General features: G+C 54.7%; 2 protein-coding genes and 1 long non-coding RNA gene across 5 annotated transcripts in view; 2 read left to right on the plus strand and 1 right to left on the minus strand.

Annotated features, from left to right (window-relative positions):
* Positions 1–13,882: 13,882 nt before the first annotated feature.
* Positions 13,883–95,017, plus strand: UNC5B (unc-5 netrin receptor B). Of its 2 annotated transcripts, XM_047702593.1 has the most exons (17): positions 13,883–14,411; positions 74,893–75,117; positions 78,318–78,461; positions 78,900–79,003; positions 79,764–79,944; positions 80,575–80,742; positions 81,470–81,634; positions 81,858–81,890; positions 83,668–83,862; positions 84,240–84,629; positions 85,278–85,365; positions 86,248–86,416; positions 86,566–86,799; positions 88,727–88,876; positions 89,439–89,603; positions 90,429–90,610; positions 91,402–95,017. In XM_047702593.1, the coding sequence occupies exons 1-17, from the start codon at positions 14,333–14,335 to the stop codon at positions 91,565–91,567; spliced, it is 2,838 nt and encodes a 945-aa protein (XP_047558549.1). In that variant the 5' UTR covers positions 13,883–14,332; the 3' UTR covers positions 91,568–95,017. The 2 variants fall into 2 exon arrangements, with proteins under 2 accessions (XP_047558549.1, XP_047558550.1); XM_047702594.1 differs by lacking the exon at positions 81,858–81,890.
* LOC125084793 (uncharacterized) lies at positions 29,129–32,426 on the minus strand. The gene is made up of 3 exons (XR_007122704.1): positions 32,183–32,426; positions 29,942–30,113; positions 29,129–29,830 (listed from the first exon to the last, which is right to left on the minus strand). It is a non-coding gene; the product is annotated as an uncharacterized LOC125084793 (long non-coding RNA).
* Positions 95,018–106,424: 11,407 nt separating the features above from the next.
* SLC29A3 (solute carrier family 29 member 3) overlaps positions 106,425–139,983 on the plus strand; it is a 40,198-nt gene continuing 6,639 nt past the window's right edge. Inside the window, exons 1-4 of one of the 2 annotated variants that reach the window (XM_047702997.1) lie at positions 106,425–106,537; positions 109,066–109,367; positions 129,147–129,229; positions 136,201–136,427. In XM_047702997.1, the coding sequence (XP_047558953.1) occupies positions 109,074–109,367; positions 129,147–129,229; positions 136,201–136,427 (604 nt within the window). In that variant the 5' untranslated portion in view covers positions 106,425–106,537; positions 109,066–109,073. Of the gene's footprint in view, positions 106,538–109,065; positions 109,368–118,597; positions 118,658–129,146; positions 129,230–136,200; positions 136,428–139,983 lie in introns of those variants that run through there. The other variant, XM_047702998.1, reaches the window with a different exon arrangement.

A 139,983-nucleotide genomic window follows, 5' to 3' on the forward strand; every position in this document is an offset into this window, starting at 1 on the left:
TAACAAATATGTAAAGTTTTTATCGATTAATTGGATAGATTTGTTTGCTTTTTCCTCTTATCACTCAAGGCAACTCTATTTTCTATTTACAATAGTGTGCTGTAACTTATAAAACAAGTTTTTCTTATCATGTAAGAAAAAGTTGTTGCTATGGTAATACCAGACAAAATAGCCTTCAAAATAAAGTGTTAACAGCATTAAAGAGACATTACACCCTGATAAATGGTCAATTTATCACAAAGACTTGACCTTCCTAAATGTCTATGTTCTCAATAATGGAGCTTCAAAGTACATGAAGTGACTACTCTGAAAATTAAAGGAAGAAGTAGAAGACTTACATTTGAATATTTTAACATTCCTTCAACATGTAAATAAGTAGATTCAAAAGGATTTGAACAAAGGAAATGGATTTGAGCACAACTGTCAATCTGTTAGTTGCTTTCAATAAACTACCTGATATATGTAGAATATTACATTTAACAATTACAGAATATACATTATTTATATGTGTACACAGGATATTTAAGATATTATATATGATATATTATTATTATAGATATTCATATTCATAAAGAAAAATTGTAATAAATTTTAAAGGACTGAAGTTATGAGAAGTTTGTTCTGTGACCACACTTGGATAAATTACATATCAATAACAAAAAGGTATCTGGAAAATATCACATATTTGGAAATTAATCAGCACGTTCCTAAATAAATCATCGGTCAAAGAATAATGCCCCGGGAAATTAGATAATATTTTAAACTAACTGAAATTGATTCGAGATCTTTTTCTCTTTTCCAACATAAGTATTCAGTGTTATAAATTTCCCTCTCAGCCCTGCTTTAGCTGCATCTCACAATTATGTTGTACTTTCATTATAGTTCAGTTCTAAGTATTTTTTTGTTTTAAGTGTTAGGAGATTTTCCTGTTCTCTTTCTGTTACTGGTCTCCAGTTTGAGTCCCATTGTGGTCAAACTACATGATTTCAATTCTTTTAATTGGTTGGGATTTGTTTTAAAGTCCAGGATATGGAATACTTTTGTGAATTTTCCATGAGCCCTGAAAAGAATGCATATTCTACTCTTTGGGTGGAGTGTTTTATAAACACCTATTACATCTGTTGGCTGATGCTATCTCTCAGTTTTTCTATATCCCTCTTGATTTTCTGTCTGGTAGAGAGAAAGGGATGTTAAAGTCTCTGACTGTAACTGCAGGTAGGTCTATTTCCAATTGACCTTCCAGTTTTGTCAGTTTTTACTTCATATATATTACAGCTCTGTTGTTTGGTGCATATATATTAAGGATTTCTATATATCCTTGGTGTATTGTCCCTTTTATCAATATTTAATGTCCTTCTTTATCCCTGGTAATTTCTTTTGCTCTGAAGTCCACTTGATATAAATATACCCACTTTGCCTTTTTTTTTTTTAAGATTTTATTTATTTATTTGACAGAGAGAGATCACAAGTAGACGGAGAGGAAGGCAGAGAGAGAGAGAGGGAAGCAGGCTTCTCGCTGAGCAGAGAGCCCGACGTGGGACTCGATCCCAGGACCCTGAGATCATGACCTGAGCCGAAGGCAGCGGCTTAACCCACTGAGCCACCCAGGCGCCCCGCCTTTTTTTTTTTTTTTAAGATTTTATTTATTTATTGAGAGAGAAAGAGAGAGCACAAGCAGAGTGGAGGGGCAGAGGCAGAGGGAGAGACAGAATCTTAACCAGACTCCACACAAAGCACAGGGCACAATGCAGGGCTCAAACCCAAGACCCTGAGGCCACAACCTGAGCCAAAATCAAGAGTTGGACACTTAACCAACTAAGCTACCCAGGTGCCCCCTCTACTCTTCTTTTTTTATTTTTATTATTATTTTTTTATTTTTTTTAAAGATTTTATTCATTTGACAGAGAGAGAGGGAGAAATCACAAGTAGGCAGAGAGAGAGGAAGGGAAGCAGGCTCCCTGCTGAGCAGAGAGCCAAATGCAGGGCTGGATCCCAGAACCCTGGGATCATGACCTGAGCCAAAGGCAGAGGCTTAACCCACTGAGCCACCCAGGCATCCCTCTTCTTTTTTTAAATTAGTGTTTGCACAGTACATTTTCCCTCCTTTTTACTTTCAACCTACCTATATACCTACATGTGAAGTGGGTTTCTCGCAGACAACATATAATTAGGTAATTTTTTTGTCCACTGGGCAAATCTCTTTTAATTGATGTATTTAGATGACTTACATTTAATGTAATTATCGATATGGCTTACATCTACCACTTTACTATTTGTTTTGTTTGTTTATTCTGTTTCTTATTCCGTTGTCCCCTCCCTCTTTTCTTCCTCCTTGTAAGCTATTTGAACAAACTAAATGATATTGAAAAGAAAACATATCCAAATTGGTGGAATGCAAATAAAGTTCTGCTAAAAAGAAAGTATAGCTTTAACTGCTTATGTTAGATGGGAATAAACCTAAATACCAATGATCCAAGCATCCATGTTAAGAAGTGAGAAAAGAAGAGCAAATTCCACAGTAAGTAGAAGGAAAGAATTAATAGAATGAAAAGCAATCACTGAAAAATAGATAAGAGAAAAATTCATCAAAGACAAATTTGATCACTTGAAAGATTGAAAAAGTTATTATCAAAAGATTGACAATCCCTTAGCTGGATTGAAAAAGCAAGAAAAAGAGAGAGCTCAAGGACAGTCAAATTACCAATACCAAAAACCAAAGAGGGCATATCATTATAAGTTCCATCCTAAAACCCCACACAAATAAATATGATAATTTAGATGAAATGAAAACATTCCATCAGAGTACAGCTTACCAAAAGTGACTCAAGAAGAAGCAGCAAATACTAATGGGCCTAAGTCTGTTAAAAAATTAGATTACCAAGCAGAACCTTCAACAAAGAAAACCCTATTCTCTCAACTATGAATTCTCTCAACTATGTAAGGAAGAAATGATATCAATCTCACACAAACTTTTTCCAAAACTAGAAAAGAAAGAAATGCTTCCCTAATCATTTCACAATACCTTCTACTGAAACCTCACAGAAATATTACACAAAATAAAAGTATAGACCAACATTCCTCATGAACATCAGTGTAAAGATTCCTTAACAAAATATTGGCAAGTTGAATTCAGAAAGATATCAAAAGAATAATATATGATGACAAAATGTGGTTTATCCCAGCAATGAAAGGTTAGTTTCTCACTTGAAAAGAAGTCACTGTAATTCACCACATTAACAGAAGAAAGAGGAAAAAATTATGATCATCTCAATTCATGCAGAAAAAGTATTTGACAAAATCCAATACCCATTCAGGATACTTAAAAAACTCAGCAAAGTAGGAATAAAATAGAAGCACATTTCCTCAAGATGGTAACAGCTAGCAATGGAAAGCTGACAGTTAACATCCTACTTATATGATGAAATATGAATGCTTTTCTCCCGTAATCCAGAACATGTGAAGAAGGCCTGTTCTCATCTCATATGAACAGAATCCAGAAGGATTGAGAATAAAACGACTAGTATTACTTACTGAATTTAGTAACTCACAGTATACAAGGTCATTATACAAAATCAATTGCATTTTTATACAGTTAGCAAAAACCCATAAGATATATAGGAATAAACTTAATAAAAATGTACAAAGTCATTACATCAAAAATGACAGATTAATGTTCAGAGAAACTAAGACTGTGAAAAGATATGCTTTTTTGCAGATTGGAAAACTTCGTGTTAAAATGTCAGTTCTCCCCAAATTGATCTATACATTTGATGACATCTTATCAAAATCCTAAATATTTTAATGGAAATTAACAAGTTGATTCTAAAGGTAATGGAAATGGTAATGATCTAGAAGATCCAAAATAATATTGGGGGTGGGGGGAGAAGAAGAGGGTTAGAGAGCTAACATATTAACTATAAACCCCTGGTGGTGAGGATGATGTGGTATTGGGGTAAGGACAGACAAATGGATTAATGAAACAGAACAGAGGGTCCAGAAATAGATTCATACCTGCACAGTTCATTGATTTTTGGCAAAGGGAGTCAAAGCAATTCAATGGGGAGAGGAAATTCTTTTCAAAAACATGGTGTTGAAAAAAAAAAACAAACACATGTGGTGTTGAAACAACTGGATAATGAGATGGGGAAGAAAATGACCCTCGACCTCCACCTCACACTATACACTAAAAATAATTAAGGACAGATAACAGACTTAAACATAAATGTTAATTACAATAAACCTTCTGGAAGGAAACAGGAGACTATCTCTTTGACATAACACGCAGTCATCATAAAAGAAGAAATGTAAAACATGGATCTTTATCAAAAGGGAAAATTTTGGCTCTTTAAAACACACGGTTAACAGAATGAAAACCCAAACAACAGCGACTGGGAGGAAATATTCACAACATATCCACCTGACAAAGGATGTGTATTCAGAATGTTCGGAAGTCCTACAAATCAACAGTAAAACACGAGAAACATCCCAGTAAAGATTGGGCAATAGGTTTGAACAGCTCTTTCATAAAAGAAGACATACAAGTGGCTAATAAGCACATGAAAAGGTGACCAGCATGGAGAGTCATCAGAGAAGCACCAATTAAAACTAAATTGAGATACCATTTCCCACTCACCGGCTTCATTAAAAACACCGACAATATCAAATGCTAGCGAGGATTGTGAACCTGGAGCTCTCATACATGGAAGGGAGTGGTACAAAGTGAAACAATCACTTTGGAAAAACAGTTTGGGCAGTTTTCTATAAAATCAAATATATACTTACCTGAGGACCCAGCAATTTCACTCCTTTTTACTGCAGGAAAATGGAAACAGGTTTCTAAAAAAGCAAAAATTTGTCCAAGAATATTCATAGAAGCCTTATTCGTACTAGACTAAAATGGGAAATAATCCAATTGTCCATTACAAGGGAATAAATAAACACATTATGGTGTGTTCAAATAACTAAGACTATTTCATGACAACCAGGAACACACTTCCGTTACCACAACCACCTGGAATGGATCGCAGTCGTTGTGGTGAGCAAAAGGAGCCAGTCACAGAAGGCTACGTATTATCTGATTCCATGCAAGAGGCATTTGGGAATAAGCAAATTTCATCTATGCTGTTAGAAATCAGGGGGAGGATTGGCTGGGAAAGAGGTAAGGGCATTCTGAGATGCTGGAAATGTTCGTATCTTGATGGGGATTGTGTTACTAGGTGTGTTCACTTGTCAAATATCATAGAACTTTACACTCCAGATCTGTGTGTGTCATTGTATGTAAATTACACCTCCACCAAATTCTTTAAAAGACAGAAGAGGAAGTAGGGGGCAGGAATGTGGGTGAGCTGCTAGATCTTGAACCTTCCTTTGCTCGACCTTGAACTTCCCCACCATCTGGGATCTCGTGAGCTCGCTCTGTTCATTTTTAAGGCAGTGGTTGCGCCTCTAAGCCCTGGTCAGTCCTGCATTCACACAGGTCTACAGGTCACCCCAATTAGGCAACACTGGTCTAGTTCCCAACTTCTGCACAGGTCCTTGAGTGATGGTATCTGGACAGCAATCATTGGAATGTTTTACAGCTCTCTTAACTGGGAGCAGATGTTTTGACTTGTTTAAAATCTCTCATCCTACAACCTACCTAACTACTTGAAAAGCATAGCCATTTTAAGAAAGAATATGTATACATGTGCACACCAACAGAGTCTGCTTTAAAAGATGCTGGTGGTGGGGCGCCTGGGTGGCTCAGTGGGTTAAGCCTCTGCCTTCGGCTCAGGTCATGATCTCAGGGTCCTGGGATCAAGCCCCGTATTGGGCTCTCTGCTCAGTGAGGAACCTGTTTCTCTCTACCCCCCACCTGCCTCTCTGCCTGCTTGTGATCTCTCTCTCTGTGTCAAATAAATAAATAAAAATCTTTAATAAAAAAAAAAGATGCTGGTGGTGATAAAGAGTCATCAGGAACAGCAGATCTAGAAGCAACCAATGAAAAGCTAAATAGGTCCAAATTCATAGTTCATGCTGAAATCGATTTACGGCAAAAGAGTGGAACAAAGAGAAATTTAAATATCCAGAGCCAGATGAGCTGACTGCTGATATTACGAAAAAGATAGAGCAGAGGACGTGACGAGGACTGCTCCCCATATGGTCCTTCACGGTAGAGTCAGCATTCAACAGAAAGGAAAGGTTTATACTATCCTTCTCTCCAAACACAAACACACACACACACTCTCTCTCTCTCTCTCTCTCTCTCTCAGTCTACCCCACTCTGCTCCCAGATTCTCTCCTTTCCCTCTTCCCCCAATTAATATCTTTGTGGCGCATCCATCCAGTTTGCAGGAGGACCTCCTCAAGTAAACTTTCCACTGAAGAATGTCTTTGGCATTTATCCTGAAAATCATAGTGAGTTACCTTCAAAAGTTACCAGCTACTGAAAAACCAGAAGCACAGAATCCCAGAAACATGGGAGTGTTGTCTCTCTTACAAATTAATTTTGAATTAGCTCTCATTTTTGGTTTGAGGAACTGCTAGACTTTAAGCAATTCTACTTTTGCCCAAATGAAAACTTTACAGAATTATAATTACCAAGATAGTGATTTGTAAATAAAGTTGATTTAAATATTCATCTCAGCGAGTGAATTATCTTGTACTCTCTGGATAGCATATAGTATTCAATTCGATTAGCAGCCCATTATTACATGAACAATACTGGAAGCATCACATGAGCCGTTCTGAAATTGGACATATTTGCAATGGCCAAAGGCATTTCTATATGGCAAGTGCTGTATTGTTATAGCTTTAAGACAAACGTCAAGTGCCTTGATGTTTTCATTAGACAATGTAACTTGGTGTTACCTGAATACATTTAAACTGGAATATTTAAAAGAGAGTACAAGAGAGTTTAAAAGGTCTATCTTGCTATTTTACTTTTTTAAAAGATTTTATTTATTTATTTGACAGACAGAGATCACAAGTAGGCAGAGCAGCAGGCAGAGAGAGAGAGGAGGAAGCAGGCTCCCTGCTGAGCAGAGAGCCCGATGCGGGGCTCGATCCCAGGACCCTGGGATCATGACCTGAGCCGAAGGCAAAGTCTTTAACCCACTGAGCCACCCAGGCGCCCCTATCTTGCTATTTTAATCATCTCCTTAGACAGTATCCTCTCCTCTTACTCCTCCCTCTACAGAGATTACTCCCCAGAACTCCAGACAACATCAGAAGAGGCTGGTAGTGTGGACCAGTCATAGAATATGGTTGCAAAGCTCAAGGTCAGTCCTGACCAGCTGTCCCTGTCTCTCCCCCAGCCTCAGTTTCCATTTCAGTGAGTCCGGAATCAACACTGAGCTCCAAGAACAATGGAGAGGAACGAGAGGAACAACAGGAATTCACACTGTTAAAAGATCTACCCGGGGGAACTGAGGGGGTCCCTTGTGTGTGTGTCAGCCCTGCGGGCTCTGAAACCAGACAGCCTGGCCCTGGTTTCAGTCTGGCCTCTATCTCCTGCTGAGCAGGGAAATCTGAGTCACAGTTTTCTCATTTTTAAAATGGAGATAAGCATAACATCTTCACGGGTTATCATGGAGATGGAAGGAACTGATTCGTGTACAGTTCTTGGCACGGTGTCAGGCTCGCTCTCCTTGCTTAGTATACGTTGGCTGGCTTTATTCATTTTTAAGACACTCCTCTAAGCACTGATCAGTCCTGCATTCACACAGGTGTATTGAGAAGTCCACAGAAACCCCTAACTCACCACATCCAAACCCAGATTCTCCCCAGTCTCCCCAGCCCACTCCATCTCGTCATTTCACTATTCCTCCCATTGTAACCCTGCCTTCCCCTGTTGGGCTCCCCCAGCCCCCATTCTCTCTCGTACCCCCAAGTTCCCACACTCCTAGAGGCCCAGAGTTCAGAGTCTTCTTTTCTCCCTCTGAGTCTTCACCCCCTGTAGCCCCAGCACAGACTCCCCTGGCTTCCCTGCCCTGGGCTGTCCCCCTATGCCCCAGCCAGAGATATGCTCCCACAGCTGGGCTCCCATCAGGCCTTTCTACAGCTCAATCAGCACCCATGACTCCCTGTTTCCTGCAGAATCTATCTCTAGCATAGCAGGCCCTACCTTTGCTGGGAGGTTTCCCCTCCTGCCTTCTCTGCCCTTTTGTCCCCTGCTGGAAAGATAGGGGCCTGGCCACACCCTGACCACACCATCCCCATTCCTGGCCCGACATCTTTCTCACACATTACCTTGGAATGCAAGCCTCTTCCCGGTGTATGGTTTCCTTCCCACCCTGGGTCTGGAGTCCAGCATTCCCCCTTCAGAGCTGATAAAGTCCCTCTGGGCAGTACTGAGACTGGCCAGCCAGACTGGTGGCATATCCCACACCCTGCTTCACGGCCTTTTCCATGTCCCATAAGCAGGACAGGTTACCTAATTTGCAGGACCCAGTGCAAAATTATTTTGAACAGGGATCCTTGTTCAAAAATGATTAAGAATTTGGGGGGAGCTGAGTAGGAGAAGAGTAAATGAAAGAATTTGGGGGGAGCTGGGTGGCTCAGTTGGTTAAGCCCCTGCCTTCAGCTCAGGTCATGATCCAGGGGTCCTGGGATTGTACCTCTCCTTAGGCTCCCTGCTCAGCCCAGAGTCTGCCTCTCCTTCTTCCTCTGCCCCTCCCCCTGCTCAGGCTCTCTTGCACTCTCTCTCAAATAAATAAGCAAAGTCCTTAAAAAAATTATTAAGAATTCTAAGATGGAGAAGTCCCAACTGAGGGACATTCTACAAAATACCTGATCAATAATTCTCAAAACCATCAAGATCATCAAAAACAAAGTATGAGAAACGATCACAGCTCAAGAAGCCTTTGAGGTCATGATCACTGTGTATAATGGGGCATGCTGGATGGATCCTGGAACAGAAAAGGACATTAGGTGAAAACTAAGAAAATATGAATGAAGTTTTGTTCATAATAATATATCAGTATCAGTTCGTTAATTGTAGCAAATATACTACATACAGATGTAAGATACTAATAGTAGGGGAAATAGGAACTTTCTATATTATATCTGCAACTTTCCTGTTTTCTGTTTTAAAATTCAAAGTGGTTTTTTTTTTTTAATTAACAGTAGCAACAAGAAAGAATTTTGAGAAGGCAACAGCAGAGAAAATGAGTAAATTGTCCCAGTCAGAGCTAGGATTTAAACCCGGATCTGCCTGACCCCAAGGCTTTTGTGACTAACTGCTTCTGTTGCCTGAACCCCAGGGAGAAGGCCCTCCCTTGGGGACAAGAGAAAAGATGTGGGTGGGGTGGGGAGTAGGAGGGGGGCTGTCACAGTATTTCGCTGAGGTTAAGAGCCCAAGCTTGACGGTCACGTAGTGTTATGATTCCATTTATATGAAATTCCTAGAATAGGCAAATGCACAGAAACAGGAAAGTAGATTCATGGTTGCCAGGGGCTGGCAGAGGAAAGAAAGAATGTACAGGGGAAGCGGGGGGCGGGGGGAGGACTGTTTCATGGTGTGGGATTTCTTTCTGGGACGATGGAGATGCTGCTCTTAAATTAGATAGCTGTGAGGACTGCATAACATCACAAATATACTAGAAAACACCGAATCATATGCTTTTATTTACTTATTTGTTTATTTTTTAGTAATCTCGATGCCCATTGTGGGGCTTGAACTCACGACCCCAAGATCAAGAGTTGCTCGCTCCGCTGGGCTGAGCCAGCCAGGCACCCTGAATTGTGTACTCTGAGATGGTTAAGTTTTATGTTCGGTGAATTGACTCTCGATTGAAAAAGAAGAGTACAAACTTGAGATTCAGTCTGTCTGGATTTGCACCTCCCTGCACCGTTGACTAGCTGTATGTGACCCTGGCCAAGCCACCTCTCTGTGCCTCAGTTTCTCTATCTGGCAAACAGGGGTTGTAATAACAGTACCTATCTCAGAAGGTCATTGTCAGCATATAAAGGACTGGGGACAGCACCTGGCACATAGAAAGCACCCCACATTGGCTATAACAATAATGTGGTAGAGCTTCAAGGAGCTTCAACCCTACGTGTCTCTCTCCCCAGAATCCAAGTGTTTGGGGTCCGCAATGGACTGGATGGTCAGGGGAGGGAGTGTGAGCTTATTCTCAAACCTTCCCTCCCAAGATCCTCCAAACGGTGTCATCTGAGAAACCCCCTCCACAAACAAGCCAGGGGTCCACTCCCCGGGAGGCTCCCCGCGGTGTGGAGGGGGTTGCTCCTCGCTGGCAGACCCACCGCCTTAGGACGGAGGTCGCAGCGGCGGCCGGGGAGGTGTGGAGCTGCAGCGCGCCGCCTAGTGGCACCTTCGAGACACGGGTCCCGGCTGCCGAGGGAGGTGCCAAACCAGAAGCGGCCCGCCCCGCCGGCCGGGAACCTCCTAGCTGCTTTTACATCAGCATTGTTATTAAAGAAGCAGCCTGTATTCAACCAGATAAGGGGCCTTCTGTATATTCTTTTCAATTCGAGGAGGTAGTTAGTGTTTCCAGTTCACAGTTGAGGAAACCGAGGCTAGGAAGGGCTCAGCAGCCAGCCCTTCTCCCAGCCCCTAAGAGCTGTCCCTGACCCATCAAATGAACATTAGCTCAACTCCAGGTTCCAGAACTCTTGTCTTCCTCACGTGGCTTCTGGTTTGGGAGAAACGAGGATAGCCCGTGGAAGCATCTGCAGCCACCACTAAGGGTCAGAACTGGCTCTGGGATTGTTTCCAAGCAGCTAAGCTGTAGGAAGGCAGCCCCATCACCCTGCCCCAGACCCCAGGCCCCCAGGAAACGGAGGGGGAGGCCGGAGGCTCCTTCTAGGGCCCCTTTGACAAGGTTATGAGCCCTCTGCTCATTAACCTCTCTTTTTCCAGCCTCCTTGATCTTTCCACTCAACCAGTACTGATAGTAGACCTCCTGTATGTACGATGCTATCTTCCAAGCAGGATATATAATAGTAAATGGGAAAGGAGGGGCCCTGCCTCCAAGCAGCTCACCACCTCCTCCTCCTTCTTAACTTAAAGCAGGACACCTTTGCTGTGAGTCTGGTGGCACTGGTTTGGGGAACACCTTGATAATTCTTAATCCAGTTATTTCAATGAGTCATCCCAGTGCCTAGACCTTGCCTGTTCTTCACCCATCCCAGGAAGAGGTGCAGGCTCAGGGTATTATGACTTCCCCCGGAGTCCTTTCCCTGGCCCTAACTGAGGACCAGCACTCACACTGTTACAGCATGGTGGCGGGGGGTGGGGGGCGTGGAATTACAGAGGGAACCCAATGTGGTAAGTTCCTCACCCTGAGGCTGGAGCCCTGGAGGGAAAACAGAGCCCAGGATGCTCCCCGCACACCCCTATTGGCATATTTTAATAGTTGAAAGAGTTTGTAGGCTTGGGAGGAAAGTGGGACAGACACCTGCAGGAGAGGGGGAAATAAAGAACCACTCTTCTATGGCTTGTCCTCCCATCCCCCTTCCCTGCTGCCAGGAATTAAACAAAGTCATGAAACCTGACATTGGACTAGAAGGGCCTACCTGGTACAATGACTGCCTGAGCAGCAAGTCCAGAGGACTGTCATTTTTTGAAAAATCTCCAATTCCCACTGGCCTCTGATGAAGGCAGGGGTGGGGGGGGCACCTGCCCCAGTCCTGAGGTTCCCCACAGGCATGCCATGCTTCTGCTGAGGTCCCTGCTGAGTCGTTCAGCATAGTGTCCTTGACCATGAGTCTGCATCTGTCCAGGGTTGGCAGTCAGCTGTGGGTCTTGGTACCTGTGTCCCTGTATGTGTTTCCTTGGGGAAGTTAGGTATCTAAATATCAATTTGTCATCTTCTTAAGAGTGTATTTGCATTTGCACAGGTGTATGGTGTTGTATGTGTTTGTGTCTGTGACACGGGTTATGTGTGTGCTTTTTTTTTTTTTTTTTTTTTGGTCTCTTGTCTCAGGTATATGGTTTTCTCTGCAGCTGGAGGCCTATTTGTAAGGGTTTCTAGGAGGGCCATTTTGCACCAGTGGGTCTGTGCTGCCTGTTTACTTGTGCGTGCTTTTGTAGGTGTCTATCGGCGAGGCGTGCTTGTGACTGTGTCTAGGGGTTTGTGTATGTATGTATGCTTATAGTTGTGTGGCTTCGTGGGGTTGGCTTGGTGTGATGAGCTGTTGACTCTTATCCACTGCCCTTGCTGGGGCTGTCCTGGGCCAAGCTAAAAATAACCCAACTACTTTTGTCCATAGGGACCTTTCTCAGTTGGCCAAAGTTCTTTGCAGGGAGTCCTGCTCCACCCACATCCAGCCTCCTGATCTGGGAATAACCAGCCTGGGGGGGGGAGGGGAGGTGGCTGACGACAGGCACCCCGGGCCCAGATGCTCCAGACCCCAATCAGTGCAGGAGTGTGTGGGGCAGAGGATATTGGGTGGTACTTACTGCTTCTCTGTCCCCACCAGGTCCCCTTCCAGCCTGCAGGGTCTGGTCCACAAGTCCTTCTCCTCCAATCTAGGAAGCATCCCTGGGGACACTCCACCCTATTCCAGCCCTTCTCCACAGGCCTGGCTGGAACAACCTCTGACTGCTTTCACCCCCACTGCACCTGTATTTGAGGATCAATTCTAGATCTCAGCTCCAGAAAAATCCCAAGTAGAGAACAGATCAGAGCAATGGGAAAGAGGCATACCTGCCAGCTGCCAAGTCCAGTCCCAGAGGAGGGCTGGGGGGGGGATGTGCCCCAGCTCAGAGACTTTCTTTCCAGTGCCATCTCCCCTTCCCCCTTCAATCACTAGTTCTTGCAAAGCCGGGTTATCTTGAGCAAATGACTTTACATCTCTGTGCTTCCATTCCATCATCTATAAAATGGGGATACAATTGGTGTAACTCAGAGTTGTTGTGAGGACTAACTCAGATAATGCGTACAAAGTACTTAACCCCTTTCATGGGGCACAGGGCTTTACCAGTGTAGCAGGCTGACCCCTCCTGACACCTCTGTGTTTCAATCTCAGACACTACCGTCCCTCAGACTTTCCGGATGTCTTTTGGCCCACCCTTGAGTGGCCGGGACTTTACCCCCCAAATCAGACTGGCAGGGAGGCGAGATCTTGGAAAGAGACATTACTGACGTTTATGCAGTTTCCATACATACTTTTTTCATTCAACTCTACACCCCCTTATGAGATAATTATAATTTTTCTCTATTTTAGACGATGATGAAGAGAGCGTCAGAATGGTTAAGTAACTTGCTCAAGGTCACACAGAAGGTGAGGAGCAGAGCCCAATGGTTGTACCTCTCCCCTCTGACCCCCTGTCCCTTGGAGGGCACGTTTTTAACACTAGTACTGAAAGTGTTACAGGAGGTTTAGAGGGGTCTGGAAAACAGTTCTGCCTAAAGTCATACAGACAAGTAGAGCCACCCAGGACGATCCCAATCTGTGCCCACCTTCACATAGCTGTAAGCCCCAGCCTAAAAGGACTTGAGTGTTTGAGGTTTTTCCCATTCAGGGAGTCTTTTTTGGAAACACCTCCACAGGTTGAAGGCATAGGACGCAGTACAGACCAAGGGAGCCAAAAGTGAGGGTCCACAACTTAATCGGATGAGAAAGCTGACACCGCCAAGCCAAAGGAGAGCATAGATATATTTCCTTAATTTTTGGAAAAGAAAACTGGGCAGACTCCGCTTCCAGCTTTGTTCCAGTGGCCGGGTTTTCCAACACGCCAGGCCCAGCGTCTGGCGAAGACCCCCCCCCCCCCCCGAAAGGCCCCCCCAACCGGCTCGAGCAGAGGCGGCGCCCAGGTGGCCGTCGGTTTCCCCCCTCCGGGGGCCCCCTGCCGGCCCCGCCCTCGCCCGCCCAGGCCCCGCCCCGGCAGCGCGCCGTCCGCGTCCGTTCGCTGACTGACTAGAGCGAGCGAGCGGCAGCGCTCGGCATTGTGGCTGGCGGCGGGGGCTGGAGAGGGCTCCTGAGCCCCGGGCAGCGACGCGGCGCAGAGAGGCGCGCGCCGGGGTTGTGACGGCGCGGTGCCTGCCGCTGCGAGGGCCGCTGAGTGCACTAACCTTCCGTCGCGAAACTTCGAAGCCAGGGCGCGGGAGCCCGGGAAGCGCTCGGAGCCCCAGAACCTGAGGAGCGCAGAGAGGGGCGCGCCGGAGCTGGCTGGAGAGCGGGCTCTGGGCACCCATTGCGCTCCTAGCGCCGGGCAGCCCTCTGCGCAGCGTTGGCTGCCGCTGCCCCCACGGAGGGCACGGGCTGGCGCGGCCGGGCGCCGGGGAGGACGGCGAGGAGGAGGCGGCGGCGGCGGAGACGGCGGCGGCGAGGCTGGGGCCAGGGAGAGAGCCCCGGGGGAGAAGCGCCCGAGCCTGGCCGCGGGAGCATGTGGGCCCGGAGTGGAGCGCGGGGTGCGCTGCTGCTGGCGCTGCTGCTCTGCTGGGACCCGAGGCTGAGCCAAGCAGGTAGGGAACGATCGGGCATGGGGGCGGGGGTTTAGGGGACCTTTGCGCCCCAATCTTTCCCGAAGTTGAAGTGGTCCATCACCGCGTCGGTGTGTACTTGGAAAGCGCAAGGGCACCCAAGTTAAAAGGTAGATTTCTCCGCCCCACCAAAGTGGGAGATGGCGCAGCCACCTCGCGGGGTGGCGGGGGGGGGGGCGCGGGCCAGGTGGTTCAGAGTAAGCTTCTTGCTCCGCCCCTGCCCCTCTCCTAGAAGGGATCGATTCTTTTCCTTGGAATGGGTGTCCGAGTCTGGGTCTGCTCCTCCCGGAGGACTGGCTCCAGGGACCCCGGGCTCCCCGCGCACCGCGGCAGCAAAAAAAAAAAAAAAAAAAAAAAAAAAAAAAAAAAGAAAAGACTATTGCTGCTCGGGCCAGGTGTGCGCTTGCTTGCTTTTCGCCGGCAACTTCCTAGTCCTGGTTCCCGGCTCTTCCAAGCTCCTACGCGCTGCACCCCCCCGGAATCCGCAGACGGGAAGGAGCAGGAGACCTGCGGAGCAGGGGAAGCGCGGGTCTGCTCCGCTAGCCCGGGGAGGCCGGCTTGAAGGGCTTTGGCTATAGAAGGGGGAAGGGCTGAATACTGCTCATACAGCTTTCCCCGCGACCGCAGGATCCGAAGGTCTAGAAGGATTTTTTCTGGGGTGTGTGTGTGTGTGTGTGTTGGGTCGGGGGGAGTACATAGTGATCCTGCCAAGTTTCCTTTTAAATGGGTCACTGACATTCTCCCCCGTCCGGGGAGTGGACAAGCGGACAAGATGCGCTTGCCTACTGTGGGCCTGCAAAATGCCTTAAGGGGATTGGTGGGCTCCTAAAATAAAGTCCCCATCACCACCACCACCACCACCACCACCACCACCACCTCGCCCTGGTTGTGTACACCTTTCTCTTGTCTGTTGCTGGGCCCCGCGTCGCTGACTGGACTGCGTTTCTAGGCGAGCCAGCATCTCTTTGGTACCTGCAGGTGGGCTGGCTGCGGCCGCTGGACACCTGAGCTCCTTGGACCGGGCAAGGTGGGGTGCGGAGGGGGGCGTCCTGCACGGAGTCCTCTGAGTTGAGGCTGAGAATGGGGCAGGAAAGCTGGCGCAGAAAGTAGACGAGGTGACGCAGCCCTCCCCCGCCACCTTCCGCTGGGATGTTGGCATCAGCCCCGCCCCACCCGCCGCCCCACGTACACCCCAATAGCCCAAGATTCCTCATTCTGGAATTAATGATTCCCACGGCCTAGGAGCGAGGGCTTGGTTTTCGTACAGCCTCCACTTTTTTTTTTTCCAGCCCTCTGTTGTAAAGTTACGACACAATCATTTGATCCAAGTTAATTAGGATTTGGGCAGACTCTGGTATTTAAAGCAGCGTTTTGAAGTTGGAAGGTAATGATGGGGGAGGGGGAAAGCTGCTGAATGACCAACCTTGTTTTAAAGAGTGCAGTTGAATGTGGGAGTTGCTGGGCTGGGGTGTTGGTTTCTGGTTTGAGGGTGTTTGGGGGGGTGATTGAAGGGTAGGGTGAAGTCTCTGTAAAGGGCACTTGGGAAACTGTTTTAGAACCAGCCTGGCAATGGGATCAGGAATAAATACTGAGGTTACTGAGGGTAGGGGGTGGGCCTCTGCTGGGCAGGAAAAAGACAAGACTAGTTGGCCTAGAGTTCTCCCAGAGCCGGGTTCAGCTGGGGAGTGGCCTGCCTTTCCTGCTTAACAAAGCATCCAGCCCCCACCTTCCCCAGAGGAAACCCCAGGCCCATGGCTTTGATGGATTTGGGCACAAACGGAGCCCAGCCAGAAATGGCCTCTAATACCGGGCTTTGATTTCTCACTAGTGAGCAGAACCAGTGTTGGAATTGTGCTCATTACTTAGCACGGCAGGGGCTGCCTGCCCACCAGCCTAGAGAGGGGCCAAGTGGTGGGGTCACTGTGCAGTCTTCCCTCTGCCCAGAATGTGAAGCCCTTAGAAATGTGCCTTCAGGAGGGAGAGCATGAGCATGCCCCTTCCTCCAACGCAGCCCGCCTCTCGAATGCCACAGGCACAGAACATCTTTCAGAACGTTCTTTGGGTCTGGTAATTTGGTTCTTGGTCTTTTCCCCATTTCACGGATGGGGAAAACCAAGGCCAGAGTGTTGACTTTCCTCAAATCTCGCCTTCATTTGACTACAGATTGCGGACTTGCATGCGGGGCTGCTCCTCTCTAACAGCCAGGCTGGTTCAGGTCACCCTGGACTCCTGCTCGTGACCCCATCCACCTCCGCCTTGAGGCTGCTGTAAAGCTGAGGGAGACAAGGCTGTCTCCACAGAGGGGGACCCCTTCTGGGGGTGTGCAGGCTCCCCTCAGGTCAGGTGGCAAGCACTTCTGTCTCATTTATCTCAGCCCCTTCCCTGGTAGGTATGGGGATGAGCCCCCTTTACAGCCTCAAGGATTTTTAAGCCCTAAAGTTTGATGGTGGAAAAATCAAATCTGGAACCATAAAACCCCAGACCCTTAGAAGGAGGTGTCAGCAAGTGACTGGCCAGCAGAGGCCACTTCAAAAGCCTGGGTCAGCCCCGAGGATCTCCTCTCACCTCACCCCTTAGCCTTTCCTGGAGTTTTTAAAGAGTCTTGCCTTGGCCTCTGACTGGGATGGTTGAGAAGGGATCGCGGTATCATGATAACACTTCTTTTTTAAGCTGTAATTAAAACCAGAGTTTTCCCAGTGTCTCTGCTGTGTGTGCAGGTGTGTGCATGTGTGTGGGTGTGCATGTGTGTGGGTGTAGGTGTCAGATGGTGGCCCATCAGAGTCTCCAGAGGGAGACTAGAGCAAACACCCATCTCAAACAAATGGAAAATCAAGAGTGTCTTAATGTGCTTTCTCATTAAAGTGAAAGTATCACTATAGGGGAGAAATTTCGGAGGTAATTTCTCTCCTTCCTCCACTCCCACCCCACCCCCAACTGGGAATTCCAGAGGACAAAACAATTCCCCTTTCCAACCCCTTTATTTAACTGCTGAAGCTTGGGACAGGCCCTGACATGCATGGGGGTTACTTGGGGACTCAGGGATAGATCTAGGATCTGAACTCAGGCCTCGAAAACCTCAGGCTGCTTCTGACTCCTTTCTACTGCTAGGCTGCCCACTGGCCAGCGGTGGGGGGGGGGGGGGGTGTCTGGTACTGAGCTGCCCAATGGAGGCCCTGAGGGAAAGCAGGCAGCTAAAGATAAGGTTTGTTTGGTAGTTAGGTCAGACTGGGACTTGTAGCAGGATGGGGGGAAGAGGTGGAGTCAGGAACCAGGACCCCAGACAGGTGGAACAGGGCCCAGCCACAGAGGTCGGAGGTCAGGCCCGAGACTAGCCAACTGCCCAAAGGTTGGCTCCACGTCTGGTCCTGATCTGCCCCAGGTGAGATAAACCACAAGCCAAGCTCCCTTGGGCTGCAGAACTACCTGGTTCTACACTTTAAAGGTCTGCCTTCATATGTGTAGATGGAGCAGAATGTATTTTTACTTTTTATTTTGAAGCTTTGGGGAGCCCATCTCCTCCCCACCCATGTTGTTGAGTTTCTGGCTGTTAGGCTTAAGATGAGATCTTCCCCTCTCCCCTTCCCCTCCTCACCACTGTCTTCTAAGGAGGGTGTGGACTGCCTAGGACTTTGAGGATGAGGGTAGAGAAGGACCCCCTCCTTCCAAGAGAGTAAGGTTGGTGATTCCTGGAGCACCGCCCCCGCCCCAAGCATGTTCTTTTGACCCTGAACCCTGGGGTTAGGGTGCCAAGGAGACACCTTGGAGCCCACCTGATGCCTGCAGGGAAGGGAGAGAGACAGGGTCGCCAGTTGGGACTGGGACTGCGGAACAGAGAGACCCTGCCCCCTTGGTTGGGTGGCTCCCCTGGGGAGAAGGGAGGGGAGCAGGGCATCCTAGGCCACAGCCTGTGCCTCTCCTGGCCTCCTCTTCCTTCTCCTCCTCACCAGTTTCCTCAACAGCTTCCACAAATGGAGTCATTAAAGCTGTGAAGCCAAAATGAAACCAAACAAGTGCCTTCTGGGCTTTTCTGTTTCTTGTCTTTATTTTTTTAAAGGGAAATTTAAAATACTGTAACTAGAATAATAGGAGGAGAAGGTGGAGGGAATCGGTGCAAGGCCCCCTTTGATTTGCTTCCGGAGTTGGGGCTGGTGCGCCCCTCCCGCCCCGCCATGGGCCCGGCCGCCTGGGGGGATGTGTCCGGATCCCGACATTCACTTTGGGGAGCCGGGCGTCCCGCAGCTGGCCTCGGGTCCCGGCTGTTAGCTGGGCGGGCGGGCGCGCGGCATTGGCACTTGGCCCCGCGCCTTCGCTGCCGCTGCGCCCCCACCGGCCGGTCTCGCGGCGCCCCTTCCTCTCCGAGCAGGGGCTTTTTTTCCTCGCTAATGGCCGCGAAAACACTGGCTGAAGTGCGCGCACAAATCGGCCGCGTCCCCGCTCCCTCACCCCTTTTGTTCCCCGTCCCTTCTTTCCGAAAGCTGTGGGGTGCGGGGAGCGCCCGAACTGACCCTCGCCAGCCGCGCGGCCCCACAGTGATGAGCGCTTACCTGAGATGGCTGTCTGCGTGCCCCCGCTCCTCCTCCCTGCGCCCCCCAGCACCCCCTCTCTCCTCCCCACTGCCCTCCTCCGCGCCCAGCTCTTCTCCTCCCTCTCTCCCTGCATCCCCTCCCCTCCTCTGCAGAGTTCCCCGGGAGTGCCAACACCGAGGCGCCCAGCCTAGGCGCCTCCGTCCTCACCTCCCAGAACAGGTGCCCCCCCCCGCCCCCCCCCCTGCCTACGCCCGCACCTCACAACTTTCCCCGCGCCGCGTGGCCGGGTTCTCAGGGAAGGCAGGCTATGGGTGTGAAAGTGTGTATTAAGGAGTATGCCTGTTGCTGGGCAGGAGGGGTGGGTGGTGAGAATGTGTATTAGCGGGGTGGGCAGTGATGGTAGGTGTGGTGTTGCACTGGCATGTTAGGCTATGAGGTGAAGGTGCAGGACAGTGAATAGGTATGTCGCAAGGGTTGTGCCTTTTGTATAATGGGTATGTGTGAGGTAGGTGGCTACGTGTGTTTGGGTGTGTGGGGGTGTGTGCATGTGCATATGGGCACAGCTGTGGTGTGTTTGTGTATAAATAGGTATGTGTGGCATGGGGACAGTGAGTCACCACCAGGCATGAGACGCTTCATCCATTGTATTCTGTTGGGGCTGTCTCTTCCGGATGGGACCCAGGCCATCTGCCCTTCAGCACTAAGGAGACCTTACTTTGCTCCGCACTGGGAGTTGTGGGCAGGATTTGGTCCAAGTGCCAGGTTCTGGAGTTGGGAGGGCAGAGGCCAGGTGTCCTTGTGGTAGTGCCCCCACCTCCCCTGAGGGCAGATAGGACAGGTAGGTCCTGCTGCCCCAGAGGGAGTAAGGTCAGCCATATATAGGTCCTAAAGCCAGTCCAGGAGCTCGATTGATGGCCCCCAGGACAAGGGTCTGGGTCCTCGGGTCACCTGCAGCTGGCCTCCAGCTTACCAAGAACAGCGGTGGCACTGAGGGATTGGAAATCAGCTCTCTGACCTGGGTCAGGGAGATGCTGCAGCCCTCTAGAGGCAATGGGGTCTCCTCTGGAATTTGCTAGAGAAGAGGCAGGCAGAGCTTGAGCAAGTGGCATCTCTTATGGAAAGCAAAGTAAGCAGGTATGGCTGGGGCTGGGACTCTCAGTGGAAGCAATTGAAAGTGGACACGTGTGCACATGGACACACTCGAGAGCCCTACTCCACTATCCTTACCACTTCCTTGCTCACCAAGAATCCCTCTGCTTTCCCACCTCTGCCTACACTGTCTCCCATCCTTAGCACTAGGATAAAAGATGTGCCAGTGTGGACCAGGGAGATCTAGGAAAGTGCCAGCCCCACTGCTGGTACATACTGCCTTGGTTTGTAAAACCCTCTTATAGATGGGACCTCACTTGGTCCTTATAAGAACCCCACCAGGGAGGAGGTTACCTATTTAGGAAGCTGACCTGGGACCCAGTCAGAGCCAGAGCAGCCTTGGCCCTAACCCTCAAGGTGGTCACTATGCTGGATGCTGATGTCCACTCCAAAACCGGGATGACCTTCGGAGAGTCTCAGATGCCAAGTGAGGGAAGTGTCCGTATGTGTGGGGGAACACAGTCAAGAGTGAGCTTTCTTAGCCTTGGGGCTTCCTGGAAGGGGTGATGGGAGCCAGACCTTGACTCTCTCTTTTTCAGGTGTTTCTAAGAGCCTGCCCTGAAAAGACAGGGCTGGGTTAGCTAGCTAAGGGTACCTGGGCAGGGATGCCCGGCCCCAGGCCTCTTCCACTCTCAGAAAATGGGCCCTGTTGGCCTCTGCTCAGCCACCAACCTGGGCAAGCCCAGTCCTTGGTGAGGCAGCCCTTGGTCACATTTCCACTCCTGGGGCTTTCAGACTCATCTGAAGGGGTGCATCTTGGGGAACTCATCTGACTACAGGCTGGGACCTGGGGTGGAAGCTGGAAAGGAAAAGCTATCTTATTCTCTGACTCTCTCCTTGTGACTCTTGAAGATGGAGTGAGCCCGGAAAATACTTTTCACACACTAGTAGGCATTACGCTGTGGGCGGGACTTCGGAGTGGTGTCCTCCTATGTCTTCTGCCATGCCCCCACCAGAGTGGACACAGAGGGAAGGACAGAACCCTGGGCCCAACAGCTTCTGCGAGCCAATCCGAGGGGGACAGTTTGTTTGTCATTACCCCCTATAGGAGCCCGCAGCCCTCCTCCACCACCCCTCCTCACAGAGGCCCCTCTCCAAGGCCTCAGCTGCAGGCATGGAGGGTGTGCAGCAGGGCCGACTGGGATTTCGAGCAGGTTAACATAGCCTTCCAGCATCACCACCTCCTAACTGTGGCCTTGACCGCTCACCTAACTGTGCCATGCCTCACTTGCCTCATCTGTAGAGTGGGGGTAGTAATGCCATCCTCATGGGGTTGTTTTAAGGAGCACATGACCTGATTATGATAAAGCCCTGGCACGGAGATGGCCCTGTGATGCCAGAGTTGGCTTCCTTGAGGGGCGGGAGGGGAGGAGAGAGGAGGGAGGCTCTGGGCCTGGAGGCCCAGCAGCTCCTGGCCCAGGAGTTAGGAGACTCTAGTATTTGCTGACAGCTGCCTTTTCCTCTCCGGGACCTGGTTAGTCTCCCCTTCTGGAAGTTTGGGGTGGGGAAAGGTGGAAGGATGACCTTTGGGGGCCTTGGGGTTTATTTCTGGATGTTTTGGGTTATTTTTTGTTTGCTTGTTTGTTTTTGTCTAGTTCCCTCTCCAGAGGCCCCCACAGCCAGCGAGAGAGAGGTAGTAGCTGAGGCTCAGAACCACTTGTGTTTACAGAGGCCCCTCTAGAAAGTCAATATATCGACTGGAATGCCCTTGTGAACATTATGTGGCCCTGGGTCTCTCTCTCTGAAGCCATAAATCACCCCTCCGGACTTCAGTCCCATTTTCCTGCTCTATAAGCATCTTCTGCCTCAGAGGCCAAGAGCCCTGGAAGCCAAGCAGGGCCCAGGGGCAGAGAAGGACCCCGCTGGCAGAGACAGCCTGAGTCTTCATGAGACAAGGCACTTACTCCCCTCCCCCACCAAGGCTGGGGGAGGGCGCTGTGGAGAGGATGGGGGAACACACTTTCAGACCTACCAAGACCTTCACCATTTCATTTTGTAGGGGTGGAGGGTGGCTGATCTTGCGGGTGGGGAAGGAAGGATCCTGTCCCCACATCCTGGTGGGACACCAGCCCAAGCCCTGGAACTCAGTGCATGTGCATATGTTCTTTCAATCTGAGCTAGCCCTGGGCTCTGTAGTCGAAGGGGGACAGCGCAGAGGCCTAACCCTTGAACTGACTCGAGTTGCTTCTTGGGGCCCGGGCAAGCCCTGTGCCCGGAGCATGCTGCTGAGATGCGAGAGTGAGGAAGACTGTGTGGCGGGGAGGAGCTTGCTCCCAGGTGGCCTGGGAGGGATCCACTGCGGTGCTCGGAGGGCAGGCGGTGCTGTCGGACCACGTGGGCCAAATCCTGGCTGGGGCCCCATCTGGCTACGTGGCCTAGTTGCCTACCCTCCCTGAGCTTCTGTTTTCTCATTTGTAGCATGGGACTGCTGATAATGCCGCTTGCATCTGATTGCTATAGGGAAGAATGAGGTAATACACACAATGCATCCGATTGGTGTAGGGAAGAATGAGGTAATACACGCAAGAGTGGCACATCCTCGGGTGCTCGTAGCATTCACCGTCCTCCTCAGCATCATTTCTACTGATGCCACGTGTTACGTGGTATAGCAGGAAGCACTGAGGCTGTTGAGAGAAGCCTCCTGTGGGCCTATGGGGCTGGTCAGGGAGGGCTTCCTGTAGAAGGCAGCATGTTGCTTGGCCTTCAAAGGATGAGCAGAGTTTGGGGAGGCAGAGAGGGCATCCTAATAGGGGTTATGTTTGTGAGGGGCTGGAGCTGGGAGCATCTGGCTCACCCACCCAGGAGACAAATTGCTAATTCAGCACTGACTTGTACCTGATCATCCGGTAGAAGAAGAATGCTGGCGCCGGGGGTCCCTTGGTACAGTGGAAAGAGCCATTTGGGATTAAAAGCACTCACTCATTGAGTGCCCCACAGATCCCAACCTGCGAGGTGACCTGCCCCCTTCACTGGGCAGTGCTTTGCCGTGAGATGCCATATGTGATCCTGGCACAGGGAAGGTTCTCTTGACTTCTATTGCCTTCCCTCCTTCCTGCCTCTCCCCCACCCTGATCTGGCTGACCCCTGGCGGGGGCTGTGCCTTGCTTTTTCTCTGTGGCCATCTCTGGGCAGGAGAACAAGGAGACAGTGGCAGCTTCTGGGTTGACTGGAGAGCCAGGGAGAGGGGCAGGAAGAGGGAGGCTGCCTGCCTGTTCTGGTCCCTGGGGCTCACCTAGGGCTGGTGGGTACCAGGAGGCATCACCAAGATCTGGGAAGAACAGCTACTGAGATCACCCAGGAGCCTGCAACCCCCAGAGGCTTCGAGTGGCGTCTAGAGGCATTACCAGAGTCAGGAGACAGAGCTGAAGGCAAGCAGCTCTGTAATGCGATCAGAGGCGCCCGCCTGCCCAGCCTGGGGCCTGAGCACCCAAGGAGGATGCCGAGCTTACAAGAAATTGAGTCAGAAATTCCAGGAAAGTTGTTCCTAGCTCCTTCCCCCATCCCACCTTCAGGCATTCTGTGACACAGCAAGGCAGAGCGAGACTCACAGAGTAAGCAGTGGCCCAGGACCAGGTGACAAATACTGCATGGGGTAGCCTCCCACCCTTCCCTTTCCTTGTCACTGAGCCAGGGCCCTGGGGACCTGGGTGGAGGCAGGATGGGCTTGAACAAGTAGGTCATGAAAGAGCAACTCTGACACCAGGTAGCTAGGGGACTGGGTCTGATTTCGCTCCCTCCCATGTCCCTGGCTCCCAGCACAGTCCCCAGTGCATAGAAGGTGCTTGATAAACACTTGTAGAACAGATGAATGAGAACTCACATTCAGGCTTTACTCACCCCGCTCTTCACTATGATTCAGCCCCTCCTGTGCCTTGGGCTTGTGGCTGTGGATGTAGCCCAAGAATCAGGAGATTCTGGTCACTTTGCTTGCCTCCTCCCTGTCTTTGCCTACCTCTCTGCATTCTCTTCTGCTTATGTCTTTGAGCACTTCCTATGTACCAGACGTGGGGAAAGAGCCCAGTCTTCAGTGGTCAGAGCCCCTGGGTGTGAGAGAGTTTATTTGCTAAGTCCAAGGGAGCCACAAAGAATTAACCAAGTCTCATCCGTCTGCCCAGGCCCTTGTAAAATGTTTTTTTTTTCTCCTTGCCTTCCCAAGCCCATTGATCATTCCGCTCCAGCCTGGCTTCTCGTGGTGGTTCAAGAGAATACCTATTGCATGCGCGTGGGCTCTGGGGCCTGGGACTGCATGGAGGCTGAGGGGGTATTTCTCGAAGGCCCACAGGCAGGGTCTGACCGCAGCCCTCAGCCCTCCAGAGCAAATGCTACCAGCTCCTTAGAAGGAGACGGGTTTGGTGCAGGGGAGCAGTTTTGGCTGCAGGGTCTGACCAAGCCAGGTTCTCCTTGGCACTGTGTTTGACGCTAACATTCAGGGAGCCTCCCTGGGAGATTCAACCCCTCGGGCCCTTGGCAGAGGCAGCGGTAGGCCTGGCCAGTACCACCCTCCCAGCTGGGCATCCACTGGTTCTTGCCAGGATCCCCTGTCACAGGCTGAGTTGGAATTCCTGCCTGGCAGCCGGACAGCCAGGGCTGCTGGGCACAGTGACCCCTGCTGCAAATCTGATCTGGCCCCATATTTTTGTGCCGGTGCACCCCACTTCTGTACACACGTGCGTGGACTCGGAAGAGACAACAGCAGAAAGAATCCTGAGCTACGGATTGGGAAGCCTGGATTCTAATCCTGTCTACACAGCTAATCTGCTGTATGGCCTTAAGGTACTCCCTCTCCCTCTCTGGGCTTTGGTACCCTCATATGTTCAAATGAAGAGGGTCTGCCCTAGAAATAACTGGGCTCAAGTCCTGTCTCGGTCAGTAACTGCACCTCCTCACTGTAAAAAAAAAAAAAAAAAGAAAGAAAAAGAGCCCCAGTTGGTTGTCGGGGAGATTGAACGAGATGGGGCATGGTCAGTAAAAGCTGGTTTCCTTTTCTTTCTACCCAGGAAGAAATCCACCTGCAAAGTCGCTTCTTTCTAGTCTGCAAGTTGTTGCTTCTTTCTAGTAGTCCCTTTTGATGTGGGGAATATCAGACATAAGGTTCAGGGGGGCCCTCTGGGGACTTAGTGACCCACCTGGGGTTACAGCAAGGGGAGGAGCCTGCATGGTCTTATGCATTTGGAAAGAGCACTGGACTAGACATCTGGAAGCTTCAGCTCCAAGGCCAACTCTGTACGACCAAGAGCTCACTCACCCTCTTTGAGCCTTGGTTTACCCATCAGTAAAAGGAAAAAAAAAGAAGCTGCATGGCAGGTGGGGCCAAAGCAGATAACACCCAGAGAGATACTTTGGAAACTGTTGTCCAAATCTGAGAAGCTGATCTGAGGTGGAAGGAGGCGGGCAGAGCAGGGACTCTTGTCCTATGGACCATGTGGTTCATCTGAGAGCTGTTTTGGGGGGTGGGGGGGCACGGGAAGGACCCAGGAAGGACCCACCATTTGTTTCCCTGGCTGGAACCTCCTGGTGGGTGGTGGGCCCTGGCTTCTCCCCTAGCCTGGCTGGTTGTGGCTGTTGAGCTAGATGACAGAGTCTGGGGTCTCTCCCCACCCTTCTCCATGCTGCACACCCCAGAGCAGAGGAGGCCGGGGTAGCACGTCAGGGAAGGTTAGTATCAGTGCTGGCTTTGATGTGTCTCAGCTAGCACACCATCTGCCGTGCCCACCAGAACTTACATAATCCCTCGGCCGGCTGCCCGTTCTTAGAAAACGGGGCAGGCAGGACCAGCAGGGAGTGGAGGGGTAGGGTTTCCTTCTCTGCCCTTTCTTCTCTGGCAGCCCACACCTCCCCGGATTAGTATTCCTTCTCTGAGCTGCTCCTACACCATCCAGAGCCTGAGCCACGAACGCGAAGTCAGAGCAAGGCTGAGGTTGGTTGGGGACATGGCAGGCCTGCAGGGCTGCTTGCTGCCTGGCCTCACAGACTTCAGGGGCATCCGCAGGCCGTTTGCTGACAGCACCTGGCCCGCGGCAAGCTCACCAGCCCCGCCTCGCACCATTTCTCTGTGGGGCTCCAATGGAGTGGGACGAGGGGGCAGCTCAAACTTCCAGGAAGTAAGGATAGACCTCCCCCCACTTCCTGCAGAGACGTGCCCCTTACCACATTTTATCAGGTTGTGAGCATTTTTTGTATATCTAAGTACAGCCAAATAACACTGCCCACTTACAGCCAAGACCCAAGATCCAGTCCTGTCTTTTTTCTTTGCTAGCTGCAAGATGTGGGCCGGGCCACTTCCGCATTGTTGCTCTCCGTTTCCTCATCTGGGAAATGAGAATAATAAAGCCCACTTCCATAGCTTCAATCCTGAGGATTGAATCAGTTAATAATGCATGTAGAGGACAGAGAAAGGGTTCCATAAATGCTGGCTGTCATCCTTGGTACCCAGTTCCGTTCTCTCTCTTTTTTTTTCCCGTAAGAAAATGACACAGAATGACTAACTCTGGGTCATTCTAGGAATGCAAGGTTGGTTCAAAATCCATTCACATTAATAACATGCCAAATTAATATCATGCACCAGATTAATGAATCTAAGGAAACAGAATCATGTGATAATCTCTATAAATGCTGAAAAAGCCTTGGTCAAAATTCAACACCCATTTGTTGTGTCAACGCGCAAAAAAAAAAAAAAAAAAGCAACTAAGGGTTTTTTTTTTAAGCCTGATAAAATACATACATACTCTAGTCCTATAGCCAGTATTTTGTCTAATGGGGAAACAAACACTAACGGCCTTTCCATTAAGATCACTAATGAAGCATGGATACCCACCATCCCTTCTCTTCAACACGGTGCTAGAACCATTCGCCAATGTGATTAAACGAGAAATCACTTAGAGGCACAAAAATGGGTAATGATGAGATAAAACTATCCCTACCAGATGTTAAAACATACTGTTACTGTAGCACTCCCATAATTAAGACTGCAGCATGGGTGTGTGAATTGTTGGACAGACCAGTCAAACCTAATAGAAATTCCAGAACGAGACCCAAGTGCATAAAGAAATGTAGTATATGACAAAGATGCTATCTTGGCCCACGGGGACAAAGACAGACTTTGAAATGAATAGTGCTGGGACACCTGGGTAGCCATTTGGAAAAAAGTAAGCTTTGATTCACGTTTCACACCATAGAGAGAGGGGAAAAAAAAGAAAACACCTCCAAATGGATTAGAGATCCAGACGTAGGTAGTAGATGAAACTGTGGGTGAATTCCTCCTTAATGCTGGGGTGGGAAAGGCTTTCCAACTATGATTCAGAATCCAGAGGCAATAAAATTAAAAAATTGATATTTATTACATAAATATTAAAAATTTTTGGACAACAAAGCACCCCAGACTAGTCAAAAGACAAAGCCAGGAGGGGATACTTGTCACACATGCCCCAGACAAAGAACTAACATCCCAATACAGAAAGCACTTTAAAATATTGGGGAACAAAGGGCTAAAAACCCGGTAAAAAGAAAAAGGAAGAAAGTAGACATGGGCAGACAATTCACAAAACAAGATGTAGGTCACCCTCAAACACATGAAAAAATGTTACAACTCAGAGTTAGAAAAATGCAAATGAAAACAAACCCTGAGATACCACTTCTCACTTTAGGAGACTGGGCAAAATGAAAAGTTAGGACCACACCTTCTGCTGGGAAGCCTTGCAAGGCACACTTGCAGTTGTCACCGGTGGAACCGCTCCTTGGTGCAATCCTTCAGCTAGATGGTTGGCCAGTATTTCATAGCAGCGCCTCACATACTCTATTTTTTGGTCCAAAACCAGCACTTCTAGAGATCTTCCCTTCAGGTACAGCTTTATCAATACAAAAATACATATGCACGTTGTTTGTAGTTGCAAAATATTGGAAATCACCCCTGTGCCTTGCAGGAGGAGTTTAATCAGCTACAAGCACACATCAGAAATGATGGCATTGCTGGGGACCCAAGGGCTGGGACTCCCAGAATATTCCAGCACACGAAGGAAGCATAACATAGTATCCAGAGGACACTACCTCTCACGTAAGAGAGGAGTAGGTGGGAGACCAGGCTAGATCCGGACCTCTCTTTCTGTTTCCATGGCTGCTGGAATGCTCTCTGCTTCCTTATGCGTGCGCCTCCTGCTCTGCTCACCGGTCCAAGCAGTGGGCTGTTCACGGGGCGACAGGTTCCCCGTGCTGCCCCCAGGGAAGATGGAGAGGTCAGGATGCATAAGTGCTAGCCCTGCTCAGGCTTCAGTTGTGACTCCTGGCTCTCTGTGGTCCTGAGCACATGCCTTCAGCACCCTGGGGCTCGATTTCTTCTGTAAGGTGGGGAGTAATGAATTCCATACCTCTTGCCTCACAGAGAGGAAGTGGGATCTTGTCACAGTTCATGTGTGTGCAAAGGGCTTTATTATTTACCTGCAGGGTCTGCTGGTTGCTCTTTGGGCCTCAGTAAGCCTTGGATTCTCCTTTTCCAGTCCCTTGCCACACAGATGCATGCACACACACACACACACACACACACGCCTCCCTCCATTCTTTCTAGAGCTTTCGAACACCCTGAGGTGGCTGCTCTGTTTGCTTTCTCCTTGATTAGAGAGGGTCCCATCCATGTGCACTCCATCTGTGTGCCAGGTGTGTTGTAGGCCCTCTGAGGCCCCAGCCACCCTTCTACTCTGGCCTCTTCTCTTGCCCGCATTGAGTCTCACGGAGCCCTTGTAATGACTCTGGGAAGAAGGTCTTATGGGGCTTAGGGAAGTGAAGTGATTCAATCTTCTGTCGGAGCCTGGTCAGGGTGTTACCTGGTCTCTGGACTCCAAATTCAGTGCTCCTTCCAGAAACCCATTCTGCATCCATGCCCTAGGCTGGGACCAGGTCTCCCCCCCCACACCCCCAATACACCTCCCCGGACATCCCCATGAGAGCCAGCCACGCACCAGTGACTTGTGGAATGATTGCATGTGAGCACGTGTGAGCCCTGGACCACCCTTGTCAAATGCAGCCACTCCAGCCTGGTCTCAGTAAAGAGCTAACAGGCAGAACTGGGCTTTCCCCCCATAGACCAGTCCCGGCCAGCATGTCAGTCTTCTCTCTCCAGCCTGTACCATTTTAAGGGTCAGTCCGAGAGGGTGCACGTTCATGTGGGTGCATGGGGAGGATCATTGGCAGCCCTGGGGGCACCTTGTCTGCAGGCCTCAGGCCCCTATAGGTCAGGACAGGGTCTGGGGGGGAAGGGGCTCAGCCAGACCTGAGCCTCCACAGAGAGGGAGGGGTCTTTGGGCAGGCGGTGGAGGGTATAATTGCCGGAAGGTCGGTCTCCCAGCCCTGAGAACTCTGCTTACCAGTCAATAAGTCGTTTATTACACCCTTGACAACATCCTTCTTTGCCTCCGCTCTGGGTCTTGTGCAGTTTGCAGAGAGAAGGGCTAGGCCACTGGGGGTCTGGCCTCTCCAGGGAGAGGGGCTGCTGGAAGCCTGAAGTCAGCTGTCTTCCCCACCTTCCCACCACAGCCCACTGGACCAGAGTGCTCCCAGAAGCCCGGGGGGGGGGGGGGCTGATCACCGCTGCAGAGCCGGCTGAACAAGTTCCCAGGTGCTTGACCATCTCTATCGCACTGCCCTGGAGTTCATTTCCAAGGCTCCTGGTAGGGAATCCCAGTGCTTATGGGGGAGGGCCGGTCTTCAGAGCCTCTCAGAAACCACGGCCTGGCAGAGCTGTGATGGGGCACACGAGGGCCTGTTTCTGTCTTGCCTGCCCAGCACATGTCAGGGTTTTGCCCATTGCTCACAGGCATGGAGCCCTTGGAGCAAAGAGCACCCTCACACATGAATCTCAGCTTTGGAACAGCCCTGGAGGTCATCAGGGCAAGTATCTGGACTTCCCTTTTACAGGTGGGGAAACTGAGCGGGGAGAGAGAGGAATGACTTACTTACCCAAGTTATCTCGGGATTTGCTTGTGGCCGGCTGAGTTTTCACCCTTGCCGGGCCCTCTCCACCCTGGCATAGTTGAGAAAGATTAAGAAAAGATTAAGAGCTGTTCTAGATTGTCTTTCCAGGGCACCCAGTCTTCCCTCCAGGATTTACCTCTAGGAAACTCCGCTGGAGATGGAGAGGAGCTATCAGGCCTTTAGCTCTGAGTGCTCTCAGTGTTAGGGGTGTGCGCCTGTTCTGGGGCTGGGATGCTGGTGGCCCCACAGCCTGGCCTCTAGCCCTCCTAGTGACGCCACCACATTCAAAGGCAGAAATCAGTCTTGAGCAAGAGCAAGGCCAGCAGACGCTTTCAGTGATCTGTTCACACATAGAGTGACCTGGTGGACCCAGGTTGCGTCTGGGCAGAAATGCTCCAGAGAGAGCCAGCTGCCTTCCCTCTGCCTTCCCTCTACTCTCCCTTCCACACCAGGCCTCTGACTCTGGGTACCTGGGCCACCCGTCCCCTCCCTGGAATATGTCATGCCCTTCCCTTAGACACTCACCATGGGTGGACAGCTGGGACCAGCTTTCCTATAGGGGAAATTCCAGATCCCACTAAATTCCAAATTCCACAGCCTTATCTGGCACCATTCTGTCTTCTGGCCTTCGATGGGCTTCCTGGTGTGGGTGGAAGGACCTCCCTAACCTCAGAGCAATTACTGGGGGGTGCCCACACTTTCTCACCACCCAAGCTCCCTATGTGTGTGTGTCACAGGTTTAGAACGTGGCTGGAACACACAGATCGCTTATACGGGGAGCAATGAATAGTATTTGGGGAGGAGGGAAGAGGGGAGGGGCGGACAGTGGGTTTGAGAGCAGCAGACCAGCTCCATAGTGGGGTCTCACGTAACCCTTTCAGAGTGGAGATGCCACCCCCAAGTAAATCACAGCCTCATGCTAAGCCTCAGTTGCCCCATCTGTTAACTGATGGGGGTTGAACCAGTGAACTCTGAGCCCCCTTATAGCTTTCAGCTGCACGTTTTCCAAAATCCCCCTTGGCCCATCAACCTGTAGAATTTCCTGATGTCCCAAGAGGGCCGTTGCAACACTAACTCTTTCCCACCACTTCCTGTTTAGCCAGGATCCTGTCAACAGAGGGGCTGATGAGAGTGGGCCCTACAGCAGCAGGAGCACACCATCCCCGTGTCAGTAGACAATGCCTCCACGCCGAGTCCCCCACCCCATGCTCCTTTCTGCCATCCAGATCTTAGCATAGATGTCCCTTCCTCAGAGAGCCCTTCCCTGATCCCCTGCCCCTTTTATTTCTCTTCTAGCACCTTCTATGAGCTGGGATGATTATTTGTGCAACCAGTTCCTTGCTGGCTGTTTTCTCATCTGTTACACTCTAGCCTATAAACTCCATGCAGGCAGGCCATTTCACTCACCCAGTAACCCTAACCCACAAGGCCTGGAACAGTGCCTGGCACAGAGTGGGCCCTTGATGAACAGGTGCTCGATGAGTAAAGAATCAGGGCTGTACATGTGGCTCTCCTAGAGTTTTTCCAAGACTCACATGCCTGGCCTTTATCCCTAGCTGTTCCGGCTTAGGAAGTCTGTGCTTGTGAATTTCGACCTCTCGGATGCACAGCGCTTGTTAAAAAGAGATCAGCTCAGTGGTTGTCAGCCTTGGCTGAATGATGGGATCACCTCTGCCTGGGATCCCACCCAGACTTACTTGGTCTTGGCGTCTGACCTGGGCACTGGGAGCCTTGAAAGCACACCAGGTCATCTGCTGTGCCGCTAAGGTAGAGGGCCCCAGGATTCAACCCTCTCCAAGGCCTTTCTGGTCCCAAGTTCTGCGATTCTTGGAAAGCCCCGTGTTCCACATGCAACCCCAAGGCTCCAGCGGGGGGAACCTCCTTGCCCTCCCTTCCTGTGCAGATAAAGGAAGAGTAACTCTGTTTGACCCTTGTGGGCAATCCATCAGAGGTGTGCCCGGGATCCTGTGGCCCTTCTCCAAGCGACTTCCCAGGATTGCTGGTGGCTCTGTGCACAGTCCAGTGCCTCCCTTTCCTGGCAAGAGAGCTGAGCTGTGTTGGAACCTGTCTCTTCCCCTCCCTTGATAGCACACAGTTTTAAATAAGATCTTCATTTACCAGAAGTTCACACCACAGCTTATGTGTTATATGAGAAGCGGCAATTTTGTGCTCACGGGAAAGAAAGTGCATGGAGATTGCAGTCAGGGGGGCTGGAGGCAAAGCGGCCGCAGGGCCAGGGAGGTGGGAGGAAGAAGGAACCCGGGGAATCCGAGCTGGCACCCGGCCCCGGCCCTGGCAGTGCCATGCTCCTCTTGGCTCAGCGTGTGACGGGTGGGGGAGGTATCCTGCTCTGCCAGCTGACCTCACGGCTGCTGGAAGGCTTGGAGCTGGGAGCGAGTGTGATGTCACTACCGGCTCTGCCAACTGCCCTCCCCTGCCCCCTTTCCCACTGTGCCACTCTCTCCATCATTTACATGTCCTCAGTGGCTGGAGCCCAGGCTTTTGCTATTGACCTGCTAGGTGCTTCCAGCCTTGCCTTGGAGGCTGGAATAAGGAAGGGATTCGGTGGCCGTGGACAGATGCCCCTCCCCCGCTACAGTGTCCTGCCTCCCTTCTTCCCCCATCCTCGCCCCGGCCTATGCAGCATCAAGATCAATAAATAAATCCCAGTTGTGCAGGACTTGACAATTTCCAGGGTGTCGTCACGCGTCCCTCCCAACCGCTCCTGGCGTGGGTATGATTACTTTGCTTGCGCAGAGGGAGGAACTGAGGCTTGAGGGGTAAAGACTCTAGTGGCAGAGCTGCGGGCTCCTGCCAAGATCTCTGTGGGTGCTGCCTGGGCCCAGTGGGGGACTGGAGGGCAGGTCGCCGTCACGTCTCAGTGTGGTCTGCAGTGTTTTTATTCCAGTGCTGTTTGTCTCTTCCGCTGGCCTGAAAGCTAAGAGATCAAGGCTCAGGCATCAGAGTGCCTGTGACCTTGAGTCAGGCTGCTTCTTTCTCTGGGCCTCAGTTTCCCCGAAGGTAAATCAAAAGGGTTGGATTAGGTGGTTTTTCGGGAAGGTACTACCCTTCAGCTCCTCCTTGCAGGTCATCAAGTGTGCTCTCGCTGAGGACATGGGGGAAGAGGGTCTTGTGGTGGCCCTGTCCCAGGATCTGTGGTACAAGGCCAATGTGCATGTAATAAATATTGAGCCGACAGATGCTAAGCCGCATCCCCAGCCTCTGAATAAATAAAAAGTTGCCCAGAATAACAGCCCGGAAAATGCTCGGGCTCCAGCCAGCACTCACCTTCACCCCTCCTGCTGGCCAGGCCTTCGTGCCGCCTCCTCCCATTGGTCCCATCCCCCTCCTGTCCGTCACTCACGCAGGCCCCAAAGGCAGGTGCTGTCCCAGACTGGCCTTAGTTCAGGGCTCTGCAGATGACAGCTGGAGGACAGGCCAGCCAGACCCTCATGGGGCTGGAGAGGGGGCTGTACTTTTAATCCCCACTGCCAACCAGAAGTCTTTCCTTCTTTGTGGGACACCCACTAGCATTTCCTGCCCCCTCCCTGAGAGGTCAGCTCGCCAACTCCAGCAGAGGGCTTCTACTCTGACTGCCCCTGGCTGAGGCCAGCAGGAAATTAGGCCCAGGGAATGCATAGGTGGCCTCAGGTTGCTCTAGGATACCCAGTCACTCTTAGTCTGATATTGCTTTGATAGGAGTGTGTGTTTCCTTGGTGTTCCAGTTCAAGGTTTATAGTGCAGACACCCAAGTGTCAAATCAAGCATAAAGTCACAGAATATTAGAGCTGAAAAGCATCTCTCTTTTCACAGACAAGGAAACTGAGGCCCCAGGTGGTCATGTGAGGGGGGGGCAGTGAGGACACTTGCCAGGGACACACAGCTAAGAAGTGGCAGAGCCTGGATTTGAACCAAAATCTAGGGCCTGTGCCCTTAACCCCCACTGATGGTGCCCTCCCCCCGAGGCCTTTGTTGGAGCCCCACAGATGACTCCTCATGCTTGGGGTCCAGTCTAGCCCCAGAGGAGAAGTCCAAGCCAGGGGGATCCAGGCTCCTCAGTCCTATTCTAGGTTTACGGACCAACCCGGGAAGACAGTGCCCCATCAGAAAGCCTGCTTTCTGCTTTGTGAAAGGAACCACTGTCATGCCACAGGGTTTCACTGGAAGTGTGGGGGCCAGTCAGTCCCAAGACGTAGAGCTTTTCTGTGAGCCCCCAAGCTGTGTGAGAAGCAGCCAGCAGCCTCTTGAGTGGAAGGCTCTAAGCCTCAGGCAGAACACACGCCCCCCCTTTCCTGGCCCTTCTTAGTCTTCACAGACAGTGTCTCCCTGGAGGGTTCCGGTAGTTCCATGCAAGAGGCAATGGGGCTTTTAATCCCCATTCTACAGGTGAGAGCACCAAGGCACAGCTCATCAGGGAATGTAGCCAGCATCTGGTGGCTAAGGCCATGGCCCAGCCTGTGCAGGTCTGGGTCTGGATCCTGTGCTTCCTGGCTGGGAATTTGGTGGACTCACTTAGCCCCTCCTCCCCTGTCCTTCTGTGGAGGTCCCAGGGTGAGTGGAAGCTTGCGGGGCCTGGGGGCTGGCCTGGAGACTTGGTATCTAAAGCCCCTCCTGGGGAGGGCCAGATTCCCATTGGTCCTCAAGTTCTGCAGGCCCAGAACAGACCGTCCTGCCCTCCTTCCTCCTAGTGCCCAGGGCAGGTCCCCTCCTCCCCTGTGGCTGTGAATGCAGGGCTCCATCGCAGGGCTCCTGCCGGCCTGCTGCTGCTGCTGCCTCTGACATTCCGCCCCAGAAGATAAGGATCCTGTCTGGCGCCTGAGTGCTTTTTTCCTCCCTCTTTCCGAATCTGTTCGCTGATTATCTGCAGACAGCCCCTCACTGGGGGGCCACCAGGGAGAGGGCCCAGCCCACAGAGAAAGACAGGAGGGGGTGGCGATCAGGAGGTGGGTGGCCACCAACAGGCCCCACTGGCCAGACCCTGCTCACCGCCCCTCCTGCACCCAGCTGGGGGCTTGGCTGCCATTGACTGAGCCCCCCAGCTTAGCAGAGAGCTGAGGCCTGGCTTCCCCGGGGTAGACTGACCCACTTTAGTAGGAAGAAAGGGTATGTGTCCGGGGGGCCGGGCCAGAGCAGGCCAGAGGGTGGGGTCGCTTCCGTGGTCAGCGTTCCTCAGCACTGGGCCTGGACAGTGTCCAAAGGGGATGTGGTAGCGGCTACAGCCAGCCAGACGGCCACATCCTGTGGGAGACTCTGGCCCTTCCCAGGCCAGACAGGGGCTGAGGACACTTAGGGACAGAGGAGGGAGAATGCTTGAGGGTTCCTAGAGCTTCTCCTCCAGCTCTAGGGACAGGACTCAGATGGCCAGAGCTAGCATGGCCTTCTGGCCTCAGCCTGGAAATGAGGGACTCTCCATCACCAGGGCCCAGGACCTGGCTCCAGGGGGCACCCCTGCCTTAGAGAGCCAGGGCCGCCCCTAGAGAGCATCTGGTCACATTCAGGCAATGTCCAGATAGACCTGTTCAGAACAAGAAGGGGTCAAACTCCTCTCACCCACTGGCAGGTCGGATGCCTCCCAGGGGTCAGGAGTCTGCATCATGGGCCCTGGGAGTCAGGAGCCCTAGCGTCAGGTCAGTATGTTATCGCTAACACGCTGCGTGACCTTGGGCGAGTTCCTTTACCTTTCTGGGCCTCACGCTCTTTAGCTGTAAACTGGGAAGCCTAGGTGGGATGAGGACATACAGCCTCAGGTTGGAGGTAATACTTTGGCTTGGAGTGGGTGCTCCATAAATACGATCATGTGCAGTCGTCAGCAGCTCTGGCTAGGGACCTCAGGACCAGCAAAGGCCTGCCCTAGGAGCCTGGGCTGGGGGGTGTCAGGAGGCTGAGGGGTCAGCCATCTTTCTCCATGAGTATTAACTTGCGCAGGCTCTGGAAAAGGCCCTGCATCTTCCCTGCTCCCAACCTCCACTCACGGTCCCTTCCCCCAGCCCCCTAAAACCATTTGGGGGAAGGGAAGCAAGGCAAGATCATTTTTTATGGCTTCCTGGCCCCGGAGCCAGAGGGCCTGGGGACTGGGTGGTGTGGGCTGAATTCCTGAACCTCCCCCTCCGGAGCCTCCAGCTCGTAAATATGAAGCCCGGGGCTGGGAGGATCTGGCTGTTAAGCTGTCAGCAGAGCGCCCACTTAGAAAGTCGTAAAGTGGTTCTCAGAGCTCCTCGGAGCTGGGCCCAGGGCTCTCCCACCCCACCCTGGTGGGCAGTGGGCTCCTCACTTATGGGTGTGGGGCTCCCTCTGCCTGAGCCTGTATCTGAGTCACTAGTCTCCTGTGCTTCTTCCCTGGTGCTACCATTAGCCATGCCTCAGTTTCTCCTCTGTGCAAGGGAAACCTGCAGTGCTTCTCCTCTCAGGGGGGATGGATAGGGAATCCAGGCTCGGGGCTCCCTGGAGCTCTTGGCAGGCCAGTGGAGGCCTCAGAAGGTACAGAGGGACTCTGTTCCTGGATGTATCCTGAGAACAGGGAAGCCCCCATTATTCTAATTCCCTTCTGTGCCTAGCCTAAGGAGACCTAGAACCTGCTCCAAGGAGTGCACAAAATTGCAGTTAGGGAGAGAAGATGGATGCTTATGGAGAAAGAGCTCACATTTTCTCTAGCTCAGAGGTGGAGGGTCTCCATGGCTGGGATGGGGGAAGGCTTCCTAGAGGAGGCAGGCATGGGACGCAGGGACTGCCGGAATGGGAAATGGAGATGGGTGGGCACCTAAGAGCCTGGGGTGGGTGTGCAGTGCAGTGGTGGAGAGCAAGGAGCCAGGACCCGAACTTGGGGTTGGTGGGGGGAGGGGCAGTCTGTGAGAGCCATAGGGCTTTGTGAACACATTGCCCAAGGACCCCTCTCTCTTGGTCACCAAGACACATGCTTATGGGGACAAGCTCTGGCAACAGAAGGGTCAGTTGCCACCTTTCCCACTGCTTAGCCCTGTGTCCTTCGACAAGTTAACCCAGCTGAGTCTCCACGTCAGCCTCAACGGGCAATTAATAGCAGTCTACCCCCCGTGACGTCCATTGTCATAAAGTTTAAATGACACTTTGTGTGAGGGGATATCTCTCAGTGGTTAGGGGGTCTCTGGAGTCTGGTAGCCTGCCTTCAAAACTCAATTCTACCTCTTGCAGACCATATGGCCTTGGGGGGTGACTTGATTTCTGGTGGCCCCAGTTCTCCCATCTGTGAAATGGGGATTCCACACCAGCTGTGTGCCTGTCTGGTGTCTGTTGCAGGGTAGGGCCCTCCATCCTCAGCCTGTGGCCTCTCCAGGGTCGGGAAGGGAGGCTTTATTGGGAGCAGGAATGGTCTTTATTAGGGCTCCTTAAGTTCTTTTTTTCAGTCTTGAGAAACATTTAATGCTTACCTTAAGGCATGTAAAAACAATAAATGTGGGGCGTTTTCCTCATTTGTGGTGAGCTGGGTGGGTCGGGGGAGGGGGTTAGTAACCTGAGCTGGGGAGGGTGAGTGAGGTGGGAAGGGCCCCACCAGGCAGGTAATTGGGGCTAGAGGGGATTCTGTCTTCTGGTGGGAGAGAAGGCGCTTCTGTGTCACCTCATTAAACTCCACCACAAATAGCCCAGCTGCCTGTAACGCCCCGAGGCAGAAATTGGCGCTGGGAGGGGGAATTCAACACAAAATAAATAAATAGGAGTGTAATCATTAAAAATAAGCCCTGCCCCGGGTGGAAAGGCCAGTCTCCCAGCAATAGAGCCCCAGGAAGGGCTTGCTCACAGCTCTCAGGGATCAGCCATTCTGCAGGTCGCCTGCTGCTCCCAAAGGGGACATGAAAGCCAGGACAGTGGCCCTGCACCCTTGGTTATGGCCAGGGAGACCCTGTTCCTGGACCACTCCCTCCCCACCCCCGCCCCAGATGCTCTTGTCTTCCAGAAGTTTCCGCCCGACTGCAGGCTATGCTGCTCACACTCACTCTGGCCCTCCATCCTCCCCACTTCCTTGCTCCATGTGCTTCTTCCCCTCCCATAGCATCTCCAGTCTCTGTGGGGCTCAGACTTAGAAACAGAGGCCTTGCTAACTTCCCTGCTGCTGAGCTGTCCTGGCTGGAGGCTGGTGGCTGGGGGATGGTGGTAGATGCTGGCTGGTAGCAGAGAGGGCAGGTTCAGGTTTGAGTGGCCTGCGGACAACCTACGCTGTGTCCCCATGGGGCCTCTGACCCAGGAGAGGCTGGCTTATCACTTCTCAGTAAGGCAGCAGGTAACTTGATAGTTCGTGGGGTGGGTTTTAGCAGCTCTGGGCAACACCTTCCATGAGTGTGAGGTCAACAAAGACCTCCCCCAGGAGAACCTGCTAATGGGGAAGGGGGACCTGAGCAGCAGTAACCATCTCCTATGCGGGGTGGGCAAAAGAAGGAACGGCTGGGTGGCGGGCTATGGTTCCCCATAGTGCTAAGCAGTTGGGAGCCTCCCACAGGTGTCCCTGGGTAGATCACTTCGTCTTGTGCCCTGTTTCCCTCTTATCAGCAGCACCTACCTGATGGGAGACTCTGAGGGGTCAGTTGGAGGATCTCTGAGAATTTCAGCCCAGGGCTATTACATCAGAAGTGCTCGGAAGTTACACGCCATGCTCCTCCCAGTGCTAATAGTATTTGGTGCTAAGCTAGACAGGGCCCAGCCAAGATCGCCAACTCCGCCCCCCTTACCCACCCTACCCGCCCCCCCGCTCTCCCCCCACCCCATTCTCTGTTCAGCAGAGGGTTCCCCAGGTGGGCAGTGGGCAGCTGGCTCCCAGGTCGTGACCGATCACCCATACCAGAGGGTTCCCGGGTGAGGCCAAAGGCTAGATTTATCAGCTCCGCGTTCTAGGCTCCTATCCTGCTTCTCCGTGTGTGCCTTGTGCATGTAAACCTCCAGGCCTGCCTGCAGGGAGCCACCGGCTCTGCAGGGTAGACGGACGGGCCTTGGGCTTGAGGAAAAAGAAGCAGATGTCCTATGTGGGTCCTTAGAAGAGGGCCCAGCTGTTCTCCGGGAGCTTTCAGACAGGGGCCCAAACGGGGCGCGTTGGTTGCCCAGCCAGGCCGGCCTCTCCTCCGTTCCCCACTCCTACACTGTGCTCTCTCAGTCCCCGCCAAGAAGCTCTGCTTCCAGTGGGGTGCCAGAGACTGTGAGCCATACTTCTCACGTACCAGCCTCTGCTCCACGCCCCCGAGTGGCACTGTCACTCTCCTGCCATGGGGATTGCTCCTTTTGGGGACAACGTGGACAGCTGTTGGTCAGGCCTAAATCTGCTTCCTCTGGCTCCCAGCCCCTGGCTCTGGGCCAGCCACTTGCCACTTCAGTTCCTCTGCTGACATAACCTGCTGAGCTTTAAATTTCCCTTTGCCCAGGACCCGAATATCCCCAGTAAGAAAGGAAGGCCCTTGGAGCATGGCCAGTGCCCCCAGAAACCAGGGGTCCCACCCACAGAGGTGCTGTGTGCGGCCTGCCTCTGGAAGGCTCCAGCATGGGCACAGGGCCAGCAGGGTGGGTGTGGGTGGTGAGGCCTGGAAGGGCCAGCTTTACCCCTCGTCCTGCCTTCTCCCTCTGACTCCAGTCTCCCACAGGGCCCATGCATTGGTTCCTGTGAGGGTCACGTCAAGCAGAGGACAGCAATAACGACTTCCTCCCTGTGCAGCTGAGGCCTGCCTTCTCTCTGACCCAAGCAGATACCCACCCTCCTCCTGCCCTCCCGTATTCCCCCCACTCCCCTCCCACTACATGGTCTCCTTTCTTAAGAGACAAGGGGGAATATGGGAGCCAGGGCAAGCTGAAGGCATATTTGATATTTCTGGCCAGCCTGTCTAGCCTGAGAATGCCTGTGCCTGAGAAATCAGAAGAAAGTTCCTTTGATGGCCCTTAGAAGTAAGAGGAAGTAGGCTCCTGGGTACCAGTTCCCAAGAGCCAGAGACAACTTTGGTGAGGATTCCTGCCTGGAGAGGGGGATTCTGGATGACCGGCTAGACTGCTTTCTCTTTTACAGCCTGGGAGTCCACGAGTCTCTGATTTTCTGGCTTTGGGGCTGGACATTTCTGAGTCCACCATCCACAGGGGCCCCCGTGTAAGCAAGGGACTGTTCTGCGCACTCTACGTGCATCAATTCCCATTCATCCTGGAAGCCTCTTCAGGCAGGAATTCTGGTCCCATCTTCCAGAGAAGCTGAGTGACCAGCCAGCATGTCCCACTCTGGCAGCATGCCCCTGGACCCTACCCCATAATTATCACTCTGCTGCCGGGCCTTCCGTGATGCCTGGCTGCCTTCTACTGCCCTCTGAGCCTGTTTCTTGAGATTCAGTTAGCTGTGGTCGGCTTTGACTAGAGGAGAGGTTGCCCAAGCCTCCTTGAGAAGCCTGATGGGCCACAAGTGCCCAAGGGGCCACCTAGAGAGACCGTCACTGCAGCAGGAGCCTCCCACAGATGTCCTAGACATTGCTTCGGCTTATTGCCAAGGCCTCCTCAAACACACTGCATTTGTACCAGAGCTCAGCCCCCTGGAGTCAGAGCCTTGCGTCATGGAACCTGACCGCATTCCATGACCATGGCTGACCACGTTCAAGGTTAGTGCTGGCTCTGGTGGCCCTGGTCTGCTCAGGGAATGGGCCAGAGGCCCTAGGGGCGAGAACTGCCCTTGGGAATGGCCTTGCTGTCCTCCCCCCACATCCCCTATTGAGTGCTGCCCAGGTAGCCCTGTATTGTCTGAGTGGGGGGAAGGCAGGCAGGGGAAACGCACTAGCAGGCCTACCTCACTCCGTCCCTGGGAGCAGGGGCTGGACTCGAACAGCCGCGTAGTAACAGGCACCCAGATTCGAGGCTCGCCTTCTTCTCCACCTGGCACTGCCCCAGGAGATCTCTATCTTTAAATCACAGGCTGTCAGAGCTGGAAGGAGCCTCCCATTACCATGGCCAGAGTCGAGGCCCTGAGCCTCTAAGTGCCGCCCAAGGACACAGGATCATAACGGTGCTCCTGGGCCATTGAAGGGGGTTAAGGCCAGGTTCATCTTAATAACAAACCTCTAACAATGGGGATAATAACAGCCCTGGCCTCAGCCCTGTTATCTCGCACATCACCTCTGATGAGATTATAAAGCAGAGCAGATGTGGGGCTGTCCCGGAGTCTCGGGATTGGGAGACGAGACTTTCCCCGGAGTCCCTGGCTACTCGGCAGGCACTCACACGCGGTCTGGTGCTGCAGCAGCTGCCCGCAGGGACGGGCGTGTCCTCCACCTGCACTGTCCTGCGTGGTAGCCTTAGCCGCAGGAGGCTGTTGAGCTCTGGAAATATGGCTGCGCAACTAAGGAACTGAATTTTTCATTTTAATTAATTAAAGATTAAATAGCTGGCAGCAGCCGTTTTGGATGGCCCAGCTCTGGAAGTTCTGGGAAGACGCCATCCATCGTGTGTCTATTACAGCATGAGTCTTCCTCCAGGAGAGTCCGTCCTCTCTCTGCTGCCCAGAGGGGTCCCCTCCCCACCCCAGGGGCCTAAATGGCCAGGGCAGGAGGACCAGAGAGGCCAGGACGAGCTGGAAGTCTGTCCGCTTGTCTCAGGAAGGCCCTCTGCAGCAGAGAGGGGAGTCCCCACTGGGGCACGGGGGACGGCATACGGTGGCCACCGCTCTTCAGATCTTCCAGATCTCATCTGCACCTGGTAGTAGCGACATTGGCTGAGGGCTAACCGAGCAGCAGGCACCGTGTGAAGGGCCTGACCTGTCAGCTATGTCAGCTGAGCATTGTTCTCCCCATTGTGTAGTTGAGGACAGCACGGCCCAGAGAGGTGAAGTCAGTGGTCATGGTGCACACAGCAAGTGTGCACCGGCACCAGGATCTGTGCCCAGGTTTTTTGTCTGTCTCCAGAGGCCATGCCCTTCTCCCAGCCCTCCCATTGCTCTATTTACTGTCTACCTATTCTACAATGGCCAGTCCTGGGCCAGGCAGCTTTGGGGACACAGAATTGTACAATGCAGGGTGCCTGCCCTTCAGGTCTCCTCCGCACATCACTCGCGGTACAAAAAGGGTGAGGGGTGCCCCGGTGCCTAGTCAGGAGTCTCTGAGCCCAACCCTCATGGGCTGCAGCAAGTCTTCTTGTCACCTGGCCCAAAGCTTGCAGGGAGCAGGTGGCTCCCTACACTGGGACCGCTCAGGCATTATGGCTGCGCCCGAAACGTGGATGCTTAAGTTTGAATCCTCATCTCTGAAAAGGACACCCAGCACCCAGCAGTTTCCTGGCACTACAGAAGGCTTGCAGCAAAACTCAGTTGGATGAATATTCTCCAGGCAGGAGAAGCACATCTCATTTTTCAGGGGAGAAAAGTGAGACTCGGAGGAGCCTCCAGGCTCGCCCTAGGTCATGCCCTTGCTCAGGGCAAGGCAGGAGGGCGCCCAGCAATCCTCATGTCTCCTCCAGGGTTCTGCCTACCTCCTGCGGCTGCCTTTCTAGGAGAACCAGGGAGCAGGTGGAAGGAAAACACTCAGCTTGCGTACAGAGGTAGTCATAAATATAATAACATCCAAGAGGAGGAGGAGAAGGAGGAGGGAGGGCGGATGCTGAGAGCAAGGATGTCCACTTCCGAGAACCTATGTTCTCGGGCCCCGCTGTGAGCAAGGATCCTGCAGGTCACTGGGACTACTTCGAGAGAGAGAGAAAGAGAGAGGAAGAGACAGAGAGTATGCGTGTGCGTGCACGCGTGCCCCCAAGTCCCACCGTCATGGCCGTGTGCATCCGTGGGCAGTCGTGGCACACAGATCGTCTCCAGCTCTCTCTGCCCCGCCGCCCCCCCCAACCCACTTCCCAGTTCTCCGGCAGCCAGATGTCTCCCAGATGTTTCTCACTTCCTGCCTGGCTCCGTGCAGTGCGTGTGTGTGTTTATTTTGGACAGCCCACTAAATAATAACCATTTTAAGAAAAGCTTTTCATAACCCTGTTCCCACGAGGAGTCAGAGTTCAGGAAATAATCCTAACTCTATTCACTATTGTCCCCAGGCGCTCTTCTCTCTGACCTCTGCTCCCCCCACCCTCAGGGACCACTTTTGAAAAGATTTCTTTTTATTCTACATGACGTGTCCTCTCTCCGTGATGCTGGCCCTCCAGGAAGCTGAGGCTGGGTATTTCTGTGGAGTGTCGTGAAGCTGGGAGCTTAGCGCAGGGAGCCCCATAGAGCTTCGCCACTCCTAGTGTGCTCCCCAGACCAGCCTCACCTGAGGGCTTGTTAAGGATGTAAAGTCCCAGGCCTGCCCCAGACCTCCTGAATCCGAGTCTGCATTCCAGCAAGATCCCAGGTGATTCATACCTGCTTCAAGTCTGAGAAGCACTAGGCTGGGCTTCTTGTTGGGAGGGTATAGGAGCTGAGTAGGAGGGGGTTGGAGGTCCTGCCATCAGGAGAACCCAGGTGGGGTCTAGTGGTACAGACTAGGAGACCCAGAGCCCCCACTGCTGGAGTCTGAATTGCCCATCTGTGTGGGCTTGGGGAAGAGACAGCCTAGCTAGCTCCTGGTGGGGGAACAGAGGAGGCAAATGGGTCTTGAGAATGTCATCCCATCCCTGGCAGCCAGTAGGGCAGCAGGCGAGGTGACTTCCCAGACTGGCCACACAGCATGGTAGAGAGGTCTTGGGCCAGCCCTGCCATCTGCTTCTTGGGCTCCTGTTAGTCCCTACCCTGTGCCCTCTAGAGACTGGCGTGGGCGACTGCATCTCCAGGCGATCTGGGCCCTTCAGGGGGGTGGCGAGAGTTTGCGTTCTGTGTCTCCGTGGCCCAGCTTGTGGTCCTGCCTCCTATGAAAATAGAGCAAATAATGTCAGCCCTGCTTGCCTCACAGGGGACCTGTGATGGCTCCATAAACTCTCCAGCCCTACCTGGGTCCAGTATTAATGCCTTTCAGCGAGGGCTTATGGAAGGCATGGCATGCCTGGCTTGGGGCAGGGGCAGTGGGTGCCCTGAGAGGCCTGAGACCCAGGCTTGGGCTTAACTTCAGGCAGCCGGGGGCTTAAATGGGGGAGACGAAACTCCCGCCTTTGGAAGGTTAAAGAAAAATCTGACCCCAGGGCAGGAGACCAGCTGCTGGCAAAGGCTGCTCCTCAGGCAAGAACAGAGCTGACAGGAGTCCCTTCCTGGCCAAGAGGGGGTTACAGGGAAGGGGTTGCAGGCAGGCTGGAAGGGGTGAGATTCTGAGGGGTGTGAGGGGATATGGGGAGGTCCTAGCAAGGACCCCAGAGTAAAAGGCCCGTGCGGGTTCCTTGTAGTGGGATAGCTCCCAGGCCTAGTTGAGTCCCTAGTGGGATGGTCCTTAGGACGGTAGGGGAGACCTCACTGAGGAGTTGGGGCCCAGACAAGGACCATGTTGTGGGCACCTTGGGCTCCTTCCACAGAAGGTGACCCCACCGGGTGTCACAGTATGTGCCCATTAGATCTTAGTAATCAGTGGGTGAGTGGCCAGGTGACTGGAGAGGAGAGGGAAGGAAGAAGGGAGGGATGAATGTAATTGTCCTAGATTCTGTATTTGTCAAAACCCTTTCCCATCCATCATGCTTCTGCTCCCATGCTTGTCCTTTGAGGGAGAAAAGCTGTGAGTATTTCTCTGTAGGATCAGTGAGACTAAGGCCCAGACCCAGAGAGGTACAGCCCTCGGGCCAGCAGTCTCCCATGAGGAGTGTTTCTTGAGCACCCCAACTTCCTGGCGCTCCGCAGCGGCAGGGCTGGACCCTGTGTCATCCATCATCCCTGGCCCATTTTCTCCATGACCGGGGACCCGGCCTAAGGCCCTCCACACCCATCTGCTCATGCCTCCACTGCTCATGACCCCTGTGTCAGGGGCGGCCCAGCTCCAGCCTTCCCCGGATTCCAGCACAAACCAAATAAGACAGTCCATGGCCCTGATTGTCCACTAGAGGCGGTCCAGGCCCCAGCAGGGTTGTCCAGGAAGCTCATCCCTGAATATTTACTGAGCCCCCAATTGTTTGGCCATGGTTCCTCAGGACAAAAAAGGATGGTAAAGGTCAGTTTTTGCTGCAAAGGTGCTCCTGGTGTCTGAGAACAAAAAGGTCGTACAGACATCCGCAGCACACCAGGCAGGCTTCCTGGAGGAGGTGCTGCTGGAGCTAGGCCTGAAGGGAGGGCTGGGGCCTGTGGAGAAGGCATTGTTCCTTCTGGCCAGCCACTTAGCGGGTCCCCACCACCCTGCCCTGCCCGGGAACATGCTGCAGAAGAGAGATGAATGAACAGGTCTGCCTTGTTTCTGTCCCGCCCACGGAGGGCTCTGCTCTTGGATGAGCTCCCACTCAGGGCGCTGTCTGCTGAGGCCCTCGCCCTCTGAGCTCCCCAGACCTGACCCTCTGTACTTCTAATCTGATACCCTTCCCCAGCCCAGCTGAGATGTTTCAGGGACCTGAGAAGACTGAGTCTTCCCCATCTCTGCTCCCCAGCCCCCAGGTCTTGGCAAGGCTGTGAACCATGGCCATACCCCCCACATTAGAAGCTGCACATGGTTGGGAGTTCTTGCCATTCAGGTCGGTGAAAAACCAGGCAGCAAGTTCCAGACAGCAGACAGAGGACCTCAGGAAAGACATGCTTCCTTTGGTTTGCCCTGGGGTCTCATGCCAGGGAAGTAAGGCTCCCTAGTGATTTGGGGTCTTGTGTCTGGGAGATCCCTTTCAAGGACCTCAGGGAATAAGAGAGAAGATGGGGAGCACCCCCTCTGCCTTTAGCTAGCTGCTGATTCCCTCCTCCTGTGTGTCTGTCCTCCTCGTCCTCTAACAAGGGGTAGACTCAGTGAGCCCCTGCGGGCCCTCTGTGAGTGTGGCCCTGCCAGGTGGGTGAGATCTTAGGGGAAGAGATGCCAGGTTCAACCTGGGGACCTGTCCGAGGGCCCCAAGCCCCTGGACCTGCTCTCCTCTCCTAGTGGCAGAGCCTCTGAGCAGGAGGCAGTCAGGCTTCCCCACCCTGCTGGGCAGCCAGCCTTGCCTCTGGCCTCGGCAGTGCTTACCCAAGCAGGAATGCCCAGGGAGGCTGCCGCTGGAGAGGAACAAGGAAGGGAAGGAGGGCGGCCATACAGACAGTGCAGAGAGCCATCCTGGAGCAGGAGGAGGCCCTCCCCCTGTCCGGGTTGCTCTTGGGACCTGCACATCCTCACCCCCCCACCCAGGAGGGCTGAACCAGTGGCAGGGCCCACCCTCCCCTTCTTCCCCTGAGTTGGCACTTTTTTTCTCCGGGTGTTAAACTCAGCTCTTCCTTTTTTCTCCCATTCCCTACTGCCTGTTAAATAATTTAAATATTTGGGCCTAAAGGGCTTCAATTATCCTTTAATTTACATTAGTAATTTATGTATTAGGCAGAATGGACACGCGGTTAGTGTAACAACCCCCAGTAGACCGGCAAGTATCTGCTGCTCTTGACGTTCTCAAGAATCTCATCATTTTCCTTTGCAGCCCAAGCTCTTTGTTTTAAAAAGCAGCTGCTCTAATGCGCATTTACACAGCCCCGTGTCCACGTTCCTGTGGGCAACGGGAGGCTCCCTGAACTCAAGGGATTGCTGACAGGTGTCCGCTTACAGGTGTGTACACCGAGGCAGAGGACACAGTCACACACACACACAAACACACACACACACCAGGGCATAAAGCACACACGCCACTGGCCTGCAGTCACCACTACCCCCGTCCATCCTTCCTTATTTCTATATATATGCTCATATTTGTATCAGTTGGTCAGGTAGTCCCAAACATAGCTCCTTCCAGGGGCGTCTGGCTGGCTCAGTTGTTAAGCATCTGCCTTCAGCTGAGGTCATGATTCCAGGGTCTTGGGATCGAGTCCTGCTCCCTGCTCCGTGAGAAGCCTGCTTCTCCCTCTCCCAGTCTCCCTGCTTGCTTTCCCCGTGTCACTATCTCTCTCTGTCAAATAAATAAACAAAATCTTTAAAAAACAAACAAAAACCATAGCTCCTTCTAGTAAAGAGGTGGATGGGATCCAGATGGCGTTCTGGGGGACCCTTCTGTGCCCTAGTTTTCCATCCCTTCTGTGCAGCCCCACACAGGTGCCTGACTGAGCCCAGGGTTGAACACATACATTAGAGCGAGATCGTGGCCTCCTCTCCACCCAGCTCACAGACCGTGGGTTGCCACAAGTTCCAGACTCCTTTTAGGCGTCTCTGATGGGCCGTCCACCCAGTCTTGGCGCCAGAACCTTCCAGCCTGGGCATAGCAAGCAGCCTGAGTCCTTGGCCCGACACAGGCTGCCAAGGGGAGCCCATTCGGGATTGCCAGCTCCCGGCTGCCCTTCTAGTCAAGGGCTGAGGGCTGAGAGAACAGTGTTCTTATGTGTGGTTTCTGAGCTTGTCCGCTGAGATAGGCCACTAGCCCTGTAGGAATGTCGCTTGTAGTTCTGTGCTGAGACCATGCTTTCCAGGCAAGGCTCTTTGAAGCCAGAGCTGTCCAGGAGGATGTGGCTTCCCAGCTGTCATCCCTAACTCTAGGAGAGCCCCCAGCATGGTTCCTCCCTCCCGTCACTCCCCATTTGTCCTCCATAACCCAAAGCCCAAGGTGGCCAGGAGGCAGTGGCCCAGTGAGCAGTGCAGACTTCCAGTTGGTGGGAACAACCCATTATACAGACGGAAAACCAAGATTACATCTTGGGTCAGGGGAGAGTACTTAGAGAGTCCCCTACTAAAGTCCCTCATAGGGTACTGGCCACATGTCCCAGTGCCCATGGGGCCTTTTGGGGCACAGATTTCTCTCTTTCCACTCTGGAACTCAGACTGTTCCCCTGAGGCATGGGACGGGGTCTTGGAGATGTGGTTTTCTTGCCTGAGCACAGATCTGGGCTCAGGAGAACAGTCCAAAGAAACCAGGTGGAAAATGTGTGGGCCACGGGTGCACGTCTCCTGCCCCCCTCAGAGACTACCATGGCCAAGCATCTCCCATTCCTGAGCGGGCAGGGGCACTGGGAGCCCGTGGTACATTGGACCTGGGCCTCCCAATTGCCAAAGGCCTTCCTTGTGGGGGCCCAGGCCCCGCTCCCAGGATGCCTTTAATGAGAGGGCCTTTAATGCCAGTGGCTCAGACACCAGAGTCCCTTTGACCTGGCTCCCAGGATGTTCCTGACCTTCTAGCCGTTCTGCTCTATCCAAACACAATGCTCCCTGCCTTGGCTGGCGTGCTCCCCCCCAGGCCCTCCTGGGAACCCCCACCATCACCTTTCTCCCGGCCTTGGCCTCTTTCTCTTCCTCATCTATCTGTTCTGGCTTGGGGGTCTTGGTGCTTCCCAAGTCCCAGCCTAATTCCTGCCTCTCCCAGGAAGCCTGTCCTTATAACCCCAACCTCCCTAGTCCTATGGTCCGTACCTTAAAGTCTAGGGCAGCATTGGCAAAAACAGTTCATCTCTGGTGGCTGTTTGCAAGCAGAGGGTGACTACCTGATGGGTTACATTTAGAAGAATTGTAGGGCCACAGCTGGTGTCATTTGTAAACTGACACCTAGTGTCAGTTAAGAATGTCTGCTCTGGGCACGGGATTGGAGCTAGTGGTACTGAGGCCTGTATTTGCCATCCTGGCTCCAGGGCTTTGGTCGCAGCCTCATTACCATGCTCTCATGGCTGCACAAAGGCTTCTCCCCCTCCTGACTCCCAGCACAACAGCAAAGGCTGTACTTCTCCCTTGAGCAGAGCCTACTTCTCTGCCCTGCCCCCACCTGCCCCTGGATTCTAACATAGGTCTGGATCTAGTAGACCTGAGGAGGGGGATGCTTAGCGTATGCTCAAGGTGGAAGGAACTCCAGAGACCATCCATTTCAGGGATGGCAGATAGACGTCCTCTTGCCTGCCAACCCTGAACAGACAGCAATGACTTCCAGGAGCTGTGCCGATCCCGAGGTGGAGATCAGGCTCAGCTGGAGAGAGTGCTGGGAGCAGCTAGTGATGTCTGTCACGGGCTCAGCCATGGCAGCCGTCCTACCAGGTATGGCTGTCTGGGTTTTAGTCAGTCTTCTGAGCAGACTGATATGGAGTCAGGGAACCAGACATCATCCCATTGCTTGGTTGAATGATTAGAGAATGCTAGCTCCTGCTAAGAGAGTAAAAGTAAAAAAGGCAGGAGTTTTTCCAGCACATTCTCGTGAGTTTTCACTTGTGTTTATGATACTCACAAACACACTGAAACACATACACCACATATGCACATGTTCCCAAATATATGCAAACACACACACACACACACACTCCTTTGCCTTCTCCCCAGGCAAGCCTCATCCTTGCTTGACCGATCAGTGGGACCTAGGGGCAGCTGAAGGGAGCCTTGGCAGACACACTGACCATGTGTCTGTCTGTCTGCTCCCTGTAGCCACAGTCTTCATACATTTTCATGCAGTTTTTAAACTTTTAAACTCTTACCTCTTACCCTTTAATGTCATAGGCGGTTGGTGTGATAGAAACACTCTGTAGATGGCATTTAAAGGCAAATCGGATTTTCTTCTGGCGGCTGCCCTGGCCTTGCGACTCACAGGCCACAGGACCCACCTCTCCATCTGTGAGAGCAGTTTTCCATTTGCCCCATGATGGGCGATGGAAGCCATTGTGGGCCGGTGTGTCACAAAGGTGGCCTGTACCATAATAAGTTTGCTTTTAAATGCTGTCTCTCACTTGTGTCGCACACGCCTGCAGACAAGGTGATGTAAGTTGCAGAGGGTCCCTGCGAAGACCCTGAGCTCTGTCTCCCTCCAACCTCCCACCACACGGTCCTGGGCAGACAAAGGGATGAATGAACCAAGAGAGAACTCTTGTCCTGTCGGAGTCTCATATGCGAGTCTTACACAGGAGCTCAGGCGGGGAAGAAGTGAGGATGCTATTTATTTTTCTTGAAGCCTTTTTTTTTCCTCTGGGGGAAAAAAAAAAATCCACAGGCTGGGGGTGTATATTTCCAGTCTGTCATTTCGTTTGTTGTCAGATTGACTAGACTTTTCTGGAAGGCTGCTGCTTGAGGTATACTAGGTATGCAGGGTTTGTGAGTATGGAAAGTGACATGTAGTGAGTTTAGAACAACAAGAAGTGAGTGCTTTTCTCCCCCTCCTCAGAAGAGTGAGCTGTGATCTGGCTTAAAATAACTATCTTGTAGATTACAATGTGTTTCTAAATGTCCGTACTTTAAAAAAAAAAAAAAAAAAAGGAAAGGGGAAGCAGTTTCTGCTCTCTCAGAGGCCCCCATGAATCTTGAGTTTGAGCTTTTTGGCTCTAGTTCCTTCAGTTGTTCCCTCGCTGCGTAGTGTGACTGTGAGCTGGTCTGTTGCCAGAGGCTCTCTGGGCCTCTGTGTTTCCATCCGTCAAATGGGACGATGTTGGGCCTGGGGCAGCAGAAACCGTCACAGAGCCCCTGGCCACACAGTACGTGGCTCCCGTCTGTGACTCCGTTCTAGTGTAAACACCTTTGACCTGTACCTCACGGGGGCCCAGCGTCAGTCCTGAGCCCACAGCCTCCCGCCCTCCGCCCTGCCCACTCCTATTGGCAGTGTGCATCTGTATGTCTCACCTCCTTTTAATCTCACTCACCCCATGGAGGCAGCACTTGCATTGCATTGTACAAAAGAGGAAATCAAGGCTCCAAGAGGCTGCTGATGATAACAGCTGCTGGCAAATTTTAAGATTTTTACTGTGTGCCAGGCACTGCGCTGAACTTGTATTAAATCGCCCCCTTTAGCGCTCAGAGCAACACAAGAGATAGGCATCCTCTCTCCCATTCGGAATGGAGGAAGCAGGTTCAGAGAGACGGAGTGTCTAGCCCCGGGCCAGAGCCCTTCCTGGGGACTGGCGTCACTAGACGGCAGCACCTGTGAACTCTGGGGAGAGTGAAGGCATTGAAAGCATGATAGTACATTCTAGAGACAACCAGTCAGACTCTGGCAGTCTGTTCTTCCCACAGGAGCAGAGGGCAGGCAGGGAAGAGGGACGGGGGTTGGGGAAAAGAGGGGGCTTTTCCTGGAGAGCTCCAGGCTGGGATGAGTTGGGCAGAGCACAGGCTGTGGGGTCCCAGGGTCTAAGGGCTTTTCTACCCTGTCCCTCTTAGCTCTTTGCCTCTGCAGCTCACACCCTGACTCCTCCGCCCACACCCTATCCCTCATCAGCTGTGGGCTTGGGGGATCCACAAAGCACTATCAGACATGCCACACCCCACAGTGAGGCCATCTTAGCCACCCCGCTGTGTGGGGCCAAGGCCCGGGAGTCGGAGTAAACCGTTGCCTGAGCTTCGGCCCTTCCCCTGGCACCGTGCCCCAGAGATCCTGATGCAAGGAGCCGCAACGGCACTTCCCAGAGACGAGGCTTGCTCTCCACCAGGCCCTTATCCGTCACCCAGGCCCTTGCCCGCAGCAGGTGGGCAGGCTCACCGGCCCAGCCCGAGTGGCACATGCCGGGAATGGCACTGTTTTGTGGTTTTGGTTCAGGCTACAGGGTGGAGTGGTGTGTGTGTGTGTGTGTGTGTGTGTGTGTGTGTGCGCGCGCGCGCGCGCGCCCGTGCACGGGCGCATGTATGCTGAGTTTACTCAGTCCCTGGGCAGCTTGGGCTTTGCCTCCCTTTCCCTGGGGCCCTGCCAAGCTCCCTAGCACCTGGTTCACAGCATTTTCAGGCTTTCAGAAGCTGGGCTTCCCCAAGGGCTGCCAAGGGGAGGAGGGGCAGGAGTGCTGGGTGGGGCAGTGAGCACTCTGCCTCCCCAGGGACCCCCATAGCCTGGGGGTGAGAGGTGAGCACCAGTGGGGTGGGGGGCGCCCAGAGGCTAGAGCAGCTACCTCAGGAATGTCTGCCAGGAGGGATCCAGGCAGGTCCTGTGACTGGTGCGGGGCGGGGGGGGCGGGGTGTGTGTCACAGCTTGAGAGGGGCATCTCAAGGACCCCCTCCCTGCTCCATGTGTGTCCCTATTTACCATATCATGTCAGCTTACAGATCAGCAGCACGACCCCCATTCAGTAGGTGGGAGACTGATGTCTAGAGAGGACAGAAATCTGCTCAAGGTCACATCCAGTTAGTAGTATTGTTAGGACTGAATTCTGGGGTTTCTGACTCTTGGTTCAATGCTCTTTCTGTGAAAGCAGGTGGTTATCAAATTGATGTAAATTACATGCAAATGTCCATGGCTCTCTGCACCTAGCATGGCAGGGTGTGTCCTAGGGGAGCTGGTGGGGGTCTCTTCCCTTCACAGACTATCAGATCCGATAAGGGCCGTGGAGATCATCCTGCCCACCCCAAGGCTTGGGTCCCAGTGGGCTGTGGTTAAAGGGGAGGGGTGCGAGTTGGCTCTGGGACTGTGGGCGCCTGGTGTCCTGCTGCGGTGGCGGCGTGAGGCCGACAACGCCAGGAAATAGCCAGAGGAAACCTCCAGGATGGGCCCCCAGAGTCTATAAGACGCCATGGGCCCAGCACAGAGAAGTTTTCTCACGCATCCTGGGAAGGTGACTAGCTCTCCCCAGGCCCCCTGGGTCCCCATCAATAAGCCGGCCTGAATGGAGAGGCTGGGTTGGGGAGATTTATTTCCTGGCTTTGGAACCAGCCATTCTCCCTGCCCCCACCTTCCTCCTGGCCAGAGAACAATGGGACATCCCCAGAGAGGCCTTCCTGGAGCAACAGGTGCACAGAGCAGGGTGGATGGCCTCTGGCCCCCACAGGCTCCCCGCCCCCAGGCTGTCACACACTACATGAGCCTAGAATGTTGGCCAGGCTTGCAGAATAGCAGCCTGAGGGGCACTTGTTAGAATCCCTGAGGCTCTTTGAGAGATCAGGCTCCGGTCCTCTCCCCAATCTGGACCCAGTACGTCTGAATCCAGGATGCATTTGTTTGCTTGCTTGCTTATATCATCCAGATAATGTTGCCATATTGCCCCCCATAATCTCCCCATAATCCCGCCCCACCAGACCCAGCCACTGCTTTCCTATTATATCAGTGTCTTTCTCTCTGTATTTCCTTCCAGGCTTAGGCTTGGGTGTGTTTTATGGCCAAATCAAAGTCAGTGCTTCATGTCACACTCAGGTCTCCTTGCTTAACCTGATTGCACGAGCCTTTCTCATGCGGTTACATAGACATCATCGTAGCCCTGTTCCCACCTCAGAATCACCCACATATGGGCAATGGATATACTTGAATTTACTCCACCAGTTCCCGCTGTGGGGGTATTTCTCCCTGGTAAATAGCACTGCAGTGAACATCTCCATGAACCCAGCTTGGCTGAGCGCTTCGGGAGAGCTTCTCAGAATGGAATTCGGGAGAAGACATGCCGTCCTTGACCCTTGTGGCCACATAGCTTTGTGGACTGGGAGCAAGCGTTATCCCCAAGTCATCATCCTCCGAAGATGGCAAAAGGTGTTTTCCAGATATCACACACTTCACCAGCTACCCCTCGCTGTGGGGGAAAGGAATGTGAATTGGAGACAAAAGGAGCTCCTGCCTTGGCTTCCAGAGTCCCTAACTTAGAAACACCAGGGGCCCTTAGGGACCTGCTTTACTAAGCGGTAATTAGCGCCATCCATCTGCAGTGAGATCTGGAATGAGCGGAAGCCCTTTCAAGCAATTTGCTCTTTTAATCTCACCCCTGTGATCTCATTTAATTTTCTCAGCCAAACTTTGTTCACTGAGGGTGCCAGAGGCTCCCGGCCGGGCTGAGTTCTCACCTTCCCCAGACGGGGTCGACGGTGAGCTCTGCTGGCATTGGTTGATTTCACATGGGCAGTCTGGATCCCACGCAAAAGGCCGGCCTCCGTCCAAGCAAAAGGGGATCGTGTAAATGACAGAGGCAAGCAGGGCATCTTCCCCTACCACAGGGGAGACGGGATAGTTCACAGAGTTATGCTCCTTGGCATTGTGTGTGTGTGTGTGTGTGTGTTTGGACTGGCGTGGGGCATGGCAGGGCAGGGTCCTCAGGTAATCCTCCCATGAACTCTGTAGGGTTGGTGTATGATCACCCCATTTTACAGACTGGGAAACTGAGGCTTTGAGTCTCAATGACTTGTCAAGTTCCCTACCATGTCCTGGGGCAGGGTGCTATGGTGACAATGTCACGGTGACTGGATAAGTGGTTGTGTGCCTACCGTACCCTGTACCACTGCCACTCACATAGCCTCTTCAGCACTGGCCCGGCGTCTCCAGGATGGGAGACTCCGCTGAGCCAGCAGAGCTCCTAGGCTGTCAGCAGCCAGGCTCGGAGAGAGCGCCACGGTGATTTATGGCTGCCTCGTTCCCTAGCGCCCTGCCTGGGTCTGCTGTACTTACTAATGGAAGCCCAGCACAGAGGGAAATAATTCCGCCAGGAGTTGGCTTCAGTGACAGGGGCAACCTCTGCTGCCTGGGGGCGAGCACAGGATGGGAAACAGAGGGAAGTGGAGCAGAAGCCCGAGACAGAGGCATACAGGAAGCTCTGAGAAAGCAGATGGAGCCCAGACAGGGACTCAGAGGTGCAGAGGATGGCCCTGTCTGGCAGCCCAGTCCCTGGACCAGCTTCTCCAGGGCCGCAGTGGGGAGCCAAGAGGTGAGCCAGGAGTCCAAGGTCCCAGATGTCCACCAGCATACCAGCCTGAACATTTGGTGTGGGTTTTGATATTCATAGAACATCAGAACTTCTCACCTAACTTCTCAATGACAGATGAGCAAGCAGGGGCCCAGAGGGGGTCGGGGACTTGTTCAAGGTCACACAGCAGTTGATTACTAAGCTGAGACAAGAGCCCAGGTTCCCTGCCTCCCTGGGATGTCACAGGAACATTCCATCCAGAGTTGAGCCCAGGGGAATAGAAAGGAAGGCCATAAAAAAGGCATAGATTGTGAGGCAAAGTAGAGAATGTGGAGCTGGGGGGCCAGTCTGGTCCAGGGAGAGGGTAGGGCACAGGATTAAGGAAGTATATTAAGGAGAATTGGGATAGCCCCAGTAGCAAGAGGGGAAGGGGTCCAGCAGCCAACATAGACCATCCTGGCAGGGGCAGGTTAAGGGGGAACCCTGGAAAGCTACGTCTCATTGGATCTCCTCTGTCAATTAGCAAGTGCTTCCTGAGGTTCTTTGCTAGGCACAAAAGGACGAGCAGGAGGAGAGTCAGCTGTACCCCTAGATCTTGCCTTGCTCCTCTCCACCTGCATCCCCCAACCAGCATGTCTGGCCTTGTAGTAGGAAGAGAAGGGCCCTGCGCTCAAACCCCAGCTTCACCGCCAACCCTGCTTCTGAGCCAGGCATGCCATTCACCTCTGAGCCTGTTTCCTTACCTGTTATGTGGGACCATTCTTTTCACTACCAAACAGATGGTGAACTGGGAAGTTTGGGCTGAGAGTTTCCGCTGGCCTCCAATCAGGTGTCTAAGGACCCCTGTTTCTCTCTGGGACCCCCTTCCCTGTCAGGCCACCCAGACCAGTCACATGAGGTGGCTAACGCCTCGGTAACGTGTTCAGTCTGTGAAATGGGCAGAATCAAGGCCGCCGCCCCGGGCTCCCCGCTCCCCTCCAGCCCCAGGCTGGAAGGCATCCCAGACTGGGTGGTGAGCTCCCGCCTCCGTACACCAGGTGCTGCACAGAGGGGCCACGTGGGTGTGAAAGGTGTTGGCCCTGGCTGGGGATCCAGCAGCAATCTGGGGCTTGACAGCCAGAAGGAGTGAGGAAACCCGTGTCTGTTGCAGGGCAGAGACGAGGCTCTGTTCCCTCTCTGGAACCGGGGCAGGCCACGGCCAGGTGTGTGGGGAGCCCTGCCAGCTCGCCCGGCCTCAGCGGCTCCCACAGACAGCCCGTGTGCCTGCTGTGCTCCGGGCCTGTGCTGAACCCTGTAGTACGTGTGATCCGCACCAGGCACGTCCTGATATCCACCTTCCAGATGCAGCACAAAGAAAGGCCTGGGGACCTGAAGCGATGTTTCCAAGGTTGGCGCTGCATTAACTGGGCACTGTTGGTGAGTGCTCACCTGAGCCAGGTGCTGGCCTAAGTGCTCCACACACAGTCATTCTCGTTCCTCCAGGTTATCCACTAGGTGAGGGACTCCTCACAGCTCCATTTTCCAGGCATAGAAAAGAAGGAAAAGCCTAAGATTCCACAGTTATCGATGCCGCTATTCTCCCCCGGGTGCGTGCCAGAGCTCTTTCCACTGAAAGCAAGGGCCCCCAACCCCCTGGTGAGACGTGTGTGCCCTCAGCTCCAGCTCCCATCTCTAGGTCTAGGCTGCTCCATGCGTTGCCTCATGCTCATCTTTGACGCCTGCTGGCCAAGCACAGGATGGGAGGGGAGGGCTTGCAGATCAGGAGAGCCTGGAGTGAAGCCCTGGTGCTTTCAAACACTCTTGCTTCATGAGTGTCCAGAAGCCAACCCGTGTTCCTCCAAACCCAGCCCTGTGGCCCCCAGGACACCTGGCTTTTCACTGAAGCCAGTGAGTGAAGTGTGGAGGGGCTGGTTTTGCTTGTGCCTTTCCCGGAGCCCTCTACTCCAAGCATCAGAGAGCAACAGGACAAGCCATGTTCTTGGAGAGTGTCCTTTTAGAGGAAGAAGGTGGTCCAGAGAGAGGAAGGGACTTAACCAAGGTCACACAACTTGGGGCATCCCAAGGAATCTTTGGAGTTCCCTCAAGAGAAGCAGGAGGAAGAGCTAAAGGTGGGTTTTGCCCACCTGGCTCATGCCATCTGCTCCCAGGGTCGCCCAGGTCCCCACCCTTGTCCCACCCTACCTACCCCAACATTGTCTTTTCTCTTGAGGTTGGTGGCCAGTCGAGGAGAGGATTCACCAGTGGGTGAAGACTTCTTCCCCAGAGACCTAAACATCCAAAGCCTCTCTTCCCCCTGCCCGTCCAAGAACCCGCCAGTCACCAACCTGTCCAAGAGCCAGCTGGCAGATGACAAGGGATAGGCTGAGCCTCGGGGTGGGAAGCTGGGATAGAAATGTCCCAGCCTTACCTCGTGGGCAGGGTAGAGGGAGGGTACATGTAGCTATTCATTAGGAAAAGAATTGTGTGTGATCTTAGCCTTGGACAGCCCTTTACAGGTTATAAATGTTTCACTTCTATAAGCAGAACCTACTGTTCACCCCATCTAGAGATTAAGAAACTGAGGCTCCCAGAGGGGAAGTGGTTGGCCCAGGGCCACATAGCCCATTAACCTATGAGCAGGACTTGAACCTAAACGAGGTTTTCTGAGCACGCCGGCCAGACCCTGTGCTGGTTACTTTCACGTAGGTGATGATTTACCTGAACGGCAGGCCTGGGAGATTCCTGCAGATCTCCCCATTTTATAGAGGAAGAACTTGGGGCACGGGGATGACCTACAGTGGGGTGCCCTGGCCCCAGTCCAGCCAGGTCAGTGGGCCTGGGCCCTGTGTGCCCACTCCTGATGCTTAGGGGTGGACAGCCCCAGGCAGCCGCACATCTGCCCATCTTGGACGTGGGAACGCAGTGCCGGGAAAGACGCTGGCAACAACACGGTTTGGGCTTGAGCCAGAGCCTCCAGGGGACAAACCAACCTTTGTCATCATCCCTTTCAGTGGAGAGAGGTGAGGGGCACCCAGGGTCAGGGGTGGAGGCTCTAGGGCCCGCTTCCTTCCGTGGCCCAGCGGAAGTGGCTTAGAACTCCTCCTGCCTCCTGCTCAGAGGACGGCTTCTCTGCTTTGGTCAGCTGTCTCCAGCACTTGTGTTTCTGTGCCTGAGATCCAAACTCAGCTCGAAAAAGCATGCCTGAGATTTCCAGTGTTTCTTTCCAGGGGCCCCGCTGTAGGGACGACAGGCAGAGGTGCTCAGGGACGACCCCCACCCCTCCGCCCCGCCTCACTTTCCTCACAACTCCAGGGAGGAGGTGGAGGCAAGACCTGCAGGCTTGGCCAGGCGTTGAGAGGCCTCTGATGGTACCGGGTGTGGCCCTATAATCCCGCTGGCTGGCCGCCCCATTCCCTAATTAAAGTGTCCTTTTGAAAATGCCCTCCGGTTCAGGCCCAGCAGTGTTGGAAGAGGCAGGCACCTCCCAGAAATCTCAGCAGCTTTCTCACCTCCCCTGGAGGGCCTTGAGGCTCAGGGCCTTTGGTCATCCTGGTGAGGCTGGGGGAGTCACACACACTAAAGCAAGGACCCCAGGGCTGTGCCCGTCCCATCTTGGTCCCTGTCCTCCCCAAGCCACCTCTGTCCAACACCACTCGCCGAAGGCAGCCGGCTGTCCTGGTCTAGGAGCCTGGAGAGCATGGATCAAAGGCTCTATTGAAGAGGCTTGTTAGAGCGGGGGATGCCAGGGGCAGAAGAACGGCTGGGGGGAGGTAACCCAGAAGACTGAGTCACCGAGGGCCAACTGTGGTGAGTGGGCAGTGGGTGGCTGGAGCCAGCTTTTCGGGCTGGGAGGAGAACCCAGCCAAGAGGCCCAGGAAAGGGTTGTGCTGGCAGCTCAGGGCTCTGTGCAGAGGTTGTCACTCCTGCCTGGGGACCCCTCCACCGACGAGCAGTCCTGTTCCTCCGCAGTCCCTTACGAAGGTGGCCTTCTGGCCTGGTCAGTGCTGCGGGGATGGGGCCGGGGAGGGCTCTTGAGTCTCCGGAGCCTTTCCCACACTGGAGGCCCAGAGTCCGTGGGGCTGTGCTGAGGGTGCAGGGGGAGTGGCCGATCCACATCCATGGAGGCTGGTCAGGAAGGAGCCACTCCGTTACTGGGCTAAGTCACCCCAGCTCTCTGGGCTCCGTTTTCCCCTGGGGTTAAGTTGGGGGTGAGTGGAGCCAGATCAAGTCAGGGATAGTGGATTCTTTTTTTTTCATCACTTGATTGGTGTGTCTGGGTGTGTCCTGTGTTGAGAAGGAGTCTGAGGCCCTGTTCAGGCATTGATTAGTGATGTCTGCCACAGCCTCTGGAGGGGCCCTGCTGCTGTGTGTTTGAACCTGAACTGGATTTTCTCTATAGCCTTAACACTCTCTACCATCCCAAGACTCTGAGGCAGACAAGGACTCCCTCATCCTAGCTCTGTCTGTGGGTCCTGAGATGCCACTGGAAATTAGTCTCAATTTCTCCATCTTCAAAAGGGGGAGAAGGACTTCACTGAACCTCCCAGGCCTTGACTCCCAAAACTCATCATTCTCAGGGTTCCCAAGCCCTTTCCTACACTACCCTGTGCAAGGTGGAGTGTGCCCGTGCTCCAGAACCTTCTCCCAGCCCTGGATTTTCCCTTTCACTGGCTGTGTGATTTAGGGCAAGTGTGTTAAGCCCTGAACCGTGGTTGGCAAAGTTGGGGCGACAGTGCCTGGGCCCTTGGAAGCCACCTGTGTGCTCCAAGTGCTCAGCCCCAAGGTACCATGCTGATCAAAGTGTCAGAAGAGCTGGTTTCTTTGTCTGCCCCTGACCTCAGCTTTGCCTGGAAATTTTGATGGGGCCGTGAGTTGGGGGGACTCAAGGAGACTTTCAAAGCATCGCAGGCCCAGACTTTCTGCTCTCCGCCGCTCTCTGCTGTGCTGAAACCGCAGCCCCAGCCCAGGCTGGCTTCTCCCTAAACTCTCCGACCCTCCCTCTAACCAGCCCCATAAAAAGGGAGCAGGGCAGGAGGGAGTCCGGCTGCAGACTTTGTAATTTGGCTTGGAGGCGGCTCCTGTTCGTTTTAACCAGGCTGTAATTACGGCTGGCACCCGACACCCCTCATTACCGGAGCCTGGAAGGAGGACTGTAATTATAGCATGCTGGGTCCCGGCTGGAGTGGTGGGGGGCCAGGCAGAGTGGGGGGCTGCAAGGCCAGCAGACAGCCCTCTGGGTTGGGGCCCTGGGTGCCTTCCCCAAGGCTCCTCATTTCTCTTGCTTCCAGAGCTGTTCACGGGAAGGGTGGGACATAGGTCGAATTGAGGCCTCTCCTCAGGGAGAAGAGGATCCACAGGAGCCCAGGTAGTCCATCCATTCATGCGAAGAGCACTTATGAAGCACCTACTGTGTGCCATGCTGGCACTGGGGGTCGGCAGTGGGCACACACATGCCATCCCGCCAGGGACAGTGTTCAGGCAGCAAATGCCAGTGAGGACATCACACTGCTGAGAACATCTGAGTATGTCCATGCTGGGTGGCAAAGAGCCACCATCCCAAGGCTTGAGTGGCCCCAGGGGCCCCTCCCCAGCCTCACTTGGCACGGCAGGGGCTCTGGGACCCTGGCCCAGGGCCCACAGAGGGGGTTCAGTGTTGTGACTGCAACCGTGCACCTACCCCCTGGGGTGAGACAAAGATCTGGTGGACACCCAGGCATTCAACAAGGAAATACACAGAGTATGTAACTTAAAAATGGTGGCAAGGGCAATAAGGAAAAAGAAATACCCGAGGAAGAGCCAGGGCCCCAGGGTCATTGGGAGGAGCAGGCAGGAGCTGGGCTTTCTGAGGAGATGACCTTTTGGGAAACTTGGAGACAGAAGAGCTCAACCAGGTGAGGGGAATTGGGGCAATGACTCAGCATTCCAGGTGTCTCCACTGGGGGCTTGCAGCTTGGGGTCTGATGCTCTGAGGTGTCCCCACGCTGGCTGGAAGCATGGACACCAGTGGGATTTCTCCTGCACATGGTGCAAAGAGTGCAGGACCCTTGACTGTGGACCTCCAGTCCAGGCCTAGCTCTGCCAGAGTGCTGTGTGACCTTAGGCCAGTCACACCCTCTCTGGGCCTTGGCATCCACATCTGTCCACTGGGAGGCCCCGTAGGCCACAGCCCTCCTTCCCTGCCACCACCCCTGGGTATTTGAGGAGCCTGTGACCAGCAAGTCCTGTTTAAACACTACATTTTGGAGGCATCCTGAACTGTAAAGCAAGGACTCCACTGACAGGATGGGGGTAGGGGCCAGGGAGCTCGGACCCAGAGCTGGGGGCTGAGAACTCCGGGCTGTCCTATTCTCTCTGCTGAGTTATTAAGAGCTACCCGGAAGTAGACACAAAGGCAATTGTCCTGAGCTGGAGTCAGCCTCTAGCCCCCCAGCTGAGAACAATCGGGGAGGAAAACCAAGGCCATTTGTCCAGCACGGAGTGCAGCGGCGGCGGCGGCTGGGAAAATGTCGAGCATTCCCTAGCTAAAATTAGACACCTACTAAACCTTTACATCAAGGCAACCTGAAGCTTCTATTGTTTTGAACTTGCCATCCCAGAGAACATGGGGGCAGGAGGGTCTCAGGAGAAGCGTGTGACCATCCCCCTCTCAGGGGCTGGACCAGTGGCCGGTGCTGAGCCATCCCCTGCTCCTTGAGGGTGCCCAGTAAGGTGGAGCGGACCAGGGGACAGATGGACAGATGGGGGGAGGAGGGGGCGTAAAGGTCTGACTGGCCAGGGTCACCAAGCACCGGAGGCTGACACAGCTCTGGTTTCCTACTGGAGACATTCTCCCTTCAGCAGTGACACTGTTATTCCCCAGGCGGAGTGAGGGCATCCAGAAGGAAGTGCAGGAAACATAAACAAGAAGATAAACAAGAAATAAAAATAAATTGGAAAATAACTTTCCATCTTTCCTGGAGGAAGTACGCATCTCTCTTGGCTCATGGGGGACAGGTCCTGCCACTGGGCTGCCAAACCTGGCTTCAGATCTTTCTTCCGCTACCACTTGGTGACTTGGGCAAGTTATTTACCCCGCTGAGCAACTTCAAACAATGGAGGTAACTATCACCGCAACCTCATGGGGTTGTTGGGAAGACAGTAGAGATGATGTAGATAGTGACAACGATAATAAAAACAATAGCATAGCTTATGCCCAGTAAGCCCTTTTGATGTGGCACGTACTGCTCTGAGCGATTTGGGTGTGTAATGTGTTCAACCCTCCCATTTTGCAGATAAGGAAACTGAGGCCCCGAGAAGCTAAGGAATGTGGCAGAATGCACAGGGGGCACTGTGCATTATCCTTAGCACCCCACACCAGAGCCAATTTAAGCTAAGGTGGCCTGCCCCACGCTCCTTTGTGATTCCTTTGGTTCTCTTTGAAAGGTCTCTGGCTGAATCACAGAAGCTCAGAGAAGGGTTGCTGACCACCCAGCACCGCCTGTGGGCTAGGTGGTTTACATTTCTGTTAAGCAAGAGAGCGTAGAGCTGTGGGCCAGCGGCAGCTCCTGGGAACATGCTAGAAACGCAGGCTCTCAAGCCCCACCGCGGACCTGCTGAGTGGGGGGTCCAGGGATGGAGGAGGAAGGCCATGGTGCCCCGGGTTTCTCCACGCCTTCCGGGGATCCTGGCACATGCTGCTGTTTGAGAACTACCACGGTGGAGGTTGACAGGTAGGGGCTTAGAGACAGAGAGATCCAGATGTAAGGGCCAACGGCCCTGCCCTGTGACCTTGGGCAAGTTACCTAGGCTCTCTGTACCTCTCTGTCTCCTTGCCCACAAGCTGGGGGTCCTCATAAGAGTACTGGGCTCAAAGGTTGTCAGGAATATTCAGTTGGACGCCAAGTGCTCTGTGCAGTGTCTGGGAGCCGGCTGGCCTGTAACTGTCCTTGTTACCGGTTCCCCATGTGACCCGCTGTGACTCAAGGCCATGGGAAAGGGAAGGTGGGTCTGTGTGGCCAGGGAAGCCCGTGAATCGCACCCAGCCCTCCCACCAGAGCAACCTAGCAGAACCGAAGGTGACCCCACTCCTGGGGCTGCGGGGTCGAGGGCAGCTGAGATGGACATCTCGCCGCTACCAGGCTGGCTCCCCATTTTTCAGGAGCCTTCAGTGTTAACCAAAGAGACTTATGAACCACATGAGGCTCTTTGCTCCACCCCTTTCTCAGGGAAAGAGCAAAGGCGTCTCCAGGAAAACCAGATTTGAGAATGAGTCTGGAGACAGGGCCATCTCCAGACCCTGAGCTCTTGGGCTCGGGGCCCTCAGCTGTACGCAGTTTCCAGGAGTGTGTCTTGGCTCTTGTCCTCACCACCTGCGTGTTTTTGAAGGCTCCTTAGAGGCCTCCGGGGAACCCTGCGCTTCTCATCTGTGCCCTCCTCCCCAAGAGGAGGCTCCTGGGACCAGGCCAGGCAGAGAACACAGCCGCACTTCCAGGCTCCTGGAGAGGATTCTCCCACCGCTGTCCCCAGGTCCTCTGAGCCACCCACATGCCTTACTGTCACATCGCACTTTCACACCTCTGGCCCCAGCCGTCACTGAGAAATGAGCACAGTTGGGCTAATGATACCGCATCCACTTTACAGATAAGCCCAGGGCCCAGGACATGAGGCAGCTGGCCTCCTCACTCAGGAACCTTTTCCATGTTTTCCTTCCACGGAGCCACACTTCCCCCCAACGTCTTTTCCTCCTGACTTCTTTATCCCCCTAGCAGAATGGGGTTGACCCCGCTCCCACTTCCTCCAGGGCCCGTGCCCTTCTTCATGCCATGTTTCAGGCTCTTTCCTCCCCTCTGCTCTCTCTGGAGCCCAGTGGTGCCCCACACCCCTCCCTAGAGAAAGGCCTTGTCATGGTGCACGGGGGCTGGGCACCTGCCTTCTCATACTTCCTGTGGCTCCGGCTCAGAGGTCAAGGTGAGCAGGCCGATCCCTGAGCCAAGGAGGCCTAGTGATTACATCAGCAGGTACAAACAAGGTGGCAGCAGCCGGGCTGGGAGTCCCATGGGGCTGGAGGTGGAGCTCCCCCTGCCCCACTCAAGTCTGTTTCCTTCCCTCCTTCCAGCTTGCATCAGCCTTTTGAAGCTCCATGTCATCACTGAGTGGGTCATCACCGAGTGGGCTGGGGCAGGGATGTGGGGCAGGGTGGGGATCGGGGCACCTGGCCCGCACCTGGAACCCAGAGGGAAGCCTTAGGGCTATTGATCAAGAAGTCAGCCAGGACTCTGGCAGCCCCAGGAAGGCATAGCCACCATTTCTTACTGCAAAATGAACAAACAAACAAACAAACAATTATAAAACTTAGAGCACCGGGCTGCCCACCCGGCAAAACAGTTTCACACTTCTGAGCTTGGTGTTCCTGACAACCCCAGGGGGTTGAAGCAAGTAAAAGTGGCCCCATTTTCCAGAAGGCAAGATTGAGGCTCAGAGGGAAGTGGCTCACCCAAGGTTGCTTCATGAGCCAAGGACAGCACCATGGATTTCAGCCCAAGAAAAATATAAGAAGGGATTAGAGGGGCCTGGAGAATGAGCACTCCCTGGGGTCGTCCAGGTGGAAGCAGTCAAAGCATGCTTCCGGGACGAGGCGGGCTGGCTGGCTCCCTGACTGAGAAAGAGGGAGCTACAGACATAGCTATCGATTTATTTCTGCACTGATGGTGGGTCCGCAGGCAGAGGGACATCACTGTGGGGCTAGGCTGGAAGCAGACGGAGCAGGAATCTGAAAGTCAAGATTTGGGATCCCTAACCTTGAACTTTTGCTGGGAGCTTCCCATGGGTGTGACTGAAGCTTGACCAGAGCTCTCTAAGGCCCTACCATAGGTGTGATCAAAGGGAGGTGAGGACATGTGATGAATGAATGGAAGAGTCGGGGTGAGTCCCTGCCCACCACCCTGTCTCCCTCGAGATGTGCCTGGGTGGGCATTTGGGTCTTCCTCTTGGCCTGGGGCACCTGTCTCCCCATGTCTCCACCGCTGAGAACTCAGCTGTTCACCCAAGACCAGGGCCAGAGAGGCAAGGGCAAAAGCACTGGGCTGAGTGCCAGGATGCCCACGTTCAGCCCCTTTGCTTCCCACTTGCTCTGTGACCTGAGACCAGTTAATCCAACCCCAGGAGCTCGAGTCTCCAAGGTCTGCCTCCCTCGGGACCCATGGAACCCTAGCCCAGGCTTGGCCTTGTGGAAGAGGCAGAGCAGCGGTGTGGATCGACACCAGGGCTGGAAGCCACCTTCCCTCGCTTTCCTGGCCTAAGCACAAGCCCAGGTGGATTCCAGGCTCAGAAAAAGGACAAGGAGGAGCCCCATGCTGTTCACCTCACCCTCCCCTGCTGGCGCTCTCAGCTTTCTCTTTCTCTGTCCCTCTCCCCGTGACTCCACCTCCACCTCTCATCATCTCTCCTCCTTTGTTCCAGGGCCCGTTTCAGAGATTGGCAAAGGCCAGAGCCTGCTGACCGTTTTCTCTGGCCCTGGTGTGGTTCTCTTTGTGCAAACGTGATGCCCAGATACTAGGCTTGCTGTAGCCATCCACTGGCGGTTTGCCCTTGGACAAGTCATTGCTCCTCTCCGGAAGGAAGAGTTTGGACTCAGGCCTGAGGCTTCCATAGCCCAGAGTCTGAGCTGCCTCTGGGTGCCTGCCGGCTGGCCCACAACCTGCACTGGTGCAGGGTCTGGCCAGGCGTGGTGATGGTGCTGAGCGTGGCCGGCAAGGATCATAGCCGGTTTTCTGCTTTGCAGTGTGTGGGCGGTTGTCTCCCCTTTGCGAGGAGGGGTTGTTCAGCCCGTAAGTGTGAGGCAGAGGAGAGGAAATTTGTGCCCTGGGGCGCTCCAAGAACAGGCCTGACCCTGGACTTCCCAGGAGGGCATGCAGACAGCTCACCCGGAACAAAGGGCAGCAGGGACCTCATCACTGCCCCACCAGGCAGTCCCTGAGCCAGAGGCTGTACCTATGGGCTTTTTCACTCTCCTGCGGGACAGGGACGGGACCCTGGGCATCTTTCTGCTCAGCACCCAAATGTGCCAAGCCCCCGATGTCATTGCCCTGTGGCCTCCCGCACCAGCTCTGTATCCTGCTGCTTCTCCAGCGACCTGGGATGTGGTGTGGGGGGCAGTCAGCCACACCGGCCCGCGCCTGTGCCGTGTGGGACCGTGCTGAGCACCAAAGATGCTTTGTGCATTTGGCTTGTGGTTTCAAAGTCTTCAGTTAAGGGCCTTTCAAGGGAAACAGAATATGGAACTGTATATTGTGGGACCTTGATAACAAATAAGCGTCCTGTCTGTAGTTTGAGAGGACCAACGTCCTCTGTTAATTCTGGTAAACAGGAGGTCGGAATGGGTGGTTTTTATTTTCATTCTTATTTCTTCCTCAGTTGTCATCAGAAGAGGCCAAGAGGGGAAAAGAAAGTGTTTTCATTAGAAAGACAAGGAGGATTTTTAAAATAAAGTCCCTCCTCCTGCCCTGGGAGTTTCTAGAGCCCAGTTTCTCTGCTGGCTTTGCGGCTCAGGTGCTGTGTGATTTTTAGATCAGGCCACACCCTCTCTTCTCTCCATCTTGGAAGACAAGGATTAGATGGTCTCTGAGGTTCCCTGGGTTAGCAGTGTCCTATAGGATCGGGTTTCCAAAGGGACTGTGCGTGTCCCAGGGCTCAGGTGAGCCCAACGTGTGTGCGTCCCCTCTGGCTGCTTCCTCCTGCCTCCACCTGCCACCCCAGGTGTTGGGAGAAGTCCTGCAACCCTAGTAGGTCCAGCTAAACAAGCAAACAGGATTTCCAGGTTCTCCAGGAGCTTGCCTTCCAGAGAGCAGACTTGTTCAGACACAGACAGGGAACAATCAAATACAGGAAGAAGGGATTCCAGAGGTGAACACTGTCAAGAAAAACAGACAAACGAGCAAAACAACAACAACAAAAAAACCCAGGACAATCTGGGGATGGCACAGGGGAGAGCAGAGGAGGATTGGTGTGTACACAGCCCAGTCAGGGAGGGCCTCACATGGGAGCGGCAGGTGAGATCTCGGGGACAGAGAGTTGCTGCAAGAGTACAGAGAGATTGGCCCGTGGTGCGTGTGCATTCCAGGAGAGAAGAGCAAAGGCCCTGTGGTGGCAATAAAGGAGGCACATTCAAGGGGCAGGAAACACGCCTGTGGGCGGGGGCAAATGGCTTGGGGTGCCGTGATGATGAGTGAGCCTCTGAAGTCAGAGGGTTCGGTGCCGGGTGGGACTTCATTCCAAGTGCAAATGGCAGCCGTCAGAGGCTGCAAGCAGGGGGGCGGATTGACCTCTGTTTCACGAGATGGCTCCGGCTGCTGTGAGCATCTCGGATTGGAGGGGAAGGGGGAAGGTAGGGAGCGCAGTGAGGAGGTCCCAGCAGGAGGACCTGGGCTTAGGGAGGGAAAGGGAGACCTCCCTAGCCAGGACTGGAGCCACTCACGTGCACCTCATCCCAACTCTGAATGGAGGGGAGATGACTAAATAAAATAGAGGGTCCCCCAGGGGGCCCGAGCCACGGCCATTGCCTTAGAGCACTGACATAAATAGCCCTAAGAAAGGAGTCACTGTCCCAGCATAGTGGCGGGGATCCTGGGGAGAGGGTGGCCTGGGACCATGGGTGTGGTCTGCGGGTGTCTGCTGCTGGGAGTGTGTGTGTGTGTCTCGGTGCGACACCAGGCTAGCAACAGGTCCCTCCAGGCTAGGATGGATCTCTGTTTGGCTGGGCTATCCAGAACAAGTCTGGGACTTGTCAGGCCCCAGAGGTAGGGAGGCCAGGTGCTGGGGTGAGGACACCAAGACCCTCTTCCCTTCCGGCAAGCTAGTGAACTCTGGAGAGACTCTATTTGCTCATCTGCAAAATGGGCAGGAAACTAGCTAGCTGCCCTCTGCTCATTCCTTAGGGCCTTATGAACCAAAGGAGTCCTGTGGTTTAACAAGAAGAGCTTTGGGTTTCTCATTAGCTGTGAGCCTGAGCATGTTCTTTAATTTCCTTGAGCCTCAGTCTCCTCCTCTGTGAAATGGAACACCTAGCTCACAGGATTACTGTATTGATGGTGTTTGTTATCACACTGCTGTTGGTAAAAGGTTATTTTCTGGAATGTGATGCATAAGAGGGCTCTGAGCCCCTTGTCTGGGAGAGGAGGTGGAAGCAGAATGCACCCCAAGCCTCCTTAGGGCCCAAGCCTCCAGGCATAGTAACACCCTGGGACCTAGGGCTTGGAAGGGGAGCCAGAAATATATCCCTAGAAAGGCTCAGGCTGAGGGAGTCCAATGGCTGAAGGAAAGGTGTGGGAGGAGGGACTCCTGTGTGGAATGCAGCCTCCCCAGGCCCCACTAAGAGTCTGAGGGTAGACCCAATAACCATAGTGTCCCTCCTGACTTTGTAAGTTGTGTGGCCCCCAGTAACATGGGGCCTGGGCTCCATTCTGGGACTCAGTGCCTCACATCAGCTCTTCACTTGCCCTCACTTGTCTCTGAGTCCTTCCATTTCTCAGAGTCAGCCAGACACCCCCCCCCTTCAGGATGTAAGCCACTGCCCTAGCTGGCCATCACGGTGAGGCCGCTTCCTGTGGCCAGCACAGGAAGTGACATCATGGGCCCAGGCGTGTCTACAGAGGGTGTGGGAAAAGGGCTGTGCAAGAGGCCTCTTTTGTTAGGAATAACTCAGCGTCCCCCAAGCCCGCCAGCCCCCATTTGTCATCGGTAACGGCCATTGTAACCGCCTCTGAGGGGGGCCCCAGCCTGAACCCCACAGCCGCCAGAAGCCAGGGCCAGATGGAAGAAGGGCTTTGTGTCCAGGGAGGGGTCCTTCCATGGGGGGCTTATGTGTTTTTAAAACATAATAATAAGTGGGCTCCTTCCCCCCCACTCTCTGCATTCCCCACTGAGCACATCAGCCTTGCAGTGAATGGAAGAGATTTTCCATGCAGTGGGAGGTCAAGTCTGGCGAGAATTAGCCCGCGTCCAGGGGCTAGAGAGACTGTGATTGCTGATGATGAATGTGCCCAGCGTGGGGTGTCTCTCTGTCCCTCACCTCCTGCCTGCTCCCCTCTCCCCTTCCAGCCCTGCCCCGTTGGCGTGGGCGCCGCCTCAACACCAGCCAGCCCTGGAGACCCACGGCCCAGCTCAGCTACAGATGCCCACCTCCTGCTGCTGAGCCTAGGGGTCTCGGGACTGGCCCTGTCCCCCACCTGGGGGCCCCAGACCTGTGGGTGGGCACGGCAAGGCCCTCCGTACCCACCACGGCGGCCTCATGCTCAGGTATTTGCCCTGGGCAAGACCAGAGGCTGCCCTGGCTGATATGGGTGGTGATGACTTTCCATCCCAGGCAGGGGGAATCCAGAGAGCAAACGTTTGCCTCCGGCCCTGCTCTGCCTGTGCGATCTACCCTTCTCAGCCCCGAAGCGGAAACTGCACTCTGGTCCACCTTGGCTATTGATTTGCTGTGTGATGTTGAATTAGTTACATTCCCTCTCTGAGCTGTGGAACGTAGGGCTCCAGGCCCCTCTGACTGTGACTTTCTATGCTTCTGCCTTTTCTCCCTTTTAAGATGGCCCCAAGAGGTAAAACAACCTCCCCGAGGTCTTGGTGGCAGAGTGGGGATTCGAACCCATTCCTCGCAGGGTCACCGTCAGGGAAGCAGGAGCGTCTGGTGATAGTCTCCCTTGTAGGAATGTCTGAACACTGTAGTTTTAGCTTCTCCCTCTCCTCAGGGGTAGCTCTGGAAAATGCAGCTTCTTCACTTTGGTCCTGAAGCCACTTCCTTCACCTCCAACGTCTGGCTCCTGCTTATTCTAGTGGCTCAGATTCTGACACCTCTTAAGCAAGCCCAGGGTCTTGGCTTCCTCCCTGCCAAGTGGGACCCTGTGTCCCCACACTGGGCCCTGCCCAGGCCTAGCCCCTGGGAGGGAGTGTTGAACCTAGCACAGCTCCTCCTGGCAGGTGGGGATGGGGCTCGGGCTCCTGGCTCTGTTTCTCCGTCCCTCAGGCTCCACTCACCTACTAGAGGCCCTAGAGTCCGGTTACTCGGTCCTAACACCGTGGGAGGACACCAAGGAAGGTGTGGAGGGTTCCCTGCTCTCCAGAGCGGCCACCAAAGCTATTAAAGGAAACTTGGAGCTGCCAGAAGCAGGACGTGCCTGCCGGACCCCCAACCTGACCACCCCCCGCCCTCCATACTTTAAGTGGGTTGGGGGCAAAATGGAACTTGTCCACAAGGAAGCCAGGTTGGTGGTGAGGAGGTGCAACCCTGTGTCTCATGACTATGTGAAAGCAAGGCGAGAAGGCCAGGGGAGGCAGCCCCACACTTCGGAGGAATCACTCTTCTGTGGAAACTCAGAGGTTAAAATTGTAGCAATGGCTGGAACCTCAGACAGCAAATTTTAGTTGAAAGTAAGAAGGACTTTTCCGTTAGGTCAGGTCAAAGGAGAACCTGGCTGAGACGAGCAGCGGTGGTGAGTTCCCTGTCCGTGGAGGGATGCGAGTCAAAGTTGGATGGAATGGATGGGGGATGTTGTACAAGACGGCCCTAACAGTAACCTCTCTCCCTGTGACTCTAGATCTATGTGACAAACATGACACACGTGACAAGAACCCTCAGGCAGCTGTAGGTAAATTGAAGTGGGGGTTTGAATGGCCCCCACAAGTGGTCCCACCTGGAGGCGTGGGTGGTCCTCGTGAGCTGAGGCCTGGGGTGGGAGGGCCTGGGCCTGATTGGGAGAGCCCAGCAGCAAATAGTGCCTCCCCCTTCCTCCCTGGGCTCCCCCACACTGTGCCATAGGACCACAGTCTGTGCAGGGGGCCTTTAAGCGAGGAGTAAGTGGCAAAAAAGTTGACCACGCCCAAAGGAAATTCTCTTCAGCAATTAAAAATGGACCCAGTAGGGGGCGCCTGGGTGGCACTGTCATTAAGTGTCTGCCTTTGGCTCAGGTCATGATCCCAGAGTCCTGGGATCAAGCCCCGCATCGGGCTCCCTGCTCAGTGGGAAGCCTGCTTCTCCCTCTCCCACTCCCCTGCTAGTGTTCCCTCTCTCACTGTCTCTCTCTCTCTCTCTCAGAGAGGAAGGAAGGAAGGAAGGAAGTAGGAAGGAAGGAAGGAAAGACACACTTGGACATCTTCCTGCCAGCAGGAACTCCAGATCTGGATCTGGCCTGGCACAGGCTACCCTCCGCTGGGGGCTCTTCTCAGGTCTGAGTCTCCTCTGGAAAGAGCCGTAGCAAAGCCACGGCAACAGGTGATGGTCATTTCTCCCAATGACCAGGTGACCTTGCCATAAGGCAAGTCCCTGGGTGCCCCGTGTCTTCATCTGGAAAATGGGAAGATAATCCTCTGCTTGGGGGCTGTGGGAAGTAAATTGGGCAAAATATTTAAAGTTCCTGCCACGTAGTAGAAGCAAATCCCAGTTCTAACCCAGAAGTCAGATTCAGGTACCTGAATGCCCGGGTTATCTCCCTTGCTCATGCGGCCCACTGACTGCATAGCCCTGTGCCAGTGACTTCATCTCTCTCGGCCCGTTTCCTTGTCTGTAGTAAAGGCATAATAATAGTACCTAACGCATAGGGCTGTGGTTCCCAAAAGCTGTGCCAAAGCACCCCAGGGTGCTGCGCCCATTCCCAGGGGTGCTATGGGAAATCATTCATCTTGAAGGAAAGACAGCCATGCTGAACAGCTACCAGACATTGCCACAACTGTTGGCTCAAGACAGCTGTCAATGTCAACATCGTATCCTACTTCTGTCCTTTTCGCAGCATCCTGTCTTTGCAGAAGTGGGGTTTGGGCATTCGGAAGGACTCTGAGACAGACAGTGAGGGTGGTGGGGCCAGTCTGATTCCAAGACTGAGAAGCAGTACCCAAACGGCATGCACACCCCACACGACTCGTCACTGTGGCTCTTTAGGAATGGACTACAGATCTTACTTTTTCTTTCAATTTCAATGGGTCTTGTTTTTTCAAAAGGCTGCCAAGTTGTTGGGACACACACACACACATTGTTGGGACACACACACACAAGCTGTTTAGATCTAACTATTTAATAAAAAGAACCTCTAGGAATTTCTTTTGGCCTTGGGGTAAAAGTTACCAAGATACTAAAGACCAAGGAAGTGTAGGAGGCTGTGTGGGGGTTGTTGCGGGACTGTGAGTTCAGAAGAAAGCTGCGGGCAGAGGAGTCCCCTGGGGACCCTGAAACTCCATCAGTCTTCTCCCTCTAGGCTGGCCCTCGGCCGGGACGCCTGTGGAGCCTCCCTCAACTATGACGGCCCAAGCCAGGGGCCAAGCCAAGGAGGGGAAGTGCCCACTGATGAGGCTGGGGCCCTAGCTTAGCTGTTCCCCAGACCCTGGCAGCACTCCCCACCCCTCAGCCCCACTTTATTGAACTTGGATTCACTGACCACCTACTACATGCCGGGCAAACATAGAGTCTGCCGGTGGTCTGCCTAGGGAGGAGTTCTCTGGTCAGACCTGGTCCTTCTTGTCTCCCGGCTGCATCCGAATTCAGGACCCCAGGGGGATGGAGACGTTGTAAGGGGACACCAGCTACATCAAGGTCCCCCGCTGCCCTGCCGGGCTTGAGGAGGCATCGATGAGGATCCCTGGCTGCATCCCGCCAATGCCAGAGAGGAAGCTTTGTGCCAGGGTGGAGAGGAGGGCTGGGGTGGGGATGGGGGGGCCGGGGCTGCCAGATTAGGGCCCTGCTGCACTAATGGACGTGTCTCCTGTTCAGTTTCCTCTGCCGCATCTGCGCCTGCTTTATAAATGAGCCACATTAGGGTTATAAAACCAAGTCGTAAATACCGGCTGTAGTGCCGCAGAGAGTCAGAGCAGCCATCACCTGAGGGGTTGGGGGGCTGGGGGCCGTATGGTTAGAAGAGGGAGCTAGCAAGTGACTGGACCCACGGGCTCCCCTGTACCTTCTCTGGTAACCTCCACCCCCCCAGAGGGAGGCCTGGTCCCCCCATTTCACAGATGGCGGTGCCCGAGGTCAGGAAGGGTGACTTCAGACCTAGAGGTGGCTCCATCTGAAGTCTGTGCCCTGCCTCATCCCCCTCAGGTCTGAGACTGAAGCAAGGCGCTTGCGGCAGGGGTGGGGGAGCGGGGCATGGAGTCTTGCCGGTGCTTTGCTGCCCGCACGCCCTCGTGGCTCCACTTGCTCTCCGGCCCCTGGGAGATGCTGTCCCGCTCCCTGGGCGGGGTTTCACCTTGCAGTCAAGTGCGCCAGCTCCCAGACCCCAGGGGCTGCCAGTCTTCTACCTACACGGAAGGGGTCTCCCTGCCCAGCAGAGGGAGGTGGGCATGGACAAGCCCTGGGATCCTCCATGCCCTTCCCAGTTGCCCACCAGCCAGGGAGCTTCGGTCCGTCGTTCCCCCACACGGACGGTCTTCAGTTCCAAAATAAGGACAGTTGCAGCCTCGCTGAGCCTTTAATGAGAGAGCTCTTAGAGTTGTGGGGTCCTGGCTGGTGTCAGGACAGGATCCATCCGGATTCTCAGACGCGGGGATGCTCACCCTGTCCCCGAGCTACTCCAGCAGCAGGCCTTGTGGAGTCCTGGGCAGTATCCCAGATGCCAGGGGTCTGTTTATTGTGTTCAGAACTTGGCTCTGCCTCTTGCTAGCTCTGTGCCCTAGAGCAAGCTGCTTCACCTCTCCCAGCCTCAGTTTCCCCACATAGAAACCAAAGACTCCCATAAATACCCTACAGAGTTGTTGCAAGAGTGAGGTAAGCTGACTGTGTAAAGTACTAAAAACACAGCCCCTAATGCCAGGCGAGCGCTAGTCGCCATTTTCATGTGATGATGTGCACCTACTATGCGCTTGCCCCCTCCTGGCTGCTCACGCTTGTCTAGCTCTTGTGGTCCTCAGAACAGCCCAGGGAAGGGCGTTGACCTCCCTGCCGGCTTTAGAGACGAAGTACCGTGCTGGGAGTTAAGGGGCTATCCTGGGGCCCCACGGAACATGCTAGATGGAGCAGGACTCACACTTTCCTGCTGACTTCCCCTTTGCTCCCGCGGGCCACACACACACACTTCCCCTGGGACTGACTGTCTGGAGCCAGTGACAACCTGTGCACATTCTCAGAGCGCCTGAACCCCCCACCCTCACCCCAAGTCTTAGCAGGAGCTCCTGGGCCGCAAAGAGATGGCTTGTTTTGTTCATTCTGCTCTTGGAGAGCGGAGAACAGAGTGTCCCCTTGGCCCCTTTGGACATAGGGGGCTCCCTAGGGCCATGCATGTCCCATCGTGGCCTCCTGGGCTGGGGGCAGGTGCTTCCTGGGACCCCACCCCACTGGAGGGACTGGGGTGCTGGGACAGTGACAGGCCGTGGCTGGCAGTGAGGGGCTGGGCGGATGCACACCCCTGCAGTTTAATTCATTGTTCCCTCTGGAGCTTAGTGCCCCCCCATCGCTCACCCCAGCCATTTGATTGTTTGGCACTTGGTGTCATAAAGTCAATTTTTCCCAAAGTGGATAGTGAACCAATGGGCTGGCGCAGCCTGGTTTCCCTCCCTCCCAGCACTGGTCGTGGCCGGACCCTCTCCCTTCCTGTTTGTCTCACCTCGTGAGGCACTGTTCTTTCCAGAGAGGCCGGTGGGCCGGGGTTCCCATTTGACCCCTTGTAGGGGAGGAGTTGTAGCGGGAACAGCCTATCTGTGTTCCCAGGCTGTGCGGTTTTCTTGTCTGCTCTTAGGGTGGAGGGTGTGCATTTGGCTGAGGTGGGAAGGAGTGGGACAGAGACCGCCCCGAGGAGGGGAGGCTCCGTGTAAGCGCTGCTGGGGAGGTGGTCTCCCATGCCATGCTGCTGCCTGCCTTAGGCATTCAGAGGAGGAGGCCCCATGGGGGGGGGGCCAAGCACCAAGGAACCAGAGCTGGTGCAGCCGCCCCACCTGACCCCACCTCATGCCTCTGAGGGTCCTGGGTTGTCTCCCCACCTCTACCAGCCTGGCAGGCTGGGGCTGCCAAGGGCAGCTGTGGCTTTAGGGCAAAACTGGGTGCTTTGTGATCCATGCCAGCCCTTCACGCCCTGTGGCATCACCATGGGAAACCAGAGGGAGGCTTAGTAGGTCCAGTTCAGCAGACACTGGGGAGGGCTCGAGGGGCGTCCTGGCCGGGACCATCCATTCAGCTCTCCGGGCCACCCTGACATCTCTGTCTGGAAAGAAGGAGAATCACCCAGGGTCAGAGAGCTAGGACTGGTTCCAAAGCACGACCTGGTAAGAGCTGGGGGATGGGGAAACTGAGGCCCCAGGAGGGCCAGACCTTGCCCGGGTCACAGAGGGCATCCCGGCTGGTCTCCAGCTGCTCACCGCACCCCCCCCCACCAGCCTCAGCCTCATGAAGCCCACCCTCCCTCCACAGGCACGGATTCTGGCAGCGAGGTGCTCCCCGACTCCTTCCCGTCGGCACCGGCTGAGCCCCTGCCCCACTTCCTCCAGGAACCCCAGGACGCCTACATCGTGAAGAACAAGCCTGTGGAGCTGCGCTGCCGTGCCTTCCCCGCCACGCAGATCTACTTCAAGTGCAATGGCGAGTGGGTCAGCCAGAATGACCATGTCACACAGGAGGGCCTGGATGAGGCCACGGGTGAGCCTGCCCCACTTGTCCGGTCACCACCAGGGCCCAGGGGTGCCAGGGACGCTGGGTCCTGGGCCTGGCTCTAACCTGGGCTCTGTGTGAGACTTCACATGGCCATGGCTCCCCTGGGGCCTCTGTTTCCCCATCTGGGATTCATCCTGGATCCGTATCTCCCCAAGCATTGGCCACATGTCCCTGTCTGACTTTGCGCTACCAAATGAAAAAGCACAGAGTCCTTTTCTCTCTGTCTCCATCTTACATCAGGAAGCAGTTGGGGGCGACGGGGCGAACGTTCTTCACGCACACACTCACGCTTGCACACTCCAGCACCTGCTGTGCACCCTGCATAATGAGGAGGAGCTGCCCCGTCCGCAGCCCCGGCCCCCAGACATACCCAGATTCCGGGACCATCCTTAGTGTCAGAGGGCCTCTGGGTTTGTGGGAAGTGATTCTGTTCCCATTGGTAAGATGCAGCGTCTCCTCCTCCAGCTGTGTTCGCTTTGAAGACGAGGTTGGTTTTACTAAGTAGAACACCATGGAGGTGGCGCTGGGACAGAGCCCAGATCCCAACAGGAAGATGTACGCAGGGTCCCGGGCACCCCCAGAGGTGCCCCCGAAGCCAGATGGGGGCTTCCGTGTCCCCAGGCCCCTCAGAGGGGGTCCTTTCCAGGGCTCCAGGGGACCACCGCTGCTGGTGACCTACAGGTGGCCAGTGCCAGGCAGCCCCAGCCAGGCCCAGGTTCTGGGGGGCCTCTCGCCTCACAGCCCACCTCTGCTTTGGTCTTGCTGCCACCACTTCTTCCCTCATCCTTCTCTCCCCCCTTATTCAGCCCTCTCCTGTTTCCTTCTGTCTTTCCCACCTCTCCCTTTTCACTCCTGTGTCCATCTTCCTTCCCCATGTTTCTCGGTCTGTCTCCCCCAACAACATGCTCTCTCTCACTCTCTCTCCTTTCTCCCTCCTTCCAACTTCTATTTTTCTGGGAAAAGCTCGCCGATTTCAGAACCACCCAGGCTTAAAAATACACCCCAGAATGTACTTTAATGCCACTCAACTGTGTATATTAAAATGGTAAGTTTTAGGTTATCTATATTTTACCAACATTTTGAGAGAATTTTAGAAAACAGATCTGGAGTCTCATGCTCCCCCAAAATCTAAAAAATAAAATAAGGAATTTTTATTTTTTTTAAAAAGATTTTATTTATTTATTTATCAGAGAAAGAGAGCACAAGCAGGCAGAGTGGCAGGCAGAGGCGGAGAGAGAAGTAGGCTCCCTGCTAAGCAGGGAGCCCGGTGCGGGACTTGATCCCAGGACTCTGGGATCATGACCTGAGCTGAAGGCAGCGGCTTAACTGCCTGAGCCACCCAGGCTTCCCAAAAAAGGAATTTTTAAAAGAAAGAAAAAAGAAATGTACCCCAGCCACCCCCGTGGCTGCGTGACTCTGGGAAGTTCCTCACACTCTATGAGCCCCACTTCCTGTCCTTGTAAACTGGGACATTAACGAAGGTCCCCATGGGGGTGGAACATGGTGGGGCCTGCTCAGTGTTGAGCGTAGTGCCAGGACCCAGCAGGCACTCAGTAGACCCCATTTCTTCCATCTTCTTTCTGGCTTTTTCTTGGCCTCTTTCCTCTTGAAACTTGCCCTTATTTCAGTGTCCCCCTGAGGCCCTCTGGCCCAGATCAGAGGTCAGCGGTTGGGGTCCAAACCAAGCAGAAGGATGGTGTACCCCGCTGGGCCCTCTCACCAACCCTGCAATTAGGAGTGATTGTAACAGCACGGCCCCTACTCCCCCTGCTACCAGGCCCATGAGTGCCCCCTTCCAGCGCTGTGGGAAAACCAGTCTGGGCAGGGAAAAAGAACTGAACAGCCCAGTCATGCTCTGTAGGGTACTTTCACAGCAGGTGGTGGGTGGGCCAGGGTCAGAGGGGCCTTCCCTCCAGAAATGAGGCCTTGCCCAAAGCTGATGGTGACTGGGGGTGCATTATGTACAGGGGGAGACAGAAGATTGAGGTTGAGGCCAGGATTCAGACCTGCCCAGCCACCCAAACCCACATTTGACCACCATGCCACAGTACCACGGAGAGTACAGTAGACAATCCTACCCTCAAGGGGCTCATCAGAACTCATGTGTAAGCATGAGAGGAAGAACTGGGACATGTGGCAGGGAAGAGCAGCAGCTTTGGGGATTCTGAAACAGGGGTAGTCAGGAAGGGCTTTCTGGAGGAGGAGGCTTTGCAGTCCTCCCACAGGCTTTGGGGGAAGAGCTTTGGATGGGCATCCTAATCTAGAAGGGTTCACTCCTTTTCTGAGTATAAGGGGCTTTGTCAACGGTTGGTAGGAGAGTGATGGATCCTGTCTGGGTAGGCTGCTGGATCCAGTATCCAGAGAGGCCTCCAGGCCCTAGTAGGGAGCTGTTGAGAGATCGGAGGGCTCCCAGGAAGAGGGGCCTCCCACCATCTCCAGCTCTTAAGCAGAGAGAGGCCACATGCTGTCTTCACATATTTGTGGAAAACCTTTTCTGTGCCAGGTTGTGGGCCCCAGCAGTAAACAGAGCAAAGCCCTGCTTTATTCCCCTGCAGGAAATAATAATTAACACAGGACCACATTCAGTAGATGATACAGTTCCAGAGGGTGGTCAGTGCTGTTGGAAAACCAGGCTGGGCAGGGAAAGAGACCTGCACAGCCCAGTCATGCTCTGTGTGGCACTTTGACAGCGGGTGGGGGGTGGGCCAGGGTCAGAGGGGCTTTCCCTCCGGAAGTGAGGCCCAGGTGATGGTGATTGGGGGTCCATTAGGCACATGGGGGCCAGAAGAGAGTTCCAGCCAGGGAACTGGGTGTGCAAAGGCCCTGTGGCTGGTGGAGGGAAGATGCCCAGTGAGGCTGTAGCAGACAGACAGTGTAGGGCCTCACAGCCACGTGGGGGATCAAGGTCTTTGTGTTGTGAGGACTGGAGGCACAACCAGGGGAGTGACCTGGCTTTGTGCATTTTGCAGAGCTCACCCTGGCTTTAGGGCAGGACGTGGCTGGCATGGGACAGAGGGTTTGCATTAGCCGGGGCAGTCTCCAGGGGAGTGGCATTGGTGGCTCTGGACAGGGAAATAGATGGAAACGGGAGGCACTTGGCAGAAGAGAAACAGATGTCCCGGTGCCATGTCCCTGCTTCCCATGCTCAGACCACCCCCCTGCTGACATCTGTCTCCCCCTCTCAGGCCTGCGGGTGCGGGAGGTCCAGATCGAGGTGTCACGGCAGCAGGTGGAGGAGCTGTTCGGGTTGGAGGATTATTGGTGCCAGTGTGTGGCCTGGAGCTCCGCCGGCACCACCAAGAGTCGCCGGGCCTATGTCCGCATCGCATGTACGCCGTCTGACACCCCCACCCCAGTCCCCCGGGGACCCTTCCCTGTGCCTCCTGGAGAGGAAGTTCCTCTGTGGGGGCATCTCTGGCTGAAGATGCCCACTGCAGAGACCTCAGGGCCTGTGAGTGCCCGCTGAGCAGAAGCTTCTTAGACCCAGAAACGGGGCCACCTCTGGCCTTGGAATTTCTAATGGCCCCTATCGCCTACTTCTGTATAAAGGAGCTGCCTCCACGTTGTTACATGCTTACCATCCCAGAGTCAGGGAGGGAAACCTATTCCACCAACTCCACCTGGGAGGGCCCCCAATTTGGCAAAGAGGCTATGCCCCCAAGCCCCTTCCCTTGGTGTGCACTGCCACCTAGTGGCTAGAGTTGGGCACCTCAGGCTTCAGTTCCCCCTCACTGTGCCTGGTGACCAGCTCCTCTTGCTTCTCCCAGATCTGCGCAAGAACTTCGATCAGGAGCCTCTGGGCAAGGAAGTGCCCCTGGACCAGGAGGTTCTCCTGCAGTGCCGCCCACCGGAGGGGGTGCCTGTGGCTGAGGTGAGTGGGGACAAGAGGAATACCAGGCGTGGCAGGGACCAGCCAGACGTGGTATTCACTACCAGCCATGGTGCCTCCCAGAGCTCTCTCCATTTCATAGATAGGAATGTCAAGGCTTGAGACAGAAAGTAACTACCACCTCTGAAGAATTTGGCATTCACTAGACCCTGCCTAGGCATAACCCCGAAGCTGGGGCAGAGCTGGGGCCAGATCCCCAAGGGCTACTTGAGTTGATCCCAGGCTCAGTCTCTTGCAAGGGAAGTGCCTGTGGCTGAATCCTCCTTCCCCACCCAAAAGCCAAAGCCCCGCTTTATGGACACTGAAGGGTCTCATAATGTATGGGTATGAGCATGGATACACTCCATGGGGCCTTTGCCTTAATGGCAGAAGGCACGCGCTGCTAGCTAATGCTTATTTGTACTTACGGGGAGCTAAGTTCTCCCACTCTCCACACTAATGTGTTTAATCCTTGCGACAGCCCTGTCTGGTAGATGCTAATAAATGCTGCCCTCTGACTGATGAAATTGAGGCTGTCCAGCTAGTGGGTGGTTGTCACAACCCCTGGGTTCTGTACTGCTCAGCACAGTGCCTGTCCTGTGGAGGGCCTGCCTCACCACGTCACCGCCGTGGGCGGACATGGATAGAACTTTTGTCCTGGTTATGGCCGGGTGTCCTATCCCCTTCACAGAGGGCCCCCTCCCCGGGATGCAGGTGAGTAGGCACTGGCCCTCACGCACCCCTTCCAACTCCCCTCCTCCAGGTGGAGTGGCTGAAGAATGAGGACATCATTGACCCCACCCAGGACACCAACTTCCTGCTCACCATCGACCACAACCTCATCATCCGCCAGGCCCGCCTGTCAGACACAGCCAACTACACCTGTGTGGCCAAGAACATCGTAGCCAAACGCCGAAGCACCACTGCCGCCATCACTGTCTATGGTATGGGCCCATGTGGGGGCAGCCTAGCCAGGGGCGCCGGAGAGCCTGGGCCATCTGCCCGCCTCACCAAGGCCTAGCGAAGAGGCCAGCAGGGTGCCAACGGACAGCTGGGAGGCTGAGGCCCAGCAAGGGGAGGTGCCTTTACCAGGATCACACAGCAAAGCTAGCAGTCAAGTCAGGCACTCTGGGCTTGGGCTTGGAACAGGGCCCAGTCAGTATCCTCATTCCTCAGCCTGGTGTCCCAGCAGAATGAGAAACCACCACCTTGGCCTGTAGGCTATTTCTTGCTGTTCCCTTGGGCATAGGGGGTCAGAGCCATAGCTGAGATGCTTTGAGTGTGCTAGAAAGAACCCTACATCTGGTTTTATTACCGGGTAGCCTTGGGGAAGCATCAGCCCTCTCTGGACCTTCATTTGCTTGTACAATGAGGTTGGGGATAGAGCTTGACCTCCCGGGTCCCCTCTGGAGCTGACGGCTGCAGCCCAGATCTGTCCCCAGTGCTACAGCAGGAGGGGTGCACTTAGGAAAGGCCAGGCCTCAGCAGAAGAGCCTCATCGGGGCTGGAGATGGGGTTAGGGGACCCACAGGTGGCAGAGCAGGGCCAAGCAGGTGACACCGCTGCCCTTGCAGTGAACGGCGGCTGGTCCAGCTGGGCAGAGTGGTCACCCTGCTCCAACCGCTGTGGCCGTGGCTGGCAGAAGCGCACTCGGACCTGCACCAACCCGGCACCGCTCAATGGAGGCGCCTTCTGTGAGGGTCAGGCCTTCCAAAAGACCGCCTGCACCACTGTGTGCCCAGGTAAGGCCAGGGGCCGGCCGGCATCCCACCTCCCCCTCCACAGCCCCACCCTGGTTCCCAGCCCTCCTTTCTGTGCCCACGGGGCTGCCGCACTGGGGCTGGCCGCTCTCTCTCATTGTGGGGGGTGGAAGATGCTTGTCCTGGGGCCTCTGCCCTCTCATTCTGTGCAGGCTGCTAAAGAGACAGACACAGAAGCTCTGAGCAGCCGTCTGAAGGGTGGGCTCTCCTGCCCTCCAGGCTGAGGGTTCTCGGTGTCAGCCCCAGGGCCTGGGTCCCAGGCTGCCTGGGGTGGGAGGAGCCTGTGCGCCTGCCCTTGACCTAGACACGTCTTGACCGCCACCCCTAATCCTGCAAAGGCCCTCTCTTCTCCTCTGCTCTTCACGTCACTCTGTGCGTCCCCGTCTGTGGGTCCCCTGCTTGCCTGGTTTTGTCCGGGCTCTTGGGTTTCTGTGTGTTTGCCTTGGGCCTGAGTCCCCTTGAGGGCCCCGGGCTGTGTCTGAGAGAGAGAGAGAGGAGAGAGAGAGTGTGTGTGTGTGTTCATGTGTGTGTTAGTGTTCTGTCTGCCACCTCCCTCATCAGTGCCCCGGCCCCGTGTCTGGGGGTGGGTGTTGCCATTCGGCTTGCATGTCCGGGGACCCTGTCCTGCCATAGTGCACATGCGTGGGTGCGGGTGCGTTGCTGCATTCTGCATCCGTAACCGCGCGTGCCGTGCTCCATGCTCCCGCAGTGGACGGAGCATGGACGGAGTGGAGCAAGTGGTCAGCCTGCAGCACCGAGTGTGCTCACTGGCGCAGTCGCGAGTGCATGGCGCCCCCGCCCCAGAACGGAGGCCGAGACTGCAGTGGGACCCTGCTCGACTCCAAGAACTGCACAGATGGGCTCTGCGTGCAGAGTGAGTCCTCGGGACGCCAGGGCCCCGGGGTGTGGGCTTGAGCCTGATGGAGGGGGGTCCCCCTAGGCCGCCCCAGGTCTCAGGTGCCGGCCACAGTGGAGCAGCCCCTGGGGCCTCTGCCCACCCGCCCACGTGCATCATCTCATCTGCGCGTTTCCTGTCACCTCTGCCATCCTTTCTCCGCCACCTACGTCATTGTCTTTCCCTTTATTTCCCTCGACAGATAAGAAAACTCTAAGTGACCCCAAAAGCCACCGTAAGTCCCATTTCATGGCTGTCCTCTTTGTTCTGGGGGATCCCTGGCTCTCCTAAGCTGGCTTTTCCAGGGTGTGGGGTGCAGGGCAGTGTGGGAGACAGGGAGACTGGAAGGTGCCCCCTCACCCACCCTCCATGGGGTCCCCCACCCTGGTGCTGCACATGTCACGGCCTCTGTCACATGCAGACACAGGGAGATCCACAGCTGACAGAAAGGACTCTGCCCCAACCCTCCAGTGATGGGAGTTGGGTCTCAGTGAGGAAGGGGCTTACCTGGGGATCCAGGTGGGATTTGAACCTAACTAGTTATGTGGCCAATGCTGGTGCTTTTAGCCTTGTGCCCTCAGCTTCCTTTCTGTGACAGAGCCAGCACCCAGGCCCACACTGTCCACCCGGAGCCCCACACTGTACCCCCAGCAGCAGGACTAGATTCTCCAGGAAACCTGCTGCCTGCCGTCAGCACCAAGGGGCTAATCGGCTTCCTCCCAGGCTGTGCTTTGGTGGCCCCAGAGCAGTAAAGCAGCTCAGGTGGATTGGCCTGTGACAATTAAACCATCATTCCCAAATAATTCCAGAATCATAAAATCAATAGTGAGGCCCTGGGCCTGGCTCACAGTGGTCATGGAGAACATCAGGAGGCAGAACCAAGCTCTGAGGGCCTCCTCCAGCTACTCTCCCAGGGCGCCAGGATCCTCTGGGGAGCCCAAAAATGAGGGCCACTGAGGAGAGGTGGGGCCAGAAGGTGGCAGAAATGGGAGGACACTGGGACTGAACCACCTCTACCTCTCGAAAGCTCTGTCTGCACTGGGGAAGTGGGGCTTGGAAGGGAAAGCTGGCAGGGAAAGCGGGCCTACTTTTCTGAGCTCCCCCCCACAGGAGGGGAGATGGGACATGTACTTCTTGGAAGGGAAGAGCAGGCATTTTAGCTCTGCCTGTGTGCTGTCCTGCATGGTAGCCACTGGCCACATGTGGCTCTTTCAACTTCCTGTGAACTTAGTTAAAATTAAATACATTGCTTAAGACTTTGTTCCTCAGGGACACCGGCCACATTTTAGTCATTCATTAGCCACATGTGGCTAGTGGCTGTCGTCTGGGACAACACAGAGAACGCTCACGGTTGTGGAAAGCGGGGTCGGATAGCACTGCTGTGCAGACCCTGCCTCTAAACCCTGACACCTTCCTGCCTGGCCTACATAGAATTATTTGCAGCTGTGTAGCAGCCCGCCTGAGGGAGGGAAGTGTGGCTGTGGGTGGCCTCCCTGAGCCCCTTCCTTCCTCTCCACCTGCTCACCTCCTCTCCACCCCATCGCCTTGCATCTCATTCCTTCCTCCTGCTTCCCCTCGGCCTCCAGGCCCCACCCGGCTTAGGATGCAAGTTGAGCTCAGGGAGGGCTGCTTGCTGAGAGTTCTGGGCGCTGGGACCTCCCGCCCGAGGGTGGGCTGCAGGCTGTAGCGGGGCTCTCAGTTAACCTCCTGGCTGGGACAGGACAGACTGAGCCACAGCCCTATCCTCTTCTCAGCAGTGAGCCATGAGTTCACTGTTGGGACGGACTACAGGTCATTTTGCCTGTTTCTGCACGGGGTGGGAAGCAGGGCAGGGATCTTTAGACCATTTTACTTGCAGACACCGATGCACAGAGCGGTTCAGGCTTGCCTGAGGTCCTGGCCAGTTGTGGCAGGGCTGAGAGTAGGAGCTAGCATATACAGCACAGATCTGTCTTGGGACCTTGGTCTCTGCCCCGGGACCTGGGTCTCACACCATCCTCCTGTGCCCACAGTGCTGGAAGCCTCGGGGGACGTGGCGCTGTACGCAGGCCTTGTGGTATCCGCCTTCGTTGTCGTGGGTGTTCTCATCGTGGTGGGGGGGGTGGTGTACCGCCGCAACCGCCGGGACTTCGATACTGACATCACTGACTCATCCGCCGCCCTCACTGGTGGCTTCCATCCCGTCAACTTCAAGACCTCGAGGCCCAGTGAGCACCTGGGGATATCTGGGATGGGGCGGGGGGGGGGTGGTGGCAGATGCCCGCTGGGGCACCCAGAGAGGCACGACAGCCAGCCAGACCGGCCAGACCAGCCAGACCACAGTAGGGGCCCTTCTCCCTCCCAGAGTTTTTATAGACTTTGCTCTACAGATAACTGGATGAGCGTAGATCAGAGTGACCCAGAGAAGGGAGGGAGTAGCCTGGGTGGTGGGTCCCCAAAGCTTCCTGCAGCGGATGGCAATTGAGCCTTTGGCAGCTGGACATTTGGGTGGGACTTGGCAACAGGAGGGCCCCCAGCAGGAGTAGAGGATGGGAGCAAGCCAGTAAGGCACCGCTGGGTCTGATCATAGCCCCAACCCCTGTAGACAATCCACAGCTCCCGCACCCGTCGGCGCCTCCGGACCTCACTGCTAGTGCCGGCATCTACCGAGGGCCCATGTATGCCCTGCAGGACTCAGCCGACAAGATCCCCATGACCAACTCACCCCTGCTGGACCCCCTGCCCAATCTCAAGATCAAGGTCTACAACTCCGGCACCACCGGCTCTGGGCCAGGCCTGCCGGATGGGGCCGACTTGCTGGGTGTCCTGCCGCCTGGCACATACCCTGGCGATTTCACCCGGGATGCCCACTTGCTGCACCTGCGCACTGCCAGCCTCGGCTCCCAGCAGCTCCTGGGCCTGCCCCGTGACCCAGGGAGCAGCGTCAGTGGCACTTTTGGCTGCCTGGGTGGGAGGCTCAGCATCCCCGGCACAGGTGGGCTCCTGCTCTGCTTGCCTTTCAGCCCAGGCTTAGCATGTCCCCTCTAGGCATCCCTCCAGCAGCCCCTTCCACCGATAGAAAATAGGACTTCCCTGATCCTATTTCTCAGATTGGAAACATGAGGCCCAGGGAGAAGAAGGGACTATGAAAGAGAAGACGTGGGACCCAGACCTTTCTCTGACCCACTAACGCAGGGGAACCTTGGAGTAGCCGCTCTGTAAAGCTCATCTTTTAAGTGGGAGAGAATAGCTCTTTGTAGTTCCCCAGACATACAGAGCAATACCGGAAGGGCAGGGCTGCCCATCTCAGGCTGCAAAGCCATCAGCTGATAGTGTCCCAGTGTCACATGGGTCTGGGGCTGGAGCTGTCACTGGGGCCTTCTGACTTTGAGTCTTTGCCATCTTTGTACCCTGTCATAATGCCAGGGGCCCCCGTGTTATCAGACAAACCCCCTGCTGTCAGTGGCCTGGGCTGTCCTTGTACCTAATCCCCAGAGCTGTTCTCTGCACCTCTTCGTTGACCACCTGGATTTCAGGAGATGGCTTTCTCCCCTTGACCTAAGCAAAGAGCTACTCCCCCACCCCTGTTCTAAGCTCTTAGACTCCATCTAACTCCTCCCTGCTGACCTCCCTCTCCCCCTAGGAGTCAGCCTGCTGGTGCCCAATGGAGCCATCCCCCAGGGCAAGTTCTATGAGATGTACCTCCTTATCAACAAGGCAGAGAACACCCTGTGAGTAGAGAGACCTCAGTTCCAACCTGGGCTGCCCTCCTCCTCTTCCTCTTCCTCTCCCTCCTACCTGTCCACCCTGGGTTCAGATACCACCATCCCCCACTCTGCGCCTGATCCTAAAGCCAGAGGTAGTCCTCCAAGGAAGACACTGACAGACCTTATTATCTCTACATTTATATCATAAAAATCAGCACCACAAATCATGAAACTGAAAGGCAATTGACAGAGTAGCTACGTTATGACAGAAGGTTAATATCCTTACTATGTAAAGAGGCTTTGAACATTTCACTGCAAGAAGGGTCAGAGGATATGAAGTGATTGACACATAGTCTCTTTGACGCACACACCCTCACACACACACACACACACACACACACACTCCAGTAGATTATGAAAAAACGTTCAGCATAATTTGTAGTCTGAGAAATTATGATTCAGCCATGAGATAGTAGGAGTTTTTTGCTTTTTTGGAATTTACAGATTTTTTTTCATGCAATAAAAGCTGCATATTGACAAAAGTGTGGGGACTCCCCCCCACCCCGTGCATGCTGGCGGCAGCCTAGACTGCTAGCCCCTTTCCAGAGGGCAGTTGAGCAACACTTGTTCAAAACATCCTAAGAGTACAGAGCCTTCGAAAACGAGAACAGAGATATGAGTGTGAGAATTTTGCCTGAACAACAGAAATCTGAGAACAATCTTAAGGCATATGCCATCCTTTTGTCTCTCCTTGACCCATGACCTCCGGGAGCCCCAAGGGGTGGAGATGTGACTTCAGCTTCCCAGGAGCCAGGGCAGAGGCAGGAGCCCCACACCAGTCCCAGCCCTTGCTGACCTTCCGGCCTCCCCTCACTGCCTCCGCCCTGCCCTCTGCCATCTCCCCAGCCCGCTTTCAGAAGGGACCCAGACAGTACTGAGCCCCTCAGTGACCTGTGGGCCCACGGGCCTCCTGCTGTGCCGCCCCGTCATCCTTACTGTACCCCACTGTGCGGAAGTCAGCACCGGCGACTGGATCTTCCAGCTCAAGACCCAGGCCCACCAAGGCCACTGGGAGGTGAGGAGCTGAGGCTGGGAGGCCGGGTCCGCCTTCTGAACCTGCTCTAGGAGGCCCCCGAAGCTGAAAGAAAAGACGCTTTGCTGCTGGCCCTGCGTTGGTGGACCTCTCCATGGCCTTGACTGTGACCTGTGTGCCTTACCCTGTAGGAGGTGGTGACTCTGGACGAGGAGACACTGAACACCCCCTGCTACTGCCAGCTGGAGGCCAGGTCCTGCCACATCCTGCTGGACCAGCTGGGCACCTACGTCTTCACGGGCGAGTCATACTCCCGCTCGGCAGTCAAGCGGCTCCAGCTGGCCATCTTCGCCCCCGCCCTCTGCACCTCCCTGGAGTACAGCCTCAGGGTCTATTGCCTGGAGGACACACCCGTAGCCCTGAAGGTAAGGCCCAGCACTGGCACACTGGGCGTGTGTCAGCCCCGTCCAGCCAGCTGCCTCGTGCCTTCCTGTATCCCCTGCCCCAGAATCGCGGTACCCCTCTTCCACCATCAGCCTCATAAACCCGTCATTCGTTATTCAGACATTGAAATGGCATCACACCCCGAGATACAGAGAGGAATCAGGCACAGTTCTGCCCTCACCAAGCTCCAGGCTAGAGGAGGGGGAGACAGAGAGGGGGCTCCCTGAAAGAGGGCGAGGGGAGCATCCGCCTGGGAAGGGGAGGGTCTGAGAGGGCTTCACGGCACATTTAGCCTTAGACCTCTGCTCTGAAAGCCAAGTAGGGGTGCCAGGCAGAGAAGGCTGAAGTGCCTTCCAGTAGGCAAAGCCGCGAACGCAAAGGCAGGTATGTCGTTCCTTGTGACCGAAGCCTGCAGGGGCTGTGCGTATGTGACGGAGGGAGAGAGATGGGGCTGGAGATGAGGGCGGGGCTCAGCTCCCCAACAGCCTTGGGATCTATGTTCAGGAATTTGGGATCTATCTATCCAGTGGGCAGGGGCATAGGGGCAGTGGACACCTGTACACAGGCACTCTTTTGAAAGCCCCTGAGCTATGCTGCGGGAATGGGTGGCCAAGAGGCAGGGAGGTCAGTTGAAAGCTTCACCTGGGCCCTGGACATCAGGCAAGGACAGTATCGAGGACAGGGGGTTGGCTACTGTGTTAGTAGAATAGATAGAACCCAGTGACTGATGGGATGAGGGGCAGAGGGGAGGGGTCAGGGCTGACAGCCAGGTTCTAAGTATATGCAAAAGGACAGACAGTCCCCTGAATGAGGGAGGGGTTGTGGCAGGTGCCAGTGGTTTGGGCGGAGAGATCAGAAAGGTGAAAGGGTCAGATTTGGGCACATAGTGCCTGATGGTGGCAGGTGTGTTTTAGCACCCTTCCCCCATCCCAGCCTCCAAGTCCCTGCCCATTGCCTCCCTAGTCCTCCCCCGAGTTCCTAGGACCTCAGGCTCATCCTAACACTCTAAGAACACAGCCCCTGAGCCCCATGTAAACCTCTGCCTTCCTTCCATCCTTCTGCAAAGCCTCTAGTCCCTTTCCTATAGCTCCAGGCCTCCCCCTACCCATGGTGTGTGGTCTCCTCCAGCTCCTGTCTCCCAGTCGCTTGTGACTTGTCCCAAACTCCAGTCAGGGACTAAGGCAGCATAGGCGGAAAGGCCTCATGGGAGAGTGAGTGTCTTCTGCCACACCAGGCTGGTCTGAAATTCCAGAAGGCCCAGAATGGGTTGGAGGCTCTGGCAAATGCTCTTGTGGCCTGCATCCCTCAGGATGGGGGCACTGGCCGGGGTCCAGCTTTGGTTGGAGAATGGAGGGAAGGTCAGGAGGGAAGCTGCCACATTTTTGTTTGATGGCATTCCTTATCTCTTCGGTCCCTATCTGTCCGTCCATCCATTCGTCCACCCATCCATCATCCATCCAGCTTGCTTCCCGTCTATCTGTATACTCATTCACTCAGCAGTCCATGTGTCTGTCCAGCCATCACCAAGCATCTATTCATCTTTCCTTCCATTTGTCCTTCTGTTTATATACCCATCCGTTTGTATATCCGTCTGCACGTCCATCTGTCTGTCTGTACTTATGCGTCTGTTTATTTATCTATTCATCCATATATCTGTCCAGTTATCTCTAAGTCCAGTCACTTACCCATCTGTCCCACTATCTGTCCATTCATCCATCTGTTCACACAGTGTGTCTTCTCTGAGCGCTTACCAAATGCCCAGGCCCGTGCTTCGACGGGTCCCTGCCCTTGGTCCTGTAGCCCGGCTCCCACGGCCCGCCTGTGTCCCCAGACCCCCAGCTTGCAGCAGGAAGAACCCATTGGCCAAGGGTGATGGGCTCCCCCTTCCCCTTGCCTGCCGGCCCACAGGAGGTGCTGGAGCTGGAGCGGACGCTGGGTGGCTATCTGGTGGAGGAGCCCAAACCCCTGCTGTTTAAAGACAGTTACCACAACCTGCGCCTGTCTCTGCATGACACCCCCCATGCCCACTGGAGAAGCAAGCTGCTGGCCAAGTACCAGGTGAGGGATGGGCTGGAGGGCTGCAGGGAATGAAGCTGGGGAGGGGGAGCATGTGAGGGGCTGCCCAGGGAAGACCAGTGCTCCCCCATGCCTCCCCCCGCCCTGTCTCTATCTCCTGCCCACCCCACTCCACGCTCCTGGTCGTCCTGAGGCGCAGCCCCACCTCGGTGCCCACCCCATCGCGCACTACCGTCTCTAAGAGTGCTCGTGTCTGGCAGACCATGCAAAGGAATCTCGAATAGTCCCCTCCCCACGCCTCCACCCATCTGTGCAACACCATTAAGTGGGCAAGGCTTCCAGCCCACACATACGTGCGCAGGTGCACACGTACCCACACACAGACTCACGCATCCACACCAGGGCCTTCTCCCTCATATGCTCCCTTTCTCAGCTGAGGGGCCCTTGGCCAGCTCTTCTTCCCCATCTGGAGGGAGAGCCCTGCATGGCCCCTGAAAAGTCCCCGTGCTCCCTGACCCTGGCCTCGTTACTGGCCTCTGCCTCCCGTTCCCTGCAGGCAGGGCAGACTAGCCTCCCATCCTTGACCCTGCCGCCCCTCCCTCAGGAGATCCCCTTCTATCACATCTGGAGCGGCAGCCAGAAGGCTCTACACTGCACCTTCACCCTGGAGAGGCACAGCCTGGCCTCCACTGAGCTCAGCTGCAAGATCTGTGTGCGGCAGGTGGAAGGGGAAGGCCAGATCTTCCAGCTGCACACCACGCTGGCCGAGGTGAGGCCAGAGGCCAGACACCCTGTGGGGCCGGGGGTGCAGCGTTCAGATCCCCGTGCTCCCCCCCCCTCAGCCAGGTGGGGAGTGCTGTCTCCTGTAAAGATGGGTCTCCTTCACCTCCCAAAACTGAGCAGGGACCTGGGAGTCTTTTGCTCAGAGCTGCCACCTACCGAGCGGCCAGTGCTGTGCTTGGCAACACAGATTACCTCACTAGAGGTAATCACTAAACACCTCACTAAATTAGAAAGCGGGTCTTAGGGAGGACAGAGACCATCCACCTCGGATCCAGTCAGCACTTGGCCCCGGCCTGTGGTCCTCCGCCACTGTGAATCCAGACTGAGGTTAACAAAACCCAGGCCACCTGGGACAATAGTGCTAGAACCTCCTTGCAGCTCAGTGTCAAGAGCACTGGCTACGGGCTGAGACCCCGCTCTGCCCCTGACTTGGCATTTGACCCTGGGCAAGTCCCTTCCCCTTTCTAGACTTCATTTCCACACGTGTAAAAGTGGCTCTGGATGGATTAGACCGTGGCTGAGGCTCCTTATGGCTTTGTAATCATGATGCGATGTGTTAGCCCGGGCCCATTGCATGAGCATGGTGTGCCCCGAGGGCTGGAAGCTGGGCATGCAGCTGTGTCCCTTGGAAACTCCCAGGGGAGGGGGACTTCGACTGAGCAGCTGGAGCCTGCCCAGAGCGTTGGGAGTGACCGGAAGCTCCATGAGCTCCCAGTCTCCGGGCAGGAAGGTTGGAGGGACAGATGACAGTGGTGTGCATGGGGGTGGGGGGACTCTGCCCCTCTCACCTTGCCCCCCCCGACCCTTCCAGACACCTGCCGGCTCCCTGGACACCTTCTGCTCTGCCCCTGGCAGCACTGTCACCACCCAGCTGGGGCCATACGCCTTCAAGATTCCACTGTCCATCCGCCAAAAGATCTGCAACAGCCTGGACGCCCCCAACTCACGGGGCAACGACTGGCGTCTCTTGGCACAGAAGCTCTCCATGGACCGGTGGGTGTTGGGCCAGGTCCCCCCAGCGCAGCCTCCCTTTGTCTCTAAGGCGTAGGTGGGCCAGGCTCCAGAGCCTTCCATCCATGGCAGATCAGGAGCTCAGCTCAGGTGTGCTAAAGCCTTGAAGAGCACCCGCTCTGGGTGCTGGCCTGTGAGAATCCGGGCAAGACAGGACACCAGGTGTGATCACCATCTGCACCCCCCTGCCCAGGACAGAGCAGGTGTTCTGGAAATGTTTGCCCAGTGACAGAGTATATTTTGGTGTCAAAGCCCTTCTGGAGAACTTAAGTAGCTCTTCTGGATAAATACAATGGCAACAATCGTCCTTATTATTGCATTATACTTACTGAGAGACCCTTTAATACACCTGCACTGAGCAGATGCCGTGTACAAGACACCTTACTGGAAATGGGCTTTGCAGAGTATCTCAGACTTTGTTCCTGCTCTCGGGAGAGTGTGGGGGACAAGACAAGCAGGGAACGGGTGTGGGACGAGCAAAGAATGGAAGGCTAGGTCTGGACAGACTCTCCTGGGGCCAGTGTCTTTCAGTGGTAGTACTCACAGGAGTGAGACATGATGAGCAGGACAGTTTCCATTTTAGAGAGGAGGAGACTGAGGCTCAGAGAGGAACAGTGGCTTGCCCAGGGCCACACAGACCCCCAGCAGAAGGGTTAGGGGTCAGACCCAGGACTGTGGGACGGCAGAGTCTTCCCATCTCCCGGTGCTCTCTCCATTTCCAAGCTTCGGGGAGGTGCCGGGGAGCCCAATGGCCTTCTCCTTCCCTCCGCCAGGTACCTGAACTACTTTGCCACCAAAGCGAGCCCCACGGGTGTGATCCTGGACCTCTGGGAAGCTCTGCAGCAGGACGACGGGGACCTCAACAGCCTGGCGAGTGCCTTGGAGGAGATGGGCAAGAGTGAGATGCTGGTGGCCATGGCCACTGATGGGGACTGCTGAGCGGCTCTGGAACTGTGGGCTGGGAGGGCAGGCAGGAGGCGGGCACAGGGAGACCTGGGGCAGCCTCTTGAGAGGCGCTGGTGAGGCCTCTGCTGCCCCCTGGCTCACAGCCCGAGTCGTCCCCTCCTCCTCCCCTGGCCCAACTCCAGACCGAGACCAGCCTTAGCAAATCCATGTACTCCGTTGTCCTGAGGACCCCAGTGCTCCTTCTCCACCCCCTGCTGTCCCTTCTACCCTCAGATCTCTGTGCAGGAACCACCGTGAGGCAGCTGGGGGGGTGGCCAGGAGGTGGCCTTCCCCACTCCTTCCACCCCACCTGCCACCACTGCCCCGGGAGCTCTGGGTCGCATTTGTCTTCGTTTCGTCCTTCAGTTTCTGCCTCAGTTCCTGGTTTCTCCCTCCCCCCTGAGCCCTCTTCTCCTTTCACACCATTTTCCTCTTTGAAGAGTCAAGTACAATTCACATGAATTGCTTTCTCCTGTCCAAAGCAAAAAGGAAAAGGAAAGGAAGAAAGAAACTTCAGACCGCTAGTCAGGCTCCAAGAAGAAAAAGAGCAACACCAAAACCACAAGGGAAAAGAAAAACCCAGTTTCTTAGGAAACGCACATGATTTATTATCCAGATATTTGGATAAGTCCTTTTTAAGAAAAAAAAAAGAAAAAATGAAAAACAACACACACACAAAAAAAATAGAAAACTCTTGAGTGTGGACGCGTGTGGGCTTGCTCGTGGTTCTGGCTTGAGTGAGCGTGTGTGCGTGTGTGTGCGTGTGTGAGAGAGATTTTCAGGGAGAGAGAGACAGAACAGGGCACACCTTGCTGCTAAAGATTCCATCTTAGACTAACTCCTACAAGGCCTCCGTTTCCCCAGTTGTACAGGGTCAAATGGGGTTTTAGCCACGGTACCGTATTTCCCTCTAAAATCTTAAGTAGATGCTAAATCTATAGCATTTAGATGCTACGGGTGGGGGGGTCCTCCTGCCCACCCACCTCCCCAGGCAGATGCCCCACAGGCTCCCTGGGCTCTGGGGGAGTCTGGATTAAGAGGGCCTGGGGTGGAAAGTGTGGACAGGCAGGGCCAGCTATGAGCCAGGGACAGTGTTTCCAGTGTCCCTTTCTATTGGCTCCTGGAGAAGGGGTGGGGCCCAGAAATGGGGCAGCGGGAGGTAGAGTCTCCTAGGGACACTTCTCTCCTTCACCCCGGGGTGGGACCAGCCAGGTCACCCCTCCACCCAACAGGCTCTAGACTCTGGGGGGGGCGGGAGCACACTGGCATGCCGCTGATGCCCAGGAATCCAAAAATTGTCCTTCCTCAGCCTCAGCTGGCTGAGGAAGTTCATCTATAAAACAGAAGGGATGGGTCAGAGGGCTTGTAGCCACAGAAGCCTGAGCTTCCGGGGCCGCAGTGTGGCTTTGAAGAACCTATCAGCTGTCAGCCCCGTAGGCCGGGAGGCAGGGAGGTGGGCGCCCAGCAGTGCTCTACGCACCATCCCCACCCCAGGGGAGGAGGCCCTGGGGAGTGCTGTTTTCCAGCTCTGACCTCTGCCGGCACTTTGCTCAGCCCGGTTCTCCGCCTCCCTCTGCAGTCTGGGGCGTCTTGAAGTGAGCTTTGAATGGGCAGAGTTGCCAGACTGGGGGGGAGGCTATCAGTCCCTCACCAGCCTGCACCGGGGTGCTCCAAGGGGCTATCCAATCTAGGTCCCTTTGTGACTGGCTGACAAGGGCTAGGACCAGGCTCTTACAACTGGCACAGAGGCCTCATCATGGGCCTCTCTCTCCTCCTCAGCCCCCAGGGCAAAGCCAGTTCCAGCTCCCTGCCCCAACCGCTCTGGGCGGGCCCCACCCCAGGGCTTGCCTGAGCAGGTCCATGAGCAGCTGCTGGGACCAGCCCAGGCTTATCCTGGCCTTTGAAGTCCTGGTCTCCTGGGAGGAAAGCAGGTTTGAGAGCTCCAGCCCCAGTGGGTATCCCCAGTCTACTCTTCTCTGCCGTGGGCTCTGGGCCTTATGGGGGTTTTCAGCACCTACGGACTGCCTTGGGGGGTAGCTGAGCCATGGGCAGACAGAGGCCTGCTTGGTTTGAGAGAGGATTTCATCTGTCAGGGCTGCTGAAGGGGCCAGGCCTGCATTCGGGGTGGGACGTCGACAGCTCTTGACCCCAGTGCCTGTGTGGTGTTGCCCCAAAGGCAGCGAGCCTCCCCTGCCAAGGGTGACCATCCCTTGTGGGCTCCGTGTCCCCGATGCCTCCTAGCCTGAGCTGTTCAGGCCTGTGTGACATGAGGCCTTGACAGCAGGCTGACCAGTGCCCAGTCCGGCTCTAAAATGCTCCCCCTGGGCAGCCTGGAGTCCAAAGACCAGCACTGAAGCTCCAGCTGTGCCATTAAACTGCTGTGTGACCTCAGTCATAGGACTGCCCTCTCTGGGCCTCATCTTCTTTTCATACCTGCAGCTACCGTCTGACTCCCTTTGGGTTCTGACACATGGTCGCTCTAGGGTTCTAGTGGGAACCCTAGTGGGTGGAGGTTGGCCGAGGTCTGCAATGCCCCTCCTCCCCTCCCTGCCTGCTCAGCACCCAGGGTGGGAGCTCTCGGTGGAGGAGGCCAAGGCCAGCACCTCACATGCCATTTCTCAGCTGACTTCCAGAAACTGTGTACCAGGGCCTGGAGCACAGAACCAATCAGCTAGAGCCTCCTGGGAGGGCTCAAACTGTCCAGCTTTATAAGAAACGCCTGGAAAGGGTTTGCGGGTTCCATCCATCAGTCCTCTGCTGAGGCTGCTGTGGCCACATCCCCACACGACCCGCCTTAGGAAAGGATCAGGCTTTCTCCTCTTATTCAGGCCTAAGCGGTTGCCCCACATGACCCCGATGCACCACAAGCATCAGATCAGGAGCCCCCGAGAGGCTCGCAGGGGCCTCAAGTGGGTGTTGGTGTCTCTCATCGCTGGGATGTGCTTGCACATGCATGCGTGTATGTGTGTGTGTGTGTGCCCCCACCAGGAATATGTCCCCGCCTGGGTGCGCGTGTGTGACCTCTCTGAGTCCACAGGGTCAGTCGGTGTATCTTCTACGTGCCTCTCCTCTGCCTTCTCTCGCAGAGACCGGGATCCTCCTGAGGGTGTGGGGACCTCTCTGTCTCCTGGACAACCCAGGACCCTCTGGGCCCCTTTCCCCAGCAACCAGGCAGCTGAGCCGGGTCCCTTAGTATGCCCTCTGAGGGAGGGTGATCAAGGGTTTGGGTGCAGTGAGCAGCCCTGTGGGGGGGTAAAAGGGTTGGACCCCCTGCCTGGGCCATGGCCATGTTTCTGTGTCCCGGGGATGTAGGGCCGAGGGGATGGCCCAATCCCGCCGCTGTTTATTCTGTAAACTTCAATCTGTACATAACGTTTAGCATTCCTATTGTAACAAAATTAATTTTTACAAAATAAATTATATTTCCTAGTCTAATAAAAAAAATCCGGTTGTATTCTATTGTCTTCTTGACTGTCTTTCTATTAGCAGTTGGGATGACATTCCTGCTTTTCTCAAAATTCCGTGGATTTGGGATCAGGGGCTCACTGTCAGAGCTCTCTGAGCTCCTAGAAGCAATCAAGCTCAATGACTTCATTTTACAGAAGGGAACACAGGCCTAGAGAGAGATGAGGACTTCTCTGTGGTCACATAGCAAGGTACAGCCTGTTCTGGATCTGGATCTCAATCCCTGCTCCCCGGTCAGCACCCTCAGTGCATAAGTACTTACAGAATATGTTCAGGGGTCATTTGAGCCTGCTGTGGGCTAGGTGATAGGTGGTGATAGACGGCCATGAGGCCCCCAGCATCTCTTTCTGTCTACAAGAAATGCAGAAGGGCAGAGGCTGAGAGTCAGTTTAGAACACTCGCCTGGAACATGAGGGGGCATGCAGAAAGGGATTGACAGGTGGGCTGGGATCACGTGACTTTGGACCAAGGGCCGCTATGCATGGTTGGGCAGGTGACACACTGGACAAGAATATCGTTTCTAAATATCTAAAGGGGAGAATGATGCCATCCCCAGAGACTGTAGATCTGTGTATTTACTATGTTTCCAGCAGATGGCAGTAAAGGTCCTGTTCTAATAAAATCTATATATTGGTGTTAATTTTCCCACAGATGGAAGCATCTTGAAGGGGTGTTTTTTTTCTGCGTTGCACAAAGAGACCATATGGCTGGTTGTCAGGCCTCCCTATGAGCTGAGTCTAGTCCCAACATTTTCCAGCTTTGCAGAGCCTGCTTCTGCATCTCTGAATGTGGATCTCTGAAGTTTGGGATGGAAGTACCCTCTGGTCTCATGAGTGGAGGCTCACAGTATTGGTCAGCAAACGAAAGGCCCTGAGAAGTCCCACAAGAAGAAGCAGGTCTCTTCATATTAATACAGTGTGCCCCCAGTGTATTTGGCCATGGACCTTTTTAAACTTCCCTTTTAACCTTCCCTTGCTCTGAGGTATGAGATTCCTAAAGGCCCCACAAGCTCTGACTTTCAGGAAGCTGAGGCTCTGGGGTGTATGCCAGGTGTCGCCTGGCTGTCCCACAACAGGTAGGGAGCTCATGTAGGCTAGGTCCTCTGGGAGCTTACCGCCCAGCAGGTCAGGCAGGATCAATGGCGTGCACTCGAACACGCATGCCCACAGACCCACTGCTCAGACCGTTGTCATTCCCCGGAAACCCCGTATACCTGGAGCGTTTGCATTCGTCTGCAGGGGTGCATGTGGGTAGAAAGGGAAGGGAGGTATAGCCTGTGGTGGTGCAGCCGTGCAGGGAAGGGGTGGACAGAGTCAGGTGGGGGATGGTTATTTTCTACAAGGAGCCCCCACAAGCAGGCAGATCTTCTAGGGTCCCCCCAGGAAACAAGGGTATCTATTTAAATCCCTCACCCTCTGCCTGAGCAGAAGAGCCTCTTCTTGCCCCCTGCCCCTTGCTGGGTGTAAAGGGTTCTGGCCTGAGGAGCCGGGACCTGGGTTCTAGTTCTGAAGCTATGAAGGTCACTGTCCCTCTCTGGGCCTCAGTTTCCCTACCCATGAAATGCGGACCTTAGGCCTGCCGGTCTATGAGTTCCCTCTGGCTGCTGTAGTTCTATAATTTGGGGTCCTATTTCTAGGCAGGGGCCTGAGAGCTCCACCTGGTACGCCCTCGTCTGTCACAGTCCCTGGGGTGGTTGAGGAAAAACAAGAAGCTGGCTGAAGATGGGCTTGTTCCCATCCTATAACCAAGCGGTGGCCCAAGGAGGTGCCCTAGAGTAGGGCAGTGATATGACAAAGCTGGCACAGCCCACGGGCTTCAGGCCACAGCTGTCCCCCTCCACCACTGGGGGGGCCCATAAAAACGCCCTTTCCAACCCCAGCCTCAGCTGGAGATCACATGCAGGAAGACTTCATTCAGTTCCACTTAGCAAATTTGTCAAAACTCTTGCCCCAGTTAATTCAAAATAGGATACATGCCCATGGCTAAAAAAAAAATGTTTAAGGAACAATACAATAGGTTGAGAAGTCAAAGCTCTTCCTTCTCCTGTCTCATGCCCTTCCCCTGCTCCCTCCCTATCCCCAGTCCCCCCAACCCAAGCACAATTAGTTCATTTTTTTTTTCATATATCCTCTCAGGATAGATCTATGCAAATACAAACATATATTTGTACATGTAAATATTTAAATATAATGGATCTGATCCAAGAGTCTCAACCCCTCGAGGTATAAACATGAAATAGTTTTATTTTTCCAATAACTGGAAATTCATTTTGCCAACACTGTGTTTCCCGTAGGATAACAGGTTCCCTTAATGATGTCCCTGTGGAGGTCCCTAACTTTTCCCTCCCTGGCTGTCATTAAGATGGTCTCTCTCCCTCATTTTGGTTGCTAAGGCTCAACCCATTCTTCTTGGAACTCCAGCGTCCCATTTAACTAAAGCCCTTGGAGCGCCTGGTAGAGGCCACAGGGCAGGGTGGGGGGGCATGCTGCTGCTGCTTGCTCTCCCTGCCCCTTCCCTTCACAGCCTCCACCAGCCTCTCTCTGCTGCCAGCAGCCAGGCACCTTCTTCCCTCCCTGCCCCCTGCCTCAGCCCTACATGGGAAAAGCTGCCATCCAACCTGTCACTCAGCACTGGGCACAGGCATCCCACACCAAAAGCCCTGCCTTCCTAGCCCTTGGTCCTGGAGAATCGGGGTGACTGTCCTCAATAGGAAGCCGTTTCTACCCCAATCCCTGCCCTGGATTCAGCGTTTCAGGAACAGGAGGAGCTCGAGATGAGGGGTTCCTGAGTCTTGATCTTTCTAGACACAAGCTGGCAGGACAGGGGGTGGGGTTCCACGGCTCGTCAAAAATGTTGTGTCTGTCAGTCAGTCCTGCCTGGGCACAAGGGCGAGGTGACACACACTACCCTCAGAGCCAGGGCCCTAACTGGGAGACAGAGACACCCGTGGACAAGGGGGCTTGGCCCACCAGTGGGTGCTCACAGAGGCCACTGACTGAGCTGGACATTGAGGAACACTTTCTGGGACAGTGGTATTTTAAAGATTTTATTTATTTATTAGAGAGAGAGAGAGAGGGAACACAAGCAGGGTGGAGGGCAGAGGAAGAGGGAGAAGCAGACTCCCCACTGAGCAAGGAGCCCAATGTGGGACTTGATCCCAGGACACCGGGATCGTGACCCGAGCCAAGGCAGATGCTTCGCAGTAGCGCCCCTGGAACAGTGATATTTTAAAACAAGGGGGTCAGTTTCTCTGAGCCATAGTTTCTCAGCTGTGCATTTTGGGGGAGATGCTTTGGGCCAAAGTTTGCAGCAACTTTCTTTTACGAAACTTCTGGCTAAGAAGACACTGATGTCCCGCTAGCAGGAAATGGGCCAGATGTCAAGGCCGCTGTCTGCCGCGGGTGCCTAAATGGTCTCGGGGCCCTCTCTGAGTGTGTGTGTGTGTGTGGGAGTGGGAGTTGGTGACATCTCAGAGACCCTGACCCAGGAGATGGGGGTAATCCTGGGGAGGGGGCACTGGTGCATCTGTCCTGTTCCAGCAGCCCTCAGGGCCTGACCACGCCCAGGCCTCCTTGAAGTGGCTTGAACTTGCCCACCCCAGCTCCTCAGTCTAGCAAGCTTCCCCAGGGACAGGGTCTGGGATACGTGGACATTCGATCAGTATTTATTGATCTGATACACAGATGGGCACAGCACAGGGGGTGCAGGGTTTGTTCACTGGGCTTGTCCTGAGTCTGTGGCCCTCTCTAAGACCACCAAGAAACCCCCGCCTGCACGCCCCTTTGCCAGGTAGCATCTGAGGGACACTGTTGCCTGCCTCGGCACCCCTCCTGCGTCCCTCCGCGGGGTGGTGGCCTCAGCCCCTCTTCTTCCCAGGAGCTTCCCCACTGCCCGATGAATCCCAGGGCAGGGCTTAGCTGAGCCCCTAGGGTCCCCCCAATTCCCCTATCCCCAGGTCACTGGGGACAGATGCCCAGGGTTCAGACCAGTAAATATCAGGATTACCAAGGAGGTTTCAGTGGGCAGAGGCTGTCCCCAAGAACTGCAGGGCTTCACTGGGATCCATTTCACTGACGCTTAGGATCAGGGGGTGGGGGTCCTCGGCCACCATCTCCTGTGTTTCACCTGATGCCAGAATTCCCTCCACAATAGCCCAGACTCGGGCTTCTCTGGGTGCCCTTGACTACCTCCATAGATGGTGAACAAGTATGTTACTTGTTACTTAATAAGAGAATAATAATAAATGGAATTTATTAACTGCTTACTTATTTTCACAGTAGGGGCTATTTTTACCCTCACAACCGCTGGGGAAACCAATCTCATGCTTCCCCCACAAGCCCTTGTGTGCTCCTTCCAGGTCCTGGTGGCCAGCCTCTGTCCCTTCGACTCCCATGGGGGAACTATAGGGGGGCTGACCTCACAGTTTGGGGGAGGCAGAGAGCCGCAAATAACTGGGAGACCTGATCTCCTTCTGGCTCCAGATCCCATCCCCTCCCTAGGATGGAGGGGGATCGCACTGCTCTCCTGCTCTGCTGTAACTGGAGAGAGAAAACCCAAAAAAATCATGGGGGCAGATTTGGTGTTGAGAAATGAGGATGTCCCTCCCAGGAGTCAGGAGGCAAGATCGTGTAGGGTTGGGGTGTGTCCAGGGGTTTGAAGCGATCAGAGGAGGAAGCTGGCCATAGTTCTTAGGGAGTTCTTAGGGAGCTAAGACGCTCTGTGGGCTTGCTGGAGTCTGGAGGCCCAGCTCCGGCTGGTAACCATGAATTCGAAGCGCAGTTGCTTGCCAGCTGGGACTTTCTCGGGTGAGGCTCATCTGCTCAGATGTAGGCGGGTGCTTCCAGGGTCAGCCAGCGGGGCCCCTAGGAGAGGGGGACATGGGAGTTTGGGGCACTGCTAAGACGCTACTGCAGTAAGGGGCCATGGGAGCTAAGCGGAGTCAGGGTGGAGGACAAGATGCCTGAGGCATGGAGGGGAAACTGAGGGGTCAAGGGCAGGAATCTCCAGGAAGTGCGGAACTTTCCCAAAGGCAGCCGTGGGACACAGAAGGCGAGGTGGTTAGAGTCGGAGGGTGGATTTGAACTGATGAGGTGAGAGCAGACGGTTCAGCTCAGCTGTTACAGATGAGTCCTTATCTCCCCTACCCACGTGCCCTGCTGGAGAGCACTGGGGGCCCCGGAAGCCCCAGATGGCAGGAAACGCAGCCTCACCGAGCCAGCCAGCCCATGCGCACTGCAGTGACAGAGTGCGGTCACAAGGTGGCCTGCCAACCCTGTGCCTGGAGGCCTTGGCAGCCTCCTGGCTGACGTCCTTGGCAACTAGCTAGCTGTGTGAATACGTAGGTTCTTCTGCTGCTGGACCGCCTACAGGTCAGCAGGCATTGGGTAAGCCGACGAGCTTCTGTGACCACCCCCTTGGATGATGTCCCCTGACAGGGCTCTGGAGGTGGTAAGGTGTCGATTTGAGTCTTGGCCACTTAGTAGCTGTGTGACTCTGAGCAAGATACTAACCTCTCTGAGCCTGTAGGCGAAATGAAGCTAACTAGCGTACCTACCCCCTGGAGTTGTACATTACACTCGAGTAAGAGTAAGTGGTCCCCGCAGGAGAGAGGCGGTGGGCGGGCAGCCAGTGCAGAGCTCTGTGAAGAGCCCCTCCTTCCTTGCCAGGCATCAGTCCTGCTTATGGGACCCCCACTCTCTGCTGGAATTGCTCCATGTCTGGGTCCCTCGAAAACATTCGCCCTGCCCTGGGAGGCCAAATGCAGCAAGAGGGACACTGAACCGTTCCCCTCCCCATCAGGGACAGCATCTGGGAAGGTCTTCAGCCTTTTTTGTCATTGTTTTTTGTCATTTCACTGTGGACAGTGCCTATTTTGTCAGCTGTACTTAAAGTCTACAGGATTGGAGCGTCCTAGGGAAATCCGGCTGCCCGTCCCGATCTGCACATCACATAGACCAGCTTGCTCAGCAAAGGGAGATTCAAGACAAGTCTTCTGCCATTCCCCCAGCAACCACACAGGGGCTCCAAATCCTCCAAAATGGTGTTCCAGCCACCGCCCCCCAACAACTCCCTCTTTCCACCCACCCCTCCCCCACCTTTCGGGTACAGTCCAGTTGTCCTGGGCTGGGTGTTTCAAACTGCCTGAACCTGGGTTAGGGAGGCAGGGCTGGGGGCCAGGACGGTTCAAAACTTAAAAGGTTAAGAGGCTAAATGCAAACCTTGCAAATGTGGATCTGTTTTCTTTCTTAGGCTGGACAAGCCAGTCAGATACTGCAGCCAGGTGGCCCCAGCCTCTAGTTCAATTGCCCTGCCTGTGATCAGAGATCACCACGGTCACCCCTCTACCCCGGGTGGGGCCTGTTCTCCTCTCCTGCAAACCCCTTGTGGAATGCAGTTCCATGGAATGCAATGCCCTGGCCTGCAAGGTGGTAAGACCACGCCCCCAGTCGGGTTCTCAGGGCCATCCCAGTCCCGGCCCTTTCTCAGAGCCTCGCATCCCTCCCTCCATCGACATGGCACCAGCTCTCGCCCTCTGCCTTCGCTTCAGCCTTCTGCTCCTTCTGGAAGGTCCTCCCTGCTGTCCTCCAGGGGCCACAAGCATACTGAAGATTCAGGTCCAAGGTCACCCCTCCCGAGAAACCCTTTATAGAGGCCACTCCTAGGCCACAGACTTGAGCAATGGAAACCTGAGTGGGATAGAAGGGCCTACAGTGACCTCCCAGCTGACTGCAAATGTGACCCACCTAGAAAAAAGCCAGAGGCCCTAGCTGATCGATGGGCTACTTACAACCGGGCACAGGTACCGTAAAGGGGAAAATTCTATAGTTCCCACACCTCCTCACTTCTCACCACCACTGCCCCCTAGCAGACAGTCTCTCCTCTACTGTCCTGCCTGCTGCTTCCTTGCAGTGTAGTCAATCACCTTCTATCTCCTTCGTTCTGCCTTGGTGAGTTCTTTAATACCCATGCCACTGGCCCCCACCAGATCAGGACGCCTCATAACCTTTTCCCTTCATCCCACTTCTTACCCTGTCCTAGGCCCCTAGGAGGCACAGATGGTGGAGCAGAAAATGGGCGCTGGAGCGCCTGGGTGGCTCAATGGGTTAAAGCCTCTGCCTTCAGCTCAGGTCATGGTCTCGGGGTTCTGGGATCAGGTCCTGGGATCAAGCCCCACATCCATTGGGCTCTCTGCTCAGCGGGGAGCCTGCCTCCACCTCTCTCTTTGCCTTTCTCTCTACCTACTTGTGATCTCTGTCTGTCAAATAAATGAATAAAATCTAAAAAATAAGAAGAAGAAGAAGAAGTGGAGGAGGAGGAGGAGGAGGAGGAGGAAACAGGTACCACCTTCAGAGTCAGACAGACTGGGGTTGGGGGGTGGCAAATACAGTCTCCACCATCCTATGACCTTGGGCCAGCTACTTCACTTTATGAGCCTGGGACTTCTGCCCTGTGGAATAGGGCTAACCAGGCTGTGAGGCCCCATGGAGGGTGGCCAGGTGGCCAGTCACTGCTGACTCCCGGCACCTGCCTGCCGATGCCCCCGCAGCACTGTGCACACCCCTGTAGGGGTTCTCACGCTGGCCTGCCTCCCCAAGGAAGGGTCCAAACTCCTCCAAAACAAGACCCCAGCCCTCCGTACCTTTGCACCTCTGCACAATCTTCACTCTCAACACTTCTGATGCTAAACGTGTGGGGTCTTTTCCCCCAACCACCAATCCTCCCTCTCTCCGGTGTCCTGCAGTTCAGTTCAATTCTGACACAACTACAGGGAGCTGACATTAGTCCTATAACGCTGTCCCCACTTCAGACGCCAGTCGCACACATGGACTGCTCAGGGTATCCAAACTGCTGTCTGACTTGGCTACAAAGTCAGGGGTTCCTACTACGACACCCCACCTTCAGTTTCAATAATTTGCTAGAAGGGCACACAGAATTCAGAAAAACACTTAACGAACTACGGTTGGGTTTTTTTTTTTAAGATTTTATTTATTTATTTGAGAGAGAGACAGTGAGAGAGAGCATGAGCGAGGAGGTCAGAGAGAGAAGCAGGCTCCCCACGGAGCCGGGAGCCCGATGCGGGACTCGATGCGGGACTCGATCCCGGGACTCCAGGATCATGACCTGAGCCGAAGGCAGTCGTCCAACCAATTGAGCCACCCAGGCGTCCCCTACGGTTGGTTTATTATAAAGGATACAGATGAACAGGGTCCAAGGTCCCCAGCAAAGGAGCTTCTGTCCCCATGGAGTTGTGGTGCACCATCCCCTAAACAAGTGGACGTGTTCCCCAACTCAGAAGCTCTCCGAACCCCATCATTTAGGGGTTTCTATGGAGGCACAGAGGCATGATTAACGAACTGGGTAGTCATTGTGATTAAATTAATTTTCAGGTCCTCTTCTCCCTAGAGGGGGGCATGGTGCTGAAAATCCCAACCTCTAGATCCGTGGTTGCTTCCTCTGGAACAATCTGACCCCACCCAGAAGCTATCTTGGGGCCCGGCAAGAGTCACCTGATTAGCATAAACCCTGGCATGGTCCAAAGGGGCTTGTTATAAACAAACAAACAAACAAACAAACAAACCGCTCCTAGTGATGAGGGAGCAGAAGGCTAGTTGAAGACAAAGCGTACACCTACACCCTGTAACCTCCCCCCTTCCTCCACTCCTGGGTGGGATGTGTGACATTTGTACAGGGATCTCCCAACTATCTTAATGTTCATACCTTGCTGGGTATGGGAGGCAACATTAACTTGACAAAGGCATGACTTCTGGTATCTGATGTCCTGTAAGTCGGTCCTCTTCAACATGTGAAAATTCTTTTGAAACATTTTCTTTTTGAAACCCAGATTCTATAATCAGCCACTCCTCACATCCCCGGGGCAGCAGCTCTTTCTGCCCACGGGTCCTGTCCCAATGCTTTAATAAACCACCATTTTGCTCCAAAGATGTCTCAAGAATTCTTTCTTGGTCATTGGCTCTGAACTTCACCCCACCGAACCTTACCTATATTCCAAAACCACATCACTATCACCCCTATTACCCAGAAAATTCCAAGAGTTTCAGAAGCTCTCATGTCCAGAACTGGCCACAGGTCGATGTTAATAACAAAATTCAACCAAGTGAATTTGAGGATCTAATTGACTTTATTAAATGATTTTCGGACTGGACAGCAACAAAGCGGCACTCCGAGGCATTGTACAAAATGGGAGATTTTTATAGATGGAGGGTGGGGGCAAGAAAATTTTTAGGGGAAAAAAAAGGGATCTCTCCCATGGAGGTTGTTTGCTAGGGGAAAAACAAGGTATCTTATCATGTGGATTGCCTTATTTTCTGTTGGGCATAGGGTGGGAGGGAGAGGACCCCGGGTGACAGATTTATTGGTGTTGCTGGAAAGAAATATTTCCTGACTGACCAGTTAAAGCCACATTTCTGGGGGAGGTTGAAACTGCATTTAGTTTGGGAATTAATCCCCAGTTTGGGAACTCACTCATTTGGGGCATGCAGTTTTCTTTCTTTAACACCAAATGTATATATGCATGCATATATATATATGCGCGCGTGTGTGTGTGTGTGTATTCAAGATTTTTATTTATTTTAAAGAGAGAGCATGTGAGAAGGAGGGAGGAGCAGAGGGAAGTAAAGGGTTAAGACTCTCAAGTAGACTTCCCGCTGAGTGCAGAGGTGGATGCCTGGCTGGACCTTGAGATCACACCTGAGCTGAAACCAAGAGTCCCGGGTTAACCAACTGAGCCACCCAGGCACCACCCACCAAATATATATTTATATCACGATATCAGGGGTCCTCACTGCAGTAGGTCTGTTTAATGAAGAAAGCACAGTGTTCTGAGCCTGCCTCACCTTGTCCCAAGGGCACCCAGCACTGAGCACCCTTTGGAGGTGGGCATCGCATGTGAGCAAGGGTTTTAGACCCCCAGCTCCATCGTGGTTTCGGGTAAGCCCAGTCTTCCCCCTTCTGTGAAAGAGGCGTAATTGCACCCCTGTGCCTCAGGCTTGCAAGGGGTAAAGAGCATGGCAGGGGGAGGTGAAGGGCATGGCAGAGAAAGGAAGAGGGTCAGGTAAAGGTGGCCGCCTTGGCCTACCACTCGGACACGAAGGTCTGGGGGCTGGGAGAGGACCTGGCAGGACGGTCCTGAGGACCTGTTCCCCTCCCGACCACCGCCCGCCAGGCTTGCCCTCTGCCTCAGCCAGACAATGTGCCTCCAGAAGGCACTGGCAAGGAAAAGCGTCATGGCGCTGACCTGGCACGTGGGAGGCCTGGACACTAAGCGCCAAAGCTTGGTGGCTGGGCCGGCAGGAGGATGGGGAGGAGTGGTGAGCTGCAGTTAGAGGGGACTCTCTGCAGGGGTCTGGGGGCGAGGGGAGCTCTTCTGGGTCCCGGGGCGCAGGCACTGGAGACCACAGGGGCCGGCCCCCCCGGGGGAGAAGAGGCACACGCAGCAGCCGGGAGGCCAGCGCGGACGTTGCACCGGGCTGCGGACGCCTCGCCCGGTCTACCTGTGCAATGGGCGCGGGCCCGCAGGTGCTCCGCGTGCCTGGGGGACGCCTGCTTGGAACGGTTTGCAAACCCGGAAGCGTCTGCGGGGCGGGGCGGGGCGGGGCGGGGCCAGGGCGGGGCCGGGGAGGGGCGGGGCCGGGCCCGGAGGCGGAGCTCGGCCTGCGGCCCCTCGGAGCCCGGACTCGCAGTGGCCGCGGCGGCCGGGGAGGCAGCGACGGCGGCGGCGCGGTGGCGACAGTAAGTGCGGGCCGGAGGTCGGGCGCGGACCTGACCCCTGCCTGGCCGGCTCTTCAGGCTCCCGGCCGCCTCCTAGTCTCGCACTTTGGCGGCTTCCCCCGAAGAGCCCTTCTGGGGGCTGCTCCACGGGAACCGGGCGGGGGGCGGGGTGGGGGGTGCAGTTCAGCCCCTCAACTGCGGCCCCTCTCATCTCTCTCTGTATACCTCCGCATCGCCCCCCCTCTAACTCCTGGCTCTCCCCACCACCCCCCGGCTAATTTTTCCCTTTCTGGGTCGCTATGCTTTTTCTCCCCCAGATTCTCTCCCCTCCTCCTCCTCCTCCTCATGGATTTCCTGACACGGGACCTCACTGCCTGGTTGTGGGCGGCCTGGATATGGACCAGTCAGCCTAAAGTATCCAGAGGGTGGCTGACTCCTAGTTCAGATTGGGGGAGTGTGAGGCTGGGGATACCTCCAACCCCAAAGGCCATACTGCCATGCTGTCTGGGTGGCACCCTGTGTTCCCCAGCTATCCTTTCCCATGGGTTAGCATCACCAGCTCCCCATCCCCATTTCACAGATGAGGAAATCGAAGCACAGTGGGGGACATCGACTTAGCCAGAGTCAGAAGCCTCCAGGGAACCAGCCCCCAGTTCCAGATGGTGGTCTGAAGCAGGGACACCACACACTTCTGCTTCTTTGTGGGGGTGCTGCCCCTTCCCACAAGTCACCCAGGAAGGGAGCTCCGCCAAGCCTGGCCAACTCCTGCATGTGACTGAGGGGTACACAGCAGGCAGTGGTCAGCCCACGCTGGCGACACCAGGGCTCTTCCTTAGCTTTCTTTTTCCTTTCTTTCTTTTTAATCCAAACGCCAGCAGCTAGCTTTTATAAAGAGTAATAAGACTTTGCTCACTTCAGTGCCCTGGCCTGTGACCCACGTTAGAGAAAATTTCTGGCTCCTTCTTCAGAAGCTCAGTCAAGGCTGAATGGTCCTGGACAAATACATGCCTGGAGATGAGAGTGGGCTGGAGTGACCCTGCTGCGGGCCCCTGCCCCCACCCCTGTGGCTGGAGCATCTGGAAAGAACCACTCGTTCTCTGTCTGTTGTCTTACATGGGTCGTAGTTTTTACATTTCTAAACACTAATTGAGAAATGTGTGTGTGTGTGCACGTGGGCAGGCACACTGTGTGTGTGCCCACACTGGGTAGTTTGTTAGAGCTGGACTTCCTGTGCAGCAAGGCTAGGAAAGACCGCCTGCTGCTCAGCCAGGGGAGCTGGAAGATAGACTTGCTGGCGGGATGTTCGGGCGTCCAGCAGCCTCTTCCCTGCCCGCTCGGGGGTACATGCTCCGAGGGAGAGCATATGCTGACGGCCCAGGCAGAGTCCATTCATTCAGCAAATACTGGTGAGGGTGCCCTGCATCCTCTTCGCCTCTGCTCACAGCTCACTGTCCATGAGGTCTTCTAGAAGGAGGTCTATACTTGGAGCCAGCAGACATGGGTTCCCATTGCCAGCCAGCCTCCTCTGCTGGGTGGGCCTGGACTGCTTGGCTGTATAACCTCGTCCTTGCCATTTGGCTGCTGTGTGACCTTGGCCCAATGACTGAACCTTTCTGAGCCTCACTCTTCATCTGGGAAATGAGTCTTAGGGTAGTACCTATCATGTTATGCTATTGTCAGGCTCAAGTGCGAGGCATGGACCTTGGCATTGCGTGAACACCAGATTTTATTTTAGCTATTGGGAATTCTTAACTGTTTGAATGTGGGGCGAATCAACTGCCTTCAAGGCTTCATTCTTTGCCTCTGAAAAAAGGAAGCACTAATTCCTGTCCTGCTTAATTCCAGGGAATGTTGCGAGGCTCTCCCGAGATAACAGAGAAGGCTCTGTGCCTTTGTGACGGGGTGTTCCCATCTCCCCAGGGAAGGAGGGCCCGGCTCTGCCTGGCTGGATACTGTGAGTTAAGGGTCAGCCTCCGATAGGAGCCATGTTGATTTCTGGATGAACTGGGGAAAATCTATTGCAGGAAAGACTACAATGTCCCCTCCTCAGCTCAATGGAAGTACTGCCCATTTATCACGCTGCCGCCATGTCCTAGGTGCCATATAGAGCATGGAAACAGGCATGCTACTTGTAGTCAAATTCAGCAGCCAGCCAGCCAGCCAGGTGACAAGCCCAGGATGGCAGGGAAGTCACTGACGTTCATGCAGCAGCTGCTACCATGGGCCAAGCACTGCCAGCCAGTTTCAGTTACATAATCATCATAAAAAGGCCTCCCTAGGTTTACAGATGGGGAAATTGAGGCTCAGAAGCAGGGTGGCTTGCCCAAGGTCGGGTAGGCAGTAGTTCCTAGCAACCTAAAATTTCAGTTAGTTTTAGGTGCTGTCACAGATTGGGAGTGGCTGTCTCCTGGTGGGATGTGAGGGACAGAGGTGGGGACCTGGGCAGGAACTACACACCCAGGCTTGGCCATGGACCTGGTCTGTGACCTTCTGCTCTTCAGACCTCTGCTTCCCGCAAATTAAATGAGGGAGTCAACTCTTGGATCTCTCAAACCAGCTTCTGAAGGCAGCTCTAGACACCATGGTTTTAGTGTTTTTTTAAATGTAATTTCATTGGAATGCCTTTATTTTTATTTATAATTTTATTTCTCAACACGTAATACCTTACATAGTTCAGAATTCAGAAGGCACAGAAGAGGAGGCAGGGAAGACTCCTCCCTCCCCGTTACCCCCAGCCTCCTTCCTCCTTGTCCCCAGCCTCCCTCCCCGGGGCGACAACTCTGAAATTTCCCGTGTGTCCTTCCAGAGGATATTCTCCTCCCCACCCACCCCAGCCCTGCCTGCTTTTTTGCACAGATAATTATATATTCTGCGCACCTTCCTGCTCCTTAATTTTTTCACATAACTTTGAAAAGAGTTTGGAGAACATGCTTTGCCTGTCAAGGGTCCTAATTCCTTTTTTTATGGCTCCATAAACATTTGAAGGCCTTGAGCTCGGGTTTACCCTTCTGGATCGATAGCTAGAGGTCCCACGGTGCCATGTGGCCTACTGCCGGCCACCCACCCCACAGCGTGTTTGCTACCTATGTCACCCTGCCTGGGGACGGGGCAGATGCTCTGGTCACTTACAGTTCTGGTATCCTGTCTTTCTCCCCGATCCTTAAACCTGAAGCCCTCTAACCTTGCTTTGGTGACCCATGGTGGGGGCAGAGTCAGCTCTCCGGGGTCAGCTGAGTCCCTAGCTAGGCCCAGCCTAAGCTTCTGATCGCCTGCCCTATCTCTGTGTCTCTCTGCTCCAGTCGTGGCCATGGCCTCCGAGGATGACTTCCATCACAGTTCGAACTCCACCTACAGAACGGCAAGCAGCTCCCTCCGCACAGACCAGGAAGCACTGCTTGAGAAACTGCTCGACTGCCCCCGGCCCGGTCTACAGAGGCCCGAGGACCGCTTCCATGGGGCCTACATCATCTTCTTCAGCTTGGGCATCGGCGGCCTCCTGCCGTGGAACTTTTTCATCACTGCCAAGGAGTACTGGGTATTCAAGCTCCGCAACTGCTCCAGCCCAGCCTCGGGGGAGGAACCTGCGGGTTCGGACATCCTGGTAAGGGCGCGTGTGTCCTGAGAGTAGGGAACAGCTGGATGGGGCGACCGTACATGGGTGTTCCGTTCCAGGATGGTTTGCAGCCTGCTGTGAATGTGGATGCAAACCAGTGCGTTGTGTGGAGCGCAGTAGACAGACCTCAGTCCTGACACATGTTTTATGCGGTGCAGCCTGCGGCCTGCTTACTGTTCAACTTGGGCAGCAGATGCAAGTGGGGAACCTAAGAACCCAGAGTTCATGACTCCAGGGATTTGAAAAGGTGGCTCTGATAGCAGTAAGTTCAGCTCTTCCGGAAAACTCCCCCAAAAGCAGTGGTAAAACGAGATGGAAGCTCATTTTTCTCTCCTGTTCAAGTCTGGAGGGGCCAGCCCAATGCTGGTATAATGTTCCATGTGGTCAGGAACCTCATTGCTCCACCACGTAGGACTTCCATGGTCAACGTCACTTCACAGTCCCAGATGGCTGTTGGTGCTCCAGCCATCACAGCAAGAGGAGGAGAGGCATGAGAACATTCCCAGAAGTAACACAGATTGCTTATGCTTCCATGGCATTGGGCGGAGCTCGGTCACGTGACCACATGATCTGCAGAGGGGGCTGCAGAATGTAGCCTTTAGATGTAGTCATTATCCCAGAGAACTGTGTGCCCAGCTAAAATGGGAGGTTGTACAAGCTGTGGGAGACTGGGGGAACAAAGACTGGGCTATCACTAGTCTTGTCACCAGGGGAGAGATTACTGTGACTCAGAGCAGGTGGCCTACAAGGGAGGGGATCTTCCAGGTGGGAGGGAAAGCCTGAGCAGAGGCAGGATGGGGGGGACGCTCAGGTGTGTGAGGGGCAGTAAGGCACTGGGTTTCCTATATTCGGAGTGCATGTAAATAAGGCTTGAGATCATTGCCTGGATGCTGAAGTCATTGCTTGGGCCTTGAATGCCAAGGTGAGGCATGGAAACTGTGTTCAGTGGGCAGCGGCACCACTCCCACCTCCCGCCGTCAGGGCTGCTCCCTTTGTGGCATGACTTTTCCCTTGGGCGGGGGCAGTGTTAAAGACAGAAATTACTCTACCGCCCGTTAAAACATAAGAAAGGCTGTACTCGAGGCTGTTGCAAATAAGGAAGAGAGATCGGCTCAACTCCAGATACCGCAAGGACATGGGGGGTTTATAGCCGTGGAGCTGAGTGAGAGCTCCGTGGACGGAAAATGAGAGGAATTAATGGATGGAAAAAAGAGGAGCCATCAAGAGCAGGGGGCTTCTTGCTAAAGGCGGGTCAAGGGCATGCACACCAGGGGATGAGGAGCTTGCCCAGATTCCGAGGGTGGCCGGATATCTAGGGTCGGGGGGCTTCTCCATAAATGGACTCAGCAGGATTCTTGCTAGGTCTGGGCTGGGCAGGTAGAAGACAGGATGGAGGCCGCGGTCAAGGCCTAGTGCAGGAGAGGTCTCTGAGGTTCGGGTAATCTCTATCCGGAGCCTCAGTGTCCACAGCTGATCCAGTCTGTGTCTCCTTTCTCTTGGAAGTTCATGGCTGGGGAGAGCGTGGGCATCTCTGAAAGCACTCCAGGCTGGAGGGTTGCCAGCTGCCCTCTCCTCTGGACAAGAAGAGAGAGCCCTAGCAACCCTAGCCATACCCCTTGACTGGCCCAGGCAGTGGCCCACCACCCCTTTTCTGAAAGCACCTTTGAAATCCCTGTCCTAACCACAAAGAACTCTCCCCAGTCTTGTAGGGATAAATCCAACACACTGACCGGAGCGGCCCTACTGTCTGTCTCAGGGACCATACACGGCCACACATGGCACTCACACAGGGAGTTTTTAAAAATCCCAGTCTTAGCCCCACCACAGGGCTTGTGATTGAACTAGGCTGAGGTGTGGGAGGGACAGAGGTATTCCAAGACTTCGCACTCCCTCCTTTGGCCTCAGGCCCTTGGTTCTGACACCCTGCCAAGGCCTGTTTCTGCCAACTCAGGAATTTGAAGACGCCTCCCAGGGCCAGAGCAGTGCATGGCCAAAGAGGGGTCCTGGGAAAGGGGTCAGGACTTCAGAGCCTCCTACCCAAGGTGTGCTCCCTGGACCAGCATCACCTGGGAGCTTGTTAATGACACGAGCTCCACTGCAGACCAGCTGAGTCAGCAGCTACCTGAAACCAAGCCCCCCGGGTGACTGCCAGGCCCTTTAGAGTTTGAGAAACACTCTCCAGGGCGTGGCTTCCAGCCTACGGCTTGGGCTCCCACCTGCCTTTGCCAGCGCCTCGCTCTCTGGCCTCCGGGCGGCCTCGTCTTCCTGGCATGGAACAGGAGGCTGCTACACCAGCTTCTTAGGGTTGTTTCGAGGATTCGGTAAAGAATTCTGTACACCAGCACTGAGCTGTAAATGCTGTACAAACATTATTATCATTATGACCGCTTGGGGGATGGGGCACTGCCGAGCAGCATGTGGCCCTGTGTATTTCCAGACGTCTGGCTTCGCTGGGGTGCTTTATGATCCACTTTTCTATACCAGTGACTCAAGCATCCCAGTTCCTGCCAGCCTCAGTAAATTACCCAGCCCACTTGGGCTTCTTCCAGAAGATTCCTGTCTGTCTGGGCCAGCACCTGGCCGTGGCAGCCCCCGGGGCTGGACTGAGTGTGCACCTGTCCTGTCCTCTCCTCCGTCCATCTCCTCGGCCCCCCGGGGCAGGAGAGGAAGCCGAGGCCGGTGCCTGGGAGTGCGGCCACGCGCAGTGGACGTCTCCCGCGAGCTGCTCGAGCTGCTCGAGCTGCAAGGCGGTCTCTTCCCAGCTGCAGGCACTTAGCATTCCAGGCCCTGCTAGGATGCTTTATTGCCTCTTTCCAAGTGCTGGCAGGTGCAGATGTAGTACCTGGGGCTGCGAGGAGCTCCTGGCTCTTGGCATCAGAGATGAGAGACCTGTCACCCCTCGATTCATGGGCCGGGTCTGGGAAGCAAGCATGCTGGGGCGTTTCAGCATTTTGCAGGCCATTTTTCTTTGCCTAATTCCTCATTCCTGCCACCCACCTCCCCAGTTCGTGCCCACTCTCTTCCTGATTCCCCTGCAAGAGGTGGTGGGGCTGCCCTGTCACCTGAGGGCCACTTTGGGGAAAGGAGGGGAGGAGTCAGATGGGTCTGTCTCCAGCCGGCCACCTGCAACTCAGTTAGCTCCGGGTGTTGGTTTTTTTCTGTACTTTCCTTTTAATATTTCCCAGGGACGGACCATGGGCTAGGGAGTTTGGCTGAGTAAGCGTGTTGGTACAGACCCTCTTCCCCTCCAGTTTAGGTGACTTTCAAGGTCACCTCCCATCCCAGGCTCATTTCCTTCTGCCGTGGACAGTTTGGGGGATGGTTTGGAAAGCGTCCTGCTCACCTGCCCCCTCGACTATAGTCCCTGGAATAAGAACTTTGAATAAACCCACCACAGGCCTTCGGGCCCAGAGCCCAGAAAATTAGAGCATAAAAAAGGAAGAATTTCTCTGAAGAGGTAGTGCCACGAGGTGCCACGGTGGCTGCCATCTTCTGAGCCCGGCGCTGGGCCCGCAGTGCCGGCAGGGGTGTTAAACTCGCCGCTCATCAACTGTTTAGAAAAAAGCCACGCTCAGAAATGTTCAGTCATCTGCCTCCAGTCACATAGCGGGCAAGGGCGGTAGAGACTATCACAGAGAATTCAGATGGACAGCTGACTGCAAAGTTGGTCAAGCTCAGAGACTGGTGTAGAGGGGACCGTTCTGGAGACGGGAGGGCCCCCACCCCACCCTATCCCCCTGACTCTGCCAAATGGAGAGCCTGTCCTTGGTCTGGCTTCCTTTTCCACCCTGGGAGAACAGGTGCCTCAGCTCTACCCCTGGATCTGGACCCAGCTTCCAACTGTCATCGTCCCTGATCCCTTTCCTACCCCTGCCCCCAGGTGCCCCCTTGGCTCTGGGGTCTCTACGCCGTCCCTGAACCTGTGGGGCTCTCCTCACCCTCCACTTGGCCTCTCCTGCAAACCTGTCTGGGCTCCCCCTGGGCCAGGGAGTATAAGCCAGACCTGCTCCTCTTTCTACCCCCTGAGAGGAGGGGGACCACACCTTCTCCTAGTCATTCCCTGCCATGAGCCCCCCACGGCCTCCTCCTCACACATTCTTCTGATGTGCCTTGTCCTGTCCAGGGCTTGTCTCTGAGGGGGACTGCAGGACATGACCAGGTCATGGGTGGGACCTACAGTCTTACTTGGTGTCAGCAGAGCCTGGACCCCGGCCTGGCAGTCCACTGCTGCCGTGTCCATCCCCCAACCAGAGGGAGCCCCACTGGCCCCGTCTGAGGAAGTGGAACCTCTCCTGCTGCCACCCGTCTGGGGTAGGGGATCCTGGGTCCCCAGAGCCCACTTCCTCCTCTGGTGCTTGCCACCGATTCATGGTGTCGGGTGTCTGTTGTGAGGGGCTGCTGTGCCCCACTCCGCCGACGCTAGCTTGTTTCACTGCACAGAACCTCTGTGAGGCGGGAGTGTTACTATCTGTGATGAGAGGACCCAGTCCACAGATGGGCCTGCCTCCCCCACGAAACCGTGAGCTCTCCTGCTCTATGTCCCAGTGCCCTTAGCACAACCTGCACAGTGCCCAGCACATAAAAGTAATAAGAGAAATCTGTCTCATTAGTTACTGAATGGCTGGCAAGGAAAGCCCCATCACCCCACTCTGAGATAGGGATGGCATAAGTCTGCAAAGAAGCAGAAGAAGATCTGGGGGTCATAGTGGCCACCACCAAAGCATTTCTTTCATGTGGATTGGCACAGACATGAAGTGAGATTTCTTTTTAAAAAAATTTTTTTTAAATTTTAATTCAGTTAATTAACATATAAAGTATTACTGGTTTCAGAGGTACAGGTCTGTGATTCATCAGTCTTATATAACACCCAGTGCTCATTATATCACATGCCCTCCTTAATGTCCATCCCCCAGTTGCCCCATTCCTCCACACCTCCCCCCCCCCCCGAAGTAATATTTCTTCTCTAGGGAACAGACCCAGACTGGCCTGGTTCAGTGGAATGAGGGGGGGGGGGGTGTCCTAGGACATCCCCTCATTATAGCACCTTAGTCCTGGCCCAACCCCTCAGCACCCCCCAAAAAAGCAGGAGAGCATGGCTTGGAAGCTATCCTTATGAACAAGGGCAGACATCCCAGTTCAGAGAGGTAGGGTTAAAAGGAACCAGGATGAACTAGTTTGGAGAAGAGAAAACCGGAAGACAGATTCTCAGAAGTCTTGGCAGTGTCCTGCGGACTTTACAAAGCCCCTGCCATGAAGCCCAGGCCTACACATCTTCAGATCTACCGTCTTTATCAGCAGGATAGCCTGGCAAATTAGGGACTGTCCTCCCCAGTTTCCTGATGTAAAAACTGAGGCTCACTGACCCATGGCCATTTGCTAGCAGGCGACAGAGCTAGGCCTGGGAGCAGTCTGGAGGTGAGCAGAGCCTGTGCTGCTAGCCAGCATGCCCTCTGGCTTCTCCAGATACCTTGGTGGAATAGACTAGAATCCTCTGGGGAGATTTTAAAGCACACTCCCCCACCCCCAACCACCTGGCTGGTTCTGGTGCAGTGGAAGGAGGTGCCTGGGCACAAGCATTGTTAAGTTCTCCAGGAGAGGCCAACATGCAGCCCGTGATCCACATGAAACGTTACCACATGGGGGTAATACAGAGCTGTTTTCTGCCCCCCACCAGAGCATCCACCCTCTGGACTTGGGCTACATGATGAGAGTTCTCTGGAAGAACTTCCCCCAGAGAGGTTGTCTCCACTCCAGACCCAGGTATCACTGGGAGGGCAGCTCTCTCACCATGTGCCAAGGGTGCTGGTTCATTCCTTAATCTGGCAGGATTTATTCAACAAACTGCTGTGTGCCAGAGGCTTTCTTTTCGTTATCCATTTCCTTACTAGAGTCTCAAGGGATAGGTATTAGATCCATTTTGCAGAGAAGGAAACCAAGGCTCAAAAAATGTACTTTGTTCCCACGCAGAAGGGCAGTGACAGCTGGGTCGCAAACTGGGCTGTCTGAACCCAGGCCATCCGTGCTCAAGACCCTGTGCCCCATGCTGGCACTTCCAAGTGTTTCCAGACTGTTTCTGACCCATGCGTGTCTCCCCGGCAAGATTTCCTTGTCTGTAACAGAAACAGCAGCGTCCACACTCCAGAACAGTCTCTGGTTAGAGTTTTCAAGGAGGAACCAGTGATCATGCGTGGTGACCTTTTAAGTGGCAAAAGCCAGGGAGGCTGAGGATGGAGAGCTGCCTTTGGATTTCACCTCCTGTAGGTCCTTGGTGGCCCTGGGGAGCACTGCCAAAGGGGAGGGACAGACGCTGGACTATAGGCTGCTAGCCCAGCTGGAGGATGGGGGTGCAGGGGAGGGACGCTGGAGGCAGCTTTCAAACTCATTCTAGAGGAGTGAGGCAGGAGTCCTGGGAAGTGGGACTGAGAAGGGGATGGATTTTCTTTGCTCTTCAGGAGAAATAGGAGGCAGCTTGTGTGCTTCTGCGAGTGGCCCAGTAGAGAGGGGAAGGCGGGTGCTGGGGCCCATGAGCACAGGGCATGGGCTCTGGGGCACAGTGGAGGGGGTCCAGAAAAGAATGCAGGTGAGGGGTGCATGGGTGGCTCAGTTGGTTAGGCGTCTGCTTCGGCTCAGGTCACAATCTGAGGTTCTTGGGATCGAACCCTGTATCAGCTCCTTGCTCAGCAGGAAGCCTGCTTTCCCTCTGCCCCTTCCCCCTGCTTGTGTGCACTCTATCCCTCTGTCTCTCTGTTTCAAATAAATAAATAGAATCTTCAAAGAAAAAAAGAATGCAGGTGATTCATCCTTAGGAACAGGAGAGAAGGCAGCCAGAGATAAAAGGAAACAAATTGTAGCCATGACCCATCAGGAGATTTCACATCCTTTAGTGGGCTGCAACCTGTAATTTGAAAACCCCCGCTCTGCCTGTTTGCTGGCAGCGGCCATGAGGACGCTTTTCTGCCCTCATTTGACAGGGGAGGAAAATGGAAACAATAAGGAACTTGCTGACGGCACAGGGCTGTGAAGACAAGAGCAGGGCGGTGACCCAGGGGTATCTGAGTCTGCCTCGTGTTTCTGGGCACACTTGGCAAATGCCCAGATTCCCAGATCCAGCCACGCTGGCTCCGTCTTCCCACCATGGGCCTCTGCTACTGTTGCCAGGTTCTCCTGATAAATCGGGGAACCGCTCCCCCGTGCCACATGCTGTTCCTTAAGAAGCTTGCACCATTCTGGGTGTGGCTGGATCATGGTGCTCCTGCAGGCCAATCCTAGAGCCACTCGGATCCCTCCAAATGGAAAACATGCAGGTGCACTCCATCTGGCAATCCACCTTTTAAGAGCAGAATTCCAAAGCCTGGGGCTAACCCCAGATCAAGGCAGGATTTGATCTGAGCCCTGTGCTCCCTGAAGGGGAGATGGCAGAGACAGTCCAGGGGTCTCCAGGTTTCCTGCCCAGGGCATGGGTGAGTGGCCGAGGGGCAGAGAGGGTGGGTCCCACCCTGCAGCTGCCTGGTAGTTTGGGCTAGTGGGATGGCTGCTTCCAAACCATTTTTAAAAATTAAAACCAAAAGTGAGTCATTTTTTTATTCCCTTGTCCACCCTCTGATTCTAACTGCAGACCCAGCCAGCATGCCATTCCCAATAAATATACCTGTGATGGCTTTTTCTTCTGTGTTTAGCTCTTGTGTCTTGCAAAGGGAGAGAAAGAGCCCGACTAGAAACGCTGCAGTCATGCCTTCAGTGACCTCAACTTCTCAGATTCTCTTTTTATTTTCTCTGTGGGTGCTCATGGCTTCCACTGCCCCTCCGTGCCTTGCTCTCTGGCCCCCCGGACTATCGATCGCTCCCACCCACCCTGCTCTCCCTTCGATTTTGCTTCCTCCCACACTCATCCTTGGAATCCAGAGGCGATTTCCTCCACAAATTAGAACATGGCGTGGGCCTTAAGTGCTTGAGTGTCTCCTTAACGTGATTGATCATCGAGTGTATCCGGAGAGCAGAGCCAGATCAGTCTTTGCCAGGTGCCTTCACTGCAGGTGTCATCATGTGGTGGTGGCGAGGGCTGAGGAAGGGTCCTAGCTGGCCTCCCAGGGGTCCTCTGTGTGTGCACACCCGCACTCACCCGCCTGCGGCAGCCTGGGAGCCTGGGACTTTAGCTTCTCTCTGCAAGTATGTTGGGTAAGCAAGTGCTGGCTGGGTCTTCTCAGGACTCCCTCTTCTCCCTCTTCCTGGTGGTTTTCCTGGGTTTCCTCCTATGGAGAGCAGCTGGAGCACCCCCAGACCACCTCCTCCTTACCCACTTGCTGTCTGCCTGGGCCCTGTCCCCCGCTCTCCACCCTGGGACACCAAAGCATGTCGGCCCTCTGGGGGGTGCAAAAGCCGCCCCTTCTGGCAAGGGCTGTGTGGGTAAGTGGGGAGTCTTCTTGGAAGACCTCCTCTTCCTCCTCGCCCTGGCCACGTGGTCAGGCTGCAGAAGAGGAAGGACAGCCAAGCCCAAGCATCAGCAGGGACCGAGCCCCAAATCAGTGGCCACCCCCCAGGGGTCAGCATCCCTTGCATGTGGACTGACGAGGCTCCCTGTGACTCTGACCCCTCCCTTGAACTGGTTCTGAGCCATTTCTCTGCCTGCTGAGGTTTCAGCCTGAAGTGTGGGTAGGGGAATAGAAAGGATGAAAATCAAAGGCCAGCTTGCCTTGTTTGGGTGGGGTTTGGTGGAGGGGTGGGGCAAAGGGTCGGCAGAAGTCCTGTTTCCATTTTCCATGCTCATCTCCAGTGGTGGAAAGACCTGAGATTCGGAAGAGCTGGTTCTGTTTCTTACCGTGTTTCAAATTTTCTGGGTGACTTAGGACTCTATTTCCTTAACTAAGAAACTTGGTGGAGGTTGGCAAACTTTCTTTGCAAATGGCCAGATGGCATGTGATCTCTGTTGCAGCTACTCTGCTCTGCACCATGGATAATCCGTAAGCAAATGGGCCTGACCAGTTTCTAGTCTTTATAAAAATGGAGGTGGGCTGATTTGGCCTGGGAGCAGTTGACTGCCCACCCCTGGACCAGACACTCCCTTGCAGGTCTTTCCCGACTAGTGTTCCAAGATATGTTAGAGAGGGACCTACTGTGCTGAATTTCCATTTGGAACGTGGATCACTGCCTGACATTGTGTGTTTGTGTATGCATTCACCGACCGTCTCTTGACCAGACCATCCATTCCCTGAAAGCAGGAACTTGGACTGGATCCCATGTGCCTAGAATATCTATTGAGTTCAGCAAATACGTGCAGACTGGTGAGTTAATCTGTGTTTGTGGAGGGCCTGTCTGGCACTGGACTGGCGAGGAGAGGGGAACGGGAGGAGGACCCTGCTCCCGGGATTGGGCACCGGGGTCTCACGCTCAGGGGTTCGGGATTGTGATGGAACTATTTTACAGGCAGACCTAGGTGACACTGGAGCAGACGCCCTCCACTGCCCATTTAGCTGTGCATGTTGCTGGTAACAGGTCGGCCGTGCCCGAAACTTCGGGGGTCCCCTTTGTGTTCCTCAGTCCTCCACCCCCACACTCGGTCTGTCAGCAAGTTTTGTTGATTCCACCTTCCCAAACATCTCAGATACCTCTGGTTGCCTTCTCCACGGCCAGCTTCCCAGCCCCAGCCTTCCTGGCCGCTGGCTCCCAGGGCGCCCCTGCAAACCAGGGTCCACGGAGGCTGCAGAGGTGGTCTCTCTAAGATGTAAAATGGAAAGGCTGTCTACTGCACCAGGTAAGGGGCAGAGCTCTGCGGACAGAGGGATGGGTTTGAGCTGTGTAATTTCGGGCAAGTGTCTGACCTTTCTGAGCCTCAGTTTCCTCATCTGCAACAGGACTGGTCCCTGGGAGTGTGCTGTAAGGATCAGGGGAGTGAATACATGACCAGCCCTCAGAACAGCAGAGCATGGGGAGGGCTTCGTGACTATGCACCAGTACCAAGTTTCCCAGCCGCTTAGGGTCCGGCAGTAGCTTCCTGTCGCACTTAGAATAAGATCCAAACTCCGACCCCAGCCTGTTCACCCCGGCCTGCCCCTGCCTCCAGCCCGGTCTCCCTACTCTCCCCCTTACTCCCTAAATCCAGGATCAGCCTGGTTTGCCCGGAGCTCCAACGCACCAAACTCTCTCCTGCCTTGGGGCCAATCACATGCTGTTCCCTCTGTCCAGAATGCTTTTCCCTTCGCCCCTCGCTTGGCCTATCCTCAGGTCCAAACATCAGCTCCTTCACCGTCACCAACATCAGCACCCCCCCGCCCCCGCCCAACTAGGCTCTATTATAGCTCCTTACTTGGTTTTTCTGTTCATCGCATTTAATGTAACATGCATCTTTTCTTTTCTGAGCTTGCTGTTTACTCCTTTTCCTGCCTCCCTCCCTAGAGCCGAATGGCCTCCCAGCCCCCAGCACATGGTGGCACTTACAAGGTGCTGAGCCGTGTCTGTCGAATAAGTGAGTGGCCTCTGGCAGATCAGCTGTCTTTACTGTGTCTTGAGTGAATAAGTGAGTGGCCTCTGGCAGATCAGCTGTCTTTACTGTGTCTTGAGTGAAGAAATGAATGGATCCATGAGTAGCCACTGCCACCTGCTGCTCCCCCTCGATTCCTTCCACCTTCTCTGGGCAGGTGGCCCCTCTGTGCCCAGCACTAAGCCTCTGTGTGCTGCTCAGAAGCCTTCTTCCATGGCTCCCCAGTTCCTTCTGAGACGAGCACCCCTCTTCAGCCTGGTACTGGACATCATCCATAGCCTCCCCTCTGGGACTCCCTCACCTCCCAGGCACCCTCATTTAACCAAAATGGAGCCCCTGGGTTGTCCTGGAAGTGATCCAAAGAAGAAAGGGGGACAGTGCACTGAGGAGCCCAAGGAGGACCAAGGGGCGAGACTACAGAGAGAAGTAGGGGAGGCAGCGGGGCCCCTGTGAGGCAGGCAAGGACCAGACACGTGAGGGTGGCTTGGAGTCAGGGAGGCAGAGGGCCAGGCCCGAGGAGGGGCTTGAGCCGTGGGAACCTGGGGTGGGCAGAGGGGAGTTCTGGGGGTGAGGGTGGGAGCCTGAGCCAATGTCCTTTGCTAGGGATGTGGGGACTGGCAGGTGAGCGACCTGGGGTGTGGGTGAAGGAAAGCAGAGAAACTTGGAGCAGGAGCACTGAGAAAAGCGGGGGCAGACCATGGAGCCTGGGCGCAGGTGGCTGGGGGTGCTCTCGAAGGCCTTTGTTGGGGAGCTTGGAGCTGGGGCTCAGCAGGCTACCCAGGCAGGATGGGTGGCAGGTGGTGAAAATGTTCTGGAGGCAGGGACAGATGCAGGTATGGGGCTCATGGAAGCCAGGGGTGATGAGCTTCCCAAGGCAGGAGTGTGGCACAGGGATGGAGGAGAGTCGGGGTGGGGCTCAGGAGGTGCCTCTGGTGGCAGAGTGAGGTGGGCCCAGCTGCCAAGAAGGAGGTGGGGGAGGAAGGGGAAGGAGGGAAAGGAGGAGGAAGGGTGACCTGGGAGTTTAGGCACAGAGCCACAGAAGGGCAGGTGTGGCCGACTCTTATGGCTGGCTCCTGTGGCCGGCTCTAGTGGCTGAGACACCAGAGCTGGGTGGCTCAGAACAGCAGTGTTTTAGTCACAGGATTCTGGGGGCCAGAAGCCCCAAAGAAGCCAGCAGGACCATGCCTGCCCCAGAGGCTCTGGGAAGACTCTTGCTTGCGTCTTCCAGGTTCTGGGGGCTCCCAACAGTCCTTGGCATTCCATGGCTGGTGACAGTGTAATTCCAATCTCTGCCTCTATTCACATGGCTGTCTCCAGGTCTCTGTCTGCGCACCCTCTCCTGCTTCTGAGGACACCTGTCCTTGGGTTGGGGCTCACCCAGATCCAGGATGACCTCATCTTAACTGGTGATGTCTGCCAGGACTTGTTTCAAATCAGGTCACATCCGGAGGTTCTGGGGAGACATGAACTGGGGGAAATACTGTTCAGCCCACTACAGCCGCGGGGGGCACGTGATGTCAGGAGCATGACCAGGCCTTAGTAACGGGTCGGCTGCAAAGAGGCCCCTTTGAAGGAGTCTTTCCCAGAGCAGCCTGGGAGAGGGCAAGGTGTGAGCACTGAAGGCATGGGCTGCCTGTCTAGGGGGTTTAGGGCAAAGGGAAGGAGAGGCCTTGTGGCTGAAAACCATGAGGTCAGAGGTTTTTCTTTCCTTAGACGAGAAGGAAGGCCCAGCAGCGAAGGAGAGAGAGAAAAAGCAAGCATGGAGGGTGAGCATTCATGGTACTCGTGGAAGTCAGCAAAGGCTGGGGGAGAAAAGGTGTGCTCCACCAGGCTCTACACAGAGGCAGGGCCCGTAGGGAGGCTCATTCCAGTCAATCTCGCAACTCTGCTTATCTTCTGGGAGGGATTCCAGGAAGGTGTAAAAAAGGATTGCAGGCTAATGAGGGCCTCCAGGCCACTAAAGACCAAGATTTATAGAGGCCCCAGGGAGCCGGGGCGGAAGATGGTCCACGAGGCGGAGACTTAGTGGGCTTCTGTTAGAGCCTGGAGCCGTGTGCACAGGTCTGATGGCTGGGTCTATCTGGCTAGCATCTTTCAGGACCTTACCTGTCTGATTCTGACTTGGCTTTGCTCTGCCCTTGGGCCCCTGGCCACCTATCACACCTGGGTGGATGGGGGCTCCTGTGTCGCTCACCTGTCCAGGCCCTGGAACAGGCATCTTCCAGCTGGCCCTCCCAGCTCATCAACAACCCAATTAGCTTTCCTGGGCCAGTGTCCCCGAACACAGGGCCTCGGAACCTAACGACAGGACTCCAGCTGCACCCCTGGGGAACACCTGCCTTCTGCTCCCTTCCCGGCTGATGCCAGGGCAAGGGCGCCTCCCTGCCGCAGCCCAGGCTGGAGAGCTCCGCAGTCGGAAGGCAGCAAGTTTGCAGCAGCAAACTATTCTTGGCTCCAGCCTGCTCTCGGCTGCTAATTTCATGCCCCTGTGATCCAGGTAACGCTTTGCTGCCTCGAGCTGCCACCCCCGGGCCTGAATCGCTTTTTCTCGCCCCGCAGGAGCCAGCTGCCTCTGCTCTCGAGCTCTCGAGGTGGGGGCTGTACGAGGCAGCCTCCCAGCCGCTGGGCTGCGGGTTAGCCTGCCGCAGCTCGTGACTAATTTGCTGCACTTATTTCAAAGTGCCCAAATAGCATTCAGGGGAGAAGCAGCTTAAACCGGGGCCTGCCAGAGATAAACGGGCTCATTTTGGGGCCTCCCTGCCCGAAGAAACCTCTTTACCTGGACGCTGAGCCCGGAATTAAATTCTTCCAGAAGAGATGCTTAGCACGGAGCCGCTCAGCGTGGCGGAGGAGGGGAAATGTTTCTCCTCTCATAAAATGGGCCTCACATCTGGCCAGCTGGCCCTGGTGGGTTTTTAAATTGTGTTTGAAGAGCGGCTCTCCCCTTTGCTGTGTTCTCAAGCCAGGCCAGAGTGGAACAGATGAACATGACTTTCCCATCTCCATCACCAGGGGATCAGGCGTCCCGCACCCAGGCCAGAGTGGGGCTCCCCGACACCTGCCAGGCACCCCGCCCTACCGGGGGTCTGGGTTTTGAGTCCCGCCTCCACTGGGCCTGGGGGTGGGGCAGGGCTCTGTGGGGAGTCAGCACAGGTGCGGGTGAGGGGTAAGCTGGAAGCCTGCCTGGCTCTTCCCGACGCTCGTGTCCTCTGGACCGTGCTTTGTGCTCCGCAGCGGACCGTGTCTGTCCATTTCTGGTGGCTGACAGAAGCAAGGGCTCTTCTCCTCCGGATCTTTTTCCTTTTAACTCTACTCAGAACCATTGCCCTGTAGAAATGGCCTGGGGAATGGACCGTGGAGTTTAAGGAGCCGAGAGTGAACTGCAGAGGGGAGAGAAATCAGACCCCATCATTCGCTGGCTTGGGCAGGTCACCCAAGTATGAGGGTTGGGGCAGAGGGAAGACACCGCCCTGATGGGACCCTGGAGTCTGCAGCTGACAGCTACTCACAGCTGGGAAGGCCCGTAGGCTGCCAGTGCTGGCCACTGGGTCCTCAGTGTCATGGCGCAGTCCCAGGGACAGAGTTTGAGCCTGTGAGTCTGTGGGGCAGGCTCCCTCAGCTGGAGCGTCGAAATGTCCCCCCAGCCCTGCCCTGCATCAAAAGATCTGCCACCAGCACATGCCAGGCAGGCACCTCTGTGTGGTTCATCCACCTGTTAGCCTCAGGCTTCTTATCTATAAAACGGGAGCAAACCCAGCTCTGCCTTCCCTTACAGGCTGCGTTAAGAGCAAAGGGACTGGGGTCTCTGGGGGCCGTTTTGTTCCCTGGCAGTTCCCTGGCACTCTGTGGGGCTTCTGTGACACCACTTGGCTTACCTGCCCTGTGCCAAGGATGACTTTAGTGTGACCAGCGTGACCAGGTAACTGGGGGCTGAGCCCTGCCCAAGCCCCAGGGAATTGCAGCCTGCTGGGAGATGGTGGAGGGCGGGGAGCTTGGAGGAGATACACAAGAAGCAGAAGTTTTCCTCTTTCTTCCTCAGCTGGGCCTCGCCTCCCATCAGGCTGGCGAAATCAGATCAGTGACTGGTGGGACTGCTGTCCGCTATCAGCACCCTGAAAGGGAGGGGTGAGTGCCGTGGCTCCGTGGCCGCCTGTCCTGGGATGTCTGGGTTGAATGCACTGCACAGTACATTTGGTTCCTGTCGATATCAAGGAAGGCCTTGGGAAGTCTGTTCTAATAAAGGCACTTGTGTCTGAGTCGCAACTGGCAAAGAAGCAGCCCTCCGGGCCTTTGAATGTGCTGCTCCCGCCACTTGGAGTGCAGGCTCTCTCCCCGCCTCCCCATATCCATCTGGCAAACTTCCCCCAGCTGTTCAGGCTGGGGTCCAAGAGGGTCTCTTGTGGGAAGCACCCCCAGACCCCTCCTTCCTTCCTCCATAACTTGTGTCCCCTGTGCTCTAGCTGCAGGCCGGTGCCAGACTATAAGCTCCCAGAGGGCATACACCAAGCCACCAGCACGGTGCGGGGCACACGGGGGTGGCCACATCTTCAGGGAACTACGGGACAGGTTGCTGATTGGGTGGGCCGCGGCTGCCGGCCAGCCAGACAGCCGTAGGATGACCAGCCTCTGGGGCTCCTGATGGCCAAGGCAGAGAACCCCACTCCGAGAGGCCCCGTCATCCCCTCGTGCCCTGCCCTGCAGCTCCCACCTGTCTCCCAGCTCTGCCTGCTTGCTACGTCACAGTGTCTCCTACCTGTGGGAAGGACCCCCCAGGACGTAGGTTTTCCGTGGACCGTAGAAACAGGGCTGCCTTGTGGCACGACCGTGAGGGGCTTCATTCATCACATTGCTTCAGGATTGGCGCTCCCTGTGGGTGTGCAAGGCGTAGCCTCCACCTTCACCCGAGGTGGCCCAGTGCCCCTGCCCCGGGGCTCTCCTTGTCCCTCCACTCCTGCATGTCCGGCACTGGCCTTTGGGGTCTTTGGGTCCACCTCTAGAGGTAGAGGCCATGTTCATCAATCACGTGGGACACATGGTGTGGTAATAACAACAGAGCCTCTCAAGGGAGCTCCTAGGAACCAGGCCCAAGTGCGGGCAAATTGTGGCATGAATCCTCCCCACACCTTGCATGACATGAGATCGGATTGCTTTGGAGGGGGCAGGATGGTTACCAATGTGTTTGAACCAATATTCAAATGTTTTTACATCGCCTGGAATAAAATGGGAGAAGGGGGCCCCAACATCCCTTGCAGGCGAATGAGACAAACGCAGAAAGGACAGACGAGCTACTGGTCTGCCAAGGGCACAGTCCAGGATGGAAACTAGGGCCTTCACTGCTGAATGTTTCTTAGAAAGGAGCCCAAGGCCACCCATTGTGTGTGAATACCATCTCAGGTGCCCCGTCCTAGGGAAGCAAGAGTGGGGGAAAAGAGAAGTGAGGTAGGGATGGGAGAGAGCAGATGCAGGCTGGCCACAGCTTTGCAACAAAACACAGCCGGTTGCTCAGGCGCCCAGCATGCATCTGGAGAAGCCACATGAAGCCACATGGGGCCGCCCCGCATTGTAGACCAGTTGACTGGGGGAGAAGAAAGTCAAGAAGTTTATCTCTTGTCTCCTTCCCATTTCCTGCCTCTCTTTGGTCAAAGCATATGTCCTGGGGCTTTTCCTGTCCCCACTTCAGAGAGTATCACCGGACCCCGGGCAGTGCGCAGCACAGGGGTCTCTCCGTAGGAGTCATCTCCTTTTCTGGGGGCAGGGGCAGCAGTGGCTTTATGACCGTGGGACTGAGTGGCAAGGCACATGGCCCGAGTCAGTGAGCAGATCTGGGGTGGCACGGAAGCTAAGTCCTGTTTCTTGGAATCGGCACAAAATGAGCCTGATTTCAGCAAAGGATTCAATGAGGAAAGGCTAAGGGGACTGATGTCTGCAAGTATAACCTTTGTTTCCCTCATGGGCAGATACATTGGTCTTCGTATCTGACGAGATCACGGTGAACTATCCCTGTCTTCATCGAGAAACTGAATGTAAACTATAAGAAGTCAGCAACATGCAAAAAACTCTGGATAATTTTTAGGATAGATAGGAACTCAGCTGCCCACAACCCTCATTCATTAAGGATGTATTGCCGTGGGGCGCCTGGGTGGCTCAGTGGTTAAGGCCTCTGCCTTCGGCTCAGGTCATGATCTCAGGGTCCTGGGATCGAGTCCCGCATTGGGCTCTCTGCTCTGCAGGGAGCCTGCCTCCTCCTCCTCTCTCTCTCTGCCTGCCTCTCTGCCTACTTGTGACCTGTCTGTCAAATAAATTTAAAAAAAAAAAAAGGATGTATTGCCGTGTAACAAAATGCTACATACACACTCCACAGGGTTAACATGACACACAGTTATTATCTCACAGTGTCTGTGGGCCAGGAGTCAGGGCACGGCTGGATGGACTTCTCGTCTCTGGGTCGTACACAGCCACAATCGAGGGCTTAGCTGGGGCTGCGGTCTCCCTGGAGGCTCGGTTGGAGAAGGACCACGTCTAGGCTTCCTTGAGTTGTCGGCAGAATCCAGTTCCTTGCAGTCATAGGACTGAGAGCTTCAGTTTCTTGCTGGATGTTGGCCAGAAATCTCTCTGAGCAACCAGGGGTCACCTGTAGTTCTTCCCACTTGGGGTTCCCCTGATGGCCGCTTGCATCCTCAGAGCCATCAAGGGAGGAAAAAAAGGGGGGTCCAAGAAGACAGGTGCTACATCTCCTGTAACGTTGTCCCATATGCATTGTTGTGTATGGCCGCCCCTTTGCTGTATTCTCTTGGCTAGAAGCAAGTCACAGGTCCCACCCACACTTAGCAGAGGGCATCCCATACAAGGGTGTGAGCACAGGAGGCTGGGACTGTGGGGGCCCCTTAGAGAATCTGCTCACCACGTTTTGTTAGAACTCTACTTACAGGCAAAAGCATCAAATAAGTTACCCGCCCCCCCAACAGGTTTATATCAGGAACTAAGTTTAAAAAAAACAAAACCAAAACTCCATGGGGTGTGCTGAGTCAGCCTACGCAACCGTCTACAGTCCCCAGTCTGTGCCAGTAGAGAAACAGGCCACGGTCCAGTCCATTCCGCCCCTCCTGCATGTTCTTTCAAAAGACAAGAAAATGGGCTCCGTCAACAGAAAGGGAGGCAGAGCCTTACTCCAGCCTTACTCCGTTGTCAATATTTAAAGAGCTTTCACCATTAAAAGGACAATTCTCTGCTTAAATATCAACAAACCAGAACATTCAATTACCTAGAAAATCCCCATTCTTAAAATGTTCAGGGAACCCGAGCCTGCTCAAAAAAAACAAAGACAGAGATTCTGCGTCCCATGCAGTGGTTGTTCATAGACTTGCATGGAACGAGTGAGCAGCCACTGAATTGAAGGGACCCCCCGTGGGGGTGGAGAGGGGGGCTCAGATTCGGGGCTGTCTTGGTTGGCCCCCACCTGCGGCTGTCTCTTCCTTGGGGCCTTTCTCCGTGGTTCCTGCCTGCCTGGCCTCACGTAGGCTCAGCCACTGTGTCAAGACGTAATTGACTGAGTGCCTCGGGCCAGTCCAGGCTCTGCTGAGCCCATCAGGGCAGGAACAATGAGGTGGCACCTCAAAGGAGGGAGGCTGTTTCTAAGGTTCATGGTTGATGGCCCGCAGTCGCTCTGATTACCATTTTAATTGCACGGCCACCACTACCTGATATTCAGGGTGCAGATTTCAAAGACCACAAAGCACTCGGCAGGCTTTAAAAAGGGACCCTGGAACAATCAGTTTCAGACCAGAAGGAGCTCATTATGATATCTTTCTCTCATGGGCTCCATGTTGCAATCAGACTCTCCCAGAAAGGACAGATCTGACTGTCCGTATCAAGGTCTGACTCAGATCCCACCTCCTCTGGGACTTTTCCCCAAACCCATACTCCTTCCCATTCTCTCATGTGACCCTGGTCCCACTCCCTGACCCGGAACCCCTTCTAAAACTCACCACTCCTACCTCTGATTTGGCAAAAAAAACAAACAAAAGAAAAAACCCACAAAATTCTGACATCTCTCCCCGTGGTGTTTTGAGATGGAAATACCTTCACACTCTATCTTACACTCCCAGTGGGATGCTTCCTTCTTAGTGGCCGGGAGGCGTGTCTCGTTCTTTGTCGTGATCCGTACAACTGCCACAGTGCTCTGTGCACTGGTGAGGCTTTTGCACGCCTGTCCCTTGCGCTTGGCACATTTGTGACTCAAAACACTGCCTAAGTTAAGTCCAATTTTGTGAGCTTTCCAGAGGAGAACATTCACAGTTGCTTTTTCCTTTTTCAGAGTGAACAGTGTATTTAATAAAAAGCCTTTGTATTGGGCACACAGGAAATGCTTAATACGTGTGATCTGTTCTCATGGCTTAGAACCCGCAATCAGTACCAACCTGGGGTTCATGAGTTGACAATGACCCAAGCCAAGATATGTCAGCCCTTCCTGATTTTTTTTTTTTTTTAAAAGACAGGTATATTGAGGAATAACGGATACGCAGTAACATCTGTCCTCGTGAGTGGACAGTTCCGAGTTTGGAGAACTGGGCACAATTGCCATACAGTTTCTTTAGCCATAAGTTCCCGCACATTCTGATCAGGAGCTCTTCATCATATGGTCTCCTGCATGCTTCGTCTGGAGTACTTGGCACCCGCTTCCAGAAAAAAATGCCCTTTTCTCTTCTCTCGGCCAGTCTAGGAGCCATTTCCCACTTGACGTCCCGGGAGCATCTCTCCTGAGGGGGCAAATCCAGAGTCAGAACAAAGGGTCCCCACGGGTGTCAGGGTTGGTGTAGTTCTAAGAGGCCTCACTTGGTGGCAAGAACACTGGAATGTGGTTGGGTCATAACAAAGCGCATTTGGATCACTGAAATTTGGCGGGAGGCAGAGCAGGCTGGCAGGACACGTCCTGACCGTGTGCATGTGCTCACAGTTGGGTCCTGTCCACACTGGCTGTCCGTGGGTGGGACAGGTAGAGGAGGGGAGAGCATGGGCTGCAGACCGTTAGGAGCCTCTCTGAGGGCAGGGACAATGTCGTATCCTGACTTACGTCCCCAGCACTTCGCATGGCTTGTATTGGTGTCTGTTGAGGGACCTAGTAAGTGGTCGTAGGTCACCATGGGGCAGGGCCACACCATCTTGGAGCAGACCTGTCCATCACGCGCTGGTTTCTGAAGACAGTAGGGAGGGGAGGGGCGCGGTCTCTGCTCTCCAGGGAGCCCTCCCGTCCATCCGTGGTGACATCAGCAGCCCCCTCACTTCTGTGCTTGCAGAATTACTTTGAGAGCTACCTGACCGTTGCCTCCACCGTCTCCAGCGTGCTATGCCTCATGGCGAACTTCCTGCTCGTCAACAGGTAGGCCACGTCCCTCCCTCTGCCAGCCCTGCCCTGTGCCTCCAGCCCTCTCCCAGTGCCTGTCGCTCATGGCTGCTGGTGTGGGCTGCTGGTTTTCAGCTGCTGCAGGGGCATGCCCCCAAGCAGGAGTCCGGCAGGAAAGACCGAAAGGTCAGACAGGCGAGCCAGGGCCCCGTCGAGGGAAGCCAGGACCGGGAGCTGGACTTTCACTTCCCAGCCACATGCTAGGACCCTGTGTCAGCAGCCAGCAGCAGGCATGTGGGGACCCTCCTCTTCCTCCTTTTCCATCTGGGGAGCCTGTCTGTTACCAGCTGCCTGAGTTGCAGACGGTGTGGCCGGAGGCCAGCATGTGGATGGTGGGGGTGGGCCCGGGGGGAGGGGTGGGCAAGACCTGTGGAAGCTGGTCTTTTTTAAGATTTTTAAAATGTATTTATTTTAGAGATAGAGGTGGCGAGAGTCGGCAGGGAGGAGCAGAGCGAGAGGGACAAGCAGACTCTACTGAGCGCAGAGCCCAACGCAGAACTCGATCCCACGACCCTGAGATCATGACCTGAGCTGAAATCAACAGTCAGACACTTAACTGACGGACCCACCTGCAAGCAGTTCTGAGAGTGTCAAGAGCCTGGCTCCCCATGATTCTGGCTCTCGCTCCATGGAATGGGCCGCCAGCTCATGTGCTGACTACTCATAGAGGCCCTGTGGGGACCTCCTGACACTGTGTTAGAGTAGGGGTTGGGAGAGAGCGCCATGGCTGCGCTGTGGCGGAAGAAATGACGCAGGAGACAGCCAGGCAAGTTAGCATGGCCCTTGGACTCCACCAGGGGACTCTTGTTCTCCGTTGAGGTTTGCAGGAGCACTAGCCCTAGCTCCTTGGCCCACATTTCCCCTAAGCTACCAATAGGAACCTGGGCTCCTCTGGACCCAGCCACCTGGAACCTTAGATCCCCCTTGGCCAATCAGGTTTACCCAGCTCTGCTAACTTTGCAGTACCGGCCTGGATCTCTGGTGGAACAGGTCTCTGAGGCAGGTCTTGGCCTCAGGCAGTGTGCTGGGATTGATGGGTGGGGTCTGCTCTGAGCACGGGAGGAGAGAAGCAGCATGTGGGCTAAGCCTGGATAGACTGGTCCTTCCAAACGTATTATGCAATGGGGCTATTGCAATTAATTATCTGTCGTGGCATTCAAGTGATCCCCAAGCATGGTCGTGGTTTAAACACTAACAGTATGAGTCTGTCTCACGATCTGGGCGCCATCCGGCTAGTTGGCAGCTCTGTCTTCCTGCCCCTCATGTGGTCGCAGACAGTGCAGCTGGAGCTGCTGGCCCTTCTCTGACCCCCATCTCCTTCTCCTCTCGTCTCCCCTCCCCTCCCCATGGTCTCTTGCACGGTGGTCTCAGGTAGTAGGACTTTCCGTCTCGTGGCTGAAGAGCAGGTGCTTGAACAAGCAAGGCAGAAGCTACATGGTTTCTGTAAGCTAGTCTCTGTGGCCGCACGGTGTCACTTAAGCCGGACGTGGCTGGGCAAGCACTCCCCAAGGTCACTTGGTTTCGAGGGGATGTAGACCCACCTGTCGATGGAAGGAGAGACAAAGAATTTGTACCCATTTAAAAACCAAAGTACAGGCTCTAAGGGCAAAGAGCACACTGGGGCTCAGATGGCCTTGAGATAAGCCTGCTGACCCTCACCTTGCCTCCTCCTGCCTTCCCCTGGCAAACAGGGCTACCCTCCATGTCCTCAAAGGTGGGGCGCAGCCTCCAGAGCACGCCCCCCCCCCCCCAGGAGGAATGAGTGGAGGAATGGAACTCAGAGCAGGGCCAAGTGTTCCCTCCACACTCCTGGTCCCTGGAGGGAAGAGCTGTAGGAGAGAAGGCAGGAAGAAGGGAAGGGAACAGAAAGGAGGAGGATGAGGAAGAGGGGGTGACAGCCAAGGTGGTGGAGGGCCCCTTGGTCTCTCACCACCTCCTCCTTTCTAAGACTTTCTTGTGACCCTCTCTGTCTACTTGCCTGGCTGGCCTGGGGACACAGGTTTGTCCAGCGGAGACAGCCCAGGCTCATGTAAGTGAGAGCCCCCACCCCCTTCCAGATCTGGTGCCAGTGTCTGAACTATAACAAGGGGTGATGCCTGGTGACACACAATAACCCGAGAGGGAGACCCTGACATGAGCCCCTTTCCAAGGGGAAGTCAGGAGCTATACCCAAGACCACAGGACCAGTGCAGGCTGGCCCAGGCTGGCATTGTGCGTCCTCTGTGGTCGTGAGATCCAGCAGGCCAGAAGCCGGCCTGGGACAGTGTTCAGCAACAGGGAAGGTTGGTCCTCAGGACACTCAGGTAGCACTCCAGAGCACTCGTACCCCTCAGAGCTTTGTCTCCTTTAATCCTCCCAACAGCTGGAGAGCGGGAAACTCAGTACCTTGCTTTACAGATGGGAAGATAGGCACACGGAGGTCAAATTCACAGGGTAAGTCCAGACGGGAACTGGGACCCTCCTTGCCCCACACTTGTACTTGGAAACTCTGGGTCCCCCAGCTCCTCCCTGTGGCCAGAGCCACACCTCAGAGCCTTCTGCCCTGGCTTCAGGCAGCTGGAAGGAAGGAGGTGGTAAAGGAGGTCTAGGTCTGCCTGCAGTGGGGACAGGGGACCGCCCAGGTAGCCACCCTCCCAAAGTCAGGCAGGGAGCTGGCTGTGAAGGCTCAGCACTATAGGGCTTCTTCCAGAAGTTTCAGCCCACCCCAGGGCCTGCCCTTACCCTCCTCCCTGTAGGAGAGGGATGAAGGCAATGTGGGGAACGCTTGCGGGCCTCCGTCTGTTTCTGGGCTGTGGGAAGATGGTTTGCGGCTAAGCTGTTTTTTATTTAATGTGCGAGATTGAAACGTCTCCTTTTCTCCCCTCCTGGAGAACCCTGGCTTTCTCTGACTGGCTCATCCATAATCTCCAAGTGTTTTATTATGTTAAATCTGTAGCATCATAAATACTTATGAGTAGAATTTACATTTGAGAGACTTATGAAGAAATCAGTCCCCTGGGGTCCTGAACAAGGGGGAGGGAAGCTGGCAGCCCTAGCCCTTGCCCAGAATCTCACATTCCTGTGGCCTGCCCAGGGTCCCGGGGCCGAAGCAGTTGTCTCGGCCATCCCCTGCCCCAGAGCAGAACCGCTGACACCAGGGCAGCCCTTGTCTAGACTGTCTCTACCATCTTGACGATGTCCCTGTCCCCCCGCAATTCTCTCAGCCCAGGTGGAAGAAGCAGAGAGAGGCAGCGCGCCCCCGTTATTGCATGTGGGGTGGGTTCCATGTAGCACATCTCATAAAGCTTCGTGGGCATTGAAGAGAGCCCCACGCAGGACCCCTGAGGACCTGGGGCAGAATGGGTCACGTGGCAGGTGATTTGCCGGCAAGTAGGAGGCCTGTGCAGGCAAGGGACCTGCAGGGACTCCGTTGCTCCTGCCTTTGGCATTTACCTCCTCACCTCCCACCGCCCTGGGGGTGCTGGGCGAGCAGTCCCCCAGCTCCCTCCAGAGCAACTTTCCTGTAGGGGCAACTAATTACCTTGTTGGGACAGGCTCCAGAGAGCTCCTGGGACACCATCAGCATTCCTGGCATGGACTTCATCTTCACCGGGGCTGGGAGGAAGTGGTTAGAGGCAGAGCCCACACCTGAGGCTGGCTGGAAACTCAGTATTTCCAGTGGTCTGCCTGCCATGCTTGTGGGGTCAAGAAGCAGAAAGTCTCCCTCTACTGCTAATAAGCCTTGCCTGTCAGTTTGTGTGGTCCAGCGGGGACTCACCAGCTCCCTCCCAGGCCCTCTGTCCACCCTGGGGGGGGCAGGGGAAAACAAGACAGAGCACTGTCCTGGCGGCACTCCTCCTGTCTCTAGTCTGCCCTGGGCCTCCTTCTTGCCCCAGGGATCTGGTAAAGCTTTTTGGCCTCCGTCGCCACCCTCTCTCTCTCTGTAACTATCTTAATATTTATAATTGTAAAAGGGAATGTTATGCTGACCCAGGCTCTGAGCTCTTGCTGGCTCTTATCTTTGGGGCATGGGGCAGCTTCAGCTGCTGGGAGAGTGGAAGGCACTGTGCGACCCGGCTGAGTGTGGAGAACCAGCCTGAGCGTCAGAGGTAGGCCTAACCACCAGCTTCCAGGACTGCTGGTGTGCACTTACACTAGATACTCTGGGCCCCCAGGGGTCCAGTTGCTCTACCTGGCTGCCCCCCAGCTCCTGCCTAGGATGAGGCCCCTGCAGACCCTGGGAAGATGCATCATGGTGCGGGGTTTCCTAGAAACAGCCCCTGCAACAGGGATTTGAAGTGTGAGCCCTTTACTTGGGAGGTGAAGGTAGGAGAATGGAGGCAGGCGATGAGGGGGAAGGCAGCCAATAAAGGATGCCTTACCAAACCAGCTCCCACAGAAAGAGACCAACCTTGACCTGCCTGGGGACTCTGGGACCCAGTGTGGAAGGCACACCTGAGCGGGAGGGAGCCGGGGTGTTTATCCACCCACTTCCCCCCCCCTCCCCATTGTTGGTTGAAAGCTGCTCTTGGGAGATGTTAATTACCTGTCACTTGCGGCCTGCTTCGAGGTAGAGGGATGGTGCATGGGCAGGTCGCCCACCAGCTAGAAGTCTTGATGTGCCTCTTTGTGTGCGTTAGCATTCTTGGTAACAAACAACAGAGACACAAAAAGGGTTTTCTCATTCTTGACCTGGAAAACTAAAATCAGGGCTGCTGCCACACGTAGGTGCACATTGCTGGATCTAGGAGATCGTGTATGTGCCCAGGGCTGTCCTGTTGCACTGTCCCAGGCTCTGTGTGTGTCTGCCTGGCTTCATCCCAAATGTGGTCTCTCTCCATGCAGCTGGCCAGGTGACAACCAGCAGCCCCCAACTCGGTCATGGCAGGGAAGGAGCTTCTCTCCACCTTTTAGTCCTGGAGGGCCCTCACTGGCCCTGCCTGGCTCACATGCTAATCCCAAACCCAAACCAGTGACCTGCCCCTGTGGCACAGGACACTCCAGTTACCCCAGACCCAGTCATCATGTGTCCATCATCTGTGGCTTGGTCAGGGTGGACAAGGTGGCCAGCCACCTCTCCAGAACAACTTGGCATGGAAGAAAGAGTGTGCCTCAGGGAAAGGATGCTGGCAGACGAAACCTGCACATGTACCCTACACCCTGCCCTGAGGGTCAAGCCTTGGCACTTAGCAGCTGGACCTGGCCCTCCAGGATAGGGCTCAGCTTCCCTCCAGCCTCTGCTCTCGATCTCGCCTGCAGTCCGAGGCCAGGTCCCTGCACATGCCATGTCCCCTCTCACCAGACACATGCCCTCACATCCCAACACTCCTTATACTCCAGGTTGGGTACCTCCTCCAAAAAGACTCTACGACCCTCAGGCTGGGTTTTGTACCCCCTTGGATGCACCCAGAATGCCCTGGGGCCCTCCCGGTGGAGCACTGTGCACACTAAAGCAAAATGCCTGACCGGGGCTGGGGTCACCCAGCAGGTGGCTTGACACACCGGAACTATCTGATAAATGTTTGCATAACAGACACCAGAGAGAATGCATGTTGGCAGATAGCCCTGGGCGGAGGCTCAGCAGACCTGGGTTCTCTTCCCCTGCTCCCCACGGAATCACACCGAGACCTTGAACTGCCCCTTCACATCCGCAGGCTTCCCTCTACCCTTTATGCAGCAGAGGTGGCACCTGCCCTCCCTCCAGCGAGGATCAGAACTAAGATCAGAGAAAACTCCAGTTAGCCCGGAGCCACAAAAGCACTTTGAAAAATCCTTGCTTCTCACACTCATCATTTCACACCTATTTATGTACATATTTATGTAGATACATTTTTTTTTTTTTACCTTTCAGGTCTTTCTTTTTTATAAAATTTTTTTTATGTGTGTATAACTAATCTGGCTTTTCTCCCAGCCCCCACCCACTGGTTCTCAGGAAAATTAACCAAATATCCAATCCGGCTTAAAGCTTAGTCTAATCTGATGATTTAAACAGCCCCTTTCCATGATATTCTCTCTCCCTGGAATAAAAATGTGCAGTTTCCTGGAGAGCCAGCCTTCCCTGCTCCTCCCTTCAGGGAAGCATCTGGGCAGTTGGGGGCCCAGAGGAGCGTGTGGTTTGCGTTGTGGGTATGGGATGGCCCAGGGCTGCTCTGGCTTGGCGTCAGCGGCTGCCTGTGACAGCTGAAACCGTAGCAGGAGAATCCTTCTGCCCCGGCCTGTTCTGGACCACCCAGATTCCCTTCCTTCCAGGGAGGCCGTAGAGTGTCCTTCTGAGAGTACAGACTGGAGCCAGTCCTCTCGGGGTCACAGTGAGTGACCTTGAGCAAGTTCTTTAGCATCTCTGACCTCAGTTTCCTTCCTTGTACCTGCAGGACGGTCAGAGGGCCTGTCTTGCAGGGCTGGCGTGAGAAGGCAACAAGTCAGCATGTAGAAACATTCCGAAGGGTACTTGGCACGGGTTTAGTGCTATCTGGGTTATTGCTCTATGATGACGATGGTGTTGGTTTACTGCTCGTCTCCCTCCTCCCGCCACTGCTAAGTTTTGGGAGAAGGAAGCCCAGAGGGTGGTGACTTTGTTGAAACACTAGCCAAAGCCAGTGGGAGCTCAGCTTGAGAGCAAGGGCTTGCCTTGAGACCTCCTGTCATGTCCTTGAACCTCACAACAAGATGAAAAGAAGCAATATCCACTGAGCATTTGCCCTGAGCTGATGCTGCCCCTGCACTCCACACGCTCCCCTCCAGAGACCCTCACCACCACCCCTGCAGGTGGATCCATCCTCCTCCCTGCTGTACAGACACAAGAACTGAAACCAGAGAGACGGAGTCACTGACCCAAGGCCACACAGCTAGTGAGCCAGGAAGGCAGGATTCAGGCCCAGCCCTCCCGGCTGCAGAGTGTCCCTTAAGAACCTTCCCCACCAGCCCAAGGGGATCTGTGACCGCTTCTGGCATCCCCCCACCCCGCCCAGGGTTCCGATTCGAGTCCGTGTGCTGGCCTCGCTGACTGTCATGCTGGCCATCTTCTTGGTGATGACTGCACTAGTGAAGGTGGACACCTCCTCCTGGAGCTATGGCTTCTTTGCTGTCACCATCATCTGCATGGCGATTCTCAGCGGGACCTCCACCATCTTCAACAGCAGCGTCTTCGGCATGACAGGTTCCTTTCCTATGAGGAATTCCCAGGCGCTGATATCAGGTAAGAGCCGGCCTCCAGACAGCCGACCAGGTTAGTCTACCTGGGGGGTCATGCAGAGGGACAGGCAGTGACCCTTCCAGAAAAGGCAACAAGTGTTAGCTCTATTTGCACTGTCTATTATTGGGTAACAAAGCACCCCAAAACTTAGTGGCTTCGAACCATAGGAGTCATGTCTTTGGCTCACAGATCTGCAACCTGGGCAGGAGTCGGCAGGGACAGCTCAGCTCTCCTTTGCCCTGCACGGCATTAGCCGACAGAGTAGAGCTGTGGGCTGGAGGGCCCACTCTGAGAAACTCAGCCAGGCTGGGGCCTGGGGCCTGAGGAGCTCCTCTCTACCGGGATCTCGGCATGGCCTGGTGGGCTTCCCTGGGACATGGTGCCTGGGTCACCAGAGTGAGCATCCCAGGAGACCCAGGCAGAAACATTATTTCCTTTCATAGCTTAGATGTGGAAGCCATTTATGGCCACGCCCACCATAGCCACGAGCCCACGGGCCTTTGAGGGGAGAGAACACAGACCCACATGCATCAGCGGGAGAGCATGAAAATCATCCTGTAAGAAGAGCAGCTGGGAGGGAAGCCAGTTGTAGCCCCTTTCGGCAAACACATCCGTCTACCGAGTGCATCTCCTACAACAGCATTCCTTTCTTCCCTTCCTCCTCGTCCCCTCGCCTTCTCCTGTCCCCTGCCTTCTCTTTCCTTTGCTTTCCTCTTAGCTTCTCCCCCTTTTCTTCCTTTCTCATTTTATAGAAGACCTACTATGTGCCAGGGATTCAAAGATGAACAGACCCAGCCTCTCGGGAGCCGATAGCCTAGCAAATAAGCACCTCCATGACCCTGAACTTTGGCCGTCTCTGGAAACGCAGATGCACCACTTGGGTCAACTCCTTTGGCTGAAGTTTGATGCTGATCCTAAGCCCGTGGTCCAGGCCTTTTGCAGCTCTGTTCCCTCGCTCAGATGTCCCAGCAAGAAAAAAAGGAGTAGGGTCAGTAAGAATCTGTGCTTTCACAGAAGACCACCGTCCCTTAACATGAGACTGGGAACTCAGCAGCTGTGTTCAGCATCGAGCACGTCCCTGTTGTGTGAAGGAGGGTCATAAGCATTGGCCCACTTGAAAAGAATTTCACAAAGAATCTCTTCTGTGTCCATGAACATCACTAATAGATCCGTTTCTCTCCCCCGAGCCTCCCATCCCTTCTCAGCTCAGCACTGGCGGTGTTCCTACCTGCAGATCAGAGTTCAGATGTGAGCTCAAGTCTGTTTGCCATTTTGGACATAAGATTAGGCTTTTGGCTCTGTCCGGGGAAATCCTTGGGTCTAAAGTAAAATGAAAGTGGGCCCGTGGCTAAGTTTCTTGAGTACAGTCAACATGCCTGTAGCAGGGCTTTGAGAAGGACATGCCTAGCCTGAGGGAAATGGCCCCCAAGCACTGGATGTGATCTCGTCTGTCACCTGAGTCTCAGAGAGAAACCCGTGTTCTCCCTCCATCCTGCCGGCAGATGTATTTTTCCTTACAACCACCTTGCTGGCTACCTGTCTACCAGTGACCAAACCCACTATTTATGCTGGCAGGGGGTCCTTTGGGTTCATCGGGCCACCGGGAATCTTCTCGAAAAGGGGACTCTCTTGTGAATTTTTCAGAAATTCCATGTTTGAAAAAGTGGAGAAGTCCGGCTCTCACACTTCCGGTACTGATTACCCCAGGCCCTAAGCCAGTGTCATCACTCGGCAGGGGGTTGGGAGGAGCCATCAGGCGCCCCTCACCCTGGAAAATCCGATGTGGCCCCAGCTCCCAGAGGCCCCAACGCCATCTCCCCAGCCCCCGTTATTTCTGGACCAGAGGAACCCATCTGTGAATTCTGCGTGTGTAGGCATCCGAGGAACAATTCATTTGTTTTGTACTGGTGTTTTTTTAAGCCCCTCATTTGCATGTATTTCCATAACCGATGAGATAAAAGTAGGGAGTCATGAAAGATGAGCTCCCGGAGGCCTGGTTTGTTGTTGATGATAATATTGTAAATTCCCTACAAGTTGGGGAGAGAGAGGGAAATCAATAGGCGGTGATGTTAAGATCTCTTCCTTAGGCAGCCGGCAAGTGTCTTACTCAAATTGAGCTCCAGTTCTTAACAAAACATCCAGGTGGGGATTACAGCTTCTCTGAAGCTGGCACCCTCTTGGCAAGGGGTTTACCCTGTTGTTGCTGCTTTGATGTAGGAAGGACAGAAATAGCCAAACACCTAATCGGGAATCTGAGAGGTTCATAGGCACTCCTCTGTGCCGGGCAACATTCTCAAGGCTTTCGGGCTCAGGATCCTTTTTATCTTCGTAAGAGCCCTTTGATGTGGGCATTAGTAACATCCCCATCTTACAGCTGAGGACATGGAAGCACAGAGAGGTTCAGTGACTTGCTGAAGGCCACACAGCCAGAAGAGGTAGAATCAGGATGGGACTCAGATGTTCTGGTTCCAGAGTCTGCTCTTTGTCTTCGCTGTGCTAACCTTGATCTCTTTGCTGTCCTTTCAAATCCCGATCTCCGGCCCCACCTACGCGAATAAAGCTCACAGGGAGGTTAGGGAGGAAGGATCTGTGGTGGGAGGCGGTGGGCTGTTCCCAGCAGAGTTGGGGTCAGAGGGGTCAGGATCCCAGAGGGGTTAGGCAGAGTGTGGGTGAGGACCTCAACCGTTGCTCTGCTCTCGGCTCCTGCTCTGAGCAGCACCCAGCAGAGAGTGCCACCTGGTCACATCTGCGTGACAATGACAGGGCTGTCCCTGCCCACACAGAACACTTTGCTGTTTGCTGCCTGCAGTCACCTACCTCCTTGTCTCCCTGAGAATCTGTATCCTGGCCTCCTGGCTGTCAATGCAGGCAAACTCATTCATTCAGCCAGGCAGTGCGACGTACTCACCAGACCTCGGGGGATGGAGGATGAGTATTAGCTCCATTTCCCAGGCAATGAAACAGAGGTGGAGAGGAGTAAATGACTTGGGGGCACGCACGGCCATGTCTAACCTCTGAGTCTTGCCTAGCACAGGTTGACTACCCACGGTTGTGAGGGTTCAACAGGGAAGTAAGGTCCATCCCCCCATCTCCCCACCCTGCCTCCCAGAAGTGACAGTGTGATTGCAGCAAAGAAGGGGACCGACACTTGTCGAAAGCCGACTATGTATGGGACCTTTCCAGACATGAGCTCAGGTCTCACAGCAGCTGTTCAAGGCAGGGCTTGTTAGTCCCAATTTACAGACCTGCACACTGGGGCTCCAGGGGGTCGTGTTAGCCTCCCCAGTCGCAGTGAACAAGCTGCAGGGTCAAGGGTCAGAGGTACACCTGTTTGGCTCCCAAAGCCGTGGGTCCACTAAGTTGTGCCACCTCCTCTGTTGGTAGTGGTCAATGGTGGTGACATTATTTTCACATGGATCACATGGCAAAGCCCTTGGCCAGAGAGAACATTTCATGTGGGAGGGTGGTTGCATGCTTGTGACTGTGAGTTTGTGTGTAGGAGTGTTATAGCACAGCAGTGTGTGTGTGTGTGTGTGTGAGTGTGTATGAGAAAGTGTGA

This window comes from Lutra lutra, chromosome 14 (genome assembly GCF_902655055.1).
Source record: "Lutra lutra chromosome 14, mLutLut1.2, whole genome shotgun sequence".
Classification (NCBI taxonomy): Eukaryota; Metazoa; Chordata; class Mammalia; order Carnivora; family Mustelidae; genus Lutra; species Lutra lutra.

Bases quoted from the DNA above. Each gene is read 5' to 3' on its own strand.
- UNC5B (XM_047702593.1), top strand. From the start codon at position 14,333: ATGTGGGCCCGGAGTGGAGCGCGGGGTGCGCTGCTGCTGGCGCTGCTG. The intron at 81,635-81,857 runs GTGAGTCCTCGG...TTCCCTCGACAG, and splicing joins AGATGGGCTCTGCGTGCAGA to ATAAGAAAACTCTAAGTGAC. The intron at 83,863-84,239 runs GTGAGCACCTGG...CAACCCCTGTAG, and splicing joins CTTCAAGACCTCGAGGCCCA to ACAATCCACAGCTCCCGCAC.